The sequence below is a fragment of the Carassius carassius genome, chromosome 31, assembly GCF_963082965.1.
Source record: "Carassius carassius chromosome 31, fCarCar2.1, whole genome shotgun sequence".
Classification (NCBI taxonomy): Eukaryota; Metazoa; Chordata; class Actinopteri; order Cypriniformes; family Cyprinidae; genus Carassius; species Carassius carassius.
The window spans coordinates 7980877-8125055 of record NC_081785.1 but is presented as its reverse complement, the minus strand read 5'-3'; the positions used below and the strand labels follow the sequence as shown (position 1 = coordinate 8125055).

The 144179-nt window shown below is 39.3% G+C and overlaps 1 protein-coding gene across 3 annotated transcripts; it reads left to right on the top strand.

The window, feature by feature from the left end:
• The first annotated feature begins 37137 nt into the window (after positions 1–37137).
• Positions 37138–131767, top strand: LOC132111449 (muscarinic acetylcholine receptor M1-like). Of its 3 annotated transcripts, none has more exons than XM_059518749.1 (3): positions 37138–37355; positions 80715–80838; positions 128895–131767. In XM_059518749.1, the coding sequence occupies exon 3, from the start codon at positions 128914–128916 to the stop codon at positions 130699–130701; it is 1788 nt and encodes a 595-aa protein (XP_059374732.1). In that variant the 5' UTR covers positions 37138–37355; positions 80715–80838; positions 128895–128913; the 3' UTR covers positions 130702–131767. The 3 variants fall into 3 exon arrangements, with proteins under 3 accessions (XP_059374732.1, XP_059374730.1, XP_059374731.1); XM_059518747.1 differs by having other exon boundaries at positions 37138–37360; XM_059518748.1 differs by lacking the exon at positions 37138–37355 and adding an exon at positions 37832–38010.
• The last annotated feature ends 12412 nt before the right edge of the window (positions 131768–144179 follow it).

Here is a 144179-nt window from a genome sequence, read left to right as displayed (position 1 = left end):
GATATCTCTCTCATGTATTTTCGTTGAGTATTCACAGAGTTACAGTTCATTTTAATGACGTGTTTGTAAATGAAGATAAGCGCAGACAAAGGCTGCAGACAGCACACCTTGTTTGTTATCTTTATTTTATAAGTGCACAAAGTTTTGTTGTTATTGTGTCTGTATCCAAAAAAAAGTAGACCCTTTACAGATTCGATTGATGTATTGCTCTTATCTGTACGATTAAAACTGAAAGTGTAATTTAAGTTCTTTTCGGGGTTATCAGGAGAAAATGACTCAAAACGCGTATCCGCGTTAATCGACTCGAAAGGGTTAAGGCGGACTGCCACCGGACTAATGATCTTGGTGACAGTAAACGGGCCAATAAATTTGGGAGCCAACTTATTAGATACGGAACGGAGAGGGATATTTTTGGTAGAAAGCCACACTTTTTGACCCACGACGTATACGGGAGGCCTTGACCGGTGGCGATCGGCTTTGGCCTTGGTGCGCGCCCCCACCTGGAGTAGAGTCTCGCGGGCTCTAGTCCAAGTGCGGTGACACCTCTGGACGAAGGCGTGAACGGAGGGGACCGCAACCTCGGATTCCATACTGGGAAAAATAGGTGGCTGGTAACCTACACTACACTCAAAAGGAGATAGGCCCATAGCTGATACTGGTAAGGTATTGTGGGCGTACTCCACCATAGACAATTGTTGGCTCCAGGAGGAAGGATTCTTGGAGACCAAACATCGCAACACCCTTTCCAAATCTTGGTTGGCTCTCTCGGTTTGACCATTGATCTGGGGGTGAAACCCTGAGGACAGACTTACAGTCGCTCCCAGTAGTCTACAGAATTCTCGCCCAAATTTAGACACAAATTGGGGTCCCCTGTCCGAAACCATGTCTATCGGGAGGCCATGTAAACGAAAGACGTGGTCTACGACGGTCAACGCTGTCTCCTTGGCTGAGGGTAATTTGGGCAAGGGAATAAAGTGGGCTGCCTTCGAGAACCGGTCCACCACGGTTAAAACTACCGTGTTGCCCTGGGAGGGCGGGAGGGGGGTAATAAAATCTAGAGCGATGTGGGACCAGGGTCTCGAAGGAGCCGGCAGCGGTTGGAGTAACCCATCAGGGGGCCGATTGGAAGTCTTACCAGTGGCACAAACCGAGCAAGCCAAAACAAAACTGTGAATGTCGCGAGCCATAAGTGGCCACCAGAATCGTTGCTTGACTAAAAATCTAGTACGGTTAACCCCTGGATGGCAAGCTACATTAGAGCAATGTCCCCACTGGATAACGTTGGACCTTAATCCCTCCGGCACAAATAAGCGGTTCGGTGGGCACCCGGGCGGAGGCGTTACCCCTTCTAAGGCCGTTCTGACCTTCGATTCGATCTCCCATGTGAGAGTGGAGACCACTAATGTCTCAGGAAAAATACACTCGGGGGTGGACGGGCGTTCGGAATGGTCAAAAATACGCGACAAAGAATCGGGTTTGATATTTTTGGAACCCGGGCGGTACTAGATAGTAAAGTCAAAACGTCCGAAAAAAAGTGCCCATCGAGCCTGCCTGGAGTTCAACCTTTTGGCGGTGCTAATGTACTCTAAATTCTTGTGGTCAGTCCATACTTTAAAAGGAACCCCGATCCCCCTTTAACCAGTGTCACCATTCCTCTAATGCCATCTTAACTGCCAACAATTCTCGGTTACCAATATCGTAATTTCGTTCTGCCGGAGATAAACGATATGAAAAATACGCGCAAGGGTGGACCTTGTCGTCTAAGGGAGAACGTTGAGATAACACCGCTCCTACCCCCACCTCTGACGCGTCGACCTCCACCATGAACTGACGTGTAGGGTCAGGGGTAATCAGAATAGGGGCTGAAATGAAACGGCTCTTCAGTTTGGCAAACACAGCCTCAGCTGTGTCTGACCACCTGAACGTAGTCTTGGCAGAGGTCAAGGCGGTCAGAGGTGCGGCTAGTTGGCTGAAGTTGCGAATGAAATGCCGGTAGAAGTTAGCAAACCCCAGAAACCTCTGTAGGGCCTTACGGGAATCTGGGCTTGGCCATTCTACCACAGCCTTAACTTTCTCGGGATCCATGCGTATTCCCTCAGTCGACACGATATACCCCAAAAATGGAATTGACTGTGCATGAAACTCGCATTTCTCCGCCTTGACAAAAAGCCCATTCTCTAGCAACCTCTGAAGCACTCGTCGGACATGCTGCACATGTTCCTGGAGAGAGGAAGAAAAAATCAATATGTCGTCCAGGTAGACATAAATGAACTGATCGATCATATCTCGCAGCACGTCGTTGACGAGTGCCTGGAAGACCGCTGGGGAGTTGGAGAGCCCGAAGGGCATCACCAAATATTCAAAGTGCCCTCTGGGGGTGTTAAAAGCAGTCTTCCATTCATCCCCCTCCCTGATCCGAACCAAATGATACGCATTGCGTAAGTCCAGTTTTGTGAAAATTGACGCTCCCTGCAACCTCTCGAAGGCCGAAGACATCAACGGCAAAGGATAAGTGTTCTTTACTGTGATGTTGTTCAGTCCTCGGTAATCAATGCAAGGTCGCAGTGATCCGTCCTTCTTTCCCACAAAAAAGAACCCCGCCCCCGCAGGAACAGAGGAAGGGCGGTTGAATTTAGAAGCTAGAGAATCAGAAATATATTTCTCCATAGCCTCCCTCTCTGGAACAGAAAGTGAATAAAGTTTGCCCTTAGGCGGAGACTTACCTGATAGTAAATCTATGGCACAGTCGTAAGGACGATGCGGAGGAAGAGAAGCAGCACGAGACTTACTGAACACTTCCTTCAGATAGAGGTACTCAGCGGGCACGTTAGACAAATCCACCGCCTCCTTCTGTAACACAGACACAGACACAGATGGACAGGCAGACACTAAACAAGACTCATGACACTTTTTACACCAGGACAAAAAGGTAATTGGAGGACCAGTCTATTTTGGGGTTATGGAGGAGGGGCCAAGGGTGCCAGAGGACAATGGGTGCCAGGGGAGAGACAAGGATGTGAAAGGAGATGGTCTCGGAGTGATTGCCAGATGTGATGAGTGTGATGTCTTCAGTAATGTACGAGATGGTAGTGAGTTGCTGTCCAGTGAGGGCGTGAACCGTGATGTGGTGCGGAAGGGGTCTGAGGGGAATGTGGAGCTTGTGTGCTAATGTGCTATCCATGAAGTTACCCTCTGCCCCAGAGTCCAGTAGTGCTTGACAGTGGTGTGTCTGTGCTGACCACCGCAGCCTTACCGGAAGGAGCGTAGATGATGATGATGATGGTAATGAGGTCTTCTCGGCGGAGATCCCACCCGATAGTAGCCTCATGCGTACTACCGGGCCTGGCCCTTTTACCGGACAGGCATGGGCTTGATGTCCGGCCCCCCCGCAGTAAAGGCATAGGCCCAGGGACCTCCGCCTCTCCTTCTCCTCCCGGGAAAGCCGAGCTCGCCCTACCTGCATGGGCTCGTGATCGTAGACGGGACTGGCCGCGTCCCCGCCGCTGAATCGCACGTCTGCCGGACCCCCGGATGGGGTGCTGAGTAGACCCCTCCTCTCCATCCGTGCCAGACGTGCATCGTCCCGTAGCGCCAGCTCAATCAGTCCATTGAGGGACGGGGGAAGATCCAGGGCGTAGATCTCTCTCTGGACGCGGTCAGCCAGCCCATGCAGGAACATGTCCCACTGCGCCTCCTCGTTCCAATGGCACTCCACCGACAGGGTCCGGAACTCGATGGAATAGTCCGAGACGGATCTCTCGTGCTGGTTTAGCTCCGCCAGCTTCCTGGCCGCCTCCCGCCCTGCGGCGGCCCGATCAAAGACCCGTCTCATCTCGGCGGAGAGCGCCTGGAACGAGGCGCAGCATGGATCCTGGTTCTCCCACACCGCTGTTCCCCACAATGCCGCCCTCCCAGAAAGCAGGGTAAGTACAAAGGCCACCTTGGCCCTCTCATTGGCAAAGGTTCTGGGCTGGAGGGCAAAGTGCATATCACAGCGGTAAAAAAAAGGCTCTACAAAAATCGGGCTCACCCGAGTACGCCTCCGGGATCGGGAGGCGTGGTTCCGGCTGGGAGGGGCCCTCAGACGGTGCTGGTGGAACAGGCGGTGTGAGTGGCGCAGTGGGAGATCGTAATAGCTGGAACTGTTGGGTGAGCTCGGACACCTGCGTCACCAAGGTTTGAACCGCGCGACCAGTGTAGTCAAGACTCCTCTCCTGGGAGTCCATCCTCCGAACACTGGCGCTGAGAAACTCCTCGAGGGTGGAATGGTGACTACTCGCTGCCTCCATAATGGTCAGATCGTTCTGTGATGGTTTAGTATGGAAGACAGGAGGCAAATGCAAGTTGACAGGGTTTATTGTAATGAGATGAGATGGATGAAGGTTGGAGAGGGACGCAGGGACCTCGATGGCCGCACAGACTGGTGAGTAGGTGGGTTGAGTGCGCTGGTAGAGATGACGGTGGTGGAAGATCCTTGAGAGGTGAAGATAATCCGTGTGAGAGAGGAACAATCCAGAGACGACAGAACAAGAAACAAGTAAGAGCAGGAACATGGGAATCAGGACAGATATCTAACACGGAGGACCTCAAACAACGATCTGACAAACAAGAGACGAAAGACAGGGTGTTAAATAGGCAGTTGGAATGAGATGCACCTGCCGCTGATCGTCTGAACACCCACATGAAACAATCAACATGAATACAGCTGGAGACGGTGCATTCATGAACCGTGACACTCATCCCCATAATCTTCTGACAAGAAGGCAGCAAGAAACTTTGCTTCAAACTTCTGCCAAATGTTTGTCTCAAGTCGAGCAACATCCCACCAGTCTCTAGTGGTGCCATGGAGCACATTCCTAAGGGTTGCTATTACTTCTTCATCAGAAAGAGGGTGAAGAGCCATGAAATCATAACATTTCTCCAGAAAGATCAACGGATCATCACAGTCGTCTAGTCGGCCAAAGCATGGGAACTGGATTTTCACAGGCTGTCTACTCAAAAAACGTCCTCTACCTTCAACTTGTGGAATTAGGCTCGGAGTCACCCAGACCACCTTGAAATGTTGAATGGAGTCGCTGTAATCTGGTACTCACCACCGGCATTTCCACAACAGTCGAAGCAGAAGGTGACGTAATTGTGGGTACAGAAACATTGGCTTTCACTGAACTCTGCTGTGATGACTTGAGAGCTTCAATGTCTTTAGCTAATTGATGAAAATGTTGTGTGCACTGGTGGAGTTCATTCTGTAAATTACTATTTGAACCTGTCTGAGCAAGAAAGGTATTCATTTGTTGAGCATATTGATCAGTAGTCTTTTGTATGAGATCCAGAGTATTAGCCATTGGTTCCATGACGGTATTGAAATCCTTCAATACCTCTGCATGATGATTCTTTAGTTGCCAATGCAGCATGTTATTAAACTCTTTCCTGAAATACTCAAACTGATTACTCATAAGCTGTTTTATTTCTGTAGTTTGTGTCACAGATGCAGTATCTACATGCAAGGTGAGAGTATCCATAGTGTTTTTCAGCTCTTCAACTTCAGTAAACAAAGTGTCTTTTAGACTCTGGTATTGTGTTCTGGTCATTTCACTCAATTGTGGAAGAGTCAGTGTTCATAAATCCAGTTAATCCTAAAGAGGGCTGAGATGAAGATGATATTGGGGGTCTGAGATCAAAACTTCCCGTTAAGTCCATATCTAGCAGAGTGTGTTGAGATGAAATGGCCTGAAACCTTCCAAGGTACTGCTAGGGAGGGTACTAGGAGGAAAGGATTGAATTCCATCTTGATCTAAAGCCATAACATCCATAAGATCCTCTTTAAAAGTCTTGTTTGGGGTTTGGTTTTGATCTCCCAAAATAGACGGCCGGCAAGTCATAAATAAATGGATGAATTGTTACAATATCTTCTCCGAGTCTTTCTGGTAGAAATGAAAGCTTTAGCATAAGTTCTACCAGGAAGACTCAATTGTTAGCGTCACCTATTACCTTCTCAATTGTCCAATCATGTTCTATTAATAGAAGTATAAAGAACCTGTGCTTACACTTGTCTGAGTTTGCAATTTTATAAAATTTGTCACTTTAGATTGAATTCAAGTATTAGAAATGTAATATGTGGCATTTCTTTAGCTTGAAAAGTTACAGAACCCATGTCAATGTTCACAGTTAACCAACATTGTACTGAAAATATAAGTACATTTCTAGATTTTTTAATTTTTGTTACAAAAAAATAAAAAATATTCTTAAAATATATGTGTATTCATTTGTTTGCCTTACTGTACCTATAATTTTTCTGTCTCTTTCTCTTTACTTACTTATCTCTTCATCCACTGTCAGCCTTCTCCCTTTCCTCACCTTATTTTCAACAACTCCTCCATCCTCTCCGCTCCTCATCTCTCTCGTCTCTGTTTCTCTCTCACTCTGTCTTCTGCGTGAGAGGCAGCACTCAGATTCTGAGCGTGAAATTAAACGGCAGCCCACATCACATGTGGCTGGTCGAGTTGTTGCTGTTGCAGAGCATGACGCATTGATCTCCAGCCATTCCAGAGGTTCTGTTGAAGCGTTAACCCCCCTCTATGAGAGTGCTGTGCAGTCCTGCTGCAGTCAGCCTTATTACAAGGCAAAAAAAAATGGATTACCATTATCTGTAAAATTAGACAAAAAGCATCAGCAGTACTGCAATAACATCGATATTGCAGTATTGCCATTTTTTTATATATATATATAATATATATTTATTACATAATAATTATATAGAAATTTTATAGTTTATTTAAATGTGTATATATTATTTATTTATAGGAATGACCTTTTTATGATTATGGAGTACTTTTTGGACACAGAAGAACTGGACTCTGGATCCATCCGTCCAGGTACTGATTCCAGAGCCAGTGTCCCATTTGTCCACATTTTGCATATTTCCGCAGAAGAAAAGGCATTTCTGAGCCAGAAAAAGTGCCTGTTTGGGAAGTGTCCTTCTCAGATTTTACCATCATGGCCTTTGGGATAACACAACCTTCCCATCTAAGAACTGCTGAATCCTTTAGGCACTGAATGTCAGGCTGAAAGGGCAATAGATTTTTGTCTGGAATAGCGATGCTGCAAAGAAGTTAAATTTATCATGCTGGGGTTTTATATGACGAGACGTATAATTAACAATTAACAACTTATTTTTATGTAATGTAATTATGTAATTTTATTATTTTTTAAATAAAAATTTATTTTATATTTTTATATTATTGCTATATTATCATTCAATATACAGTAATTATATACCTTATATATATTATTTAGATATACAGTACTTTTTTTTTTTTTTGATATACAGTGACCCCAAAAAGTAATGGGATGACTAACCAAGTGGCAGAAATTCTACAGATATACAGCACAGGTATAATTTTCAAGCTAATTTTTGTTACAAACAAAAACATTTAAATTATTTGTGTAAATATATTTTTTTACCAATGTATTTTGTATGTTTTTTTTTAAACATATTTTAAAATGTATACAGTATTTTCAATCTAAAGAAAAAAAAACCTTTCACATGTCTCATTAGAAGAAAAAAAATTGGTTGTCTATAATGTGTAAACATGTAACACATTTGAAAAATGTAATTTTAAAAATTCAAAATAAATAATTTTAAATCTAGGTTTGATCTCTAGTAGGTGATTCTATCCACATATACATTTAGACTAAATATAGTCTACTGTAAGTTTGGAAATATATTTTCCTGCCTCTGAAATACATTTTGAAATTTTTTTTGGTCATCATTGTCTACAACACACACACACACATTATTTCTACACATATTTCTCTGTTTTGTAAATATATATATAATATATATTTATAATATATAATATATATTTAATGAGATTTTTGAGGAGACTCACCTTCATTATACATATGAGCATTAGTTAGAAGAGTTGCAAGAATTAAAAGGACTTTAAACAGAACAAACATTTGGTTGTGCTTCTTTCTGAAGCAGTTGGTGCAGTTCTCCAGCAGAATGAAGAGTCTTCAGTGTTGGCTTCATTTGTATCAGTGTCTAACTCAAGCACGTCACTACGGTTCCTGACACTCTAGCTGGTTTGTAAACACTTTATAAGCCACTCACTATTTCACAAAGGATGTTTGTTCTTTGACCAACCGTAATGTTAGTTTATCAACGGACACTTCACATGAAATGAATTACTGTGTGTTTGTATTTGTTTGCATATTTGCCTTAGGCACCAGAAGTCACTAGTAAATCTTGAAGGAGACTCACTTCTTTCACGTCCCGCTTCTCATTTTTCTTTTGTGTCAGGCTCCTGAGTTTTCTTTATGCCTCTCAGGATCCATCATCTCAAAAGAATTTCTCAGTCAGTTTTCAAACCTGACCAGAGAGAATAAAGAAAAAAAATTTATTTTTATTTTTTTACAACTAATCCATAACTATTAACAACATCACTTATTACGATTATTACCCCTGTGTATTTATACAGTCCAAAAGGTCTATTTCTGTTCCTTTGTGTGCCTTTCACTTCTGCTGTAGTGTTTACTAATCTAGTTTATACTAAACTTGGCATTGTGCAATAGGAATATTGTTGGCTCTATGACAAACTGCTTGTGATGTTCCTCATTTATAAGTCGCTTGGGATAAAAGCATCTGCTAAAGGAAAGAATATAAATGTATAAATGTAGACAGTGAGGGAGAGTTTATGGAAATATTCAGGTTATATTTCACCCCACAATCTAAAAAAAATATTTATGTTGTCCATTTGCTTAAAGATGAAAAAATCCAAAAAAATATTGTATTTAATTTTAGGCCATTTTTATAACTTTCTATCACTTATTCTATCAGATTATCAGTTTCTTATTTCATATTTAATTTCTTAAAGCTTTTATATATATATATATATATATATTGTTTTAGCAGGTTTTCACTCACTAGAATCACTCCTCTTTGATGTTATGTCAGCTGAAAAATGTATGACTCAAATCTAAAATGACAGCATTACAAAAAAGGCTCCCGCGACCCTTAATGACAAATGCATGCCTTAACCACTGCAGCAACCTACACCCCTACAGCTTCATGTATTTCTTAAAAAATGTGTTATGTTGTACTGGGTTTATATATGACCTGTATGTATGTTCCTGAATCTGCTTCTTAGGCTAGATCCAAGCTCATGTTTAATATGCCAGCGAATTGACTTCTTATGCTCCTTTGCTGCTTAGTATGGCTCTCTGCACTCCGTTTGGCACCGAAGCAGGGGAATTTATCTGTCACTTTGAGCTTGACAGTTAAATGGCACAACAAGTTGAAAAATTTACAATTTCGATTTAGTCATTTTGCAGATATGCTTGCTGAAAGTAACATTTAAATGGTAAGGGGATGCCAGATGGATTACGGATGAGCTATGTGGCATCCAAGGTCACATCTGCCTGGCATATTATCAGAAAATAAGCATTGAAAAATGAAGTGTTGAATATAACAGACATCTGATGACAAAACACATTCATTCCAATGAGAAGGACACCAAATTTAATCCTTTTGTTTTACAAAATAGGCAACAGAGAGCATTTAAAGTACGCCCATTCAACCTTCCTGTTGAGACATGTCACCAGATTTCAATAAAGATTCATTTAAACATCAGCCCTACATGCCCAAAAACACAAAGTGACCTTTGGATTCATTGGGTTTGGGTTCATTGCAAGAGAATCCAAGGTCAGTGCCATATGTGAAGATGAAGTATATTGATTGAACTTAAACTCAGACATTTAGACATTTTTCTAAATATTTTCTTAACTGTTCAACAAATAAAAAGAAAGTCATGCAGGTTTGAAACGATGTAAGGATGAGTAAATGATGACTTAATTAAAATTCTTGTGTGAACTATGCTCACCAATTATTAACTTTGTTTTGATAAAAAAATACCATAAAAACAGTAATATTGTAACATTAGAATATTTTTTTATTATTTGATTTTTTTTTTATCTGAAAATTAACTGAGGTAGTAAGTATTTTATTATTCAGTTTTATTCTGTTTAATTCTTTTAAAGGGGACACAGCATGATGCATCCATCAGCCTTTTCTTCACAAACCCCCTCACTGGGATTCAGTTCAAACTTCCAGATCCCACCCCCAAGTGACTTTAAAAGTGCTGAAACAAGCAATGAAAGAAGAGATTTAGAAACCGATCCTCATGAAATTTGACTATTTGTAGCAGTTGGAATAGCAGTTGCCCATATTTAAAATCACTTCAAACATCTCCAAACTTTCTAATCTAGATCTTTTAACAGATTTTCTGTAGCCCCCTTTAAAAACCTGAGTGAATGACGCTAATCTTCCGGCCTTAAAAAGCAAATGATAGAAGATTGTGGTCACAACCGTCAAGCATCCACCTGATCAAACGGTCTCTCACTCTTTGTTTTTACATCCCCACGTCATCCTCAAATCCGCTTGTTTTCTAAAATAGCAATTTGACAATTTGCACCCGAAAGCAGTGGTCTGTTGTGGGTGACAGGTATGTTTGGTTCACAGGTCATGGCAGTTTGATTTCATTAGTAATCATAGGTATGTATGTAAATTGTGGTTCTGGCATACATATACAGTATACATACATACAGTGAGTACCATCCAAATAACAGCATTCCTACAGTAAAGCATGGTAATGTCCTGTTATGGGGGTGTTTCTCTGCAGCAGGGACTGGAGTAGTTGTCAGGATAGAAGGAAAAATAGATGGGGTGAAATACTGTCAAACTCTTGAGTAAAATCTGCTGCTATCTGCTGGAAAGCTGTCAATGGGAAGAAGGTTTTCCTTCCATCATGACCTAAAGCACATCGCAAAATGGAGAAAAAAGGTGAATGATTCTTTTCTGTAAATAATGTTCAAAACTTTGGGTTTAAGACTTTGTTTCTGAAAGAAGTATCTCTCCACAATAAAGTAAAAACCGCAATATTGCTTTTAGACAACTTTTTTTTAATTTATTTAAAATATAATGTATCTTAGATACTGTTCTTTCTAATCAAATAATATATTTATTTGAAATTCAGTATTTTATTAACAATGTAAAAGTCTTCAAAACTTAATGCATGCATGCTGAATTATTCATTTCTAGTGCCGTTACACTGATTCAATGCTTTTACCTCTTTTATTGTATTCTGTGTGATTTCAGGTAGGCCTATTGTATTCAATTCATTCAAAATATTATATCAGCCAAACCTACAATTTAAAATGTTAACATTAACAAACACTGTCATCATTTAATCACTATTTAATCATCTAATGATTTATTTGTTGTGGGACAGTTGCAAAAAAAAAAAAAAAAAAAAAAAAAAAAAAATTCAATACACCACACAGTAAAACATTGAAATCATGATAACTCTTCTAATATTTCCAACCATGATGCACATTTGAAACAGAGATGCTGCGGTTGTCTTGTATATTGGCTTCTGTTTCTTGAAAAAGAGCCGTGTGTGGATGTCACTCGAGCTCCAGCATTAAGGAACAAAGCCTAATCGATAAAGCAAGATTTGATCTTATATGTCAGCAGGATGAACTTGCCGCAGCGAAGCAGAAGACAGTGAGCAGGAGGAGACATCGTGAGTCTAATACAAAACAGACAATGAAGACGATCACAATCTTGACAATAATGCTAATGATGACGGGTATTTTCCTGTCTCCTGCTGCCCCTTCAACATTTCCAAGATGCTACCACATTGATCTCCTTATGAGTCACGTTTCCCGTAACTGTGTCTAGTGTTTGTTTTGAGGGACTCAATCTTAACATGATTTCTTGCAGGGGAATAAGGAATGCTGATGTGCTTTTCTAACTTATGTGACGTGACTCCCAGGAGCTCTGAGATGGAGCTATATGAGAGATACTAAATGACAGAAGCAAGTGCTTGTGTGTGTTCAAATGGCTATAAGCTCTTTAGTTAGTGCTATGCCAAACAGATGGAGGCCTGACAGAGGGAGATAAGCAGTCTGAGTGTGAATGCTCCGGTCAGGATGGGTCGACTGCACTCCACCTTTTGTTGATTTTCACACACTGCTCCAGTGACCTCAGAGTTGAGTGTGTTTACTGCGGCCCCGTCTCAATCTCCCTCAAACAGACTCAGCGGTGACTTTCAGTAACCCTGAGGTGTGTATCTTCAAGTCCCATTTTTTTCTTCTCGCCTGGTTTATCTACTACTTCATTTTTTTTTTTTTTTTTTTATTTTTTTTTTTTTTTTTTACAAATCTCATAGTTTTTCAGTGGTTTCAAAGTTACTTAAAAAGGACAGAAACATAATCTACACAAGTACACAAACTTGTGAGTATTTGGTTAAAACATTGAGTTACCTTGAAACTTCTGCTTCAAATTACAGTAAGCTGGATGTTATCATTCAGGTGGATAACTAACTTTAGTTAACTTGCTTAGCAAAATTATTTTCAAATTGTTGTTTTACCATGGCTGCATACAAAAATACACTATAGGTGCATAGCATTCAGTTTTTGAATTTCAAATAAAGTGTAAATTCTTCCTTATTAAATATACACAACAGTATATTATTGTGTTTTCTATTTTCTTTACAGGCAGTCCAATTTTGAACCTATTATGCCTTCTCTTTTGTGTGTGTTTTGGTCAGAAGTCTACAGATTTGCTCTCTTTTCAAAGTAGATTACAATCAAAATGATTGCACTATTGCACATTTGCAATCGATCAGACTCTCTTTCTGTTGTGCTTTTCATTCCCTGGCTGACTGCTCAGGATTCCTGATACACCTGGTAAGTGGACATCCTGAAATCCTGAGGTACCATTTAAGATTAGAGGTGAGTAGTCTGCTAAAGAGATTTGTGACATGTTTCACATCATTATTTTGGGTGCTTTAAATACGTTACATCTCTGCGGGATTACATGAATGAACTGGTGAATTAAACCAGTTAATTGAAACAAATTGTCAGAGGCTATGGATTACAGAAAATAATGTTGTAAATAGTGTTCAGCTTTTTGCACAGACCGCTCGTTTTGCTTCCTAACACCAGAATATATCGCCAGGAGCCACGGGTAGTAATTTTGTTCCTTGATATGTTTTTTTTTTTTTTCGCTCTCAAAGATGGGCAGCGCTGACTTGCATTTTATGAATCATTAGGACCAGGGTTTCAGCTAAAAATCTTCATTACTGGTTTTCTCAAGAAAAAGTAACCTACATCTTGAATAACCTGAGGCTGAGTAAATTAACAACACATTTTAATTTTTGGATTAACTATTCCTTTGAGTTGCATGTAAAAAGTATGCTAATATAATGAATATAACATTATTTATAAGAGTTCAGTTTACAGCACCATAGTTTATTTTATGTAGAAATTAACCTTAAATTGTAAATAAGACAATTTCCCTGTAGGATTTGAATGCATCAGTACTCCCCAGTATTCATTCACCCCACCAACAAAACTAGCACAAAATGTGTCACAACAGTTCATGCTCTCCTTTACATTCTTATCAACAGTATCATACCAAATAACAAATAACAAAATTGTACTAATTTCCCAAAACACCTTGTCTGTCTCATAGCATACAGTAGCTTCTCTTTAAAGTGCCTTAATCTCTCCCACGCTGTCTTTACAAAATCCTCTCATGTTCTCACTGTCTCTCTGTAGGCTAAAAACCGCTGGCCTGTTACAGATGTCTGTCTGCTGCATTAGTTGAACAGAGACAGGACACAGAGAGTGCAAATCAGATAAGAGTCTGCCATACAACAGAGAATGATATATTAAATCTAGTGGAACCATAATGTTGTGCGAGTGCATGAAAGTATGGTGTCTGTTTCTGCCCAGTTAAAGCAGACTGCATTCATGGCTGAGAGGTAATCACACTTTGATGTTCACCCTGATGAGTCGGTCTTGACAGGAAACCAGATTTATCACTTGATTACACTTAGCAGGAGGGTGTTGTAAGGCTGATGCAAGGTAGATATAGATATGTAGAGCTCGCTTGAATGTGTATGTGTGTGTGTATGAGTGCACAAAAGTCTGCTTTTTCACAGTAAGTACTTTGAAAAATGTGTCCCTGAAATTTCCTGTTTATGTATTCATGACATGAAGAAAGAAAATTAATTTTACCACAGTAATTAGTCTGATCTTCAAAAAGACAGAGCTTATAACTGTCACTCTAATTTCACCCGTGCACTGTCCTCTCCAAGCTGCATACTTCTCTTTGGGCAATTACACTCCATTCATAATTATCTTGAAATCACTTCACAATTAAAGTTTTGAATTGAATTAAGTTTAATTTTGAACATGCTTGAACACTGTTGAAGATATGCCCCTTGAATGTTTTTGTTTATTTGATTAATTCTCACAGGGTGAAATAAATGGTTGGGTGGTTGCGATTTAGTTAGGCTTAAATTTCTTCAGTGCCCTTTGATCGCTCAGTTTAATTAGCTGAAAGTAACATGTAATCATATTTATGTTCTCAGCACAAAACTTTTTGCCAGGCAACCCTTCACCGGTGGAAGAACGAAAAATGCTTGTTAATTGGAGAACATTGGCTTAATGAAGCATTTTGCATTTGAGCTTGTGAATTTCCTTTCTGATGGAAACAAAAACTAAGCTGAGGTAAGTCACTGGCCCTTCTTTCAGGGCCACAACAAAAAGTGTGCAGATTTTTTTTTTTAACCTTAAAATCCACCCATAAGGTTGGTCAAGGTTTTTTCACTAAAAACAGTTTAGTTAGTCATCGTTGAAAACAAGTTTTTGTTGTGGCTGAATTCTACACTCTGTTGAATTCTCTCACCATTAACAACAAAGTGCAGATACAATGTAAGCTAGAGATCCATTTGTATATATTTGTATGTATGTATTAATCAGCATTGATAAACATTACTACAATATAAAGAGCAATAAATGTCAGCAATAAATGTCACATTATTCAATTTGATACATTATGAGTTAAATTGTGTAATGCTTCTCATATGTGAAAAAAAAAAAAAAATTTGCAGGTTCTTTGATCTCTTCCTGAGGCCATTTCAGACCGTATCCCCTAGGCTGCAGGAATAAAGGTAATCATTGGCAGATTGGCCCGCCAACATTGATGTTGGCTTAGTAGGCTTGTGGTGTATTCAGACACTTCTCATGGAACCTAATGGATTGAATCTAAATTCGCCATGCTGAAAATCCCTCTAAACCCAGCTTAGAATGATAGCTGGTTTGTGGAATGTGGTGGCTAGTTTCTAGCTAGTTGAAAGTAGTAGAGCTTGCATTTCCATGCATTTTAGACTACTAGGAAAAGTAGACAACCAGTTGGTCAATGTTTACCTTGTGCAATTTTTTTCACAATACACCTGGCTGGGCTGGTAGACAATCTTAAACCAACAACAAACCAGCTCACCACTTTTAGCAGGTATAAGAGGACTCAAGAAAGTCAAGATTTTTTCAGTTTTCTTTCTCAGTTTGGTCAGCTTCCATTCTCTCAGAGCCTGCAGGATTACTCTAACACTCAACAGCAAAGCCTTTTCTATCTCAGGCCTCCAGTATATAAAGTCTCTTCCAATCTTTCTCTTTCTCAAAAAAAACTTGCGACAGGCTTTATATAGTTTCTCACTCTAGATCAATGAAAAGCCCCAGTTCACCTCATAAAGCATCTGTGCACCATACTATGAAACGTTTTCAGTTTTGTGACAGTAGTGTGAGACTCATCTAAAGGCTTGTCCTTGGTAAAACTCTTCTTGAACTAGAATTGCAAAGAGGACATATCACAGAGGAAGTTATTTCCTTGCTCTTTTGAGTTGTATGCACTGTGTAGACATACAATAAGGTTTCACAGTAAACATATTCATTTTAGTAACTTTATTACCAGGATTCGCCCAGCTTGTGTATGGTTTATAATTGATAATGCATTATAAACATGTTTATCAACATAACTTTTTGCACTGTAGGTTTTTATGAACCCATTAACATGAATCTGAACAAATACAGATGATTAATAAAAAATGGATATATGTTGCCATAAATTATATGTGAAAGTAAAACCAACTATATGCACACTAAAAAATGTTGGGTTAAAAATAACCCAACCTGTAACCCAACTATGGGTTGGTATAGCACCTTCCCATCTATGGGTTATTTCAACCCAACCCATTGGGTTAAAATCCTTTTGGGTTAAAAGTTACCCAACAGTTGAGTTAATTATTTATAGTAATTAACATCAGTATTTTTATAAAAAATTACTTAATACAACCATATTTTGAAACTACTTTTGTTGTAAATTACAGATTTTATTTTAATATGCAAATAACACATTTACAAATGTACAAATGTACAAGAATGTGTAAAAATACGACATTTTCAAGATGTACAAATGTGTCAATTCATATTCAACACACAAATGTGCAAATACAGTTCACAGCTGTGGCCTAATGGTTAGAGAGTTAGACGTGTAACCCGAAAATCGCAGGTTTGAGTCTCGGTGCTGGCAGGAGTTGTAGGTGGAGGGAGTGAATGAACAGCACTCTCTTCCTCCCTCAGTACCCATGGCTGAAATGCCCTTGAGCAAGGCACTGAGCCCCCAGTTACTCTCCGGACGCTGGATCTATAGCTGCCCACTGCTCCGGGTGTGTGTTCACTTCTCACTGCTGTGTTTGTGCACTTGGATGGGCTAAATGCAGAGCACCAATTCTGAGTATGGGTTACACTTGGCAAATGTTATGACTTTCAAATAAAATGAACACAACATAATAAAACAAAAACAAAAATCATACAATAAATATACTAGCTGCTGGACCTACTGATGATCAATAAAATAAGTTTTTTATTGATTACTAAATACAAAGTTTTTAAAGGAGGAGACAGTGTGCAGAAGAAACTATTAAAGACTGTGTGTTCCAAAAACTCTCAAATGGGAGCAGAGGACTTTGGGTAGTAGATGTCATATACAAAGAACAGTTTGAAACACAGATCGACTGCTTGTAGTATCGTCTCCTGTTCCATCGCCTCCCCGTTTAAAATAATAAAAACTTGGGAGGAGTTTTCCTTGTCACCAAGCACCAAGACATGTGGATTCTGGCTTGTCTCGTGATTCAAGTACAGCACTAGATAGTGCCAACCTTATAATTGATAATTCACCCAAAAATTTTAATTCTGTCATTGTATTGCATTTGTATTGTACAACGTGTGTCTTATACAAAATAAATAAAGGTGACTTGACTACACAGGGCACTGTAATTTTAAGTTTTGCTTTCACTTACAGATTGAATTTCAATGAAGGACTGCTTCATTTCCTTGTATGATGTGCACACCATTTTTCCATTTGTGTGGTATGGTGCAGATGGCAGGAAGGGTTTTAAAGACAATTTCTGCACGAAGACCTTTAAATGACAAAAGTACAGAGAAAGCACAAGTAAAAAAAAAAAAAACTAAGCTCACAGTTTAAATTTTTACAGTCTTTGTGGGGATCTACTATCATTTGCACTAAGAGACAGACTAAACCAGTTTTCACTCCCTCCAGAAAATTTGTGGTAATATTTGCGGCTAATGTGAGTAAATTTTACCACCCTTTACCCTTTGACTGATTTGGACTTGTAGGGAGGAACAAAAGTACACTGTAAATGAAAGGAAGCTTTGTTGGACGGAATGTGGTAATACACTTATTTCACTTCATTTGTCTTTTTTCATAATTTTTGGAAGTCTTAGGTCTAAGTAAAATTGAAAACTTATGTATCATTAATTTAAATAGGTTACTTACCTTTAAATGTTTCGGTTAACAGGCAGAAATTCTATTGTTGCAATTTTTCCTTCACGAAAAAGTCCATTGTCTAAAACATAAGTATAAACACATTTAGTACCATACATTTAAAAAACATGTCAATCAATCTAGCTTCATAAGAGAAATTGCTGTAATTATAGGGTATTCTAATAGATGCATAACAATATTCAATATGAATAAACCATTAAAACACTTTTACTGTACAATTAATTAGTGCTGGTGTGAGTTTTATCTTGCAGGGGCATTCTTGGCCTCTTATCCTGAATTTTGAGTCATTTTTGTTAATTTTCAAGAGGTTTAGATACCTGAGACATTACAAATCTAATTGGTTGCCATGAAGAAAGGGATTTACCAACCAACCCAAAACATATGGATAGATGGATGGATAGACAGAAAGACAGACAGACATTCCCATATTTTCTTACAGCATATTCATAATTCAGACAGCACTGTGACTGGTGTGAATTGGTGAGAGGAGAGAGGTGGGTTGACAGCTTTAATTGTGATTCTAAATTTGATATGATTAACCAGGCTCAATCAAATTAACCTGATTGGCAGATGGAGAGGGGGTGGATGGGGTGAGCATCCATGTTTGTTCCCTTTCGAGAGTACTCTCGTACTGCGTAAGCTAGCTTACGCTATGGGAAAAGGTCCCCTTTTCTCGAGAATATGAAGCCAAAAATTATCCTTAATTTTTAAATAATGTAAAACGCAGTGCTGCAGCACAGCAGACCCAAGCGAAGCGGCTCGCGCGCTTATTGGCTGTGCTGCGGCAACTGCAGCAACCTATGGTGAGGCGGCGGAGAGTAACGAACCAATGGGGGCGCTTCGCGCCCATTGGACGTCAGAGCGCGCCAAAATAGGCGTGGCTGGAACTATATAAGCCACCGCTTCACCATAGGGATCAGATTTCATCTCCTTCAGCAATCTCACCTGCACTTCGCTGTCTTCTCCGGAGAAGCCTCTACACGCCGTCGAAAAGCCTCTCAGCGGGATAGCACTGCAACGCAGATCTGAGGACGCCGGCTCGTGCTTCATCTCGACGCCGCCTTCAGCACTCGCTTCCTGCTGCGCCATCCGGCGTCACTATATCCTTTTCAAAGCTAGTGTGTTTGCCGCTGCATCACACTTTTTTCCTCCAGAATTCGAGGCGTTGTTTCAAATGCCTCGGGCCTGCGCTTCCTGCCGAGGCCCTCTGCCCAGCGAGGACCGCCACATCATCTGTGTCTCCTGCCTGGGCCGCGAGCATGCTGAGAGCGCACTCTTCAAGGGCGGCTGCCCTGAGTGCGACGACATGGCTATATCGACCCTGCGGGCTCGATTAGCTCAAACCAGCCACGATGCTCCACCCGCTCCGCCTCTTCTCTCTCAAGTGCCGCGTAAGAAACGCCGCGATCAGAGAATGCCTGAGCATACTGTTACACGCGAGCTCACGCCGGAACACTCCCCGCGTGCCTCGCCCGCTCTCACTCCTTCGCCTGTCCTCTTCGTGGACGAGCAGCGCCAGTCCCTGCTCACCAGCGCCCCCTTCTCCTTCGGAGCGCCTGAGGCGGAAGAGGACAGACATGACAGCCTTTCTCTCGCCGCGTCCAGTAGTGAGGAATGGTCGGGCTCCATTGCGGACCCCCCCCCCTCTACAGCACCCAGCTGCACCGGACAACGCGCCGATATCGACGCGGAGCTTACTCGCGTGCTGACAAGGGCTGTCAGCGACCTTCAGCTCGACTGGTCTCCTCCAGACGAGCCCGCTAAAAGCAGGCTGGATGAATGGTTCCTGCAGGGGCGCCCTTCGGCCCCTCCGCAAAGAAACGCCCCCTTCTTCCCGGAAGTTCACAATGAACTCACGAAGTCGTGGAAAGCCCCATTCTCCGGACGCTTGAAGACTTCTGTCTCGTCAGCGCTCTCCTCTGTCGACGGCGCCCGAGACCACGGTTACGAGAGCCTCCCCCCTCTCGAGGAGGCTATTGCTGCACACCTCTGCCCGCCCTCAGCTGCTGGATGGCGGTCGAAGCCTGTGCATCCATCCAAGCCGTGCCGCACCACCTCAGCTCTCGCTGGCCGAGCTTACACCTCCGCTGGTCAAGCCGCTTCGGCTCTACACACCATGGCTGTGCTGCAGGTTTTTCAGGCCAGACTTCTCCGTAACCTGGACGAGTCTGCCCCAGATACCTATGACTTTAAAGATCTCCGCAGCGCTACTGATCTAGCCCTGCGTGCGACAAAGACCACAGCACAAGCGATCAGCCGAAGCATGGCAAGCCTCGCTGTTTTAGAGCGACACCTCTGGCTCACGCTCACGGAGATGAAAGACGCCGACAAATCCGCCTTTCTCGACTCTCCTATCTCGCCTTCCAGCCTCTTCGGCCAGTCGGTTAAGGGTTTCGCTGAACGCTTCACTGAGGCTCAGAAAACGTCGCAGGCAATGAGACACTTCCTGCCGAAACGCTCTAGCTCTGCTGCGGGACGCCGTAGAAACGCGCCGCCCCCTCAGACCTCGAAGCCATCGCAGCCAGACTTACAGTCTCGCCCAGCGACCAAAACCCAGCACCGCTCTCGCTCTACGAGCCGCAAACCGCCAGAGAGACGGGGACCTCGGCCCAGGATTGTGCTGAACCCCGAGCCTCCGAAGCCCTCCTGACCTTCGGGCTGAAAAGACCGTGGTTAAGTCCCGCTGCGGCCGGACCACCACACAAGAAACCTCACATGCTTCCTCCAATCCCCTCACTAAAGGCGGTTGGAGATGTCTATACTGCAGTAAACGAGCCTGTTACAATGCACGCACGCCTGCACACAAACGCCGTTTTCACGGCGACCTCAATAAAGCACAAAAAGAGCTTTTTCTATGTAGGCAGTGTGCCCACTACACAGTACGCACCCCTACATGTATACACACTCCCCCAAGTGTCACAAAGACTCACTCGGGTCTCCTTTCATGCCCACCTTCCCGCTCGCGCCGGAGGTGCTCTAAATGTAGCGCGCGTGCCCACTTCTCAGTGCGCAACCCTACAAATAAGCGCTGTCACCACAGTGTCACAAGCACAGCATACTCGAGCTACTGGTCCCCTCATAACAGGCGGCCAGTGCCCGAAGCACATTCAACCCATAGCCGCACGAGCCGCTGCATGGCAGGCCATCCCCGGCATATCAGATTGGGTTTTGAATATAATAAAACGAGGTTACTCGCTCCAGTTCGCTCGCAGACCGCCGCGCTTTCGCGCCGTGGTCGAAACGAAAGTGAAAAGCGAAATGACACACGTCCTTCGCGCCGAACTGATAAACCTTCTTGCAAAAGGGGCGATAGAAACTGTCCCCCCTGCGCAGCGCGAGTCAGGCTTTTACAGCCGCTACTTCCTCGTACCAAAAAAGGATGGCGGTCTCAGACCCATCCTAGATCTCAGACGTTTGAACAAAGCGCTTATGACGCGATCGTTCAAAATGTTAACTACCAAACAAATACTCGCGCAAATTCGCCCGAGGGATTGGTTTTTCTCAGTGGATCTGAAAGACGCTTACTTTCACATTCAAATAGCACCCCATCACAGGCCATTCTTGAGATTCGCCTTCGAGGGGCAGACTTATCAGTACATGGTTCTTCCATTCGGCCTCTCCGTAGCGCCCCGTACATTTACGCGGTGCATGGATGCCGCTCTCGCACCCCTGAGAATGCGGGGAGTGCGAGTATTGAACTACCTCGACGACTGGCTAGTTTTAGCCCATTCCGAGGAACTACTGACGACACACAGATCCTGGATCCTCAGCCATTTAGAATGCCTGGGTCTCACGATCAACACTGTCAAGAGCGCTCTGTCTCCCAGCCAGAGGATTTCCTTTTTGGGGATAGACATAGACTCTGTGACATGTACAGCGCGTCTGACGTCACAGCGCGCTCTCACTATTCAGCATTTAGCCGTGTCGTTCAAAGCCGGGTCTCTTTACCCGCTCAAACGATTTCAGGAAATGCTAGGTCTGATGGCATCAGCCTCTGCGGTTCTCAAATTGGGCCTGCTGCGCATGCGCCCACTACAGCGCTGGCTGAGAGACCGTGTTCCAGCGCGCGCCTGGATTTCCGGCCGCGCGCGCATCAGGGTGACCCACGGCTGCATCGCAGCTCTGGCCCCTTGGAAAATAGCCAACTGGTATCAGTTAGGCGTAAGCACGGGCGCTGTCTCGAAATGGAAAGTAGTCTCGACAGATGCATCCAACCTCGGTTGGGGCGCCCTGTACGAGGGCAGGTCTGCCTCCGGCCTCTGGTCGAGCCCGGAGCGACTGTTACACATAAACTGTCTGGAGATGATAGCGGTCGAACTATCCCTGAAAGCTTTCCTCCCATTTTTAAAGGGCCATCACGTTCTGGTCAGATCAGACAGCATGTCAGTGGTGGCCTACATAAATCGCCAGGGTGGTGTCAGGTCAGAAACCTTGCACACCCTGACCGAGCGTCTTCTGACATGGGCACATTGCAATCTGCGCTCGCTAAAGGCAGCGCATGTACCTGGCATCCTGAACCGGGGCCCGGACATGCTTTCCAGGGCGAATGTTCCCCCTGGGGAGTGGTCTCTTCACCCACAGACGGTTCAGTTGATGTGGAGCATCTTCGGCAGGGCAGAGGTCGACCTCTTCGCCTCAGAAGACAACGCTCATTGCCCAATATATTTTTCAAAGAGCAGGGACGCGCTGGCCCTCGATTGGCCCAGACGCCCGCTTTATGCCTTCCCACCGGTCGCGATGCTGCCGCAGGTCATCGATCGGGTCAGGAAGAGCAGATGTGCTATGCTGCTAGTAGCCCCACTCTGGACGACCCAACCTTGGTTCTCCGAGCTGATGCAGCTGTCCAGTACAGCCCCATGGCCAATACCGCTGCGGAAAGATCTCCTCACGCAGCTGAAGGGCGCGCTCTGGCATCCCCACCCCGAACTTTGGGCCCTTCATGTATGGCCCCTCAACCGGTACCCGGGAACCTCCCTGAGGGAGTGTTAAAGACCATTACGGAAGCCAGAGCGCCCTCAACCAGGCGCCTATACGCGCAGAAATGGTCAGTGTTCTCCACCTGGTGCGGGACACGGAACCTAGACCCTCACTTATGTGACGTGTCGGAGATACTCTCCTTCCTACAGGAGCGTTTAGATGCGGGCAGATCCCCGTCTACGCTCAAAGTGTATGTGGCAGCCATTGCAGCTTCTCATGCTCCGGTGGCCGGCCTATCACTGGGAAAAAACGAACTGGTCATTCGTTTCCTTAAGGGAGCTCGTCGGATGAACCCTCCCCGACCCCCTTCAATCCCTTCCTGGGACCTGTCCACGGTCCTAGAGGCCTTAAAGGGCCCCCCTTTTGAACCGCTTCAGTCTGTCGATATGAAGCTTCTTTCGTTCAAAACCGCTTTTCTACTGGCTCTGGCCTCAGTCAAGCGAGTGGGGGATTTACATGCGCTATCTGTAAGCGCTGACTGTCTCGAGTTTGGGCCTAATGACTCCAGAGTCATTCTCAGACCAAGACACGGCTATGTCCCCAAGGTGCTCTCAACACCGTTCAGAGCGCAGGTCATCTCGCTGTCAGCCCTTTCCTCGCGAAGCGACGAAAGCAACGCGAGCTTCATCTGCCCCGTCAGGGCTCTTAAAACCTATATTGCGCGCTCCGCCTTATTCAGGAGGTCGGACCAGCTCTTCATATGCTTTGGTGGGCGCACCCGAGGTCTCGCCACCACGAAGCAAAGCCTATCGCGATGGATAGTAGACACTATCTCGCTGGCTTACAAATCTAAGGGCCTTCACTGCCCGTTCGGCATCAGAGCCCATTCCACCCGAGGTATGGCCTCGTCATGGGCGTGGTCCTGCGGGATACCACTGGATGATATCTGTGCGGCGGCAGGCTGGGCCTCTCCGTCCACATTTATTAGATTCTATAATCTGCAAGTCCCTGCCCTGCAGGCCAGGGTACTTTCTATATAGACGTGCTAAGCCTTATCACGTCCCCCTTTTTTCGTTCCCTATATAAAGCTCACTAAGGTTGGCTGTTGGGACTGGGATTTCTCCTGCTATAAAGCCCCGAGCTCTCGCCTTGGGCTGTGGCAGGTTGAAGTTCCCGAGCACGCACGGCGTTTTACATTGTGTTCCCATAGCGTAAGCTAGCTTACGCAGTACGAGAGTACTCTCGAAAGCGAACGTACTCGGTTACTAACGTAACCTCGGTTCCCTGAGATGAGGGAACGAGTACTGCGTAACCTGCCGTGCTATGTGCTCGGACCGGGTGATCGCTTCAGTCGATTTAAAACCTGATCCCTATGGTGAAGCGGTGGCTTATATAGTTCCAGCCACGCCTATTTTGGCGCGCTCTGACGTCCAATGGGCGCGAAGCGCCCCCATTGGTTCGTTACTCTCCGCCGCCTCACCATAGGTTGCTGCAGTTGCCGCAGCACAGCCAATAAGCGCGCGAGCCGCTTCGCTTGGGTCTGCTGTGCTGCAGCACTGCGTTTTACATTATTTAAAAATTAAGGATAATTTTTGGCTTCATATTCTCGAGAAAAGGGGACCTTTTCCCATAGCGTAAGCTAGCTTACGCAGTACTCGTTCCCTCATCTCAGGGAACCGAGGTTACGTTAGTAACCGAGTACGTTTATACACATCTAACGGAAGTTATGCAGAAAACGATTAAGCTTTTTTCCTTTATTTTTATTTTATTTTTTTAATGAAAGCAGTGTAATTGACACCAAACTGTCACAGTGTCTGGTTTGTGTTCCCTGGGTAACCACTAGATGTCCTCCTTCCCCACGGTGTCTGTCACTTCATGAACCACATTCCCCACGATCTCTGTCTAATCATTGCACTCAGCTGTCACTGGTCATTAATCATTGCACTCAGCCAGTTCCCTATTAGCATTGTCATTTCCCTGTGTATTTATACCCTGTCTGTTTTAGTATGTGTCACAGAGTCCTTGGTAGTTTTCACGCTACTTCTAGTCCTGTCCTTGCCTGATTGTTTTGTGTTTGTTTATGTTTGGATTGCTACTCTGGTTTTGACCCCTGCCTGGACTGGATAACGATTTGGATTACCCCAATAAAAGACATACCTGCACTTGGATCTCTCTCTGTGTTTTCCTGTGTCCCGATCATGGCACAAACTCCCTGTCTTGTCTAATGTGGCATTTTTGGTGTCAGAAATGGAATATTATTAATTTACTTACTTCTGCTTTCCTGTACTGTTATTTCTATAAATGTAGTTTTTTTGTCTTGTCCTGCAAACGTTCCCCTTTATTAAAGACCTCCAGTAAGCCCACATGCCTTATTCCAGCTCATTATAATATGACAACAACAACACTCTGAATGTATCTGCAAAACAATGACAATTAAAACAGCACCAGTTATTTTCTGCACTTTACGCAACAAAAATGACAGTTCAAGAATGAGTCTGTGTGAAAGTTGGACAGGAGTGGTGATGTGAAAGCTGAGAGGAAGTTGGGAGGTTAATGTTTGGTTTCACCTTGTTGTGGGGCCTAAATAATGGATAGCAAATTTCCTTCTCAGTTTTACACTTGCCATTTCCTCTTTTGTTTTATTTGTCTCTTTGACATTGGTGAGTGTGCATGTGTGAGACTGTTTGTGTCCCCATTGAAAATGAGTGTCCTTAACCAGTGCTGTGAAAATCCTCTCACGCTAATGAGCAGTCAGCCTCCGCTCTCACTCCGGTTACCCATCTACCCTTCCTTCTCATTCTTTTCTTCATTTTCTCTTCGGCAATGCTGTGGAGAACAAGAATGACTGACCCTTCCCACTGACAATTGCTAAGTTTCAGTATAAACAAATGTTTTTGTACGAAAACATTTAATTAGCATTGCAACAAGAATTTGCATGAATAATCACACAGGAAGTAGTATGCCTAAAAAATAAAAGTCTGAGACCATGATGAAAGAGATCCTATTTTTTGTTTTTTTTTCTCAGTTAATACAAATGTTTTCTTTATACATTTTTATTATTGGTGTACCATTTTTAGAAATCAACATTTATTTTGCTACTGACCTAGAAATACTGTGGAATCTTAAATATTGAAATACTTTTTAACAATACTTTTCTGGACAAAATAGGATGCCGGAAAGAGATGTTGAAAGAGGCAGGCTGAAAGAACAGAAAATAGAAAGAGTGAAAATGACCTTCGAAGATAGAGAGTGAGCGGATGGAGAGGAGAAAAAGCCAGACAGAGCAAATGACCTTAGTTATAAAAGTATTAGTTAAGGTGAGGGTGTGAAAAAGGTTGGCCAATGAGCTTTTATTTATAGCAACACGAATATATCTCCTACCTTAGAGCAATGTCCACTTGTGTGTTTGTGCATTGTCTTTGTATCTCATCCTATCTGCTTTAGCTGTGTTCACAGACCACCTTTATGTTTCACTGGTCACTTTATGTGTGTGTGTTTTCATTTATATCTCTGCTCAAAGATATTGGTGACACCCTAATTTCTCAATATCTGCCCACAAACTCCCACCCCCCTCTCCAGCAAATGTGTAAAATAAAACCTGTCCTCTGAATAAACACCAGACAGAGAGCCAATTCATCTCTATTAGGGATTTATATTTAGCACATCATGATAACCCACATGGAAAGAACGTATATGTGGATATATGCACATATATGCAGTGTTGGGAAGGTTACTTTGGAAATGTAATAGGTTACATATTACAAGTTACCCTGTTTAAAATGTAATAGTAGTGTACCTTTTTCAATTACTTTATTAAAGTAATGTAACTAATTACTTTTGAGTACTTTTTGATTACTTTTGTAAATTTGTGAAAATTAAAGAATAATAAATAAAAGCATATACATCAACTTAAATACAGTTATCTAATAAGCATGTGACGTATTCTGTGTAATAAAATCCTAAACATTGGTGTTTTTTTTAAACTGCTGTCTCTTTGTATATGATGATAGTTTTCTCAAAATAAGTAAAATGCACATGAAGTGACAGAGCAGTTCTAGAAATTATGTTTATGTGCTCATGTACTCCTATATTGAGACAGCAGAGGTTGAAAACACTGCGAGCTTCAGTAGGCCTATGTGTAGTAAATGAAACCATGTCTTTGCCATTAATTTACAGGAGGGGCGGACTGGGAAAAAAATCAGACTGGAAAATTCAAACTCATACAAACAAATTCATGGACAAAACTATTTTTTATCTATTTTAATTCTTTAATTTGGGGACATGCAAAATAATTAAAAGTTCTCTCCTGAACTGCACCTTCACTTCCATTTTTCTCTTCAGTTTCTTTATTTTGCCCTGTTATCCATCTCTCTCATGACTTTAATACTCAAGATTGAACAAAACTATACTTTACAATACAATACTCTACAATACTATAATATCTTTATAGAAAAATCCTTTATATAATCCATATTTTTCCTTTACAAAAATTAACCATGCTTTTATTAGCCTATATAAAAGTAAAATAACCTTTATTTTTAAATAAATACATTTGTAAAATAATTTTACATTTTTGGTTATCACAGTTAAACAATAGTAACCATTTTCTCTGGATTTATAGTTAAATATTAAAATGTTAATTTTCGTAAGGGTTGTGTTGTTGTCTGTCGTAGCTCCCCCTAAACCTATAAAAAAAATCTGAATTTTTTTCAGCTAAATTACTACTGTAACATTACAACAGATAATAATTATGTCCCTTATATAGTATTTTGAGTGATGACTGATGAGCAACGGAGAGCGCTCGAGTCATGACTAACAATTCATGATTTATTAGAGATTTAATTATCAAATGGCGGATTCGCAAATGATCGCTTTAGTACATTCGGCAGGCAATTATACAATAATGATATTAAATAGTGGGGCAAAATCGGCTGCCAGGTCACCGGGAATTGTCCCGGTTCTCCTGGTGTCCAGTCCGCGCCTGATTTCCACAGACACGCAGAATGTGGAAGTCATATATTGCATTTTTGGGGCTTAATATTCACAGACACTAGTCGATGTCATGTTTTGATTCAAGTGTACTGACCTACTTTTGATTTAGTCATCCAAAATGTGGCATATTCCGCGTTAGGCATTCCGTTTTATGACTGGATTCTACGAACCAGACTGTATTTCCGCATCCCGGAAATTATTAGGGCGGTATGTCTCAGAATAGTCAGTGCAATTTGGGAAAGAAATCAGTTAAATCTGTATGTGGATGCGTGTAAATATTCAAATGTAATCCCCTTTGTAATCGTTAAAAATTTCATAAGTAACTGTAATTTAATTACTCATTTTTTCGTAGTAACTGTAACTAATTACAGTTACAATAATTTTGTAATTAAATTACGTAACGCCGTTACATGTAACTAGTTACTCCCCAACACTGCATATATGAAACCTATATGCACAGTATATGCACATATATGCTGCATATATGACATATATGATAATATATATATATGCTGCATATATGCGCATATATGCTGCATATATATATATATATACTGCATATATGCCATATATATATACTGCATATATGCGTATATATACTGCATATATGCTGCATATATGCGTATATATGCCACATATAGGCAAAATTGAGGTGCATATATGTGCATATACAGGAAATATAGGTCTCCTGTATTGCTTCTTCCTATCCACATGTAAGCCCTATACATACAAGATATGTCTTCTATATAGTTAATGGCAGGGTCTGGTCATTTTGTAGCTCATATCCCATTTTTGGACTGTCATACATGATGCCTAGCTCATATTTTTCTATTATCAAGGCAAAAACTAAGAATTAACCAAAAAAATAATGCAAAAACTTATGTATGTGCGAACATGTGAAATTTGTATCACATGTAATTGTCATGTTATGGAATTTAACTATGGCAATATATTAACATGATATACAGAGCCGGACAGTAACGGAGTACATTTACTTGAGTACAGTACTTAAGTACAATTTTGAGGGATCTGTACTTTACTCGAGTATAATTTTTGGGTAGTACTCATGACTGTACTCAACTACATTTGAGAGGCAAATATTGTACTCTTTACTCCGCTACATTTCTATCCATAACCGTAAGTACCCGTTACTTCTTCGGCCCCGTCCACATCGAGACGGAACCCCAGTCTTTTTTTCCCTCGTCTCAAGCAATATCTCTTGAGACGAGGGAAAAAAAAGATTGGGGTTCCGCCATTTATGCTGCGGCGCCCGGGGAGCAGTTGGGGGTTCGATGCCTTCCTCAAGGGCACCTAAGTTGTGGTATTGAAGGTGGAGAGAGAACTGTACACTGTACACCCCCACCCACAATTCCTGCCGGCCCAGGACTCGAACTCACAACCTTTCAATTGGGAGTCCGACTCTCTAACCATTAGGCCACGACTTCCCAAATGAGATGAGATGAGGCGCGTCATGACAGACCTTCTAAGAATAATAAAGATAAAAAAAAATTCTGTTCAGTTTTTTTGTCTTATTTTTGTTCTTGTACTATTTGATTGTTCTTTTAAATGCATAATTTACATTTCTATATTTTGGACTTTTATTTATGTTGCCTAGCAGGTTTTTTGTCTTATTTTTGTTCTTGTACTATATTTTTTGTTTTGTACTATTTGATTGATCTTGAGTAAATAAATAATGTCCATTTCTACATTTTGGACTTTTATTTATGTTGCCTAGCAGCTATGGATTTTAATGTTACTATTATAGGTGAACATATAGGTACATATATACGTGCATATATGTACCTATATAGGTATATGTATGCACATATATATGTGTACATATATGTGTAAATATATGCGTGCATATATGTACATATATGTGTAAATATATGTGTGCATATTGTGACGGGAGGGGCACAAGACAGACACAGTGGGCGTGGCGTCAGGCCTCGGAGAGGCTTTTATTAACAGAAATCAAATAAAACAGGGGATATAGGTGGCCAAAATAAACAGGGAATCTGGTGTCCTCGTCGTGCTGCGGGGTTCGTGTGGGTCGGGCAGTGTCCATGGAGGAAGGGTCCAGGTAAGGGGCGGAGTCCGGCGGCCGAACGCGCTCCCCTCTTCGGTCCGGGGCGCGAGGGGCGGCGGCTTCCTCTAGCGGCCGCATCACTCTCGTTGGCCGCGGCGCTGGCAGGGGATGGACGGCCCGGCATCCTGGTCCGACTGCCGTGTAAACGGGTGCGGTTCCCATCCGGATCGCGGGTCCGGCAGCTCACGTCTCTAGTGGCGTGGGAGTCCCTCGACGCACCCTTCCTGGACCCACGAGGACACCAGTGTGCATGCACGGGGAAGAGACCGGTCTCCCGAAGAGAGGCGCGTTGGGCTTTTAAACAGCGGCGGTGATGAGGCTCCATTTCCTTCAGGTGTGCCACATCACACGCCGCCAGCCCTGACTCGTCCAGCGCCCCTCCTCTCACACACCCACTCCAGTCGGGAGCCTGGTGAAGGGCGGCGATTTAGGACGGGGTGCCGGTGACAATCAGGGAGGAAGCAGCTGACTCGTCACATTCCCCCTCCCAAGCGACATCCCCGTCATCAGGGCGCCGCCCACACGGGAGTGCTACCATCCTCAACCAGGCTCCAAACGGTCGGAGTGGGCGGGGATTCCTCTCCGGGCAGTCCTCCCTCTCGCAGCGCACCGGAACAGGGACAGAGAAACCGGGCTTTAGTGACAGCCTCAACCAACCACAGGGTAAAATGACAATAACAGAGACGTCACTTACCCCTTTTGTGGCTGGGAGGCTGTCCCCGGTTTTCCTCCGTCCCAGTCCGGGTTCTCACGAACGTTTGGAAGCTAGAGGTAGTGACGTCACCAGATGTTTCCCAACTGCGCTGTCTAGGCACCACTGTGACGGGAGGAGCACAAGACAGACACAGTGGGCGAGGCGTCAGGCCTCGGAGAGGCTTTTATTAACAGAAATCAAATAAAACAGGGGATAAAGGTGGCCAAAGGGGAAGAGTGTCCAAAATAAACAGGTAATCTGGTGTCCTCGTCGTGCTGCGGGGTTCGTGTGGGTCGGGCAGTGTTCATGGAGGAAGAGTCCAGGTAAGGGGCGGAGTCCGGCGGCTGCACGCGCTCCCCTCTTCGGTCCGGGGCGCGAGGGGCGGCGGCTTCCTCTCATATGTATCTCTCTTATATGTATTATATATGTTCATATATATGCACATATATATGTGTGCATGTATGTACATATAATATAGGAAAACGGCCAATTTAATATATGTCACATATATTAAAAACCTATATCAAAACCTATATTGAAACATATATGTTTATATAGGTTTTTGCCATGTGGGAATAGTCTATTCAAGCTCAGTGGCTTCCCTCTCGCAACCGGATATCAGAGGTGTCTTGGTTTAACAGCTAAACACTGTTTGCCATGGTCAACCAAAGTCGGAACAATATAATGTAGTTAGGGATATTCAGACGGTTTATCAGATCAGATTTTAAATGTGTAGACAATTTTAGAAAGTTGATGTTTATTCGGATTGGGCGGTAATTTCCTGACCCAAATCTATTTTGGCAAATGTGATGCTTAACAGCTGCAAATCAAGAAGCAAATATAATTGTCAGAGCAGTAAATCTCTCTCATATTTAAAGATTTATGCCCATTCGCTGCCATGTAAACAGCTGTTTATTTCTCAGCCTTGCAAAACATGTTCATTAGATAAACTAATTATGAGGGTAAATGTTTCCTTTGGGCTGAAACAAGTGATTCTTGATGCCAGGACACACAATATGAGTGTGTGCACAAGCAGCGGTATTTGCAAGTTTTTGTTTATATGCTTTTCTGCATCATTGATTGATTTGATAAGTGTTCTTGACCAGTTGGTGTACACAAATCACCTTTTCTATCTCCCTATCCAGCGAGGTACAGTATTAATTGAAATTATTTATGGATAAAGTTTTGTTCAAGGTAATAAGCAATTGTACAAAAGGTAGTGTCATAAAACTGCACAGGTACACAAACAATGAGGATCCAGTCACAGTATTTATTAAAGAGGTAATCCACAATCAAAAGTCCAGAAACAGATAAAGGTTATAACATGGGGCATCAGTCCAAACAATAATAACCAGGCAAAAAACACAGACAAAGGGTAATCCAAAACAGGCAGGGAAACAAAACCAAAAACAAAGCTTAGAGTCACAGTGTAGACGCACACAAGACTTATTAGCCAAGAATGACAGGGAGAACCAGGCTTTTATGGGTTTGCTAACAAGACCAATGAGACACAGGTGCAAACAATGAGTGATGATGAGACTGGGCAAAAGATAATGGGGAATGAAGTCCATGTTAGAAAGACAGTGAACAAGGAGGGAGTGCCCTCTGGAGGAGTTTATAGCACTCCATAAGGTGATTGTGACAGGTTGAATAAAAATGCACTACTTTCTGTAAGATTTTGAGCGATTTTGTAGTTAGCAGGTGGGTTCACAAGACATTTATGGTCATTTTACATCCAAAGACATCACTTCCAATATTGATGTTTCCCATTTTAGATTCAATTAGCTTTCTTAATTACATTTCTGGCTTGATTTTTGTTTTAAACTTGGCCTGTTCTAATCTCTATTGCCTCCACAGTTCAAACAGCACCAAGCATTTCTAGCCAATCCAATTATTTTCTTGTTTTAGTTTGCAGCTGATGTGTCTGTGATGAAGGTAATTTCTTCCTGACTATTTCCATATAAATAGAGATCTTCGGCACAGGAGTCCTTTGTGCTAGGTTTGTGCTACTGGAATAATTTGTTTGTTATAAAAAATTAAGCCCGTGAAGAGCCTGTGACTGCTTCTGATCTCATTCAGTGTTTATTATATAGTGATGAGATAAAGCAAGATATTTTTGTGCATTTGCTGTTTTTGGAGCATCATTGTTGTTTTATAAAATACTTTATATGCTAGCTGTTATTAGAATCTATAAGGAAACGTTTAGAAAATGTCACTATGTATTGCTGACCTGCTTTGATTGCTTGCATTCTTTCATTATTAGGTCACAGAGTGACTCTTTACCATCTTTACCGTATGTTTATTTAAAATATGTAGTGTGAAATGCACATACAGTGACACACAATCTCTCTGTCTCTCTCATGCAGACACACACTTCAGAAGCAGTGTTCAGCTCTGGGTGAAACCGAGTGGAACAAAGGGTTTAGTTTCTAACTCCCTTCCCTGCAAAACAAACCCTGATTGCAATTAAATCTCGTCTGGGTGGAAACCACATAGAAAGATGACAGCAGTGTGTTCAGTGTAATCAAATAGGATTTTGCTAACCGCAAATCTGGGGCCCAGGTTTCATTTGCAAAAATGAGAGTGCCAACAATATAAAACTAATTGTTGTGTCTGATGATTTGGTCCACAGTTTTGCTTCTAAGGTTGCTTGTTTTCCTTCTTTCTTTTTTGCTTGCTTTCTTGCTCGTTTTTCTTACTTCCTTCAATAAATGTTTTGGAAGCAGCTCTTTTGAATACTCAGTTCTGATTGGTCAGTCACACTAATCCAACAGTCAAATCTTTGCTAATAGAGTGCAACATTCAGAAGTGAAAATCCCATTCATTTTCTTTAAAAGGGAATTGATTTTTAATGATAACTTAAAAATCTTTACAGACAGATACTGCAAGCTGCAAGGTTGTTAATCGATATGCTTTTGTAAAAGCCATCAGTTTGGAATGTTTTTTTTTTTTTTTTTTAATAATCATGCTTTAAAGTGGATTTTTTTATAAAAGATAATATATTTCCACAAATCAGATAACTGATATCTTCAGACCTTGTTAAAGCACTGCAAATGAAATAGTCAATCTTCCAGGTTGCTTCAATCCATCTATCCATATACACTCATTGACGTGTCTATATTTTATGTTTGACCAAATACCAAATCTAATAATAACGCTTTCTGTTGTCATGTTAATTTAGAAGAATGTTTTACCTGTGACCGACCTACTCTACTTCACTGATCTTCTTTTCTATTGTACATCATTCAAGGTGCAGTCTCATCTATTACTACTGTTTATGAAGACTCTGGCCATAACAGCATCATTATGAGCACAAGGGGCTCTCTGAGATGCTAATCAGATCAGAGGCCTCTCCCACTCCATCAGCTATGCCTTATTCTCCATTACAAAGAGAATTAGCCTGCTCCTGCAGTATGCCAATGCCTTTACAGAATACTAATATGAATCCAACACACAAACCCAGATGTGCGCCCGGGAAGGTGAGACAGGACAAGATGTACATGTGCACACATGCGCGCACACACACACACACACACACACACACACACACACACACACACACACACACACACACACACACACAAAAGCAAGCATTCATGTAGCACACAAATACCCACCTGCTCACAGCTTTTCTTCTGCTTTAATGTCTTCTGTCCAAATAAGCACTTCAGCTTTCTTCTGCTTGATCATGCCTGGATGTTATTTATTCCCAGAATTCATTGAGGCAGATGAACAGCACACCAAAAAGATACTTTTGAAGTTAATTAGAATTCAGTTTTTTTTCTTGCTTTCAAGATTTGGAGCAAAATTTTGCCTTTTAGATTAAAAACACAAATATTTTCTCATTATTACCATTCACCCATTTCAAGTGAGATAAATCGTAATGATCGCAACAGGTAAATGTGATCTGGAAGTTTACTTCCTCAGAGTTTCAAAATGCTGCATGAGAAGCAGAAAGAACCATTACCCATAGCCTGCTGCAGCGGGTCTGTGCAGAAGCAGCTGGATCTCCTTGATATTCTAGAGAGACTCTGAGATGTAGAAGGTAATTATAGGGACTTGAGTTTATGTCTGATTATGCCTTGTTTCTGCATATATATGCATGTGCATGCATGTGTTCACATTTTGTTTGTACATGTAACTCCTGAAAATGGTGATGACTCTATCAAACAACCGTTAAGCAAATGCCACACATATTCAGTAAATACTGAGAATTTCCTTACAAGAAAATGACAAAATCATCCATCTCAGCTTGTCCTCCGCATTAACTATTTAACACTTTTACATAAGTGGTCTTAATGGGCATGCATTAAAAGGTTTAATGCTCTCCAATTCAGATTTTTATTAGTATTAAAAAGTATGTAATTTAGTGTATTTAATTGGAGAGATGAGAAGTTCAAAATAAGTCATCAATAATTTTAGTTCATTTCCTAAATGAGAAAGACTAAAACTGAACTGAATGTGAATATTTTGCCTTTTTTACTGGCATAAACAATAAATTACATGGACTTAAAGACATTAATTTATATTTTTGATTTCAAGAGGTCTTCAGATTACAGATATTTTAACCAAAGTTGAGTTTTTGATACAGTACTTTTAAATTCTCTGAGGGAGCAAAAGTGAGAATAAAGATGATTTCACTAAAATATCTATGAATCAACAAACTGACCTGAATCTATGCACACAAAGTCCAAAATGACAGAGAAGTTCATTTTATTGTCTCCATGTTTTTTTTTTTGCTTTACAGCTGAATTTAATAATGCACACCTTAATTCAATAATTCATGATGAAAACAATCTATGATCAAATTATTGTTTATTAAACTATTGACAAAAATGCAAGAAACCACTTGTGGGAGGCATGATATAGAGAGGCAGGCAAATGGTCATGGTTAAGATGATGATATTAAACATAGTAATGTGAGTGTAGGACTCTTATAAACAGCTTTTCCAGTAAAATCATAATAATTCAGACTACCTTGAATAATGTGAAATCATGCAGGGTTTGCACCAACCAACCTCTATGCAGACTGTGTAAGCAACCACATGCATGATAGCTAATTCTAATTTCTATCATTTCGGTATCTGAATGATTATTCAATAACCATCCTATCTCTTTCCTCAGTGAGTCAGAGCACTTCATCAAACAACTTTTCTGCTGTACTCTGATGCAACCCAAGTTCAAGGAGCAACTCTCTTTTTCCTAAAGTAATAAAAATGAACGATACTTCATGCTGAGAGAGAGAGAGAGAAAGAGAGAGAGAGAGAAAAGAGAAAGTTATTTCAAGTAAAATAACTGCAGATCAAAGCAGAGCACTTTTTACTGTTCATTTTGAAGAAATTCTATTCAGTGGCACATGCACAAGACATACGACTTAACTGTCTGAAGATTTACCAGTGTAAGTCAGTGGCTTATACCCTTTTGTGAACACAATCATTTTCAATTCAGTTGCAATAATTTAGAATGCATTGACATTCAGTGTTTAAGGACACTGTATATCATCACATATTTGACTTTTTATTATTACTTTCCACTGCTTCAAGGGCTACTCCTGATGTATTGAGCCAGACACAGTGATCTACGGCCTAATTAATAGCAAACTATCTTTATGGTGCATCTGTGCGTATGTGTTTTACTAGCCTTGATGACACCGTGGGCACAGGCGGTGACCTCTTCTATATGGAGATCAGCCTTTCACTGTAGAGACGATCTGGTGGTTAAGTTGTCAGGAAAACAAGTTTGTTGATGTGGACTTGCAATGACACTGTAAGTCATTTATGACAATGGTGTTTGCCAAGCTAATACTCTGTAGGTGAAAAGACATTAAATTTCCTGGAAAGACACCAATTTTTGCCATAATTAGTCCCACAGAGCAAGGCAGAGAATAAGAGAGGACATTTTATATGCAGTTATCACAGTCTGATTTTTGAGTTTGATCCTCTTCCTTTCCACATTCTTTCCACATCAAAAATCCCAATGTCTCTTCCTTCTTTTTTCACATTGTTGCTCTGCTCACACCCCTCTTTCTCCATCTTTTCTGTGGCTTTCTCCCTGAGGTGAATAATCATTGGGATTGTAGACAGTGGAATTGACTTTGAATCTTTAAGCAGTAGAGCCTCGCCTTTACTTTTGCCAGACCTTCTCTTTCTGTAATGAATAAAAACATACAGTAGTGCCTTAGACAGGTTTGTTCAATAAATAAATAAATATATAAATAAATGTTAGAATAACACTGGATTTCATCTGTCTTTTCTCAGGACAACATGTTGTCACATGTTTTAAATGTTATCCTTTATAATATTTCTTTGCCAAAGCAATGGTACAGAATAGTTTTTATGTTCCCCTTTTTTGTGGATTGATTAATTGTTCTGTATTTCATAATTGTTTACTGTTCAAATTCTGCTAAAAAGCCCATTTAATTTGTTTTTGTTTTGTTTTCATGACAATAACAACAATAATAATAATAATAAAAGATTTCACCCGTATATGCAGACATTGACTTTTAACATAGCAAGGCAAGTAAAGTAAAGCTTATCATAAATATCCAAGATATGTTTGCTGTTGCAAAAGCTCAAATTGTCTTGCAGACAGTCCTCTTCAATAGGTCTAAAGAGTTTATGAATTTGTTGGTGCTGTCTGAATGGCTCTTATATGAGCTCTCTGCCACCTGCTGGTGCGTCACTGACACGCTAGCCAATCACGCTCAGGCGCCAGGAGAAACCTTCCTCTCGTGCGCTTCTGGAGATTCCAGTGGTCTAGCAATCAATGACCAGGGCGACACGGGGAACCGACACGAAAAAATCCGGACGGAAACAGACGATCGAGGACAAGCCGTGCATTTCTGGAGAGGAACAACACGCTTTTAGTGGATCTACCAAAAGAAAAAAAAAGGACTGACAAGAACAAGTTATTTTCTCTGAGCATCTTTACCTTTCAATGAACTCTAGCTTGTAAGGTAAGCAGTGTTAATAATGTCAAGATTTACGTTAAATTAATAGCGTAAACAATAATAAATAATACTTTGCATGCACAGTAAAGCTGTTTTACAGTTAAAAAAATGTTTCTGTGAAAATATATTTGTGCAGATTGGTTAATGTCATTGTTAGAATGTGTTTCTGGAACTGATTGAACTTATTTTATTAATTAAATATAAGTTTCCTTATTATGTTTGTTGCGATGGTAGCGGTTTTTTAATCAATAAGCTTTTCAGCAGATATAACTATTTTGTTGATTAAGCTTTCTAAAATGTTTCGATGGAAAATTACACAAATCATATATTGCCCCGTGTTTGCTATCGGCTGTTTGGAATCGATTCGCGATTCGCGAATGAATCTTTTGAGTGGGTTCTTTTAACGACTCGGAAAAAAAGGTTCGCAAAACGGTCCGAGTCACATGGACGGCTCACTGAATCGTTTGGAGCGGTTTGTCACTGACAGGGTACTTTACTGAACACGGAGAGCAAACTGACCGCTGAATAAAGTGTATACTTGCATACAGTCAGTTGAAATCTAACCTTGAAACGCAAACTATAGAATGGAAGCGATGAAGAAGCAACGGCGTTTATTAAGTTCAACACCTGCACGTGCAGCTTGTCAACGACTGCAGGTAAATACGTTTTCCAAAAGAAATAATATCAAAACATTTTCAATACACGAAATCACTTAGAGAAGCAAATGAATTTTGCATAACCTTTTAATATGATATTTTTGAAATACCTTGCTGCTTTATCAAACTAAACGAATATACAGTAGTAGGTAGCATACCCCAGGTATGCCAAAGTATAATATTGGCAAATTATGTATATAACTGTACCATGGTAGGCTACCCTGTGTGCTTTATATAGCCTATATACATTTATAAAAATATGAAGTAGCTTCTATCTTACGTTTGCACATTTAACCTTTTCCGTGGAGTATTTGGTATGTTTGCTAGGAATTTTTTTTTTTTTGCCCAGCACTGTATTGAACCATTTACAGGCTGCATCATGGTTAACGCACGACGATTTTCTCAGTGTTTTAAAGCGTTTAAAGTATGTAGATGTTTAATTACTTAACCATTTTGCGAGCTTTATTTTCGTTTGCCTTGTTATTGGTGAGCAGATCACGGTCAACTGTGTGCTGATGAACCGTCTCGCGGGGGAGAAATGATGAGTGATGTGTTCTAATAACCCGCGTGCCAGACGTGCTCATCCGCAGATATTTTGTTTGTTTCGGGAAATCCGAAAGCGTGAAATGGTGAAATAAAATAGCTCTGAAACATCCCTTAAATGCTGTGAAACTTCGCTCGCGCCTTTGCACACAGGGTCGGAAGCTTTAGAAGACGAAACTGATGGAAACGGAGGGCGGGGGAGTAGTGAAGGAATGTGCTGACATTAATGATATGTCAATCAATGTATTCTCCCTTTAGAATAGGGAACAGTCAGTCTGCACTATCAACAAGTATGTGCCATGCATAACAGATAAGGTTTAAATATTGAAACCTGGCATGGCATAGGCTGGCATGTTGTCACACTCTATGGTTGTAAATAGCCTAAAACAGGCCTAATGACTTTGATCTAAATGTACAAATGATAGCAATTTTTGTAGCACAACACTCTGCAAAATGTAAAATACACAAACATTAAGACATTTTTGCATGCATAATTTGTAATTAGTTGTGTGGAATTACACCATATAAAACATACATGAATTTACCGCAGTAAAAAATATGGACATTTCTGAAAAATTCCCAGTGTGACAACTAGCCCTGGTTACATATATAATAGATTCCTGATATTATTCATAAGGCAATCACTTTTGACACTGTTTTACAGTAGAGCCTCTTATTAAATAATGCAAGGGTCAATAACCAAAGTGCACAAAATGTTTTATGCATTTTGATTTGGCTAGTGCTTTTAACTCACAGGTGTCCACAGACAGACAGCATGCTCATGTCAAATAGAGATGAGCAGCTCATGTTTAATGTATTGGGTCTTATCTGTGCTATTCGCCCCTTAATAGTGTGGAAACGGCAGCAAAGAACATGGTGTCCATTCCTGTCTTTGGAAAAAAGAGTTTCAGATTGTGTGTGTCTATGTCTGCACGAGAGAATTTGCCAGGATCAGATTAAAGGACGGAGGGAAGAGAGATGTGGTGGAGTGCACCATGTCCTTATATGAAAGGATTTAAAACACCTTCTGAAGAAGTGAAGTGATCCCTGAAAATTTAGGCTGACCTGTCTTTCTTACAAAGTCCATTTTCTTCATTCTTTCCCATTCACTGTACTTTCCCTGTCTCTCCTCACTCACATACCTCCACACATGCACACACATACTCTTCCGTCTCACTTTCTCTCTCATAACACATATGGTGCACAACACGCTTTCACAGCCTCATGAGTCATTGTGTTAGATGTGGCTAACATGCTCAAACAAAAAAATAACTTCTCCATCTGTTGGTTGGTTGGTCAGTAAGACCAACTGTCCATCAGTCTGTCTGTCTGTCTGTCTTTATATACTTCTGAAACACAGTTAGATGTAACACAGGAAGAACAAACATACAGTACACATCCACAAAGTACCCACCTGTCTTTCCTCCTGTCAGTCATACCTCATTAAAGGCAGGGTAGGTAAAAAAATGTATAAACAACTTTTTTTCCAAATTTGTTTAAACTTTATTTATATATCAATACATAATTAAAATGTAAGTACTCTGAAAAAGAAAGTATAAAAATCGAGTGTCTGTAGACCTCTCACGACTGTTTTAAAGACCGCTCATTATTTCCATTCACTCCACCCCCTCCCTTCTGGGCTCCTATAGATTATTTATCGTCTCTACTACGGCTCGCTAAGTAATGTTATGTTAGCTATATTACGCAGCTACGTGTGCTAATGACACATGCTTCATGAAAAAAATATGTATGATCAAAATACAAAAAGAAAGATTTACCTGTCCAGCAGAAATAAAGCCATCAAGGAGTCACTTTTCAGCCCCTTGAGTTCCCTCAGTTCTCGCCATCGCTGGAAAGCCACGCCGATATTAACTCGCGTTTTATTTCTTTGTTTATCCAAAGACTTTTTGTTCATTGCCTTTTCTTGTACTGTTACTGTCTTCCTTTTTTTGCCTGGTTTGCCTTCACTAACTGCATAGGTCGGTACTGTGAATTTTGCTTGCTGTTTCTCTGCCATTGTTTTGGTATTCCTAGGATCCGTGCCTGTTGAATTCCTCAAATCAAACGTGCACGCGCAAGTGGGCAGGTCATGTGTGGCAAAAGGGTGGTTGCCATGGTTGCGAGAGAGTGACAGTCGCCTAAGCCAATCCTATGTTTCGTCCCGAAATGGAAATAATGAGCTGTGTTTAATACAGATTAAACGGTCTAGAATCACTCGATTTTTATACTCTTTTTATCAGAGTACTTACATTTTAATTATGCATTGATATATATAGAAAGTTTAAACAAATATGGAAGAAAGTTGTTTATACATTTATTACCTACCCTGCCTTTAACTTATCATTAGGCAAACATCATTTTAAAATGATTTTGCAATGTGTGTGGTTCAGTAGTCTGCCAAGGCTATTAAAAGATACATCTTTAAAGAACATCACACAAGAACAACACTGTCAGTGCTAGGCATCCAGATTTGTTTTTAAAATTTGTCTAGAGGGAAGTGAAAATAGTCAGCTCCACAGTGCTAAAAGTTTTTTAAATACACTGAAAATAATTATAAATGCAAAACTTTTGTTTTTGCCCGTTTTTCATTAGGGGGGGTGGAAAAATCGATACAGTATAGTATCACGATATGTACCGCGGCAATACTGTATCGATACATGAAGCCAAATATCGATCTTTTAGTATACCATTTGGTAGAATAATAAAATCAATTTCTTGATGATCCACTAGATGATTGTTGATTTTGTTTTTTTGGTGAGGTCAGCTGGGTCACCTTCAGTATGCAGTAAGTTAGTAAAATAAAGATGACAGCATCGTTGAAAGTTATCAGCCAGAGGCAACATAATTCACTAATGTACTTCCATTTTAAGTCCATACATCCAATTTAAACACAGAAGGGGCTTTCTTCTGCATTTAAATTGGATTTATGGACTTCAGATTTGTAAACGAGGAGGGGATGTAAGTAGGGATGCACCGAATTTTCAGCATCCAACAAATTATCAAAGAGAAAAATGCCTGAAAATGTGAGCAAAAAAGATAGACTACATATAATAATAATAATATGTATGGCGCACCGTGCCCCGCCCGGTAGTGTTCAGTGCGCATGTTTCACTTTCCTCTTCATTGCACGGTTTGGCGCTCCGCTCAATATTACGATCTATGAATGTGTGTTCCGCTCGACTACCACTCATGCTAACTGGAAAAACAAGTCCACTCAAATAAAATGAAAATGTATATGCTGTATACTTGCTACTGTTTGCAGTAGCGCTACTGTGCTGTAACATGGTGTACAGCTGTACTGGGCAATTGTTGTAAAATGATGCTACCTTCAGTGATGCTATGGTATGCTCTGACAATAATAGTTTTTAGGACTGTGATTATTTGGATAATTAGTCCAAAAAAAAAAAAAAAAAAAAAAAAATTATATATACAACCCGAATTCCGGAAAAGTTGGGACGTTTTTTAAATTTTAATAAAATGAAAACTAAAGGAATTTCAAATCACATGAGCCAATATTTTATTCACAATAGAACATAGATAACGTAGCAAATGTTTAAACTGAGAAATTTTACACTTTTATCCACTTAATTAGCTCATTTAAAATTTAATGCCTGCTACAGGTCTCAAAAAAGTTGGCACGGGGCAACAAATGGCTAAAAAAGCAAGCAGTTTTGAAAAGATTCAGCTGGGAGAACATCTAGTGATTAATTAAGTTAATTGATATCAGGTCTGTAACATGATTAGCTATAAAAGCTTTGTCTTAGAGTAGCAGAGGCTCTCAGAAGTAAAGATGGGCAGAGGCTCTCCAATCTGTGAAAGACTGCGTAAAAAAATTGTGGAAAACTTTAAAAACAATGTTCCTCAACGTCAAATTGCAAAGGCTTGGCAAATCTCATCATCTACAGTGCAAAACATCATCAAAAGATTCAGAGAAACTGGAGAAATCTCTGTGCGTAAGGGACAAGGCCGGAGACCTTTATTGGATGCCTGTGGTCTTCAGGCTCTCAGACGACACTGCATCACTCATCGGCATGATTGTGTCAATGACATTACTAAATGAGCCCAGGAATACTTTCAGAAACCACTGTCGGTAAACACAATCCGCCGTGCCATCAGCAGATGCCAACTAAAGCTCTATCATGCAAAAAGGAAGCCATATGTGAACATGGTCCAGAAGCGCCGTCGTGTCCTGTGGGCCAAGGCTCATTTAAAATGGACTATTTCAAAGTGGAATAGTGTTTTATGGTCAGACGAGTCCAAATTTGACATTCTTGTTGGAAATCACGGACGCCGTGTCCTCCGGGCTAAAGAGGAGGGAGACCTTCCAGCATGTTATCAGCGTTCAGTTCAAAAGCCAGCATCTCTGATGGTATGGGGGTGCATAAGTGCATACGGTATGGGCAGCTTGCATGTTTTGGAAGGCTCTGTGAATGCTGAAAGGTATATAAAGGTTTTAGAGCAACATATGCTTCCCTCCAAACAACGTCTATTTCAGGGAAGGCCTTGTTTATTTCAGCAGGACAATGCAAAACCACATACTGCAGCTATAACAACAGCATGGCTTCGTCATAGAAGAGTCCGGGTGCTAACCTGGCCTGCCTGCAGTCCAGATCTTTCACCTATAGAGAACATTTGGCGCATCATTAAACGAAAAATACGTCAAAGACGACCACGAACTCTTCAGCAGCTGGAAATCTATATAAGGCAAGAATGGGACCAAATTCCAACAGCAAAACTCCAGCAACTCATAGCCTCAATGCCCAGACGTCTTCAAACTGTTTTGAAAAGAAAAGGAGATGCTACACCATGGTAAACATGCCCCGTCCCAACTATTTTGAGACCTGTAGCAGAAATCAAAATTGAAATGAGCTCATTTTGTGCATAAAATTGTAAACTTTCTCAGTTTAAACATTTGCTATGTTATCTATGTTCTATTGTGAATAAAATATTGGCTCATGTGATTTGAAAGTCTTTTAGTTTTCATTTTATTAAAATTTAAAACACGTCCCAACTTTTCCGGAATTCGGGTTGTGTATATATATATATATATATATATATATATATATATATATATACAAAAACTTGTCTCAGATTCTGTTACATTGAAGTGAATAAAACTGAAAACCAGTCAGTATCTGGAGTGACCACCGTTTGCCTCATGCAGTGCAACACTTCTCCTTTTTTGCATAGCGTTGATCAGGTTGTTGATTGTGGCCTGTGGAATGTTGGTCCACTCCTCTTCAATGGCTGTGCGGAGTTTCTTGATATTGGCAGTATATTGAAACGATGTTGTATACACCGATCCAGATCATCCCAAACATGCTCAATGGGTGACATGTCCGGAGAGTATGCTAGCCATGCAAGAACTAGGATGAATTGTGTACAGATCCTTGCAACATGGGGCCATGCATTATCATGCTGCAACATGAGGTGATGGTCGTGGATGAATGGCACAACAATGGACCTCAGGATCTTGTCACGGTATCTGTGCATTCAAAATGCCATCAATAAAATGCACCTGTGTTCATTGTGCATAACATACGCCTGCCCATATTATAACCCCACTGCCACCATCGGCCACTTGATCCACAACATTGACATCAGCAAACCGCCCAAACAACGCCATACACGCTGTCTGCCATCTGCCCTGTACAGTGAAAACCGGGATTCATCCGTGAAGAGGACACCTCTCCAAAGTGCCAGACACTGTCGAATGTAAGCATTTGCCCACTCAAGTTGGTTTGAGAGTCGGTCAAGTCGATTGTTGCAGCAGCTGTCCGGGTGGCTGGTCTCATATGATCTTGGAGGTCTGGGGCCAGTTGGATGTACTGCCAAATTCTCTGAAACTCCTTTAAAGATGGCTTATGGTACAGAAATGAACATTAAATTCACAGGGGATAGATCTGGTGGACATTCCTGCAGTCAGCATGCCAATTGCACGCTTCCTCAAAACTTGGGACATCTGTGGCATTGTGCTGTGTGATAAAACTGCACATTTTAGAGTGGCCTTTTATTGTGGCCAGCCTAAGCCACACCTGCGCAAATAAGCATCTTGATATGCCACACCTGTGTGGTGGATGGATTATCTCGGCAAAGGAGAAGTGCTCACTAACACAGATTTAGACAGATTTGTGAACAATATTTGAGAGAAATAGGCCCTTTGTGTACATATAAAAAGTCTTAGATCTTTGAGTTCAGCTCATGAAATATGGGGGCAAGAACAAAAGTGTTGCGTTTATAATTTTGTTCAGTGTAGATCTAAATATTGTTAATAAGCTTAACGTGTTAATTGAATGGTTTTGTAAGTCGAATTACATTGCCCTTTGTTAAAGTCTTCAGGCGGAATTAAGTACATTAGTGAATTAAACCAATCAAGGTGTGACAAGGCCAGACAGGGTCTGCACTGGTGTGCAATAAATCAAAAGTGCACACATTTCATTGGTATTCCATTGTAGCAGTGCTTGTTTGGCCTGTCTTGGCTCATGTAGTCTTCTCAGACCTCCCTAATGTCAAATGGCTGAATGTGGTGCCTCAAGCAAACACTGACGTGCTGGACTGCATGTCCTCACCTTGGAATGTGATTAGATGTCTGTCATGCTATAAAGACATTTCCAAGAATACAGTGATAATTATGTTCATATTACAAAACCTTGTGTTTGGCAGAATTATGGAAATAAACAAACATGCTAGATCTATCTATATGTTGCCTCTGGCTATTAATATCTGTACTGATATCTAGCCTGAAGGCTATATGAAAACTTAGGTTGGTTTGCAGTCTATCACTCACTGCAGCACCTGGTGTGCTTTCATGGTCAGATCCCTCTGAAAATATCCAAAGCATATGGACCATGGGCTTGGACAGACTTACCTTTGATTTGGATTTAGTTATTACCTTGCAGTTCTAACTTGTTTGGAGATGTGTATTGTTACATAACTTCTGAGTACCATTTAATATTAGTGTTTCTTTTTATCATATTTAGTAGTGGATCATTGCACATGGAAACAAACACATTCATATGAAGCCTAATTATTTTCTTTTTAGCTTCCTCATGTAAGCAATACCCCAGAATATGCTGGATTTCACTTCTTTAAAAGCCTTTAAGACTGCTCATTCATGGGAGACCAGTTGTCTTTGATGTACTAGTTAAATTTAGTCATCTGAGATCAAATCATCTCTGTTTTGCATTGCCCGAGATAACTTGGTTGAATGTCATTAAACAGTGGTGTAATGTACAAAACCGAAGTCATTATATGCTCAGGAGGTTTTAAATATACTCCACCCGTGTCACAAATTTAATACTATTTTTATTTTTACTCAAAAATTTAGTTCACACACTAAGGAAGTTGAGTTTTCATTGTCTAAAATTCTCCTGTTTAATGAGTTTGGATTTACACATTGAATGGTGAACCCAGTTATACTAATGTGTAGCTTATAGCGGCACTCAGGCAGTAACTCTGACACAATTCCCTATTGGCACTCTGGATTGCTGGTTCATAATCCCTATTTTAAAGTGTTCTTCTGAGAAATGTAATCCAGATATGATTCAGGAGTATATACCTAAGCTGATTTACTTATAATAGAAGTGGATGTGGACTCTGAATTTATAGTTAGCATGATAAAATATAGGCTGTGATTTAATTTAAAGTCTATTTACAGTAAATTCATCATTGAAGGACAACAGAAAAGCAAAGTGGCATCAAAATTCAGCTGTAGTGTTATTAAATCTCTTGAGGTTTTCAAACACAAGTGGTCACACTAACACAAAAACAATCAATCAGGGTTGTCAATCAAGCTGATTCTGTAGACACAATGATTGACCACCCTGAGGGCTTGTTGTTTGCAGAGGGCTTCCTTTAGTCTGTAATTTAGGTTTACACAATATCTGTATTTTTTATAGTATCTAGAGTTCACGTCACGTTTTACAACATTGATCAACTTATTTGCGCAGGCAATGTTGCACCTTACTGTTGTTACTGAATTCTTGCTATTTCCTAAGACATGACTTCACTTGAATGTTTTAGTAGTGATGCACTTTATTTTGCTTCAAAATCTTGACCACCATACACTGGCATTATAAAGCTTGGAAGAGCCAGGACATATAATCTAACTCCGATTTTATTGGTCTGAAAGAAGAAAGTAATATACACTTAGGATGGCTTGAGGGCTAGTAAATCATAGAGTAATTTTCATTTTTGAGTGAACTATCCCTTTAACTGTCTCTGATTGACCATTGCATTCACACATTCATGTCTGTGAATGGCTACAATGCTGCTCAATGCTAAAAACACATTGTAAATTGGAAACTCTTGTCATTCTTCATAGAGTGCTCATTACTCAGTACTCTGTACTACAGAAAAAGGTGGTATCATCACTTTTGACAACACGTGGTGTGCGCTAGTAATGTTAGGCTTTTTATATGACTGCAGTCTTTTAAAAAAAGCCAGTTCTTCATGTGTAAAATATTTTAATAAGCAAACATCACTAATATCATGATGGCTAGAACCATTAAAATTGGGAACAGGACTTGAGTTAGCAGAGTTTCCATAACTCATGCATTGTATGACCGACAATCAGTGGAAAATTTGGTTACTATGCTTCTTGCCTTAAAGCCCCCAAGTCTGAGCTGACATTCAGAAGCCTCCAAAAATGCAAACAAAGCAAAGTCAGACAAAGTACAGGCATGAATTGTCCATTATAAATATGCTGTAATTACTTTAGAAATCTCAACAACTCAAGATGCCATTTTGCAGCAGGATAATTATTTAAAAACTTCCCTTCAAATAAGACAGCAACAAAGTGCACTTGCTCTAAATAGAATTCCACAACACCAGGCTAAAAATACTCTTTCGATGTATGTCATATTGTATAAGTAGCTCATATCTTCCTATGCTGAATCCTACATGGCAGAGGCAGACCAGCCAACTCTGAAATTGACAAATTTTGCTTCTAATATATTATTTGCTGTTCAGACTATAGCATTATATGAGGGCTCCCAGAAGTGAATTAAGCTTTGTAAGCATCCTGACAGAGAAATGACCCCCACCCCTCTCACTGCACGAGGCTGTGAGGTGCAGGAACACTGTAGAAAACACGAAAGCCTTCACCAAGATGGCCTCCACAGGGGACCCTTAGGGAAAAATGGCTAGTGAATAAAGGAATGAACATTGACAAGGTGTCGTTTCTGTGAACTGTACTGGTTTTGTGGAGGTCTAACCTTTCTAAATGGATGTAAACTGAGCAAATATCACTAGGTTGCTCCCTTCATTGGAAAACATTACATTGACATATTTATCTTTACTTTTTCCTGTCTATTCTTTAAAACTCAAAGAACAGTTCTATTGCTAATAGAACAATTTAAAGACAAAAACAAAGCTATTATTCTGTCAGCAACTGCTCAATGTTGTATGTTCATTCAGATCACTGGCTTGTGAGATTTTGTAGCATGAGTTGTTTCCTTCTGCTGCAAATATAGTCGTTTTGTTTGCCCTGAAACTATACAGTGTGTTGCTTTCCCCTGTAGTGTTCAGTTTGATCAGTTCATTCACAAAGCTTTAAAAAAATTTCAGGCTCCCTGAATCCTGTTGGTTGTTGGTGGATGCTGTTCAGATACAAAAACAAACAAACAAACAAAATTCTTACCAATACAATGTTCTGCATCAAATTGCAATTTTATATATACATTTGGAGTTGAGTATTAGATTTGAAACCGAGTTAGTGTTGAAAAAATTTAGCATTGTGGCATTCGTCAAGTAGAGAGGAACCTCCACTGCCTCTGGATATAATATTTACTGTAGTGAATATAATAATTTAGTAAGTCATTTTTTATTACTTTGCTGTGTAGGATGTGTGTAGTCTATCTATTCTCACGTTCACTCTTCACACACACATTTTTTTATCTTTCTGTGTCCTCTCATCTTTCAGTGGTTAGTCTGTGGCTGCTGATAAGTAGAATTTTGAAACCAGAGGTCACCTGGGAATCATCAGTGTTGGAGAACAGCTTTTGAGTCTCTTCTTATCATCAGTAGGATGTATGTTTGGAATACCATATTGACATACTACTCTTGATATTTTTGCAAAAATTAGTAATTACTAATTGCAGAAATTAGTGTTCCTGTAGCTCAGTTGGTAGAGCATTGCGCTATCAAGCGCAAGGTTGGGGGTTCGATTCCCCGGGAACACATGATAAGTAAAAATTGTTAGCCTGAATGCACTGTAAGTCGCTTTGGATAAAAGCGTCTGCTAAATGCATACATTTTTTTGCAGTTGAATGTGTGCAGTAGTTGTGCAACAGATCATACTAAGTGGGAAACAGTATTTCACAATGCAGTGCACCCGTTTGCATGTAATAAATGAAGGAGAAGTAACATGATTTTAACCAGTGGGTCAAGGATGATTGGGTAGCAACCATCTGACACCATCTGGTTCTAAAAAGCATCTTTCTCCAAATTAGGTATGTATTCTGATGGGGGGGAAATTTTGTTTGCAAGAAAAAATGATATGATGGAAGATTACCCATGGCTGAATTTATTTATTTAGATTTTTTTCCCTTTCATATGGACACTCGTAATGTGATGACAGTGGAGCATATGAACAGTTTGAACTGTTTATTGTTGCATTATGTATTCCGTTTCATTAAAAAAGGTAGGTATTTAGCACAGTATGCAGTAAGGCTGATATTGTTTTCTGAACTTAGCTTCATCTCTCTTAGACTCATCTCTCTGTCCAGTATTTTCTTTTTTTGTGTGTTTGTTGTTTATGTAATGATTTATTTTGTTCTTTCCTTCCTTTCACCCCCTTCTCTGATCATGAGCCATGGTTTTAGCTAATATAATGAATGCACCAAAAAATTTTTTTCGGGAAATTAAGAAATAGATCTGAGTCAGATCCTTGAATTTGGAAATATTCCAAATCCTTTCCTTTATCATTTCTAAGGAAATACGGTGAATGCTCACTATTACATGATAATAAAAGGGATTTCTTGAATTCCATTTACAATATAGGCACATATTAATCTTTATCCCTGGATTATTCTGTCAAATAAGATTATGAAAATTGAGAATTTTTTAATCCAAGGCAAGATTTAATGTGTGTCCAGGGAACTGACCCTGTGTCACAGGTAAAATGATGAGCCCTTTAAGTGCATGCTCTCCATTGGCATTATAAATATCATGCTTCTGTTTCTTTTGTGCTTTGCTCATATGGTTTTCTGCTTGTGTGTGTGTGTGTGTGTGTGTGTGTGTGTGCAAGATGGCGGTAGGTTGTAGGCCACTCGCAGGTGCAGGTAAACGCCAAAATGCTACTCAAAAAACCTAAATAACCACACCCGTTGTAATTGCCATCGTTAATGCAATATGTGCAGATAAGATGCTATGGCAACTGTTATGGACTATGTGCTTAACTGCAACGATCAAGCTTGCATACAAACAAGCATTACTCACCGGGAGAATTTACAAACAGCCGCTGATAACACCTGTTTCCTCCCATGAATCCCATCTACCGGGAGAAGAGCTTACGGTTTTCCAGCAGTATGTTTGTCCACTGTCTGAGCATCAGTGGATGGCTTTTCAGTCTCATGAAAAAATCTATAGAGATGACATGAACATCAAACGTCAGCGTGAGAAAAACTTTGATTCCTCTGGTGATCCAGGAAAGTGGATAACGCTAGCTGCACTGTTAAACGGGATATTCTTCAGAAACGGAGTTTTTATAGCCGAAAGCCACAACGGTAAGCCTTTTGGATTACAACTCCTGAAATATGTGGCGAGAGTTCTGAGGAAGTTCCCGGTGATACAACCATATCCTGAAGATGTAACATCGGCTTTAATAGCTGACTGGATCCGCGAACAGCTGCACTACCTGCGGGACACCGTCCTGCCGTCTCTGCAGAAACGAGCGACTTACGGCCAGTGGGACAGAAAGGTGAGCAAGAACAAACTTGCATATTTGTGGCAGCATAAAAGATCTAAAGCGATACAAATCCAAATAACAAAGCAAGTGGTAAAGACGGCGTGACATATGAGTCATTTAAAACCATGCAATCATGTCAGATTTTAACAACCGTTTTTAATGTCTGTTTGGAAAATAAGAGAGTACCAGATTCATGGAAAGGAGCAATAATTCATCGTATTCCAAAAAAAGACAACATCCCTGATGATCCATCAACATGGAGAGACATTTCCCTCCTTCCTACCATCTATAAGGTGTTCATGAAATGCATACTTGCCAGAGTTCTTCCTTGGCTGACGGAGGCTGATATCCTATTCAGCAAGCAGAAGGCATACATCAATAGACAAGGTATGAATGAACATGTATTTTGCCTTAAAACAGGGATAGAAGACTTTAAGCACGAGTCTTGCAGACTGTATTCAGTCTTCCTAGACTTTAGAGATGCATTTGGAACTTTATCTCATGATGTAATGATCAGATCACTGGAGGAAATACAGCTGCCTCAGCTGTTCATTGACATAGTGAGAGATGTATATAGAGGCTCCTTTATCGAAGTAATCTGTGGAGAACAGCTCACTCGCCCAACATCACTTCAGATAGGCATTAAAACTGGATGCCCTTGGAGTGCAGTTAATTTTATAATTGCCATCAACCAATGGTTAAAGTGGATGTGTCAGTGTGCCCCCCCAGGTGTGATGTCCCCGATCCCAGTACAGGGCTATGCAGACGATGTCCAGATTGCCTCCAGAGATGAGAGCGTAATTAAAAACATGCTAGCTAGAACTGATTCTTTTTTTAAATGGTCAGGTCTGGAGATTAAGGACTCAAAATGTGCTGTTCTGTATGAGAGGAGGAGCGGAGGGAACAGGTGGTACCGCTCTAAATCTGATAGATGTCCAGTGTTTACAGTAGCAACAAAACCTATTCGTGTATATTCTCTCCATGAAACATACACTTACCTTGGACATAAAATTAATATTGCAGGAGAATGGAAAGAGCAAGTAAACATCATCTTGTCAGAGTTCACATGCAGGCTGGACCTGATTGATAAATGTCCACTGCCACTGATCATGAAGCTGGAGGCTGTTAGACAAGTGGCACTCTCTAAAGTACAACACACACACAGCACAGCACTCGTGACATTATTTTTCATCCCCAATGGGAAGGAGGGTTGGGGGTGCCGAACGTGTAATGGGTTTATAGCAGCATGCGGATTTCCCATCTTCTGAACATGCTGAACAATGATGACAGAGACGTCAGGGAGTTGGCTCGATCCTCCCTGTTCCTGGATCTCAGGAGACGCAGGGTGCCGTTAGCCACGGACTCAGAGTCCCACTTCCTTGGCTTTAGAAGAAAACCCAGCGGGAAATTGTACACTCACTCGGCTGGTTTTGGTGTCTGGTCAGATTGGCCGGACTTGAATGACCTCTGTGTAAGAACTGGAGTATCACTGGAGTGGGCTCGGTCTGACTCTTTGGGACGTTGAGGGTCTCGGAGGATATCATCACTGACCCCCTGATCTATGTCAGAGCAACAGCTGCGTTCGGGGGATCTAGCCACCAGCTAACATCTACAGGTGCCCGGCGAACTCTCATGGATTTACATCAGTATCACCAAAAACAACACTGGACTGGACTGAACCTTCAGGGAAAACTTGCTTGTCTTCCCTCGGCTGATCACTCTGTTTCTCACTCATTTCTTAAGAATACTGCACTCAGCGAGGACATTGTTACTTTCACAGTAAAAGCCAGATTACAAGTTCTTCCAACTAGACTTAACCTTTCTATCTGGTTTCCTACAGCTCAGGTTCCTCACTGTCTGCATCACACTCCAGAACAGATCACAGAAACACTGCCACATATCCTGAACGGCTGTCATGCTTACAGAGGAATGTACACAGCACGTCACGACAGAAAAGTGGACTTGATAGTGAAAGACATATCAAACTATTTACCATCTTTAGTAAGAATATTCACACATTCTTGTGTAAACTCATCCATGTTCCAGTATTTGAACAGTAACTCTGAAATCTTCTCTCATCTGTCTGCTAACACACCAGATGTTCTTGTGTTTAATGAGGAGTGTAGAGAGGTGTTTGTTTTGGAGGTTGCGTGCACCTTTGACTCTAGTATGGAGGAAGCTTTCATGACTAAAATCATTAAATATCAATCACTCCTAAATACCATTTTAGAAATAGGTTATCGAGGCCAATTACTTGTTTTTATATTTGGTAGTTTAGGACACACACACAGGTTGGTTGTAAGAGGGCTTCAACAGCTTGGGATGCCCAAACCGAGGGCCAAACGCTTGGCAAAGTACTGTGCACTGTCTGCTATTATAGGCAGCCGTCATATATGGAGGAGACGCTGTTATTTATACCCATAAGAACTGAGTGTTATGCTTAATATTGTAAAGACCTGATGTTTGCAACTGGTCCATGATCTTGTACATGTATTTAACTGCATCTATAATATTTTTGTCCTCGTGAGTACTTCTTTTAAGTGGACTTAAATAAATTGTTAAAATGTGTGTGTGTGTGTGTGTGTTTACATTGGGTATAGAAAAGAATCACCTCCTTTAAAATAAAACATGTAAGATCTGTGATATTAGCTGAGATCTCCAGTGGAGTTCATTCTTGACTTGTTCATACTGGACGTGGTTCCCATACAGGTGTTTACTCTGGACTGTCTTCTTGCTGCCTCATTAGTAAAATATCTGTTAAGGTCATTAAAACAAAATATGCCTTTCAGGTTAATAATTCAGAGCCAGACTGCTCTCTCTCTCTCTACATAATCTTAGCCTTGGTCTGCAATCTTAATCTTCATCATAACGTGTTGTGTGCTCTTCTGTCATTCACCATGTCTTCATCCCTCCCCCACTCACTGAGATGAACAAACATGGAGTGATTGAAGTGTTCAGACATCATAAACCTCAACTCAACACAGATAATGTTGGAACAGTGGGAGTCTTCACCATTTCAACACCAATCGTTTCACAGACCTTTGCCTGCTGTTAGAGACATGTCATTTCCCTTCTGTCCATTTCATTTACCCTGCTGAACTTTTGAGTTCTGTTGTATTGTTTTTTACTGTATTGCATATTGCATGAGGTAATCAGTGGGCCATCAAAATTCAGATTTTTTTTTAGGAGCTTCTCTACCTTCACTTCAAGCAATCAACACTATGCAACTTGCAATGCAGGGGAATATAAAAATGCTAAACCTAAAAATTTAGATTAATTCACAAAAAATTTCACAATTCAGTTAGCCATTTATTTTTAATAGTGACTCGAATCATCAACATATGCAAATACAGTCAAATCTGATTGTGAATTTGTTTTCTTGAATATAAATTGCACTGCATTTGCATTTGGTCACAGTTGAGAAATTCATGTACTGGAAGATTGAATTTTATTAATGTACATTTATAAATAAGTTTTTGTCTTTAAATTCACATTGACTGTATTCTTGATTATGCAAAGCGTGTTTCAAAGTTTTGATAAATGGTGAAAGAAAATATGAGGCCTTAGACAGTATTAAGTATTGATTTGATAAGGTTATGTTACAAGTTCAAATATAAAAGATTATTTCTTTATCCGCGATCTTCAGTTAGTTCAAGACTGAATGAATAAATAGTTAGATGGTTAAAAACTGATTCTGTAATTGGAATTGTCATGATTATTATATCATCCTGACAAACCGTGAAAAGATATTTGATCATTTATTGCTTTATATATGTCTAACATCTCAAAAGAGTATTATCAGCCCTTTTTCCTGACAATGAGGCACTATTTCAGCTCAATTTTCAAAATTGATTATACATAATTCCAAAGTTAATAAACTATGACTAAATGCCATTTGCCAGGTAATTAACCTCAGATACAATGTTCAAAATGCATCGCTCAGCTCAAGAGTGCTGCTAACTAAGCTAGAAACTTGCTTTAGTGGCCAGATACATATACTGCCTCAGCTAATGTGCTGTAAAGTTCACTCTGGTTACATCAGCTCCCTTGTGACCCCACACACTCCTCAGAGTGGGCTCACGGGGGGGAACCACAGGCCTGTTCATCTGTCCGAAAGAAGAATGAGCGGTCCGTTTTTGCTGTTGATGCTGGACAGCGTGACCAGGGCATCTGAGACTTATATTTCAGTGTGTTTTAAGAGTGTCACTTATTTGAGGCCTAATGCCTAGGTCAGACTTTCCACTTACAGTCTCTTTCCCTCTCTTTCTCTCTCCAGTTTCCTTCCTCCCTCCATTTTCCCCCATGATTTTCCTCAGTTTGCTGTGAGTTTGATGCTATGTCTGGCAGAAGACTGCATAAATTAATTTTCCACCATCGCTAGCTCGCTGAGTGCTTATGCAGGAGTTAATGAGCCATTCATTCAGTGCTGTCTCCAGCAGACCACAACCATCTAGAGCAAATTAAACTTTCGTTCTGCCTTGGGACGACGTAAGAAAACACAACACAGAGATTTAGTCAAGGCCTCAGTGGAGTGTTTAAGCAAGCAGGGTAAGCTTGAAAAATATGGGGCCAAAACCCCAAAGATTGACCTTGTTTTTTGCACCTGTGATGCAATTTAACGCAATTATTACACTACTGTGACTTTGAAGGATTGTTTCAAGAGAGTTATTCTGAAATTATTGACTGTAATTTTTACCTTTAAACAAATGTTAGCTTATTAATAACATCAAAGCATTTTGTTTGCGATTTATTATGATGCATATTTTTAAACATTCCAGAAACCACATCTCTAATGAGAAATATAACAAACAAAATGTAGATACAAGCTGAGATCTTTGAGAATATATAAAAACTGCAAAAAAAAACTTTATCGGTATATATTTTTTGTTTTCCAGTAATATCAGCGTTTTTTTGTGACGTGTTTTTGTTCCTTGTCATTAGGATAAACCTCATTAAATTGAATTATATTTATGCTCAAAACAGGAACAAGACAATTAGTTAATGAGCTTAATTTAGGATCTATGAAATAATTTGTTTCTTTTAAATATACAAAAATGTACAAAAGGTAAATATACACTAAACAAAACGCAACACTTTTGTTTTTGCCCCCACTTTTCATGAGCTGAACTCAAAGATCTAAGACTTTTTCTATGTACACAAAAGGCATATTTCTCTCAAATATTGTTCACAAATCTGTCTAAATCTGTGTTAGTGAGCACTTCTCCTTTGCCGAGATAATCCATCCACCTCAGGTGTGGTATATCATGATGCTGATTAGACAGCATGATTATTGCACGTGTGCCTTTGGCTGGCCACAATAAAAGGCCACTTTAAAATGTGCAGTTTCATCACACAGCACAATGCCACAGATGTCCCAAGTTTTGAGGGAGCGTGCAATTGGCATGCTGACTGCAGGAATGCCCACCATAGCTGTTGTCCGTGAATTGAATGTTCATTTCTCTACCATAAGCCATCTTTAAAGGTGTTTCAGAGAATTTTGCAGTACATTCAACCGGCCTCATAACTGCAGACCATGTGTAACCACACCAGCCAAAGATGTATAGTAATGAAGTAGAACTACTTCACTACTGTACTTAAGTACTAAAAGGCGGTATCTGTACTTTACTAGAGTATTCAGAGGTTCTTGACCACTGATCTATAATATAAGTTATATAGATCAGTGTTCTTGACTCGTGAACGAGTCAGTCTGTTGTTCGTTATCTGGCTCGGCTCGGTGTTCATCTTCAGTTCTCTTTACATCAGTTCAGTCAGAGTACTGTTTGAGTAAATGAATTACTCCGGGATATTGGTTTGTTTTAACTCAGAGGGAGTGTCAGCCACATTAAACAAGTTAACAGCTTAAGTCATTTGTGGATTAATGCGTATTGGAGACGCGAACCGTTTAAAACGATTCAGTTCAATTTGGTGAACTGGTTCAAAAAGATCCGGTTACATCGAATGATTCGTTCGCGAACCGAATATCACAAACTGCTTTGTTTTAAACTGTCTTACAACAGACACGGAAGAGAAGACAATGCTGAATAAAGTCGTAGTTTTTGCTATTTTTGGACCAAAATGTATTTTTGATGCTTCAAAAAATTCTAACTGACCCTCTGATGTCACATGGACTACTTTGAAGATGTTTTTCTTACCTTTCCGGACATGGACCGTATACCGTATACACAGCTTCAATGGAGGGACTGAGAGCTCTCGGACTAAATCTAAAATATATTAAACTGTGTTCCAAAAATAAACAGAGGTCTTACAGGTTTGGAACAACATGAGGGTAAGTTATTAATGACATAATTTTGCAAATTGGGCGAACTAACCCTTCAATCTGTTTTTTGTTTACAATAAGTTACAGTCAAAGGAATTGTGATTGTCTTTTAGGGTAATCATTTGAAATAGTAAAAACAATATGTTCAAACTTTTGACTACTTTCTACATAACACAATACTTGTACTTTTACTTTCAGTACTTGAGTAGTAAATTTTCAAATAGACTACTTGCAATACTTAAGTACAAAAAATGTTGAATACTTTAGTACTTCTTCTTAAGTGTGGTGCTTAAAGAGCACTTCAACTTCTACTCAAGTCATTTTTTTGATAGAGCACTTGTACTTTTACTCAAGTCTGGGTCTCTAGTACTTTATACATCTCTGACACCAGCACAAGACCTCCACATCCAGCATCTTCACCTCCAAGATTATCTGAGACCAGCCACACGGACAGCGGCTGCAACAATCGGTTTGCATAACCAAAGAATTTCTGCACAAACTGTCAGAAACCATCTCAGGGAAGGTCATCTGCATACTCGTCGTCCTCATCAGGGTCTTGACCTGACTGCAGTTCCTCATAGTAACCTCACATTCGATGGTGTCTGGCACTTTAGAGAGGTGTGGGTTTGTATGGCGTCGTGTGGGTGAGCGGTTTGCTGATGTCAATGTTGTGGATCGAGTGGCCCATGGTGGAGGTGTGGTTATGGTATGGGCAAGCGTTTGTTATGGACAACAAACACACGTGCATTTTATTAATGGCATTTTGGATGCACAGAGATACTGTGACAAGATCCTGAGGCCCACTGTTGTGCCATTCATCCTCGATCATCACCTCTTATTGCAGCATGATAATGCATGGCCCCATGTTGCAAAATTCTGTACACAATTCATCCTAGTTCTTGCATGGCTAGCATACTCACCGGACATGTCACCCATTGAGCATGTTTGGGATGCTCTGGATCAGTGTATATGACAGCGTGTTCCAGTCCTGCCAATATCCAGCAACTTCGCACAGCCATTGAAGAGGAGTGGATCAACATTCCACAGACCACAATCAACAACCCGATCAATTCTATGCGAAGGAGAAGTGTTGCACTGCGTGAGGCAATGGTGGTCACACCAGATACTAACTGGTTTTTGGATCCCCCAATACAGAAAAACTGTACATTTTAAAGTGGCCTTTTATTGTGGCCAGCCAAAGGCACACCTGTGCAATAATCATACTGTCTAATCAGCATCTTGATAAGCCACACCTGTGAGGTGGATGGATTATCTCGGCAAAGAAGAAGTGCTCACTAACACAGATTTAGACAGATTTGTGAACAATATTTGAGAGAAATAGGCCTTTTGTGTACATAGAAAAAGGTTTAGATCTTAGAGTTTAGCTCATGAAAAATCGTGGGAAAAACTGTTGCGTTTATAATTTTTAGTATGTTTTTTTTTTTTTTTTTAAAGAATTTTCAGCTATTTTAATGATAATTTTTTTAAATATTTTTGCAGTTTAAAACAACTATCAAGATTACACCCAGCATGCCTGTGAAGAAATACAGACATGTATTTTGGAAAAGACCACTCTAGTCTAGACAGCCTTCTGTGTTTTATTGCTTACCTGTGGGATATAGGAAGGTATCTGCTTTAATAGTTGTCATTCAAAGTCCAACCTGTCTGCACCAGATGATTAATGCACTTTCTTTCTCTCTCTCTCTCTCTCTGCATTTCTTTTACTTTCTGTATGTCCGTCTTTTCTTCTGTCTGACACACTTTTTTTTTTATCTATCTCTTCTCTTCTGTTTACTTTTTTTTTGTTTTAATTTATCTTGTTTTCCCACTGTCCCCTGTGTGATAACATGCTTCCTTAATTAGTTTGAAGGTCCTGCTGTCTAAACTTCATCCAGAGTCAACACAACTTTTTTTTATCAGAGACTACACAGAGCAGCATGTTCTCAAGAGTGTCATTGGGGACCATGGTGCCTCACAATGACTATAAACTTGAAAAAATTAATCTCTTAAATGTGTGTGTGCCCGCACACAGTGCTTTTGCCCATTTTACATTTGAAGGGGCGTTTCTTAAAGTGACAGCAGTCATAAAAAGAAACTATTAAGATTTTAAGGTTTGTTCCAAATTGTTCTTTAAACTAGTGGATGACTATTCTGAACCTTCTTTTATGACTGTAATGCAGGTGTCGTGTCACGTCGCACCAGATCCATTAGTAGAATAAGGAATGGACTTGATATTTTCAGATACAAACATACTGCTAGTTTCAAACACAAAACTTCTGCAACTTTTTGAGTGCACACAGATGAATGCATCAGCACAAGGCCATCTACATTTAATCTTCAATAATGACTGTCATTTGATAAAAATTAAAATAAAATAGCCCAATTAGGTAATACGAAGTAAGCAGGATGCACTATAATTCCTGTGTTGCACATGATCATTTCAATTCAATCTTAACCATTTATTTTGTGCATTTCAGCGGAGATTGTGTTGTGAACCTGTCACAGTTTAATGCAAATTTAGTAAAAATGATACTATAGAAGGATGTGGGAGTTAAAAACTGTATTTAACACAACAGCAAATCCACAAGCTTAAATGTGTGTGTGCCCGCGCACAGTGCTTTTGCCCATTTTACATTTGAAGGGGCGTTTCTTAAAGTGACCGCAGTCATAAAATGAAACTTTATTAAGATTTTAAGGTTTGTTCCAAATTGTGCTTTAAACCAGTGGATGACTATTCTGAACCTTTTTTTATGACTGTAATGCAGGTGTCGTGTCACGTCGCACCAATTCCATTGTGTGTTACAGTATATGCTCTACTACTTGTAAGTCGCTGTGGATAAAATGTCTGCTAAATAAGTAAATGTAAATATGGACAGCATTATTCGGGTTCTTTTGTTGCGTGGTGCTGCTTGTGTCCGGAGCAAAATTATCCTTTCCCAATTAAGCAAATAAAAAGTTTAATTGTTTTATTGCAGAATACTTATATCTTATCATACTTTATCATATTTTAGTTCTTTATTTCATTATAGCTTTGTTCTTAACTTTAACTGGTCTGTAGGAAAGGTAGGCTGTCACGTCAGAGAGGAGGACAGTTACTCGAGCTCTCCAGAATCTATAGAGGTGAGATTTGTTGAAAGAAGTGAGTTGTCTATTTTAATTCAGTATTATTATGGTTTATTTATTTTTTAACTGGGACTACTTGTCAATGTTTTAAGGAATATATATATATTAGGGTTTTAATTTGGGTGGCCGTTGAGGGTCACATTACCTGACACTTTTAAAATGGCTGCTACGCCCCTGAATGCAGGTACATGGCCATAACATCAAATTATGAAATTATATTAATATTGGAAGAAAAGTGCCTTCAAAGTCATAATTCATTTAGCACATCAAAATTTGCACTTGTCACTGTGTAACTACAACCCGAATTCCGGAAAAGTTGGGACGTTTTTTAAATTTTAATAAAATGAAAACTAAAGGAATTTCAAATCACATGAGCCAATATTTTATTCACAATAGACCATAGATAACATAGCAAATGTTTAAACTGAGAAATTTTACACTTTTATCCACTTAATTAGCTCATTTAAAATTTAATGCCTGCTACAGGTCTCAAAAAAGTTGGCACGGGGGCAACAAATGGCTAAAAAAGCAAGCAGTTTTGAAAAGATTCAGCAGGGAGAACATTTAGTGATTAATTAAGTTAATTGATATCAGGTCTGTAACATGATTAGCTATAAAAGCTTTGTCTTAGAGAAGCAGAGTCTCTCAGAAGTAAAGATGGGCAGAGGCTCTCCAATCTGTGAAAGACTGCGTAAAAAAATTGTGGAAAACTTTAAAAACAATGTTCCTCAACGTCAAATTGCAAAGGCTTTGCAAATCTCATCATCTACAGTGCATAACATCATCAAAAGATTCAGAGAAACTGGAGATATCTCTGTGCGTAAGGGACAAGGCCGGAGACCTTTATTGGATGCCCGTGGTCTTCGGGCTCTCAGACGACACTGCATCACTCATCGGCATGATTGTGTCAATGACATTACTAAATGGGCCCAGGAATACTTTCAGAAACCACTTTCGGTAAACACAATCTGCCGTGCCATCAGCAGATGCCAACTAAAGCTCTATCATGCAAAAAGGAAGCCATATGTGAACATGGTCCAGAAGCGCCGTCGTGTCCTGTGGGCCAAGGCTCATTTAAAATGGACTATTTCAAAGTGGAATAGTGTTTTATGGTCAGACGAGTCCAAATTTGACATTCTTGTTGGAAATCACGGACGCCGTGTCCTCCGGGCTAAAGAGGAGGGAGACCTTCCAGCATGTTATCAGCGTTCAGTTCAAAAGCCAGCATCTCTGATGGTATGGGGGTGCATAAGTGCATACGGTATGGGCAGCTTGCATGTTTTGGAAGGCTCTGTGAATGCTGAAAGGTATATAAAGGTTTTAGAGCAACATATGCTTCCCTCCAAACAACGTCTATTTCAGGGAAGGCCTTGTTTATTTCAGCAGGACAATGCAAAACCACATACTGCAGCTATAACAACAGCATGGCTTCGTTGTAGAAGAGTCCGGGTGCTAACCTGGCCTGCCTGCAGTCCAGATCTTTCACCTAAAGAGAACATTTGGCGCATCATTAAACGAAAAATACGTCAAAGACGACCACAAACTCTTCAGCAGCTGGAAATCTATATAAGGCAAGAATGGGACCAAATTCCAACAGCAAAACTCCAGCAACTCATAGCCTCAATGCCCAGACGTCTTCAAACTGTTTTGAAAAGAAAAGGAGATGCTACACCATGGTAAACATGCCCCGTCCCAACTATTTTGAGACCTGTAGCAGAAATCAAAATTGAAATGAGCTCATTTTGTGCATAAAATTGTAAACTTTCTCAGTTTAAACATTTGCTATGTTATCTATGTTCTATTGTGAATAAAATATTGGCTCATGTGATTTGAAAGTCTTTTAGTTTTCATTTTATTAAAATTTAAAAAACGTCCCAACTTTTCCGGAATTCGGGTTGTACTTCATACACATGCACACACATTTTACTCTGTCCTGTGTTACAGGTTTATGGACCATTACATAAAGACAGAAAGGATGTCGTGAGAAAATACAGTCTGGTTACTTGAGTGATTTGTTTGTTTATTAAAAGATGAGCTTCAAAAGAAAACATTAACTAACCTTTTTTCCCCCACTATCTATTTTTATATCCTCTTCTAAACATCTAAATATTCAGATTAAAGGCATTGTTTCATCAAACGTTTGGTAGTGTTTGGGATATTAGCATGATTTCATATACAAAGAGTTATCTTTGTAAAAGCTGGACAATATCAGGTTCTTGGACTGAACTTTGTGGAATTTGTTGTGCGTCTGTAGTTTTGTCATTTTTGTTTTTGTTTACATATTTGTGTATCTATCTAATATGGCCAAATAAGCATGAAATGACATGCTTAAAGGGACAGTTGACCCAAAAGGGGGAAATGTTGTCATCATTTTCTCATCTTTGTTGTTGAAAACCTGAATGACCTTCCATGAAACGCAAAATGAGTCCCATTTTTGAAGATTTTAGGCTTCAAAAAGGTCACAAAATCACCATCAATTTATCATACAACTTGTACATTTGACTCATGTGCTATATTTAAAGTCTTCTAAAGTGATACAGTAATGTTTTGTGATGAACAGAGCAAACTTTATTATTGAAAGTCCCAAATAATCAGAAGTACAGTAGTGATGTCTGAAAGAATGAGTTGTTCTTTTCAGTCAGTTCGATTAATTCATGAATTAGTGAACAGATCTGAATAAATGAACCAGACTCAGAAGCAGCTCACTGAAGGGGAAGATTATCTGTCAATAATGATTTTGGTTTGTTTCTTTTACAAAGCCATCATATGACTTTATAATATAAGAATTATATTGGAATTATATAGAATTATAATATAAGGCACAGGTCGTATGGACTACTGTAATGGCGCTATAACACCATTTTTGAAGCTAAGTCCCTTTAAAGTTGACCTTCTGGTGTGAAATATGTGACATTAAGAGAAGGTTTCTGTCATTTATATTCTGATTTATATTCATTTATAGCCCACATCAATAACTGTTTTGATGATGGTTGATTTAGCTGATATATAGAGGCACATACCTATAGATCTACACACACACACAGTTCATGGTTCAGTGAGGCATATAGTCAGGGCACACTCTAAAATTAGTGTCAGAAAAAGTTTACCTCCGAGCGTTTAGGTTTGGATTTAATATAATCTAGCAAATATCAACCTAGCAGACGTTAGTAGCCTATTTCTTATTTTATACACACTATTGCCTTCCTTTGTCCATGTATGGAACACTCTCATGTCTGTGTATACATTCTCCCTACATGTTTAAAATACTAAAGAACATTTAAACACTCTTACACCTCATCAGTCATTCTAATACTGGGCTTTCAGTCCATCACAGGAAAACACATTATCAAAGTTTGAGGACAGTGAGATTTGTATTAATTAATTAATTATGGGTGCTTTAAATGCATCTAAAGAGACTTTTATAATGTTAAAAAGATTTGTGTTTGAATTTAATGCTGTTCTTTTGAACTTTCTTTTCGTCAACAACAATAATGTGAAATGTTTCTTGAGCATCAAATTTCAAATATTTAAATAAATGGCTTTGTGAGCATAAATTATTTCTTTCAAAATCAATATAAAAAATTTTATCAACCCCAAACCTGTTTGTATAGTGGTGCCAAAAATCTGGACCCACCTTGTATGAACTTCATTGCAGACTGAAATGGGATGTCTGAAGTTACTTTCTTTTCCCCCTAAAATTCATACAGATGTCAGAATAACCACCAGTGTACTTCATTATATTAACAATAAGAATGTTCCACAGAGATTTGAACATGTTTGGTCTTTTAAACAATAAACATTTTAAATAATAACTTTGTTTAACATTTTGAAACCAAATAAGCCTCTTATTTTGTAAAATGTTATATTTATATTTAAAAACAATTTTCACTGTTAAGAGCTGGATCTTCCAGTGTTTAAAAAAAAATTTGTTGGATGCATGACAGAGTTTTCTGTGCCCAATACATTCCTAACAGGTTCGTATGAGTTTCGGAAAGTTTTTTCTATCATGGCACTTTATTATGTCATAAAGTGCGGGATTCCTTATATGGGCGCTCCTCCAGGAAGAGCAGGCACACAAAACGACCAGAGCGAGATCAAGACAGGGTTGCCACAAGAAATCCACCCAATCACCACTCAAAACTAGCCCAATCGTGTTTTGGGGGGGTCTCCAGTTAAAAATCGCGTTCAGGGGGGTAAAACACAAGTTCTCTTACTGGGAAAAGTCTCTTTTCACGATACACTGAAGCAAAAAATTATCCTTAATTTTGAATTATTGTAAAGCGCATTTGCCGCAGCACACTCGCGCCCTCCATGCCACTTCCCGCCGAAACGGGTGTGGCCTAGCCCTATAAAGGGAGCTCAAAGGCTGACTCACCTGATTTTTCATCTCTTCAGCGAAGCTCACGCATCATTGGATCACGAGAGGAAGCAAGCGTCCTCCGATAGCATCTCAGTGGGACGAGCCATTCCTGAAGCCGCTGGCCAACGCCGCCTTCCACTGCCATTCCTGCTGCGCTTTCCGGCGCCTATATCCTTTTTTCACTTGTATCCTTGTGTGTTCGCCCTGCGACACATACTCGTAAAAGAGCTGCGTCTTTTTAAAGATGCCTTCTTGCGGCTCGTGCAGAGCCCCACTCAGCGAGGGAGACCGTCACGTCATCTGTGTCTCCTGCCTGGGTGAGGATCATTCAGCGCTCGCGCTCGCTGACGGCGGCTGCCCTCACTGCGAGCTGTTGCCAATGGTGACTCTGAGGACTCGCTTGGCATTTTTCTCCGAGCCTGCATTCCCCGCTGCGCTGCAGCGCCGTAAAAAGCACCTCTCCCAGCGGATTCTGGAACCTTCTCCAGCTCGACTGATCTCGCCGGTTCGCCCTGCTTCACCGGCCTCCCCTGCATCGCTTCCCGATGGTCAGCGCCCGCTGTCTGCCGCCGCGTCTTCCGAGGAAGTCGATCTCAGGGCCGCGTCGGGGGAAGAGGACACATGCTCTCTGCTAGCTTCGGGCAGCGAAGGCTGGGCGAGCTCCGGGATCTCGCGCTTTCTGCTCAGAAGCCCAGCAGACTAGCTGACATCGAGAAGGAGCTGATGCGAGTGCTCACGCTGGCCGCGACGAGCCTCGGCCTCGAGTGGTCTGCACCAGCGCCCCCCTTTCGTTCCCGGCTGGATGGTAGTTTTCTTCTGGGTGAGCGTACTTCTCTGAACTCAAAGCCCGCCCCATTTCTTCCTGAGCTTCACAAAGAGGTGGCAAAGGCTTGGAACGCTCCATATTCAGCACGAACTTGTTCGTCTGTCTCACCAGCATTCTCCACACTGGATGATGCTAAAAACAGAGGCTACCAGTCACTTCCGCCGGTGGAACAGGCGATAGCGACGCACCTTTGCCCGCCCTCTGCTTGCGCGGATCTTTTCTGCTGCTGGGCAGGCTGCGTCTGCACTACACACCATGGCCACGCTGGAGATATTCCAGGGTGATCTCCTCCGTAAGCTGGACGATATGGGACCTGAGGCTATCTGTCTCGCGGATTTGAGGAGTGCTTCGGATCTCTCTCTTCGCGCTACTAAGTCGTTGCACAGGCCGTGGGACGAGTTATGGTTTCCGCTACTGTGGCTGAGAGGCATCTCTGGCTGACGCTTTCAGACATGGCAGAGTCTGAACGCACTGCGTTCCTCGACGCCCCGCTGACTCCCACTGGCCTCTTCGGATCTTCTGTCAACGAGTTCGTTGAGAGATTCGTCGAGGACAAGAAAGCGTCTCAAGCTTTTAAGCACTTCCTCCCGAAGCGCTCCGGTTCTGCAGCGAGTCGTGCTAGACCGGCCCCGCAAAGCTCTCAGCCACACCCCCCACTTCCTGCTGCTTCATCGCAACAGCGGCAGCAACGCAGCACGAGACCCCGCTCTCGCTCTACCGGCCGTCGCCCCGCGCCGCGGGGACCACGGCAGAGGATTACGGTGAGGCCGGAAGCCCCGAAGTCATCCTAGCACTCCTAGGAAAGCGCCGGTGTACGAGTCCCGCTGCGGCCGAACTCTCACCCAAGCGCCGCTGTTTTAGTTCCAGGAATTGTGACTGTCTCAGCGTCTTCTGCAACGCGCAAGCCTGTACAGTTGCCCGCTTGCCTGCACACAAAAGCCGTTATCACGGCTTCCCAGATATTTCCCGAAAAGAGTGTAATTTCTGGTGTCCCGGCCACGGCCGATGGTGCTATAAATGTAGTGACGATGCCCACTGCTCAGTGCCCATCTCCACATATAAGCACAACCCTTCACACAGGGCTCGCGCCCATAAAAGTGACTCAGGTCGATCGCGCGCACTACATAGTAAACGTGCCCACTCCTCAGTGCCCACAAACACTGTCACACACATCATGTGGTTTCTGTAAAAACGAAACCCGTGCACGTTCGTTCTGCCCAGGCAGACAACGAGTCAAAAGCAGTAAATGTACACGCTTACAGCCCACAATTACTGACAGACAGCACGAGTCCCACGGGACCCGCTCAGCCCTCCCTCACTCGGTTAAGCACCATGGCGGGGTCGAGGACGAGCGATCTGCCCGCTGTGATCAGCGTGCTCCCCGCCTCAAATGTCACAGGCATAACGCCCATGTTACAGCACATCGAAGTGCTGCCTTTGCCCAGCCAACAGAGCGCGCATTGCATCCAACCCTTGGCCATTCATGCAGACGCATGGTCAGCGCTTCCGGGGGTTTCGGATTGGGTGCTAGACATTATAAAGAGAGGCTACTCGCTACAGTTTTTTTGACGCCCTCCGCGCTTTTTAGCGCGCGTCGAAACTACGGTCAAAACTGTTGAGCAAAGGGGCTGTGGAGCCTGTATCTCAAGCTCAACGTGAAAGGGGGCTGTACAGCAGATACTTTCTAGTGCCCAAGAAAGACGGGGGTTTCAGACCCATACTGGATCTAAGACAGCTGAACAAAGCATTGGTGAAACGCAGTTTCAAAATGCTTACAACCGGGAAACTCCTCGCGCATATTCGCAGAGGAGACTGGTTCATATCGATAGATCTGAAGGACGCGTATTTTCAAATACAGATAGCGTCACGTCACAGGCGATACTTGAGATTCGCCTTCGAGGGCCAGACATACCAGTATACAGTCCTGCCGTTCGGCTTGTCCCTGGCTCCTCGTACATTTACGAGGTGCATGGACGCAGCGCTCGCTCCTTTCAGACTTAGAGGCATGCGAGTGCTGAACTATTTGGACGACTGGCTGATTCTGGCTCAATCACGATCAGAGCTCGTGGAGCACAGGGCCATTTTATTCGATCAACTCGAGAAACTCGGTCTCAGTGTCAACTGGACGAAGAGTTCGCTGAACCCCAGTCAAACGATACTGTTTTTGGGTATAGCTCTGCACTCACAGTCCATGACGGCGCGGCTGTCGCCACAGCGCGCATTGGGCATTCAGCGCGCAGCGAGCTCTCTCCGCTGCGGCGCGTCCGTTTCGCTCAGAGAATTTCAGAAGATGCTGGGTCTCATGGCTTCAGCATCACCAGTTCTTCAGTTGGGCCTGCTCCGCCTTCACCCCTTGCAGTTCTGGCTGAAAGCGCGAGTACATCGCAGAGCGTGGACATCCGGCGGTTGCGTCTCAAGGTCAATCAGAGCTGTGTTACAGCCTTGAAACCCTGGACAGCAAATGACTGGTACCAATCAGGTGTAAGCCTGGGGACTTCCTCGAAAGTGAAAGTGGTGTCGACGGACGCCTCCACTTCGGGATGGGGAGCGCTGCTCGAGGGCAGACCGTTCTTTGGCCTGTGGGCCGAACGGGAAAAGTTCCAACATATCAACTGTCTGGAAATGCTGGCAGTGGAGAACGCGCTGACGCATTTTTGTCCCCGAATCAAGGGCCACCACGTCTTAGTCCGTTCGGACAACATGTCTGTGGTGTCCTACATAAATCGCCAGGGCGGTCTCAGGTCCCAGAACCTGTACAGGTTGGCGGAACGCCTCCTGGTTTGGGCTCAGCGCAACTTGCGCTCGCTGAGAGCAGTTCATGTGCCTGGGCTACAGAATCTGGGTCCAGACAGACTGTCCAGGAACAACATTCCCATGGGCAAATGGTCTCTACACCCACAGACAGTCCGGCTGCTGTGGGAGAGATTTGGCAGGGCGGAAATGGACCTCGGGCGGAAAAGCAGACGCTGCCCCGTGGCCAGTGCCGTTGAGGAGGGACCTCCTCTCGCAGGCCAGGGGCTCGATTTGGCACCCTCAACCGGAGTTGTGGTCCCTCCATGTGTGGGCGCTCAACGGTTACCCGCTGATCTCTCAGTGGGAGTGCTAAATACTATCACTCAGGCTAGAGCTCCGTCGACTCGATGGCTATATGCCTCGAAGTGGTCAGTATTCTCCAGCTGGTGCACAGCTCGGGGACGTTCACCCCTTAATTGTGAGGTGACGGAGGTTCTCTCCTTCCTACAAGAGCTGTTGGATAAGGGCAGAGCCCCCTCCATGCTCAAGTTTACGTGGCGGCTATCGCAGCGTTTTCTGAGACAACGCTCGGTCAGTCAATAGGAAGGAACGATTTGGTCATCTGCTTCCTTAGAGGAGCTAGGAGGCTGAATCCTCCCAGACCTCCGTCAGTCCCTGTATGGGACCTCTCGACGGTTTTGGAGGCCATGAAAGGTTCCCCTTTCGAGCCTATCCAAACAATTAGCCTCAAACATCTGTCATTCAAGACAGTGTTCTTGTTGGCTCTCGCTTCAGTGAAGCATGTGGGTGACCTGCACGCGCTCTCGGTGAGCCCGACGTGCTTGGAGTTTGGACCTGATGACTCAAGAGTCATACTCAAACCTAGGCACGGTTATGTGCCGAAATCCCTCAACACACCGTTTCGGGCTCAGGTTATTTCCCTGTCTGCCCTTTCGGTGTCAGAAGAGGATGGAGACTCAAGTCTTCTTTGCCCCGTTAGGGTTTTAAGAACTTATGTGTCTCGCTCTGCTGTCTTCAGACAGACTGAGCAGCTGTTTGTCTCGTTCAGTGGACGTTCCAAGGCAATGGCTGTTTCGAAACATAGCCTTTCTAGATGGATAGTTGACGCTATAGCGTTAGCTTACACTTCCAGGGGCCTTCAGTGCCCACTGGGTGTCAGAGCACACTCCGCAAGAGGCGTCGCCTCATCGTGGGCGTGGTCTAGTGGGATTTCCTTACAGGATATATGTATGGCGGCAGGATGGGCCTCGCCGTCTACATTTATCAGGTTCTATAACCTAGAGGTTCCCGCTCTGCAAGCAAAGCTGTTGTCGGTATAGTTGAATCAGTGTCCTGATTGGAACTCTGAGATCGCAAGCGCGATGCGCTGCTGACTGTTATATGGGCAGTATTGCGTAAGACCCACATTCCCACATTAGTCAGGCCTTGCCTTGAATATGTGATGTCATATTGCCGCGTCTACGGACGCTGCTAGATATGGGACGGAGGGTTTCCCCCTCCTGTTCAAGGACTCTCTGTGAGTCCCTCTGGTGATTGTGCACTGTAAATCCTGGGCGTCGCTTCCAGGTTTATTGGTGTGTGATCTCTGCACGCACGGCGTTTTACATTGGGTTCCCGCAGCGTCTTAGCTAAGACGCAGTACTCGGTTACTAATGTAACCTCGGTTCTCTCTAGAAGAGGGAACGAGTACTGCGTTCTCTGCCGTGCGTATGATTCACTCTGGTTCGCTTCGGTGATGAAATAAATCAGGTGAGTCAGCCTTTTCGAGCTCCCTTTATAGGGCTAGGCCACACCCGTTTCGGCGGGAAGTGGCATGGAGGGCGCGAGCGCCCTCATTGGTCTGATGTTGCATCAGCCTGCGCTCGATAGGCTTATGCAGTTGCCGCAGAGCAGCCAATGAGCGAGCGAGCCGTCTCGCCTATGGCTGTGTGCTGCTGCAAATGCGCTTTACAATAATTCAAAATTAAGGATAATTTTTTGCTTCAGTGTATCGTGAAAAGAGACCCAAGAAGAGTTTGGGACAAGAGGAGAGAGAGTGAGGATTAATATCGGTGTTGCATTTTCTAGATGGAGAGAGCTTCACAACAAACTTCAACTAGAAAGAGATGCCGATCTCGCTTGTTTTACTCATTTTTTTTTGTTTTGTTTGTTTTACTTGTGTTTTACTTTACCTCATCCATTAAATCCATGATTTATCTTTCCGTCTGATTGATGTCCATCAGCGGTTGGGTAGAAGAAAGCAAATCACATCATTCCACTGCCTTCTTAGCGTCATCAAACCACGCGATTGTTATTGTTTTGGGAGTGCGTCCTCTAGTGGCAGGTCCTACAACCTGAACCTTTAATAGGCTTTTTCAACAGCATCTGTCTTCCTGTCAGTTACTTTAGAAAACAATTCTGATGTCTCTCAGTTTTGTAAAAATGGCATATACAGTGATGCACTTACAAAGAAAGTCTTTAGGGCAATACATTGCACTCGCAAAACATAACACATTTTTGTTAGCTGGGAAGAAACTGTTTGAATCAAGCAAAATCTACTCACATAATTACATCAATAAAGCATAACCGTATAACACACATTTAGCTATGAAAGAGTTAATATAAGTGTTTAAAGAAGCACGTTTCTGGTGTGGTGGTTTCAGAGTGATTGCTTAAGTGCCTTTGGATAAACGCATTTGCTCAATGACTGCTTAAAAAAATTGATTAAGATGGTGAATGTTCTTTTTTGGGCATTTAAAAGCACTCTAGCATTGCCTGATTTAAGTGATTTTACATCAGTAATGTGATGTCATCAGTGACTGTGGTTAGCAGGTATTGCTGTAGTATTACCTCATTAAACTCATGCATGAATCAAATGGATTTGATGGCAGACTTGCAAAACCTTTATGCATGACTCACCAAGAACCATTTGATTTATCGGTGAGATGGTTGACGTCTAGGGCTTTTAAGTGTTTCATATTATGGGGTGTGCCTATTCTTTCTCACATACATATTGTCATTAATCCATATGCATGTGAACGCACTACAGCATTCAGCCTGAAATGATTTCTGAGTGCTGGCCTTGTACAGAGAACAGCCTGTGGGACCATGACTGTGAGTAAGCAAACAGAGCCTGTTCCATATTTTTATGTGCCGTTTATTTAGGGCTGTCAACAATGTCATCCTGACAACCGCATTCAAGGGAAGGAGAATACATTCAATGGGAGAAATGCCTGAAAAGATTAAATGTTTGTGGAAGTAATTGTGTCAAAGGCACACTTTGATCGTATTTGTTTGTGTAGGTGTGCCTGTATACAATTATAAAAATTATTTTTGGACTTTTCAACGTTATGATTTCTGTCAGAGAAAATTTAATTTTACATTTCTTGCAATGCTGAACAGCAGATGTGAGTTTTTTTTTTTTTAAATCTTTTTTTTATTATTATTATTATGATTTCCTGCCAATATAATAAGTAAGTGCATCCACTTTAGAGTGTCTTTGGAATCATAATTTACAAACCCAGAAAACAAGTCTGTAAGGACAAAATATTTTGTGTGTTTTTCATCAATAGACAAATTATACGAATAAATATCAAATTAACACACAGCTTAATATCAATGTAAAATTCTAAAATTAATGAAATGTTTAAGTAAATATTACAGAAATATGTTCTGGAATATATTATTCTGGAAAAAAAAATCTTATAAAAAATTTTTTTTGAGCACACTCTAAAAAGCCAGAAAAAATAAGATCCAGTGTTCTTTGCTAATATAAAGGAATTCTCTGTATATATATTTTAAAGTGTTTTTTCTGTGTTATAAATTGTATTACTTTATGAATAAAGTACTGGCAGATAATGAGTACATCAGTTTTTCTAAATGTATTTTTTTCTTACAGTGCAGTTAATCAATTAAAAACCCCAGTAAAAATCCAGTAAATTAATAAAATTAATCGGAATGTATTTCGTGTGTGTGTGTGTGTGTATATATATATATATATATATATATATATATATATATATATATATATATATATATATATATATATATATATATATATATATATATAGAAAAAATGTTTGTTTTTTTGAAGCAGTTTTTTTTTCACTTTAAGTTGAACAAAACCGATTCATTGATAGCTCTAGTTAAACTCAATAATAATTATTTTTGTTTAATATAAAGCAAAAGCAAGACTGTGCAATAGTTTTTGTATTGAATAATACAAGCATATTGTAATGGAGAATATGAAAATGTATTCACCCAATTCAACAGGCCACTGAAAGTAGGCACACATCATTGTCTTTGTGTTTCCTCTTGTCTCTCATAAGGAGAAATCTCTGTCTGATTTATCATGTCTTTATGCTGCGGCGCCCGGGGAGCAGTTGGGGGTTCGGTGCCTTGCTCAAGGACACCTAAGTCATGATATTGTTGGCCCGAGATTCGAACCCACAAAAATAGGGTTAGGAGTCAAACTCTCTAACCACTAGGCCATGACTTCCCCAGGTTAAAATTAGGTTAAAATTCATGGATGACTGAAAATAGCACTTTTTTTTCAATAAACTTTTGAAAGTATTGGGAAAATTCGTAAAAGGTCATCATCAGCTAGTTGTAGGTGACATGTTTACAGACTTAGGTAACCCCAAGTCGTGTGAACCTGTTTATACAGTATGTGCTTAGACTCATTCTCATGAGAGTGTAGACAGCTTGTACTCGAACTGCAGGAGCTCCAGTTCTCATCTGGCAGGCTTTTCCTATTTTCCATTCCAAGACTGAAGACTCATGACCTACTAGTGTCTTCTCCTTGCCCTATTAGCCAAACGCCACTCACATATAAACAGGCTTTTCTTAAGCATTACTTCAATCTCAGTCACAGTGGATGGGAGGCCCTGATTATTATCCAGATAGCTGGACACAGCAGTGTTGTTATTGTTAACTAAAACAAATATTTTTATTGAAATATACATATTATATCTTACATTGAGAAAAATAAATTAGAAACTATAGGTAATCAAGTGAAATTTAAATTTGAAGTACTAACATTTCTTAAACTAAAACTGAAATAAAAATACAATAAGTGGAAATGAAAAATGATATAACTATAGAAATGATAATAATAAAAAAAAAATTATAATAAATGACAAAAGCATACACTTACTAAAACCTAAAATGAAATTGAAAACCAACAATATATATTTAAGAGAATCAAATTATTAATAAAACAAACTAATATATATATATATATATATACTGTCATAGTATTATTTAGTTTATTATTGTCAGAGTATTAACACAACACTGCAGGACACAATTGGACATTTGATTTGCCCTCATTGTTTTTCTGCAAAGCAAATTGAACCAACATAAACAACTAGCTTGAAGTCAGTATAATTATTTATTAATATTGCTATATACACCAGTATGATGAGTACTAGCATCACAATGGTAATTAAGTAACTCAAAAGCAGACATATATAGGCATTTGTTTTTACTTGAATAATCTTGCCTAATACAGTAAAATCCTCATTATACACCAAAATCATATTAAGTCACTACTGACATTGTCAGAAATCAGTGGCGGCTCATGGGTTTTAAAATAGAGGAGGCACACTAATTGTATTGGTCTGGGGATCTATGCTGATTGTTATTAGTGAAAGTGACGTGACATTCAGCCAAGTATGGTGACCCATACTCAGAATTCGTGCTCTGCATTTAACCCATTCGAAGTGCACACACACAGAGCAGTGAACACACACACACACTGTGAACAGACACCCAGAGCAGTGGGCAGCCATTTATGCTGCGGTGCCCGGGGAGCAGTTGGGGGTTTGATGCCTTGCTCAAGGGCACCTAAGTCATGGTATTGAAGGTGGAGAGAGAACAGTACATGCACTCCCCCCACCTACAATTCCTGCCGGCCCGAGACTCGAACTCACAACCCTTCGATTGCGAGTCCGACTCTCTAACCATTAGGCCACGACTTCCCTATTATTATTATTATTTGCTTAACCACTGCAAAATGGCTTTTTAGTGGCTTTTAGTCAGAAAACGACACTCATACAGCAAGATAAAATAAATTCACTTACCTGTCCTATCACTTGAAACAAAAATCCATCCCTTCTTAAAAGTCTGTTAAAAGAGAGCTGCGTGTTGTGCTATTTAATTAGGCTTACTTCTGTAGCCCATAGTTCTAGCTCCCTTTATTTTTAATTTGTATATATACTGTTTGAATGACAGCTTGGAAAATCGGTTGGCAATCAAGTATTTAATATCGCTACTCATCATAAATACTGCATAAATTATCAGCCCAGCCATTACGGGAGACGTTCAAACTAAAAGCACGTAATTTACGTCTCTATGATGATTGATTGATATACCAACCAGAAGGGAAGCTAGCCTCCTCTGTGGTATTCCTTTTCTCAACACTCCTCAGCACTGAAACACTCAATGCTGATTGGCTAACTTTTTTTTTTAACAACGGAGGCATGAGAGCTCATGTCTCCCGTCCCCTTCTCTAACACTGCACTTGTAATTACATCAACAGATTCGGCACATTCGCGATAGAAAAGCGGTGCTTTCACATAATGGTATTACAACTGTGAAATTACAAACAAAAAGTATATACATTCTGAGACATGAACTGAGTATAATTGTGAATTTCATTAACATTAAATCGTCTTCATTTTCACCTCAACATTTTGGGGAAGCTGTGCCTCCCCTTTCTCCCCCGACGAGCTGCCACTGGTCAGAATCAACTTTTATTTTATTTTTTAGGTTTTAGAAAGCAGGGATCCATTTTGAGAATGTCTGCTTCACAAGGTGAATAAATTTTCACCAAATTCACCTCATTTGAGCTAATTGAAGGTTCGTTTCATAATGATTTAAATGTGGATGTGAAGGTAGTTTAAAAGGAAAGTTTTTACATACTTGAATTTAAATTTTCGAATTAAACCATAATTAAATATTTTAATTCTCAAATTGCACTGATTTCTTTTGTTTTAAATATGTGTTGTCACTTAAAAAATGAAGACATTTTCTCATTGCATTCATGCAGAAGTCAATGTAGACAATTTTCTTTAGCCGCTGAAGTTTGGATGGGGAATCTGATCCTAGATTAGCAGTGACGGGCAACATTACCCTGGAGCAGCAGAATTCCCAATCATCTTCAATATTCATACAGTATATACATATATCATGCTCGCCAGAAGAAAACAAAAACCTTCCCCGGCCTTACTGTGCTGTGCCTATTCCAGCTGACCAAACAAGGAAGACTTCTGCCCCCTTTTCTCATCCATCACTGGAACATGCACGTAAGCATTTTTTTTTTTTTTTTAACACAAGTGCGTGCCAGAACCCACTTAACATTTGAGCCACATGTACTAAACCTGTTGTGCATGTTGTCTCATACAGGTCTAGTGATTTGCATTTTCTCTCATCCATGATGCTTTAAAGATGATGCTGATTTTGTTTTATGTATACTATAGCTGGCCCTCGTATAAAGAAGTGTCATTGTTTTTATAGACCAGAACTACTTTGTGTTTGTTATGACAAAGCATTTCTCAGATTCCACCATGATTGTTGTGGCAATTAGTCATGAATGGCACTTTGAACATAAGACTTCACCCGTGATGTGAGCCATGTTTCGTTTGGCAAAGACTCTGGGTTGTGATAGGGTCAGTTGAATGAGCTTTGACAACCAAAAAAGGCCAGAGACATGTCCACATTAATCTAAAAGATGAACAAGTAATAAATCAACAAGTAATAAGAAAAGGTGAACAAGTAATAAAACTTTGGCACACACAGTCAAAGGACACATTCATTGTGTGTTTTTGAGCTTGCTTTGGTTTCAAACCAAATGAATTAGCATGGCAAACTTGTAGGTTTGGGTAACAATTTGCAATTTGTAAGTGTTGTTTGTAGTCAGCAATTTTTGTCAATTAGATGAATGAACTGATTATGATTTCCAGGTTCCTACAGCATTCCTGAGATCTCAGCAGTCTCACAGTGTCTTAACCCGCTGTGATAAGATGAGCAGTTTTTCCATACTAAAACCGGAAATACTGTGGAGTGCAGCAAAATCATAACTAATCAGAGCAATGAGTAGACGAGTCCTTTTATGGATTTCCTTTTGGAACGTAAGGGATTTGTCTTGTAATATCTAATGTTTTCACAGTAAATTTAACTTCATACATTTTTATGTTCAATATAAATGAGGAATGGGACTTTAGCCCTCTGATTTTTGGTGTAGATGGTAAAGATTTACAAGCTTTTAGCACTTTTGTTGCATTGCACCTGTTTTGTAAATGTGGCTTGTGTTAAAAGTTCTACAGGGTTCTTCAAACATGCATTTAAAAAAATTAACTTTATTTTTATATAGGACGAAACCAGCTAAAATATAAAATAAATAAATGTGCAAATAAATAAATACATAAATCCACATTTCCTGCATAAATATATTATTAAATATGCAAATAAATACATGAATAAATACATAAATACCCAAATTCCTGCATAAATTAATAGATAAATATTAAAATGTGTGAGGAAATAAATAAATATTAAATGAATGCTAGGGAAAATAGAAAAATGTTAGGAAATGCTAAACTGAAAGTTGACATCTTTTCTTTTAGGCGTTCATTTATTTTTAATCATAGTTCAGTATTTATTTTTCCTTAGCCCAGCATTCTAATGAGAGGGTGTCAATCAAACCTCAGTAGGCGGGATTTGACACCATTGGCTGATCATTGTAAAATGACTATTCATTTGAATGGTATGAGAACAGGTGAGATTTGTCCCATCTGAGACTTCATGGATGTATGTTTAAACCCAGTCAATGATCTTTTACCTTAAACACAACTTTAAATAAGAAAAACAAAATTCTCTAAAATTAATGCCATTTACATTACAAACAGACACTTCTTAACTGAGAGGCTCATTTTATAAAACATACCATCTCATCTCTCTTGATATTAGACCATTAAAATTGATGCTTTGTCTTTTAGTGTTACAAGGACACAGGCCACTCTAAATAATGAGGTGAATTTCAAATAAATCTGCTCGCCTACAAGTGTCACACATACTCGCTTCGTTTTATTCGTTCGCTGGCTCAGTTTGTGGTGTCATGCTCAGTTTGTTGGGTTCCATGTTGTAGCAGATTTTTGTTCAGGTCTGACATGAACAGAAATTGTGTGTCCGAAGTAATTTGTTAAACACCCTGTTGCATACAAGGTGTGTCTCGTGCAAGTATAATCTGTGTTCAGATGGAAGGATGAAATGAATTCTGTCGTGCCTTAATAAAGCCGTTTGTTTCTTCTTGCTCATAATTCAGTAAAAGTCTCATTCTCAGATGCTGCGGATTTTACACATACCAAAAATTGGTTAACAGAGGTTAAGCAATATTGTGCAATATCTGCCGAATTATGTCAGTCTATTTAAAATATGAAACAAATTAATCACATTATAAGCAAATTCACTAATAAGCAGTCAGCCATCATCATTGCAAAATAAATCCTTAGATGAATGACCTGGAACATTCCAATGTCATATTTGAGAGAGAGAGAGAGAGAGAGAGAGAGAAGACCATTTAGGATGAACTGATATGCTAGAATAAATCTGACTTTCCAATGCTCAAATGAGAGAAGAAGAGAGGAGTTTATTATTCTTCTCTCATTATTTACAACAAGATCTGTTAGTATTGCGAGCACTGCACTCCTACCCTTTGGAAAAAGTTGCGCGCATCTGCTGCTTACAGCTTGTGTCATGTTAAATGTAAAAAAGTTAACAAGACAAAGTCACAAAACAGAAAGGATAGTAATTCATTATTTCTAGCACATAATCAATTAAATTTGCGGGCATTATTAAGGCAGCTGTATGGATGTGACTGTTAGATAAGACCATACCGCATGCGTTTTACCACAGTGGATGCTTCTGTCATTATGGAGGAACTGTCTTTGTTGGGTTATATAAATTATTTCCAGTGGTTCTTTTTCAGCACTGGTGGTCTATTGTTTGGCTCAGACAGGGTCTTAAACAAAGGGGAGATACTCATACATTTTGCATGCTAAGAGACTTGATAGCTGATGTATTCTTTATCTGCCTCTTTCTGTTTTCCCTCATTCTTGATCTTTATTATTTGAAACCATTTCATTGTTTCTCTGTTATCTTATTCTATTATCTTATTCTTTAGGGCCATTGTGCTATGTTGATTTTATACCCTACGTAACATTCACATAGTCGGAGAGTAAGAAAGAATTGCTTTCAAAGAAAGGCCAAAGAAAGTTGTAATTCTCTCGAAACAATAATAATAATAATAATAATCTACCTGTCTGTATATCTATTACAAATTGAATGTTATCACACTGCAGGCATGCAAATGCAATTGTGTTTTTTTATGTTGCTTAATCAATGAGGTGCTTAGATAAGTGTGAATTAATGAATTTCCTTTAATTAAGACTCATTCCCACATCGCTTCCTTTTTAATGAGTAACAAATGATACTTATACCACCTAAAATGGAGCAATATTTGTCTGATATTGAGGTGCATATTTAATGTCTCTCATATCACATCCCTCATTGTAAAATTGAATGAGGTTGTATGTACATTAATTTTTTACCAAAATCATGCTGGATTTTCTATACTGTGAACTGCTCTCAGAATTGCTTCATATTTGCTGAATGATGATTTAACACAATAACACATTATAGCGTTTAAGGTTTAGACCACATTTTAATATCCAAAGTATGATATCCAGTGTCTTGTTTCAATGCAAGGTCAGAAATTACAACATCTAAAACTCTTAGTAAGCTCGTATTGAGCAATCCCCTCTGCACCTAATGTTAGCAGTCTCTGATTTGAGACCAGCAGGGTTTAGGAACTGATATAGAGATTTTCTTGTCCTTTTTTTTTATTTTATTAATGAGTAACTACCTTTTTTTGGTGGAAACACTGAATCTAATGTGCCATTTAGTGTTGCTCCTCATTAGGTGATTTTAAAGGGGGGATTTGCTGCTATCAAAGGGGGCTTTTAATAAAGCTTGGCTGTCTATGAAGTACAAACTTGAACATACTTTTAAAATGATTGCTATATGATCAGAAAAAAAAGAAAAGAAAAAGGCTGTGGTGTTCTTTTATGCCAAAAACTTCAACACACATAATGCACCTTTGATTTTTGCACCGCCCCTTTGTCAATCTGTCTGCCCATACGTGGTATCTACATGCTAGTTCTATCTACAGTTTTGACAAAAATTATGTGTTATGAGTCACTAAGTATCTAGATGCAGGTAACGCTGACAAAGCGTACACATTGTTCATTTACATATATTACTAACTGGTTGAAAATTGACAAACATATGCTTTAAGTATCATTTAATTGTGGCCAATAGAGGCTAATATATTAAGAATAGGATATACTGTATAGAATACTAAATACTTGTAAATTTAGCTTATAACTAAGTAAAAAAAAAAAAAAAAAAACTTAAATATCTTTCAAGAGTTAATGCCATGGACCATGGACCCATGGAAATACCCATGGCGAATCTTGTGCTAGCTCCATTGTATCAGCCTGGTACCTGGCAAAGAACTGCAAAGTTATAATATTTTCCAGAAAATTGTGTAAGAGCCAGCCAATCATATTTTAGGAAACGTGTGATTTTAGTTTGATAATGCAGTTTTTGCGTGCAGTATATACAGTATGCAACAGACATTTAGGCTACGTTCACACTGCAGGCTGAAACGACCCAATTCCGATTTTTTTTGCCCCTATGCGACCTGTATCTGATCTTTTCATGACAGTCTGAACGACACAGATCCGATCTTTTCAAATGTGACCCAGGCCACTTGGGTATGTGGTCCTGAATCCGATACGTATCCGATCTTTTGAAATGCGACCTCCCTCTTGAACGGCCAGGCCACATGTATCCGACCCGTACGTCACTGAAACGCAACAAACGTCATACGTCTGCATTGAAGTAGGCGGGAACGAGAAGATAAACTGATGAATTCTCTATTAGTGAAGCCACTCACATCAGTATCCCACCACTCCTGGCTGCGACTCCGCACCCACACGTTTCTCTGTACCGACGTTGCTAACACTGCTCCACAAAATGCCATGGCCAAAAACCTTGCTCTCCTCCTTCTTTTTAATTTTCTTCTTAAAACGAGAAGATTGTAATTGTGCTGGCTCCGTTGGGAAAATAACTTTAATATTGCAAAAAGAGCTCCGCTGTTGACTACACTGTTGTTGACATTCATGTTTAACGTTACTTCCGCAAACAACGAGTGACGTCGTTGAGCGTTGAGTACTCTTCTGCGCATGAGGGTCACTTCTGGGTCATTTCACGTTCACACAGGAGATCACAAAAGGTCGCATTTAATTCGAAATGTGAACGGCCTTGCAAAAAAAACATATTTTTTCAAAAAATCGGAATTGAGCATTAAGCCCTGCAGTGTGAACGTAGCCTTAGTGAACGGTCTGTGAGCATGTCGTCTGATGGCTGTGACTAGGATCACAGTGAATTCAAGAATAACATCACTGATCTTAGTGGCCTATTGAAACAACAGACATGGTTTTTGTGTATTCAGGGCACTGTCACATGAAGGCGAATGGTTTGGAAATCTTTCAAGATGCTTTGAGACACTGTATCCCTCGACTCGTTCTGTGGCTTTAGCGGTTTCTAGAATTAAATCAAACAGCAGCCCATGACAAACTTGTTCATAAGCTTTTGATGGAGCAAGTTATTTCAGATGTGTTGAAGTTTTGAATTGTTGTCAAGTGTTCAGCCAGTTGTACCTAAAATTACATTCGTGACATTTCTTACAGATCAAAGTTGAATTATTCATTTGTTGAATGGAATGTCTGAATGCAGATTGCATAGTGCTTCTTTAGACTGGGGATGAAACAGGTCTAACTAAGGTCTAAATTTGTTTATGTGCCTGCAGGTCCGGGACAGCATGAACCTGACTGATGCCCTGTGTCTCCATGCCAACCGAAGCCTCAGGTCGAGGTAAACCTAAACCCTCCTGTCAGAAGGTAACCTCTCTGCCCCAATCCAAACTCTACAGGGTGAGTAAACAATATTAATGCCCATACACAGTACTGTTGAAAAGCAGTTTTTGTAATGATTACGAAAATAACCGATTCTGATGCAGACAACTCATTTTGAGCTGATTATTACTGAAAGGTCATTAAAGGTCATATACATTTGAGTGAAGGAAGAGGGAGGTCAGTGAGGGAGACTTTTTGTTGCATAATTTAATTTTCATGTTGTTTAAATCTGACTTTGATTCCCACTGTGTTTCTTCCCATGTATTTTTGTGTAAAGAAAGGCATTTTTTTTTTTAATAATATCTCCTTTTATCATAAGTGGACAAAGTATTTGGACTACAAAAATGAAGCTGTAAAATGAAGTAATTTCACCTGGTTGTATTATATATTTTTGTCTATGTAATGCAATGATATTTATTTTAAAGATTAGTAAAAATTATCCAGCCAACAAATGTTTCAAAATGTTATAAAATGTATTTAAACGGTAAAAAAACGTTGAGGGGAAATGTATACAGGACGGTTCAAGACTTTAAGGTCAGTAATTTTTTTATATTATTAGATATTAAAATACAATTTAATCCATTTAATGTGTTGATTTGGTGCTCAGGAAACATTACTTATTATTATCAATGTTTAAAACAGTTGCTTATTATTTGCGTTGAAACCTTGATGCATTTAATGCATGAAATGCTTTTGTGACATTGTCTTTCACTTTTGATCAGTTTAATGAGTCCTTGCCAAATAAAAGCATTATTTTCTTAAAATAAAAATAAAAAATGATTGAATTACAAAAAAAAATCATACTGGCCTCAAACTTTTTAACACTAGTGTGTGCATTTGTGGAAATGATTGAGGTGTGTAAATATTCTTTGGGGTAACACGTTAATAATGTGTTGTATGTTCAAATCCAAAGTAGTGACTGTCTCCCTGTCAGAAATGTCTCTCTCTCTGCTGATTAGCAGCTTGACACTGAAATCTTAGGAGCTTACTGTAATTATGGTCCTGTCACATCTGGAGAATGAAACATTTCGATCTCTCACAATAATCATTGAACCTGAACATCAAATTCGACTAGGGATGGGACGGTATGAAAATTTAATATCACGATTATAGTGACTAAAATTATCACGATTATCAATATTATCACGGTTTTGTTGAAACGAGATGAAAGTGTTCAAAAATAGTTGATGCTCACACTGAAAACATTTCAGCAAGTTTTATATTTAATAATCAACAAACAACTAATAAAACAAGCAACTCTATGCACTTAATTTAAAGAAAGATTAAATTCTGTGGCATTTCCTTCCTTACAATGAAAAGTGTAGAAGCATAGAAAAGCATAGAAAAGTCACTGACTTTCGCCATTCCTTCTCGAAAAAAAAACAAAAAAAACATTGTGCGCTGCGCTTGCGTCAGACTGTTGCTGGCTGGACATGATTTAATAGTGAGTTATTAAAACCGCGATAATCAAACACTGTTTTAATGATAATTCATTTTTAAACGATATTACTAACCTTCAGCACATTTTATCACGGTTATCAATAAAACCGGTTATCGTCCCATCCCTAAATTCGACCCATCATTAACACCACCCAAGGTGCATGACTTTACATAGAGTGGCATATGTGTTTGTTTGTGTGCTGGATGATAGTAATAGATGAGATTTATGATGATTTTTTTTTTTTTTTTATAGCTGTACCTGTATCATCCAGCCCTGTCCTGACCACTTTCACCTTCAATTTTACTGAAACTTTGAGTGTCTCTCTTCATCGTTGTCTTATCTTGTACATTGTCCATGCTGAGATACAGCCTGAACTTTCTGCAAAGTTGTCCTGTGCTTCAAACAGATAAGAATGCCATGTATCTGGTTTTCTGTAGGGATTAAGGCTTCAGCACGGAGCTCCATTTGAGGCTGATATAAGTTGGGCTTCCATTGCCTCTAGTTACTGATAGCATGGAACAAAAAAACCCCAGCATTGTTTCTCATATCTGAAGTGAAGCTGCACGATCTCATTTGATATACAAAGACCTCCCCCGCACCTGTCTGGATTCTCCAGGTGGGTGTGTATGTGTGTGTGCTGGTTCATCCACTATCAGGGATTAATTACCACTCTGAAAGGGGAAGACTGGAGGGAGGTAGAAAATGTCCAGTACAGAGAGGGAAAGATGGATTGCAATGAGGGGCAAAGTGCAATAGAGCAAAAACGAAGGATGGTGAGCTGTTGATGGGTGAACAAGTCTGCAAAGGGATTTAATTGGCTGCTTATACAGGCTGTAGGGTATTATACCTGCCTGTCACACATCACACTCACCATAGAGTAAAGTTTAAGTGTGTGAGGTTGCATATATGTGATTTTGAACATGCTATCGGCAAATGTGTCATGGAAGTTAACTTAAAGGAATAGTTCATCCAGAAATTAAAAATCATGCACTCACACTCACGTTGTTCCAGCTTGCATGACTTTCTTTTTTAGTGAAATGTTTTTTGTGTGTGAAGAAAGAAGGCAAGAAGGCAGAAGAAAAAAAAACATCTCAGTGGTTTTTATTTTTTTATTATAACTATGCTTTTTAAAAATGTCAACATTTTGTGCTTTCATAATTTGTTCATTTAGAAACATGCATGTCTTAGTAGCTAATCATTCTCTGTTTATGGTGTTGTGGCGAGTGGGGCGGGGCCGAGGGACGTGGGAACAAGGAGGGAGGCCGGCAATGATTGGGAAATCAGTGACACCTGCGACCCACTGCCGGTCTCGAGTCCCACATAGGAGATGGAAGGATATAAAACTGGAGCGACGACAGTGAAGGACGAGAGAGGACCAGGCCTGGGTTTTTAGTTGTGTTTTGGTTTTTATTTGAGCCCACTAGTCGTCCGTGAGGGGCTGGTGCGCTGTTTTGTGTTTATTTTGTATTATTAAAATGTCATTGGATTGTCCGCCGGTTCCCGCCTCCTTCTTCCCGATGATTAGGAAGTTTTAATGTATTACAGGTGTATTGTTCATTGTCATTCTCTGTATGACATTGTTCCTTTGACTGATCATGTTAAACAGCTGCCATCTGAATTCCAATTTTTCTGAAAAGCTGAAGACTCATGTGACTCTCTCTGGTTGATTTGGTTCAGTCATAAGCAACTTTATCAGAGAAAAGCAAGCGTGATACCACAGTTTTGCCCCACTGGCCCAAGGCCATGTTCACTATTGAACCTCATGCTTCTCAGCCAATCATGTCACAGCGTTCTCTTAAGCACGACAGGGAGAAAGTTTATCCCCAAAGACATTACTTTCTGACACACACAAACACACCCACACACTACTACCACAACTTCATAAGAATTTTCACTACTGTTGAAATAGATAATCATGGAAAGGGGAATAATTTTGCTTTATCTATGTCAGTCACGCTTGCTACACTCTGTCTTTTGGCTTCGACAGGAACTGCAGTGCAAAGCGTATGCCAGGAATGCGTTTCTAACAAAGCGGGAATAATCACGTTGAACTGCATGAGTAAATGGCATCGAACACAGTGTGCTGAAAAATAGTGTTTACTTGACGCGCCTAAATGCCTCCAAACGCTTGGATTATCTGAGGGTAATTCTGCCTCTCGCAAAGATCAAGTTTCATTTTTCAGTGTTTAATGGTGCTGTACTGTTTATCATGCTAAAGGCAGATTTTTAGGTTTTCGGAAGAAAATGAGTCAGTGGTGCTCATCACCACAATGCATAAACAAGATGTTTATTGTTGCCAATGATATGCGGTTTTAGTTTAATTTTAAACTTTGATTGTTTTAGGTGGTTGTTTACTGGCATAAGCCATGAGAGGACAGCCAAAAGGACTTTTTCTGGTTCAGTTATGACCCAGGTTCCTCCTTCAACGTATGTCTGTTTTTACCAAAAATGTATTTCATTAAACAGTATATAGCATATTATTATTATTAAATGGAAATATCCAGTTTTGTCCCACAACCCTGTTACTGGATATTTTTCACCATGTTTTATTTTTTAATGTAGTTTTTTTTTTTTTTTAGTTATTGAAAAAAAAAACAAGAAGAAGTATTTACGTTTAGCAATAACTACAAGACAATATTTGGTCAAATTTCTATTTTATTTTACATTGTGTTTAGCCAGTTTAATCTTCGTTTATTGGAAGACATCATATGTTTCCACTTTCCAATTTAGTGAGCAAAAATAAACCAAAAAAAAAAAACACAACCCAGCTTATGTGCTTAGTTTAAAATTTTATTTTGCCTGAGATTGATTTTAATAGAAAAGTCTAAGACTTTATTATTTTTTATTTATTTTATTTATTGTGTACTCCATTCATAAAATAGAGAAAGTGCCAGTAATAGTGAATAGCTTGTCTTAGTAGACAACATTATATTTAGTTAAAATCAAATTCATGAACTTTGAGGCCAAGAGCCTTAATGCCTGTTAAACAGGGTTACCTATGGACTAAGAACACATCACAAATGACATGAAAGAAAGGTCACACCATCAAAGTTGTCCAACACCAGAGACATCCAGCAAACTTTGAAAAGCTCATTTGAATATTCCACATATCCATGGACGACTCACTGAACAGATGGTGGGAAGTGAAGCTAGATTATTCGTTTGATATCAGAGGCCGATAGACAGACAGACAGTTAATGGTACGTGCATGTGTGTGTCATAATTGAAGTTCCTTGAGGCATAGAATAGAATCTGCTCTGAATAAGCACATGCTTTGCCTCCAGAGGTAGATTCCTCCTCTTCACAGGTGCTTTCACCTGCACCTGTTATCTTTTCTCCATATCCTTTTTTCTCTATTCACACAGTCACACAGTCTATTCACACAGTTTGTCTGGACTGGCAGGTGTGAATTTGGCACACTTTGGCAGGTGTTATGGTGCAGGTGAGAAGATTGTGTGTGTTTGTCATAAAATCTTTAACAAAAGGCCGTTTTTGTATGATGTTTTTCAAGTATGTTCAATACATCCGTCACTCAAACCACATCAGTTTCATGCTGCTGTTTCTTACTCAGTTGAAGTCTAAACCATTTTTATTCAACCTTTTGTTTGACGTCACAATTTCCTCCTGCTCCCTTCGCTGGAGTTTTTATCTTTCTGTGTTTTATCAAACAGCTGCGGTATTTGGTAATTAAGTTGAAACACTTTGTCAGAGATCCCAGAGCACAATTTGACAGACCGAATCTCCTCCTAGATGCTTTCTCTTTTGTTCATCTGAGACGTGAGATAGCAGGATTACACAGAGCACATGCAATTGTGATTTTCATGACAATTCTTGAGCAGACGCTGTGGTTCGAGGTAGTTGAACGGATCGAAAAGGTCATCCGGGGTCACTTGGTTCATTTAATTCTTAGGGTAAATGAACAGGTCAGTTGATTGTGCAGTCTGCTGTGAGGCAGGAGAATTGACAAGCATGGAGCAATGTTTCAGAAAATGACTTTAATGCTTTGTACTTGGATTTTAAATTTTGTCCTGAATTAAAATGTGCTAGCAGCCTAATGAACAGAAATATTAACATAATCATATGTGTTTTTAAAATTTTTGGATTTATGATAAGTTGGTGCAAAGAATATCAAAGCTTGTCACATCCTAGCAAAAGCCACTTCCTTCATCATATTTTAACTAAATTTAAATAAAAACTAACCAAGGTATTCAAGGTATCACTTAGGTGTAATTACAGATAGTATTTTATTGGCCAAAACTTTGTATACATTGTAACGCAGTTTGTAAGACGGGAAGGAGGAGGCGGGAACCGGCTTTATAATAAAACTTTAATAATAAACAAAACAGCACGACAGTCCCTCGCGCACAAACAAAACCAAAAACACAAAATAAAGCCCAGGCCTGGTCCTCTCTTGTCCTTCTCTGTCAAAACTCCTCCTCTTTATACTTCCAGAGCTCATCCGTGGGACTCGAAACCGGTGAGTGGAGCAGGTGTGGCTCATTCCCAATCACTCCACCAGCCTCGCTCCGCTCCCACGGCTCTCGGCCCCGCCCCACTCGTCACATACACACATACATACAAGATGAGTCAATCATTAAAATGTTTTTAATTTAAGTACTTCAGCTCGTAGATGGCCTCTTAATCATGGCATTGCCAAAAGATACTATTGTTTTTCTTTCTTTCTTTCTTTCTTTCTTTCTTTCTTTCTTTCTTTCTTTCTTTCTTTCTTTCTTTCTTTCTTTCTTGTTTTCTGTTTTAAAGTGTGTTTCACTCACTTTCCTGATGAGCGTGACTGACGTGCTGCAAGCAGAGAGCTGTACATCTCATTTATGTTCGTCTTCAACGTTCTTTAGAGCATTTTCAGAACATTCGTAAAACAGACGCAAGTGCCGTTATGTACCTAAGCTTTATAAACAAAACGAACAGTTCAAAAACGTAATACATAAAAGTGCAGAGAGTAATGTTATGCATTTGCTGCCTTCTCCTGCGCAGTCGTTACCAAGCAACGGGGTAAACAGCTGCTGGCTTGATGACGCAAGCGAGCCGCGGTTCGGACTAAAATATTATAATATGAACACAGTGCAGCGGGGGCAGGGGGAGGGGGGAGCAATCGAACTCGGGTGTGGATCAGGCAAGTGAACCAAGTGTGAAAGCACCCTTAATGTATACAAGAAGATAGAAGGGCGATGGCACAAAGACAGAATCCAACACTTTTTTTCTTTTCTTAATACAATGGTGCAGTGAGCTGGTAAATTGTTGAAGTTGTTGCTTTTTGGCACATGTAATGTATAATGACTCATTTTTTTAAAATATTGAAGTAGTAATCTGGATAACCTTCCCTGGATGGCAATTGATTTAGCCATTTTCATCTATAATTCTGTACTAAATGACTCATTCTCGCATTTTGGTTTGATATGAAATTAGTTCTTAAATGGTTGTCCTCACCACAGCTACTCATGAACAGATGCTTCACCCCCGCTGCAATTCAATCCCATTATTTAGCGCTTTCATTCATTTTCAACCTGGGTTTGGCTTGAGTGCAACTCGTGTCTGTAATGAGCATTTTAAATGCCTCCGTTATTTCATTGCATTGTTCTTATGTTATGTTATGACATCTCAAACTGATTCACTGTAAGCAATTAGTCTTATTTTTAGGGTAATTTTATATGAATCGATCAGGACTTGCTGAATATGCTTTGACAGTGATGCAGAGTTGATGCACAGCTGTCATAGCTAACAATCTCAATTTAACATTATTATTGTTGAATCTATCATAGAATGCCATAAGTTGTCTGAATCAACTTGTTTTCATGGAGAGATGGGCTAGTTGTAATTAGCCTAATGACAGAATGGAAGAGACCGCAGTGGAAGCCAGACAATTATTGCTAATGTGAACTAAGACCATAATGGCAACTTACATAGAGTAGAAATATCATTGTTTCCTTCTAAATACCTCTGAACAACATTACATGTCTCCCAGCTATAATGACTGCTCTTCAGTTCATTAATCCTGACCACAACAACATTAACTTTCCCTGCTTTAACAAGCCCTTTTTTATGAAGTCAAGCCAAAATCTTTCAGACCAGTTTAACAAGGTGCGAAAACTCTGATAGAGCACTACAGTATTTATTATTACAAGTGATTATACATCTTTTCAGTGTAAACACACCTGCTTTATATGTAAATTTGGGTCATTATAGATTGCACATTCTTTGCAAAACGTATTTTATTTTAAAGAGGTGCCGGTATACAATTCCAGTTAATCATGGCTGTATTAATTCATCAAGGAATGATCAAGTAACGGAGAAGAACATTATAAGCAGGCATAAATCCAAGTAGACAGTGTAGATGTTTGTGTTTCTAGATGTCTTACAGTCCTAGTGAGGTGTGCCATATCATGGTAGTCTGCTGCATCCTTCTCAACCTAGCACACACACACACACACACACACACACACACACACACACACACACACACACACACACAAAGACAGCAACTGTACCATGCAAACAGTATTTGTCCTTGCATTTGCGCCATTGCACGCTGCTTTTAATTTTGGGTGATAAAATAATGCAGACATTGTTTGCAAATAAACATCTGTGAATCAATCTTTGTGATAAAATTTTCTCCTTTTTTGTTAAACAAAACATTTTTATATATGACATTTATGAACTATGAGCTTATCTGTTTATTCAGAGTCATGCATCATTCGAGCATAAATGATGGATGCAGGAGACAGAGGCTGTGTATTGTGAAGAGGATAATTCACTGAGATAATGTTAAGTGTGATGAAAAGATTTTCATCTTAGATTTCCAAGAACACCACATATTTATCTTTTACTCATGATGATTTCACTCTGAGAGGATTATTTATGACCATAACCACATGCCCTGTGACTTACAGATGTTTATTACGGGAGTCAGTCACTCATCTTTGTGAGAGCTGCATGACTTTTGAAAATAAATTGTTTTTGAGAAACAGTAATTTGAGAAAATATGGCACTAGTGGCAGAGGAATAATATTTCAGTGCAAGTAAGTCATTAAATCCCCCCCAATTGTGTGTTATGACTGCGTTTCAAGTACACCATTATGCGATATCATCATCATCTCTCAGCTTTGGCTCTTGTTCAAAAACTTTCTGATGAAAACTAATGCTTTTCATTTACAGTGCTAACATTTGGAGGGAAACCCTTAATAAATCCTGAAGATCTGAATTGATGATTCTGGCTTTAATTAGTATAGCCTGTTTTAGTGATCACATCAATTCTTTACAGGCTATGCTAATCTATGCCAGAATTAGCAATGCATGTGGGATGGACTTACTCTTCGCTTATGGGCGTCACTTTGTATTATTATAGGACAGTGGCAACAGTACAAGTTTTGAAGTGTGTGTGCTATTCGACTTGATGGTTATGACATCAAATAATGCTGATGGTTTGATATTAATTAGGTCATCTTCAAATATTTTAACATGATTTGTTTTGATAGTATTACTACTGAAATTTATACTATTATTCAGCAAGGATGCATTAAGTTGACTTTTAAGACATTGTTACAAAAATTTCAACATTTCATATAAATGTTGTTCTTTTGAAATTTCAGGTCCTTAAAAATTGAAAAAATTCTAAAAAGGGCATTAAATTTTCCACAAAAATATTAAGCAGCTCAGCTTTTTTCAACATTAATAAAAATAAGAAATGGTTTTTGAGCACCAAATCGGCATAACAAATTAATTTCTGAATCATGTGACATTGAGGACTGGATGACTGATGGAAATTCAACCTTCCCATCACAGAAATAAAAAAATATTTTAAAATATATTCAAATAGAAAACAGTTATTTTAAAATATAATAGTATTTCACAATTTTAGTGTTTTTACTGTATTTTTAATTGAATAAATGCAGCCTTGGTGAACATAAAATATTTTTTAATATTGAATGGTTTCCACAGCTGTCAACTAAGATTTTCTTTGAATAAGAACATCACAAAAATTGGTATCACACAAAACAATTGTATAATTTCAGAAGACTTGGAATATAGTGCTTCAATAATTAGGATAACATTCATCAGGGTTTTTTATTTTTTATTTTTACATTTAGGGTTGCTTTTTGGTGCTTGAATTCCCCATCCATTTTAATTGTATGGAAAATAACATCTCAGTCTTTCTGTTAAATACTGGTGCATCTTAATAAATTAGAATGTTGTGGAAAAGTTCATTTATTTCAGTAATTCAACACATATTATGAAACTCGTGTATTAAATTCAATGCACACAGACTGAAGTAGTTTAAGGCTTTGGTTCTTTTAATTGTGATGATTATGGCTCACGTTTAACAAAAACACACCATTTCACTATTGTCCTGGCTAAAGAGAAGAAGAACTGGACTGTTTTCCAGTGGTCCAAAGTCCTCTTTTCAGATGAGAGCAAGTTTTGTATTTCATTTGGAAACCAAGGTCCGAGAGTCTGAAGGAAGGGTAGATAAGCTCATAGCCCAAGTTTCTTGAAGTCCAGTGTTAGGTTTTCACAGTCTGTGATGATTTGTGGTGCAATGTCATCTGCTGGTGTTGGTCCATTGTGTTTTTTGAAAACCAAAGTCACTGCACCTGTTTACCAAGACATTTTGGAGCACTTCATGCTTACTTCTGCTGACCAGCTTTTTGAAGATGCTGATTTCAGTTTTCAGCAGGATTTAGCTCTTGCCCACACTCCCAAAAGCAGCAAAAGTTGGTTAAATGACCACGGTGTTGGTTTGCCAGCAAACTCACCTGACCTGAACCTCATAGAGAATCTATGGGGTATTGTCAAGAGGAAAATGAAAAACAAGAGACCAAAAAAAATGCAGATGAGCTGAAGACCACTGTCAAAGAAACCTAGGCTTCCATACCACCTCAGCAGTGCCACAAACTGATCACCCCCATGCCACGCTGAATTGAGGCAGTAATTAAAGCAAAAGGAGCCCCTAGTAAGTATTGAGTACATATACAGTAAATGGACATACTTTCCAGAACAATTCATAATTTGTTTTATTGGTCTTATGAAATATATTTATGAAATATTTTTCAAATATACTCTGAAAAATTTGTTGAGAATTGGTGGGCTTTTGTTAAATGTGAGCCCAAAATCATCACAATTAAAAGAACCAAAGACTTAAACTACTTCTGTCTGTGTGCACTGAATTTATTTAATACATGAGTTTCACAATTTGAGTTGAATTACTGAAATAAATGAACTTTTCCATGACATTCCAATTTACTGAGATGCACCTGTATCTCCTTTTTTGCGAAACATCTCCTTTTTCAGAAGAAAGTAAGTTGTATGGGTTTGGAACAATATAAGGGTGAGTAAATGATGACAGAATTAAAAGGGGTAAACTAGCCCTTTAAGAATTTTCTTCTCTCTTGCTCACTGCACGTTTTATACCCTAAGTCGATATTAACAGTAAGCATTTATACTCCGCTTACAAAGCAACTCTTGAGCTCAGTCAGTGCATGTATCTGTGTGATTGCCAGACCAAACTTGTACAATACCTCCAATAAAAGGAACAAAGCCAAAATATAAAGGTATTTTCCTTAGCATGATGTCCAATCCATTCTCCCTATCACCTTATCAGTGGCCCAAGATTAGATAGTTTTGTTCACTGACCAGAGACACGACACAAAGAAGACCTCATACAGATAAGAGCTGTGTATCATCACCTGTCAGATGGTAATCTCTATGCAGTCCTGACTCAATTTTATAGGGGTGGCAAAGAAAGGAAAAAAAAAACCATCTTTGGGTGAAGCTTCATGCCTGATCTAAGTGCATTCTTTGTTAACCCAGGTGGTCAAAAGTCATCAGTTGGTGAATGGCCTTTGGAAAGTAATTTAACACAACACTGAATCTTTGGAGAAGTCATTATCAGGTGTTTGTATTAATTTCTGAGTATAATGGGTTGATATTTCTGTGGCATCTCCCTCCAATCTTGTGTCATGCTCTGGTGCACATTTGGTCATATTCCCAACATGTAGAGTCGTGGCCACAAGTTTTGAGAATTACATAAATATTAGTTTTCAAAATGTTTGCTGCTAAACTGCTTTTAGATCTTTGTTTCAGTTTTTTCTGTGATGTACTGAAATATAAGTACAAGCACTTCATACGTTTCAAAGGCTTTTATCGACAATTACATGACATTTATGCAAAGAGTCAGTATTTGCATTGTTGGCCCTTCTTTTTCAGGACCTCTGCAATTCGACTGGGCACGCTCTCAATCAACTTCTGGGCCAAATCCTGACTGATAGCAACTCATTCTTTCATAATCACTTCTTAGAGTTTGTCAGAATTAGTGGGTTTTTGTTTGTCCACCTGCCACTTGAGGATTGACCACAAGTTTTCAATGGGATTAAGATCCGGGGAGTTTCCAGGCCATGGACCCAAAATTTCAACATTCTGGTCCCCGAGCCACTTAGTTATCACTTTTGCCTTATGGCACGGTGCTCCATCGTGCTGGACAATGCATTGTTCTTCACCAAACTGTTGTTGGATTGTTGGAAGAAGTTGCTGTTGGAGGGTGTTTTGGTACCATTCTTTATTCATGGCTGTGTTTTTGGGCAGAATTGTGAGTGAGCCCACTCCCTTGGATGAGAAGCAACCCCACACATGAATGGTGTCAGGATGCTTTACTGTTGGCATGACACAGGACTGATGGTAGCGCTCACCTTTTCTTCTCCGGACAAGCCTTTTTCCAGATGCCCCAAACAATCGGAAAGGGGCTTCATCGGAGAATATGACTTTGCCCCAGTCCTCAGCAGTCCATTCACTATAATTTCTGCAGAAGATCAATCTGTCCCTGATGTTTTTTTTGGAGAGAAGTGGCTTCTTTGCTGCCCTTCTTGACACCAGGCCATCTTCCAAAAGTCTTCGCCTCACTGTGCGTGCAGATGCGCTCACACCTGCCTGCTGCCATTCCTGAGCAAGCTCTGCACTGGTGGCACTCCGATCCCGCAGCTGAATCCTCTTTAGGAGACGATCCTGACACTTGCTGGACTTTCTTGGACGCTCTGAAGCCTTCTTTACAAGAATTGAACCTCTTTCCTTGAAGTTCTTGATGATCCTATAAATTGTTGATTTAGGTGCAACCTTAGTAGCCACAATATCCTTGCCTGTGAAGCCATTTTTATACAACGCAATGATGGCTATACACGTTTCTTTGCAGGTCACCATGGTTAACAATGGAAGAATAATGATTTCAAGCATCACCCTCCTTTTAACATGTCAAGTCTGCCATTCTAACCCAATCAGCCTGATATAATGATCTCCAGCCTTGAGCTCGTCAACATTCTCACCTGAGTTAACAAGACGATTACTGAAATGATCTCAGCAGGTCCTTTAATGACAGCAATGAAATGCAGTGGAAAGGTTTTTTTGGGATTAAGTTAATTTTCATGGCAAAGAAGGACTATGCAATTCATCTGATCACTCTTCATAACATTCTGGAATATATGCAAATTGCTATTATAAAAACGTAAGCAGCAACTTCTCCAATTTCCAATATTTATGTAATTATCAAAACTTTTGGCCACGACTGTATGTGAAGTCTGTTCACATTGAGTGTGTTTACATGAACGTTCCTAAACTGATTATGCTTAATAAGCAGACAATGCACATGGTCATGTAAACGCGGTAACCCTTTTTCTTTTATTGACTTAAGGTCATAAACAGTGTAAGCATAAACCAGTCGACACAGGTAGTTTTTTGCCTTTTACCCTGATTTTGCATGGCATGTACATGCATTAACCTGATTTCTGTCAGCTTATTAAAGTGCATTTGTTTGATCCGTGACAGGAACGCATCCTTGGTGCAGATTTAAACGCATGCAGGCGGAGTGAGTTTTTGCAGTAAAGAAAGAAGGAAATATATCATAAACATAGACTCTGTCATGACCCAGAAAATTATAAAAAATGTGCCATCTTGTGCAACAGAAGCAGATGTGGTTCAGTCAAAATGCTGCATCTATGCATGAGAGAATAATTTATGGGCTGTAAGTTTCCCACTGACATGCGATCTTTAACATCACAAACTGATGAATATGGAATATTTGGAGTCAGATAAGCAAATGATTAGCTATGTTTTGAAATCACTACAGGGAAATAACCTAATTTATTATTGAAGTCATGCAAACATGGTTTACTTGTGTTGTCAGGTTACTAAGATGATATTTGTAAGTTATCAGCTTACTGGTTGGTGTGCATGTAAAAAAAAAAAATAATAATAATAAAAAAACATGTGCATTCTCTGATGTACTTCAAAAAAGCTTTAATCCAGTTGAATTCATCAAAATAAAAAAGAAAAGGTGCCATGTCTCAAATATGCTAAACATATTTTGTTATTGTTTCATTTTAAGAGCAAAGGAATAAATTATATGTACTATACATTTTTATTTGTTTATTCAGCCTTTTTATTCAACCTCATTAATCTCTCTCAGCCAGACTTTTTTCACATTAACTTTCCCCGCAGCACTCCGGAGAAATCATCTTGGCAAAGGTGCCATAGTTCTAATTACTTATCCATGTTTTGTCCTTTTGCGCTATTGACAGGTGATATTAGTAGACGTTCCCTTGTGGGCCTGAACCCAGATAGGCTTCACGGCCTCATCACAAATCTGATCTAGACAGGGCTGCTGATCTCAGATCAGCCTAAAATGTCCACCTCTGCCCTGTAACAGATTGGCATTTGAGTGGTAGAGCAAAAGGCCGTTAGTGTCTGTAGGCAGCTGGTACACACCCTTGGCTTCCAGGTCCATGAATGTTAATGTGGTGCACACGGGTACCAGATCTCTCCACAGTGGGATCACCAAAATTTACATACCCTGTCAGTCATAATATTGCCTACTTAAAGGGATAGAGACCCAAGCTGGTGTGGGCTGCAGAAAAGAGGAATGACTCTTGTATTTACCTATATTTTGTAAAGGGAATTTGTGTTTAACTGCAGGGCTAAAGGGAAGTAATATCATGAGAAATTGATTTTCCTTGATCTTTTGAGATAAGAGTTAATTTGCTATCAAAACACACTGGTACTTTCAGAGCTTAAAACTTCTCTCCCAGTTCAACAGGTCCATATTTTGAAACTGAGCTGCAAAACAGCTCACTCCAAAGTCCTTGGATTTCTTAAAGTGCACCTTTTCAAGATTCAGAAATGACCAGTCATGATGATTTTAATACTGAAAATGTAATAGAAATGATCTCTGAATACTATAACTAATGATAAGATTAAGTTATGGAAATGTCAAAAATTGTGCTGTTCCTGGCTTCATATACACTCTCTATATCCATTTAAATGATCCAAACATTAGGAAAAAATTGACTGGCATTTATTTTATTTTTTATCAGAGTCCCGGTAATTTATTTGCAAGGATCAGAGAGGCTGGAAATATTTATTAAAAACGAAATTATTTTGGCAAAAAAAAAAAAAAATCCCTTAAGGAATCACTTGTCTAGCACTATGACTGGCTTCTCAGCTTCAAAGAACCTATCAACATTTTTTTCCCCTGGCTTATACTTATTGTGATAATGAACTCATATCGGTTTGTAAAATAATTCCCCAAATTTCTTTTCATCACAAATTAATTTGTTCGTGTTTGAGTTTAAACGTGGCATTTCTTATTCTCTCAGCAGCCAGGTCTCTCAGCAGTCCATTTTTTTTTCTTGCTGGAACTGTTTATGCATTCAGAAATAATTAAAAGTTTCAAACAGGAACCCATTTATTTGCAATATAAGTTAATATCTTTTCCTTCTCAACTCCTTCGAAATGTGAATGTGCAAATTTTTATTCCTGGTTGGTGGATGTGCTGGTGTCTTGATTGCTAAACTTTTCTTCAAAAGATTTTTATTTTTATTTTAACCTGTCGTGTGAAGTTTGGACTTCAATTTGGGATATTATGAGCAGATGAGATTTGATGTGTTGGAGCAGATTAGCTTTATGGCTCTCTGTGTGTGCCTGATTAAAATCAAGATAAGCTAGCAATGTGAACAGGGAAGTACACCCTAGGTTGCCAAAATGTGATGGGCAGAGCAAATAAGCAAAAAAAAAAAAAAGTATATATATATGAAAAGAGGAATTTGTATATCATTTGCTTCTGCATTTAGATTTTGGCTTTGTCAGAAGTTCTAAATAAAATAATAAAATAAATAGAATTTAAAATTTAAATCAAAAATTGTCTCATTTACTCTTCATGCCATTCCAAACTTGTATGAGCTCTGTGAAGCAAATCATCATGAACCTATCATAAATGTAGACCGTGTAGTTTGTGCACTATATTCCAGTTCTTGTGAAGTCATTATTCCCTGATAATCTTCTTTACAATTGTGCTGTTAGTGTCCAAATCATTGTCATTGAACTGAGAACCGAATCAGTAAAATTTGCCAACAGATTCATTAAAAGATATTTTAGATATAAGATATACAAACTCATATTTATATTTTCTTTTCATATTTCAAACTTTTCTTCTCTTTATTGTTTTCCACTGAAGAAAGTCATATTGTTTTTGAATGACATGAGGGTGAGTAAATGATGACAGAACTTTTTTTTTTAGGTGAACTATTGATTTAATAACTTAACCTTGCTTTGTTGTCCCTTCATAGATAAGCTCTCCTTTACATATAATCTGCCAGATGTACTCTGAAAAACATTGAAATAAGAGCCTTTGAGAAGAACTTATGTATATTTCGTATGTTGATCTTCTACTCTTGTGTCATTTTCTTTCTATGATGACAAATGCTTTCACTTTGACCTGATTAAAGGCTGATTTGTTTTTATTGGTATCATTAGTCTTGGCCACAGGATGATATTCGTTCAGAGCTTCTATTACTCTTTGTTTTAAAAGTTTAATTTAATTTATTTTCCTCATGAAACCCAATGCTCTTGACACCGACCATATTACATAAATGATTGGCGGGTTTTCAGTTGAGGTAATGTTATTCATTTCTTGCTCTTTTCATGTCTTTGAAACACTGAGCTTCTCCAGCATTGTAGGTTTTTTTTGCAAACATTGCTCATAATTTCTCTTAAAAACACTCTCACCACTTGTTTCTCAGCTTAATCAGGCTGCCTATTGAGCTCTGACTTTAAACTTTGCTAACCTGTGCAGTTTTGAAAGACTCTAGAGTCAAACAGCAGAGTAAGTGAATGAAAGAAAGCGCGTTCTAGCTCTGAGTGCATCCTTCAGCACTTTGAGGAATGGTTTGTAATTTCCTACGGGCAGAGTCATTACAGTTGTCCTGGTTGTCTGGGTTTTATAGACCCAGGAATAGCCCCACACATGGTGGAGGAAGTCTGCCATCAGCAAAAGCTCTGTGTTGTGATTGTCAGCATTTGTGTGGTCAGAGATGCAATGTCTTTAGGAAGTGCGTGTGTGAACATAGATGCCCAAATCCCACAGCTAACCCTTTGTTTGTTCAATTGTAGAGGTCTACGGCAGCAATCACATTATAGCATTGGATTATCATGCATAGAGGGAAAACAGATGTATTTGAAGTCATAGTTTATTTCATTTGGATGTATTTGAAATACAATACAAAATCCAAATACAATACATCTTACTTACAGTACAGTCGTGGCCAAAAGTTTTGAGAATTACATAAATATTGGAAATTGGAAAAGTTGCTGCTTAAGTTATTATAATAGCAATTTGCATATACTCCAGAATGTTATGAAGAGTGATCAGATGAATTGCATAGTCCTTCTTTGCCATGAAAATTAACTTAATCCCAAAAAAACCTTTCCACTGCATTTCATTGCTGTCATTAAAGGACCTGCTGAGATCATTTCAGTAATCGTCTTGTTAACTCAGGTGAGAATGTTGACGAGCTCAAGGCTGGAGATCATTATGTCAGGCTGATTGGGTTAGAATGGCAGACTTGACATGTTAAAAGGAGGGTGATGCTTGAAATCATTGTTCTTCCATTGTTAACCATGGTGACCTGCAAAGAAACGCGTGCAGCCATCATTGCGTTGTATAAAAATGGCTTCACAGGCAAGGATATTGTGGCTACTAAGATTGCACCTAAATCAACAATTTATAGGATCATCAAGAACTTCAAGGAAAGAGGTTCAATTCTTGTAAAGAAGGCTTCAGGGCGTCCAAGAAAGTCCAGCAAGCGTCAGGATCATCTCCTAAAGAGGATTCAGCTGCGGGATCGGAGTGCCACCAGTGCAGAGATTCCTCAGGAATGGCAGCAGGCAGGTGTGAGCGCATCTGCACGCACAGTGAGGCCAAGACTTTTGGAAGATGGCCTGGTGTCAAGAAGGGCAGCAAAGAAGCCACTTCTCTCCAAAAAAAACATCAGGGACAGATTGATCTTCTGCAGAAAGTATAGTGAATGGACTGCTGAGGACTGGGGCAAAGTCATATTCTCCATTGAAGCCCCTTTCCGATTGTTTGGGGCATCTGGAAAAAGGCTTGTCTGGAGAAGAAAAGGTGAGCGCTACCATCAGTCCTGTGTCATGCCAACAGTAAAGCATCCTGACACCATTCATGTGTGGGGTTGCTTCTCATCCAAGGGAGTGGGCTCACTCACAATTCTGCCCAAAAACACAGCTATGAATAAAGAATGGTACCAAAACACCCTCCAACAGCAACTTCTTCCAACAATCCAACAACAGTTTGTTGAAGAACAATGCATTTTACAGCACGATGGAGCACCGTGCTATAAGGCAAAAGTGATAACTAAGTGGCTCGGGGACCAGAATGTTGAAATTTTGGGACCATGGCCTGGAAACTCCCCAGATCTTAATCCCATTGAGAACTTGTGGTCAATCCTCAAGAGGCAGGTGGACAAACAAAAACCCACTAATTCTGACAAACTCCAAGAAGTGATTATGAAAAAAATGGGTTGCTATCAGTCAGGATTTGGTCCAGAAGTTGATTGAGAGCATGCCCAGTCGAATTGCAGAGGTCCTGAAAAAGAAGGGCCAACACTGCAAATACTGACTCTGCATAAATGTCATTTAATTGTCGATAAAAGCCTTCGAAACGTATGAAGTGCTTTTAATTATATTTCAGTACATCACAGAAACAACTGAAACAAAGATCTAAAAGCAGTTTAGCAGCAAACTTTTTGAAAACTAATATTTATGTAATTCTCAAAACTTTTGGCCATGACTGTAGTATTGCATCCTTCATATATTCAGAGTCTTTAGTTTTATCAGATTTATAAAGGAAAGATGCTTTACGACTCTCTCTGAAAACAGTAGAGCTTCTGGAGGTGTGACATGGGCGGAGCTATAGAGTTGTGAGCACTTACTCGCTGATTGCCAACAAAACAAAAATTTTAATTCAAATTATTTTTAATTATTATTTTTAATTATAATTAATTATAGTTATGACTCATGACCGGGATCTTTTATCGCTGAGACCACTCCATCTTTCAGTATCAAACGATGTGCAAATTCAGCATTAAACTAAACCAGCTGCTGAGAAAGAAGAGGCTGTCTTACAGACAAGCACGTTGATGGGCATGCTCTTGCTCTCTCTCTGTTTGCTGTGAACATACACTCTTCTGGGAGAAGTGCCTATACAAGGGATTCCACACTTTGACGTCATAAAGTTTAGAAATTTATATGAACCCTGAAGGTTTGTTTTGGAAACTTTGGCCAAGTTTAGCATGAGAATCCAACTCTTTAACAGTGTTAATAACTCAGAATGCATGAAATAGCATTAGACGCCCCCTGACAAATACTGGCCAAACACCTGATAAATAGATAGAAGACATAGAGTAATGGAGCAATTCCAGACATACTTGTGCTTTGCCAGAACCAAGATCAAATTGTAGACCAAGCATTTGTGACCAGTCAAAACAAATCTGTCATATTGGTCTATGTAGTTTGTTTCATTTAGTTTTGTTAATCTTTATGTAGTAAATTGGGGCAATTACAATAAAATCTGGTGCACTTAAGAGGCCGTCTTACTGACAAGATCCAACTGGTAGTTAAAGGTCCTCTAAAACTGTTGTTTTGGCATACTAGAATGTAAAACTTATGAGATCAGTCATCATGTCCAAACAATCTGGAAACTATTGAAATTAGACAAGCTGTGCTTTTTTTTCAAGAAATCAGATGAAGACATATTTTTGTAAGTTAAACTCTGAGTAAAGCATTTTTTTAATTTACATTTTCTTGAATTTCATAACAACAACGATGAATATTTAAAAAAAATAACATATTATTTTGAATTATTGAAATTAGACAGTCTCCAAGCATTCACATTTTTTTACCACGATACATTTTTTTTTTGTGATCTAAATCTTAAATTGCTGATACTGAAATAATAGATCGGAGTGCAACAAAGTAGTGCATTCAAATGCAAAAGGATTTATAAACAAATTCACAATTCATGATTGGAATTTTTGTCCAAAAATAATGAGTTGGTTTCCAGTCATTTTATTTGGCATAGAAGTCAGCCAATCATATTTCTCCCAGTTCTTGGCACTCCCAAACGGCAGCCACTGTTTCTGTCAAATGTGAGGATAGAACAGAAAAAAAATCACAGATCTTTTGGGGGCTGCAATGCAAGAAAAGCTTCCTGCCAGCACTAAACAGGATTTAGCAATCTCTCTGACCTTATGTGTTTATTTTTAAGGGCGGATGTGATTTGTTGTGTGCCTGACAGGCCGTTCAAGCCCAAGTGTGCTGATTCTATTTACACCTCATTGAATTCATCTTCCATAATCTTCTAACCATGAAAAATGTCCTCTTTTGTCACCGTAGGTCGGGTGCCTGTCCTATACAAAAAAACATTGTGGGTTATTTAGAGTCCCTAGCAGTAAATGTCGAGCATAGTCATATGTCACCGGGTAAAGAGGATGGTTATAAAACACTTAGGAGTGTAGAGACACACAGCATTGCTGCTTAGTAACCCCATTTGTTGTTTTAATCTTTCCATTTAGTAGGAATGGCTTTTGTCAGCACATGCAATCAATCATGCCTAGTAATTGAACAGACTCTTAAAAGTCTTTTCATAGCTGTTTCTCCTTTACACAGTTTGCAGTCTGTCAGTATAATAATGAGAGATGTTGGAGAACTATCTTAGAGAAGTCTTCTTACACACTGATACTGCCTTACAACCGTAAGTGAATTACCCCAGTAGCTTTGAACTAGGTAATAATAGGTTTGTACTGATGCAGCTCTGATCTGAATGAAGCTTTTTCTTTCTATTTTTTTTATTATTATTATTTATTTATTTTTTGTCCAATCTCACATTTCCACTGTTATTTCAGGCTGCCTCTAAATAGTCCAGTGTGTTAGGTCCAAGCTAGTCTGAACTAGTCTGAAAGCCTTTGGTAGCTCTTTCATATTCAATTATATCCTCAGTATCCACTCAATATTGATCATGTCTGACAAAAAACGGATTAATAACAGTTCATTTGCTTAGTGACAGGTTTATATAATTCCTTTGGAATCTTGTAGTTTACATCTCTTTGACAGTCTCTAAAGCTATGAATCTTGAGATTATGAACACGGTTTAGCTCATGCTCATATTAATAAATCAGATGCTCGTGTCTAAACTGTGGCTCTGGCTATTGACAGATCACCCATCATGATGTACGTGCGTGCCTGGCTGAAGTAGATGTGTGTTTGCTTCTATTGGGTCCCAGTGTCATTTATAGTGATGGCTTGTGATCGTTTCATCTCTGGCACCCTACCAGACAGCATCTGAAACAGAGCATATTGTACAGCACTCTTGAGAGCAGAGAGAAACATCTCCAACAGAGCCGAAGATTGTGTCCCTGAAAACCCCATACTATGTCCAATGTAGTGTAGAATGTGTTGACTGGAGGCCTGAAAGGATGCCAGACCAGCTTTAATCTTACTTTCACTAAAAGTCTTTAAAGGCTTTTGGCATGCATTTCAAGTTGTTTGCTAGTCCCGTTATAAAAATGAACAGGCACAATATCTGTTTGGGGTCAGTAATATTTTTAAAATGTTATTAAAAGAAGTGACTTATGCTCACCAAAGCTGCATTTATTTGATAAAAAATACAGTAAACTGCAACAATGTGGAATATTATTACAATATCATAAGTAACTTAGTCCTGTGATGTCAAAGATGAATTTTAAGCAGCCAAGAACCATTTGTTATTATCAGTGTTGAAAACAGTTACTGCTTAATATTTCTGTGTAGGATTGTTTTAGTTTTAGGTTTAAAAGAAAAGCATTTATTTGAAATAAATATTTCTTTTTGTAATCATGTAAAACTCTTTAAAAGTTACTATCGATTAATTAAATGTATCATTGTAAAATAAATGTATTCATTTTTCCAAATGACCGAGCTTTTGAACGGTAGTATAAATAAGAATTAACCCATTTTGGTTTGGTAAAACATTATTCATTTGATTCATTCATTGGACTCTTGGATTTATTTTATTTTATTTAATTTAGCATATGATGTACAGTATTTACATTGCTTGAGTACAGTACACAATACGAAATTCAATGGAGTTATGCAAATACAGCACAGAAAAATATTTTTGAAAAATTGCCTGCCTTTGGTCAACCCCTCACCTTTTATAAATGGAAACTTAACATAAAGTTGAAGATCTGAGTAATCATTTGTCATTGCATTGAAACATGTGCCCCACAGGCTAGTCTTTTATCTTATTCTCTGTATGTGACCTTAGCACAGTTTTGAGGGACATTTAAAATTGCTCATGCTAGACCTCACAGGCGCCTCCTGATTATAATTCTGTGAATGTTGATTTGCCTCATTACTTGATTGACACAACTGTCTCAGTTCCATTAAGGCACTCTAGGCGTCTGCCAGCATGTCAGTCATTAGATTTCAATGGTACCTGTTTACTCCATCAATCATGTTCATCAATAAACCTGCCTCACTTTAAGAGGATGAGCAGAGGTCAGAGACTGGTGTTATGTCAAATTTCTAATTTATTAGAAATGTTTGCATATTTGTTACTTTGTAACAGTGTCCAATAGGAATATTGGAGCATGGTTGATGGGAGACATTAATATCAATTTTTTTTTTTTTTTTTTTTTCTTTGTAGCTCTGTTGACTTTTTTGTAACTCTTGAGCAAGTCTAAATAAAGAGTATCCACGTTTCATACTATACATCGAAATGTTGTGTTACCTAAATTTGTTTATAGCATTTATATAATTGATTTTAGTTTTTAATGTTGTATTTAATGTCTTTAGGCAAAAAGTATTGAAATTAAATATTGTTGCATTCCTAGTTGACAGATAAAATGGTTGTAGCCTGAAACTTACTGTGTTGTGCTTGGTTAGGACATGCTGTAAACTTTTGACCAGCTAATGACCATTAATTATCAAGTTTAACCATTAAAATCCAGTAGAAGTTGGTATAAGCTGTAGAGCTGAAACAACGAATCGATTTAATCGATAAAAATCGATTATTAAAATAGTTGTCAACTAATTTAGTCATCGATTCGTTGCTAAATAACTTTTATTTGCCGTAAGCGGCTCATTTCGTGCATATTTCAAATCTGCGGTGACCAAAGTGTGGCAGTAATGAGCCACCGGAGGTTTTACTCAGCCAGTACAGCAGGAGAAGTAGCGAATAGCCAATAGCTGGCCTCGTTTATGTCACGTGCTTCCCGAACAGCGTCTCTGCAGCATTTAGCGGGATGTGGGAGACTGGGAGTACTTTACTTTGAGCCTTCAAAAAAGAAGAGTAACCTGTAAACTCTGCACTACTGAACTGTTTGAGGGGACGTTCACATATCGCGTCTTTTGCGCGCTCAAGTTCATTATTTCCAACACCGCACCGCATCGAGTTAAAAACATCTCAACTTTTCAGAATGCTGCAAGCGCATCGCGGGTCATGTGACAAGAACTAACCAATCAGCTTCATCCTTTCCCGTAACAACGTTAAAAGCTCAGTCAAGATGAAAGGAACAGCTGATCATAGTTGTATATGGATTTCCATTTTGAAATAAATTTAGTAGCAGAGCTACTGCAAGCGATTTTTTGAGCTGCAAATCCATTTATCCTTTGCTGAAATTTCCGCGTCTTCAAGGAGAGAGCACGTCATGGTTGCTTAGCAAAGGCAGACGCCTCAGGGGCGCTTCTGCACGAGCGCTTTGGAAAGGAGGAGAAAGCGGCGCGCCTAGCGTTTTCCACGCGTTTTTAGGCACGATATGTGAACGGCCCCTAAGACTTTTATTTGTGCAGATTCTCCAGTACAATGTTGTTTGCAAATGTTTAGTCGTAAAAGCTGATAACATTGCTTTTTAACAGTTAACATTTAAAGCTTTACAAACATGTTCTGTGATCAGTTTGTCGTTTACCAGTTCAAAATTCAGTCGTGCAGCCTAATTATGACTGAATGAGAGGGGTAAATGTTTAAAGATATTTGAAATGCACTTTTTTCTAAGTATTCACTGCTCTTTTTCACACAGCAGGTTTTTTGTGTGTGTCCAATTTTTTTTTCTGGACAACCTTCTGATGGATTTTCCTTTAAATTGTGAGTTCCATTCAGGTTTCATGCCATTAGCACTTTATTCGAAGGATTGTTTACAATTTCACAGCAAAAGCTATAAAGCTGTTTCCCAGTAAATAATAAAATACAATGCACTGCAATTTTATTCTGTTTTATCCTTATTCTTCGTGAAAATATGTTCTGAAAGATTCCTTAATAAGCTTCGTTCGGGATGTTAAACTACTTTAGGAGCTCTAAGGACTGCCATGGTGAAAACATTATTTTAAATCTCCTTGTGAAATTTGCTAGAGTATGGGTCAGTGTTCTGATTGCAGAAGAGTTCGACAAAGGATTACTAACACAATAAAACAACTCCAGGTATATTTTTGATTAGGATATGACAGTGCAAAATGGTTAAAATCTCTTAAAAATCTATGCTGAAGGATAAAGACCATTTATTAATAATTTACTTGGGGGAAAAAATGAAAAAAACTAAAATATAAGTACATAAACCGATTAATCGATTAATCGTAAAAATAATCGACAGATTAATCGATTATCAAAATAATCGTTAGTTGCAGCCCTAATAAGCTGGTCAAAGCTTTGTGGAAGACAAGCCAGTTATTACTATACACTGACACTTGCCAGTATGAAGCTTTTTTGTTTCAGTATTATCCAAAACGCAATGAGTATTCAAGAAAAACTGTCTTCTATTATTGATAATGTCTCGCTCCTGAAGCTGTTTAACATGAAACAAGTCTTTTAGATGTGTATTCACCTTCAATAAGTCCTTTTGGCTCTGAGTGACGAAACTTTATATTCTATTATTGATACTCTTCATTCACCATATAATCAGGAAATCCTTTGAAGGAATGTATCTAAGGAAGAACCGTTCCTACAGTTTTTGAAGACCGCAGCATATTTCTTTCTCTCTTTCTGAAGCGCTCACTTGCTCGCTCTTTTTGTGCTGACAGGAAACAACTGGTTTGGATTCTTGTTAATGAACAGTGATGGAAAGAAAAAGACAGCGTGAAAGAGGAGTCAGGCACTTCATAATGTTAGTTTTAATGGAAACTCAATGTCTCACTAATTGAAAAAATAAATTGATGCCAGATATATGTAATGTACAATTGGGTCCGGTTTTCCCATTTGATTTTTTTCTGCATCATGTAGGAGTTCAGGATGAATCGCAATGAGCTGCCACCACATTTCAGCCCGTCTCAAAGCCTTTGTCTTGCGTTTTTTTTTTGGGGGGGTCCATCTAAGAGTGTGGAACTAGACAGAGTAAAAAGTAAAAAGAAAGACAGTTTTAATGCATTTGAATTATATGCACTACCCTTCAAAGGTTTGGGTTAGAAATTAATGCTTTTATTCAGCAAGAGCGTATTGGCAGCGAAGATTTCTATTGCAAATAAATGCTGTTCTTTTGAACTTTGAATCCTAAAAAAAAAATTTGTTCAAAAAATACTAAGCAGCACAATTGTTTTTAACACCGATAATAATGTAAAATGTTTTTAGCCCTAAATTTCTGCTGTTTTGACCAAATAAATGCAGCCCCAGTGACCATAGCACACTTTACTGTTAAAAAAAAAGAACTCCGTTAAAAAAAGAACTCAAACTTTTGAATGGAAATGTAAATTTCTTAAAAATTAAAAAAACAAGCAACATATAAATACAATCCAATCATGAATGCATGGTTAAAACCATATAAAATTTCCAATCAATTGATCTTTATTTGAAATGTGTAGGTGGTGAGATGTGTGCAGTCATGTATAAAAGTTTTAATGAGGGTTTTTGGGATGGATAATGTGAAGAACTCAGGGCCAGCGGGGGTGTCAAGGATCTTGTACATTCTTAGCAAAGCCTTCAAAGTCTAAAACTTTCTTAACTCATTGAAAAGTAATTTTCAATCTGAGAGGAAAGAGAGAAAAGGAATAAGCTCACTTACAATTTGATCTTTCTTAGTGCAGTGCATCTCAAATTCTTCAATTAAAGGAATATTTCACTCAAAAATGATTTTTACTTGCTAGTTTGTCATTCCAAATGTGATTCTTTTTAAAGAACAAAATCTATTAGGTACAAAAACAGCTGCCTGTTGAGAAAAAACACATATATATATATATACACATCGCACTTTGTCACTATGGGAGAATTTTTTTTTTTTTTTACACGGCTCATGACTGCAGGCAAGTTCTTTGTCTAACAGTGTGCTAATGCATATTTTAATGTATTTTCATATTCTGTAACAACCACTCCATCCATCTTCTTCAGATGATAGCTTGTTCCTGCGGGGCAGTAATGATTAATCATTGCTGAAATATCGGCTGACTGTGAAGGAAGGGATGTGTTTATGGTAGACACAACAAGAAGCCCATCTGGATGTCACATAGATGCTTTGTTTGATATTACCCTTACAGATCATTTCATGTCAAGCAATTACTCAAGAGACACCTCAGAGTTGTTTAAGATGTTCATTATGACAGGCCAATGATTGGTTGAGGCAATATTGCTGTGTGAGGCCAGACAGTTTTTGCACTGTTCAGTAAAATAAACCTACGGTTGCTGGTATTGGAGAAAGTCTGATAATGAACCGGTTGGAGAAAGTCTGATAATGAACCGGTTCTTAATACCCAGATGTATCACTGATAAACATTGAAAGGCCATATTTTCTAATTTGTCCATATGTTACTAGGAAGGAGATTAACATATAAACAAATGTGGTTTATCAGACCCCAAGGGGAACTTCAGGAGTGTTTTAATTAGTGTTATTTCCTCACAGAGAAAAGCTTGTATATACTCAGGAGACAAATTCTTACTTTTACATTATTTGAATCTGGGCTTCTCATCTCACATAAAAATGAGTAGATATAATAAAGAACAGCATTTTCTTAAGTGATTATATATATATATATATTTATATATATATATATTAGAATTTTATATATCCTCTTTAAAGACAAACTTAATGGAAGATCTTTTAATTATTTTTAAATTTTTCTCATTTAAGTTGATCATTTATGTGTGTGTGTGTATATATATATATATATATATATATATATATATATATATATATATATATATATAATACCAAAATTATGCATTTTAAAATAATTTATTTGCTGAGTGCATGTTGCCGTTTTAATCAACTTTTAATGAATCTTGTGTATTTTCCCATAAGGACCGGTGCTGAAGAGCTGTACTAGTCTGAGTGCAAAGGCCAAGTATCCGAACCTCATTTAAACTGACATTGTATACATGATTTAACCTCCATCTTAAAGGAGAAGTTCACTTCCAGAAGAAAACTCTGTCATCATTTACTCACCATCCACTTGTGTTGAACACAAAAGGAGACATTTTGAGAAATGTTGGTATCTGAACATTTGATGAGTACCATTGACTTCCATTGTATTTTTGTCCTACTATGGAAGGCAATGGTGCTCAAATATCTCAAAATATAGCTCAAATATCTATCTATCTATCTATCTATCTATCTATCTATCTATCTATCTATCTATCTATCTATCTATCTATCTATCTATCTATCTGTCTATCTGTCTATCTGTCTATCTATCTGTCTGTCTGTCTGTCTGTCTGTCTGTCTATCTATCTATCTTAATTTGTTTTCAACTGAAGAGAGAAACTCATACAGGTTTGGGACAAGTGGAGAGTTGTTCAGAGACAATCAAAGCCATTAAACTTAATTAGCCAATTCAGACACATGCCCACGAATGCAATCCTCACTTTCACAGAGAAAAAAAGAGAGGGAGAAAAGAAGAAAGAAACTAGAGGTGGGAATTGCAGTTTATGCATCTATACTGTAGGTGTCAAACGAGAGAATTCTGATATGCGAAAATTTAAAGTTATTGATTTATTGATTAGTTTATTTCGGTCAACTTCCAAAATAAAGTAAAAAACTATTTACAAGCAAACAATTTGAGAAAGAAGAGAAAAAAAAGGAAATTTTGACCGAAAAGATGTCAGCTTACGCTTATTGCGCCGACCCTTTTTACACCTTAGTTGTTTTACACACAGCACACAGACCCAAAGTCATCTTACATACAATAACTAAAAGAAAGGACTAAATTCATTCAGCTTTATATTGTATAATCTTGTATAATGAGGTTTACTGAACATAAGTGTTCCTCTAAGTTCATAAGAAGTAGATCTCATCTGAAACAAGTTCTGGACACAATCTGGGACTTTATTATTTATTACTTTAAATGTTATTTTAGCTATTTTAAATTCCACTAAGTCATTACATTTTAATAGGTTGGAACTTGTTTGTTGGATGATAATAGCACGTTTTTGCCAAATAACAATTGGTTTTACTATTGTTTTATTTGTATTTCCCCAGATCTCTATGCAATAAGTCATGTATGGCACTATTAGAGACTGGTACAGTATATTAAGGGCCTTTGAATCAAGGATGTATTTTGTTTTAGACATGATAGCCAGAGTTTTCTATATTTTTGACTTTATATAGTTTATATGAGATTTCCAACTGATCTTGTGGTCCGTAATGACCCCTAAGAATTTAATTTAATTTACCATTTCCAGTTCAAACGTATCAATTCTGATCTTAACGTTTGTATTTATTTGTTTATTGCCAAATAAAATAAATTTTGTTTTATTTATGCTTAGTAACATCGAACCATTTCTTTTATGTTTTCATTTCTGCTTACACCGTGTCCAGAAGCTTTCCCAAATTTTGATTGGAACAAAATAAAGTTGTATCGTCTGCAAATAAGACACAGTTTAATTGAGTCAACACGGTACAAATATCGTTAATATATAATAAGAATAGCTTAGGTCCGAGGACTGATCCTTGCGGAACCCCACAAGTAGCTCTTTGTAGCTTAGACCTTCCATTGGTAAATTGAACAAACTGAAATCTATTCTTAAAATAGTCAGTAATCCATTTTTGGACAACACCCCTGATACCATACATTTTAAGTTTTTTTTTAAACATTTTGAGTTTTATGATCAATAGTATCAAATGCTTTTTTCAAGATGGGAATGACTTTAGCTATTTTCATGTTATCCAGAAAGATACCAGATTGGAAAGATAAATTAAAGATATGATTGGTTAATCTGTTATTATTTCTTCAGTTAATCTGGTATTTCACATCAATTATATGATTATCACTGTGTTGTGTGTATGATATGATGTGGGTGTGTGTGTGTGTATATATATATATATATATATAAGATGGCAAAGATGAGTTTTCAGCAGCCTGTGTTTAACGTTGAAAACAGTTGTGCCACTTAATAGTTTTGTAAAAACCATGATCATAGTTTTTTTTTTTTTACAGCTTACTTTAAAGAATAGCCAGTTTGTCACTTTGCCAATGTAATGTGTCCTTGCTCTATAAAAACATTCATTAAAAAATGTACTGACCCCTTTTGAACTTTTGAGGTTTAAAATATTAAAGTGTATATAATGTATATAATGTGTATTTTAACTGGGATTTGTAATAACATTTTTAATAGCTCCTCACACATTTCAGTGACTTAATGGCAAACATCTAAAGAACTAATCAGAATTTGACAAAATATCATCAGACAATATAATTTGAAGTCATGTTAGGTCAAAATCTAAAGGAGATAATAATAATTGTTGATGATAGTCAGATTACACAGAAAAAATAAAATAAAATAGGCAATTCCACAGGGATCTGCATGCTTCATCAAAATGGAGACCTTGCAGTCCTTCTTTTTTCTTGTAATAATCTGTTACTTATTTAGATCTCCCTAGCATACCAAATCAACACCTGTTACATTTCAGCTCATGTTTTTCAGATTTTCAAACAAAATCTCTCACAATGCACATGCGGTTTCTTCCGCTATGGTGTAATTGATGCTGTTAAATTGCTGAGCATCAGCCTTGTTTAAATCCTTCCCTTTCACATACCCTGCTCTATTATTCATTGCCCAGTCTGATGACTGAGCGTCACACTAAACCTGACACACCTCATGTTACATTTGCATGGAGCCAAACTCATATTAGATACTACCTTTAAACCCGTTAAAGGTCAAGCGAGCGGAAATAACCATATGGGCCAAAGAGAGCTTGTTTTCGAAACAGTTATTAAAGCAATGTGACATTTACGTGACATATCGTGATTGGATTAGTGTAGTTAACATTGGCCTTAAAGGGATGTATATAATACATGTTTGGCTTTGTTTCAAAGGGAGGGATTATTACGCTAAACTGACCTTATTTTTATTTTATTTTTTCTTTTGGGGGGGGGCGTATGGTATGTTCAAATAAACAGCATTCTTGCACCCTATAGGTGTATGCCATGTTTTGAAATGTCAACTGCTTTAAACACATGATCTGTTGCCTAATGAGATTTTAATACTTGACTTGAACAGTGCAAGTGCTAAGTGCGAGACGAAAATATAATGCTCTCAGTCAAATTTTATGGAAGATCGCATTGAAAAAAAAAAAAGCCAGTTGACACAAATGTCAATGCGACACTCAAGACAGGGCGTGATTGAAACAGACCTTAACGTGAGAACAAATTACATTACCTTATTTTATTCAGAGATTTTTTCTTGTGCTGTCAAAGGGTGCATGGGTTACATTGATGGAGGGGGAAGTTAAATAGTTATTAATTATTAATTTGATCCTATCAATAAAAGTGCTCTGGAGAATTAAGCCAATTCCAAGTCAGATCTTACTTACTTTCTGTGAATTCATCACTCTCTCTGGGTGTTTCTCTTCCATCTAAGCCTTTGATTTTACAGAATTTTGCTGTCGGATGCTTGTGACATTACACAGCAGTATTGATATGAGGTGACTGGCCTGAGATGCCTTTGATCATGGCTGTAATCAAGCCTGTAACTATGCTTTTCCCCATTCATATGGTTTTTAACAAATCCACTTTGCTTCCACTCCATTTCCTTGTTACACAGATATTCTCCTCTGGTTTTATAGCATCTTCTGCTTTCACCTTCTTAGTAGGATCCATAGATGATCACTAGATGATGTGGAAAGGAGAATGCTACCACATGATTGGTGGAATGAGAACTCCTACATCTTGCTTGCTTGTACACATCACATTGTCATTCTTCTAGATCAACTTGGAAAATATTAATATCTGATTCCTCCTCAATATCTAAAGATTGAACTGACAGATAGGGGGATCTTGCACTTGGTTTATGCCTGAAAAGGGAAAATAGTCATTCTCCTGGTGTTAAGGCAAGACTCTGTTTCCTCTGTGTCCCCTCTTTGTGTCTGAAATTTGTATTATCAGTAATGTATATTTTGCACTAAAGAATATGAAATCTGTATCACCACAGCTGTTTTTCGCATTAAAGCGTGTGTTTTTCATTTCGATCCCGGTCTGAATAGTTATTTGTTTCAGTTGTTTATTGCATTCTTGCCATTTCACCTGCGTTGCAAAACATTTACTTTGATTAGAGATGCACCAAGATTTATATGTTGTCATAAACCATAATTATTTTCATTATGTAGCCTATATTATAATTAATTATTATTATTCTATAAAATTTTTTAACTAAAATCTGTTACTTTAATCCTACAAGATATCATAACATAATGTACAGTAAATAAAATATGTATGATTTATAATATTAAATGAATATTAATTTTCAAATTGTATTGTTAAATTATAATTTTAAAGTATGTCCAACCTAAATATGATTTATTAGTAATTATAGTAATTTTTTTATTTTATTTTAACAATACAGTAATAATATTTTTCTGTCATAATTTTTACATGGCAGGTTAAAGCCTCAAGCTTTTATGGTTATACTTTTTTATGTTACTAAATTGTTAGTGTTTTATAGATTAATTGTTAGATGATAGAAGAGGTCATCTAAATGTAAAGGTTGCAGAAAAGACCATGCCCAATTATATATCCAGTAACCAATTTGACACATATATATTCCTGATTCATATATTGTTTACAAAAAGTTTCCGTTTTGTTCAAATACGCGGCTGTTTTTGGATAGCTTTTAATGGAGACAGATGCTGCTGTACCGGAAGGGGCAAACTTGGTAATGGTAACCAGCCTGACTTTGACTTTGTTTGGGTTATGGATCTGATGATGTGAAATGTAAGATGTCCCTAATTATCTTGGCTCCTTAATGAGGAACACTTATGAAAATGACTGAAACATTGTCATCAGCATTATGGAATGCTTTTGGATATCATTAAAACAAAACATTTAATTTCTGAAATAAAAATGTCATTGGGTGTTTATGTAGAGTGATGCTTTTTCGTCATGTTGCTGTGGTGCAGTTTTATATAAAAACCATTCTTGGTGTTCCTTGTGTATTATTTTTCATTAACTTGAGGCACAAATTCCATCTTTGCATGTTTGTGTATGTTTTAGGTGTCTAGACCCTTCCAAACCTAAAATTTATTATGCCAAGTTCCTGTACAGCTCTTTCCTTCCTTCTAATATTTCTTCCTGAAACATTAGCTCTTGATGTGGTGTGTTCACACCACTATATTCGTACCATTCCAGGATGCCTGTTTTTTAGGCACATCGAAAAAGGTCACAGCTCATGTACACTCTCACAGTTACAGAGCTGATTCTAGCATGTAATTCAATACTTGAATTACACACAGCATATTAACATTACAGTTAAAAAAAAAAAACAGAGACAATTTAAGAGGAAAACATTTGTTTAAATTACATACTTGAGCCTTCTGGGTTTTGTCTGCACTCTGAAGTATTTATGATGTGTCTCCTGCAATTACCTGTCTATGGTCCATGCAGTTTTCCACAGGAAGAAACATTTAGATTAGCCATCATTATGCACTCAGTTAAATGTGATTTGTTGTGTATGCAGCTCTGCTTTGATCAACCTGAATGGTTCACTGATCTTTACTTCTTCGATTGAAACGTGGGAAGAAGCTTTCAGTGATGAAACTGCAACATACAGTATGCTCTTCCCTGTTAAATTCTGTAATAGACATTCATGAAGCCAAACCTAATTAGTAGGAATAATACATCTATATTTCATTAGAAACTAACAAATCCTGAAAGCAAATATCTGAAAGCAAAAACACAATTTTAATTTATTATAAGTTTTTAATTTAATAGTAAATGACATCAGCAAATTATAATTGCCTGTTTGATAGTGTCTCCAAGTATTTATTTATTTATTCAAAATAACTTAATATTTTCTGTTGTAATTTCTTTACTTTTACATAACATTGCAACACAGTCAGGATTTCAGAACTGAATAGGAGAGAAAAACATAAGATATATAAAAATATATAATATTTGCACTTTGTGCAAATTCTGTGTACTTGATGGTAATTGCTTAATATAATTCATTTTGGAATATAGGTCACAGAGTGTTTCAGATGATACAAAATATGGCATATATTCAAGAATATATATATTTTTTTTTTTTGCATATATTGCACTTTTAATTTTCAATTCAGTTTGGAACCTTAAATTAAGCCAAACCATTTGGAAAGTAAAGAGAGACATGCAAACTAGGGGTAATATTTTTTCCAAAATGTTTGAAAGACATCTGTAGCTGTCCCCTCCCTGTTCGGCTGTTTCCCTGACAGGATTATTGATCCATCGCATCCCAAATTGGCTCATGGTGCCTGAGCCTCAACTCCAGTGTCTGGGCTGAATGACACGGATTGGCTCGTTCAGTTCAAGTGCTTTTCCATTTTCAGGTCTATCAGTGCCTTGGGGGCTTGGGGAGCGACATATCATTTTTCTGGGTTCAGGTTTCTTTGAGTTGCAAGCCCCACAAAAAGTCCAGCACAAGTCCTTAAACTTGGCTTAAAAATTGCAGGCTAGTTGAGCCTCCATTTGAGCTGTGCATGAAGTTTTTTTTATTAGCTAGAGGACAGAATTCCATGTCATTAGGATTACTGTGGGATTGGACTCTGCATAGTTTGCATACCCCATCCTTCATCATTCTCAGAAGGTTAACTGCCTCTGCCAAATGTCTCACAATTTAAGTCCTGATAGGCATATGTCTGCACCCTGTTATTGTATTTGGCAGTTGTGTATTTCTCATCAAACTGTAATCAGGCTGTAATCAGAATAGAGCTGGTGAAAGAGTAATTTGTCAGGCAGGCGTGCAGATTGAAGAGTGCAGTCAGTTGAGGAGGTGGAACATATTTCCACCGGAATGATTTCAAGCTTCCAATTGTTATTGTATTTTTTTTCTTATTCTTGGTTATTTTTTACATTGTGCCATGGCATGCCCTTCCTGCTCTACTTTGCAAACTGTCTTCACTTGGATGTTATTAAACATCTCCATCACTACTGCAGTTCTTGAGACATGTGAAACAAAACACATCCCACAACTTTTACCTGCTATTAGATTTTAAAAATATATTTCCACTTTGAAATTATGATAACAGGAATATTTTTTCTCAGGTGTCTCTTATGCAGATTCTGTCAGAAATTAATGAAAACATTTAAAAAGTCAAAGTCAGTCTTCATCACAGACCTTGTTTTGGAATCCTTTGAAATGCTTTGCCTAATAATTAGTGTTAAATACTCAATGTAAATTGAAGTGGTACCTTCTGAATCAGTTAATGTAAGACACCAGATCATTCACATTTCCTTTTCAAAGCATTTCAAAGATTTTTCTTAAGTGCTGCAATAAATGAGATACATTTCCAGCATTTGCTGTCTTACTGGAAGGTTGATGACTTTATGATCCAGATAGTCCATATTTTATGGTTGTCAGTCAATGATTGTCGTCTTTTGCATGAAACCCATTTATTGTATGGTACAGTTTAGCAAGGAAATATCGTACGTGTCCAGGTCCTCATGGATTTCCTAGTTTTCTTTAATGCCTTTTCCTTTAATGGATAGACCACCCATATGTTGTTGTAGACAGCCATCAGAACGCAGAACAGATCCTTATAATCCATAGCTGCAGCTTAAAAACCTGGTGTGAGGTATTTTATTTTGTTGGAAATGTGTTGGGAATTCAGGACCACAAACCGAAGTCATATAACACTATCAGCTCCCTGTCAGGCACTCAAGATAACTCGACCATCTCCCTGTGGAAGCTCCTGCTAGTTATCATCACATTACAGTAGTGAGAGAAATACATAATAGCCTTAAGATAATGCTCTCCACGGGGAAGAGTTAGCATAAAAAAACACAAATTTTAAGTAGCCAAGAGTTCATTCGCTCAGGTTTGTAGATTTAAGGTATCTCAGGGGAGCACTTCAGAGACAAGGAATTATTATTGCTGGCTTGGGTTTAGAGCTATGTACCTCTCACAAACCACATTCAATTTCTTTATAATTTAAAATTGAATTGATTCACACTTGAGGGGAAACTGTGGTGTTCATTTTCTTAGTAATAGGAACACTTCCTTTATTTTTCTCTGGCTTTTGTTATCTGTAATGTAATGTAAGCGTAGCATTGTGCTATGTCAATGGTTGGAAAGTTACTTTGAAATGACAGCATTTTTAAATATTTTGCTAAAAACTCCATGGAATTCAATGAATCATTTTTTTACATGAACCATGCAAATGAACCGATTCACTTAAATCAATCTGACATCCCAGTTCTAGAGATAGAGATGCTTCCCAATAAGAGACAGTTTAGGCAAGCATGTTTTATTATATTATTATTATTTTCTTTTTTTCACTCAACTATTGCTGGGGGAAATAAAATATGTCAGAAAATATAGCAAATGTAGTGTTTTATTACTATTATAACTACTATAATAACTGAGCTGCTGTTAGAACTTTGGTTAGTTATTCCCCAACACTGCTACATTAGTGCACATTTGAGTTTGCTGATTTCATATTTACTTGATATAGTCACCAGATATTTTAAGTGCACCTGAATGCCTTTCTGGAACAAAAATTATGCAGCAAAGAGCATGATCTACTGTGTGTTATTGTAGTGACACACGTGGTTTTGAGTGGCTGTCAGCGGTTGACTTCTGCTCTTTGTTCACTATAACATGTGTACTTCTCTTAGCATCTAACTGTGCTAAAATGATGCACAGAGTAGACATTCATCATACTTAAAGATTACACTTGTAGTTCCACTGACAAATTTAAAGGTAAAGGGTGTAGTTTATGCGCCATACAGAGTCTCAAAAACAAGTATTGTTTTTAGACAGGAGCACACCCATCATTTCCCATTGAACAGACAACTGCTAGCTCCACTTTAATGTTGTGCCATTGGTTGGGACAGTGTTGCTGCATCAGTCTGGCCCCGATCCTAAAACAAACAGCAATGTTAAGAAGGCACCACTGAGCTACAGTGTTTACAGTTATCTGGAATGGAGTACTTATGTCTCTGCGTATTAAACTGGAATAGAAGAAATATTTGGCTTCAAAGATATTGCATACTTTTTATAAAATCTTAAACATAAATTTGTTTAAGCCAATCCTAAATCCAGATCTGAATTTAAAACAGCTTCATTTTCATTGTAGTGCCAGAAACTGCCGTTGTTGGTTTTTTCGTAAACTCTTCAGTGGCTGTTAATGAGAAGGCGCCAACTGAACCATTTGGAAATTATAAACAGGGAAATGATAACAAAAGTGGCAAAGTGACTGGAATTAATTCATTTTCGAAGCGAGCTCAGGCCATCCTGTAGAAAAGTTTTTTTCTTCATTGCAGCAGATTTGCAGAAATTTAGCATTACATCACATTCATTAATAGAGTAATGATCAGTTTTTGTTTCAAGAAAATTAAATAGTTTTTCTTTGGCTGAAACAATATGTTCATGCTCATGTTGAAGTAATTTATATATTATGCTGACCTTGCTAAGCGCCTACCATTAACTAAGCAGAACTAATCTATCACCCCGCTTGCCTCCTCTGGCATCCATACTTACAGGAAATTCTACACATTCCACTAGTATGCAGCTTTGCGGGGCGATATTAATTATCAGTAGTGTGTACACACTGCCTTTATATTCATTCTCTTTACATTGCGAAGACATTCATGTGTGCAGCTGCAGCCAGGTATCAGTGATTATGGATCTGTCCCTGATAAGATCTTTCATCTGACTGGAGTATTCAAGAATACAACGATTCACTTGCTGTTTCTAAATTAAAAGCTCTTAAATATTCATGGCCGCCTCAGGCGTCTTGTTTGCCAATATACTGTATACTCCGCAGTGCACATCACTTGTAGAAGATAAAATTTGTACGCTGCAGGAAAAAAAAAAAAAACTATTTTTACCAGATTATGTTTTTCAAGCATACTAAATTCCAGGCATGTCCTCATGGTGTCATTGTAATGAATACAGAATGCATTTCTCCCAGGATCTGTTCTAGCATGACCAGAAATCAGAGTTTGTGTGTGTGTGTGTGTGTGTGTGTGTGTGTGTGTGTGTGTGTGTTTTATTAGTTATTTATAGGCATACAGTGCAGCCAAGCAATTACAAGGGACTGCCCTCCGAAGGTGAAGATATAAAAGGAATATTTAATGCAATTTTGGCTGCAGGGTTGTGGTCGGATGAAAGGGAAAAGGGAACATTCATTTTGCTCCAACCCAGGAGTCAATGTAATATACAGAGACATATCCAGAGAAGATGAGTTTGCTTCTGTGGAAAATAATTGCACTGAACTCACAGGGAATAAAACATCCTCACAAGGAATCAAATGTGAGTTGGTTTCCTTTGCCCAAGCTCTCAAGTTCAATGCTGTATGTGTTTACTTCATTCATCAAGTAAATGGAGTTGAATCATTACAAATGCAACGCAGAATGCAGGATTGTGTACACAGGCATATAAACCAAAACAAGCACTTGACCACATTCACCCTTAAATGGGCAGGAACATAATACAGTATCACTTAAATAATTTATTTTTATATTTATTTATTCATTCATTCACTATATTGTTATTACATATAGTTTTACAGTTCACATTGATTATGAACATAACATTAACATTATTTTTGAGTGTTATAGTCACTGAAATCTTTTTACAATTTTCTATTTTTATTGTAATCATATTCTTTCATATATTTTCACTAAAAAATTTAAATTGTTCTTAAGATTTACCCTTATGCCATTCAATATATAGATGAGTTTGTTTCTTAATTTGAATTGATTTGGAGAAATTTTGCATTACATCACTTGCTCACCACTGGATCCTCTGTAGTGAATGGGTGCTGTCAGAATGAGAGTCCAAGCAGCTGATAAAAATGTCACAATAATCCACAAGTAATCCACACAACCCCAGTCCATAAAATAATGTCTTGTGAAGCAAAATGTTTGTAATAAATCCACCATGTTTGTAATAAATCAATCATTTGTGCTTAGATAACAGTATATAAGAAATTGTGCACTTTTTTGTGCTTTATCAACCTCGGTAACACTGATGCAAAAAGTGATGTACTGTTATGTAGTTATGTGAACATAGGGAGCCTCAAAATCTGATTGCAAGTGGTCACAGGAGACACGTTTGAGATGCATGTTATTACCAGGTGTAAACAGCAATGCATTTAGTCTGACCACTTGTGATCGCTCCAAGATGGATGATAATACCTGGTGTAAACAGGACCACAATCATCCTTCCAGATCAATACATTGATGAACCATACACGTCTATGTTCATCTCAGCTCTGACATGCTGTTGATTTAATGTACTGATGGGTGTCCATATACTGTTGTCCTGCAGTAAGCCCTCTCTTAAGCCTTCTACACACTGCACAATTTTAGCAATCCTATGAGATCATTGCTGGTCACACTGTGCGACATGGATCTGATAAACTTTGACATGCATGTAGACTGTACGATGATGACACCTATTGACTCGTAGGCTACGACGCACGTTTATTTAGAAGAATAAAACGTCATTAGCATGCGCTAGTGGTAAACAAAAAGAGCATAGTGAATCACACTTTGACAGTAGTAGTTTTTATGTGTGCTGAAAAAAAGTGGGAGCGGTGGAAGGGGAAGAAATAAGAGGTAGGCAGTTTTATGTTTCAGCTCCATATCGCATTTTTACTGGTTGGTGAGTAAATGTGGATCGTAATTACAAACACTATACGATGAACATGCTGAATTTCTGACACTGCCAGAAAATTATCGTAGGTTATCTTAGGTCGCAAGATTGTGACAACGGCCATCTTTGAACCTCTCTCACTGTGTGACAAAGGCCCATCGATTAGGAGCCACGATCACAGAAAATGCCACAATTGTTTCACAATGGCAATCTTTTGTCTGGGACAGCCGAAAATCGTGCAGTGTGTCTCGGGCTTAACTCCCAGCTTGAGCATTCCTCTCCCGCTGTTGTGTTTACACAGGAGACTGAGTGTGCTTCTCTTCTCAGACAGGTCTGTGCAGGAGTCCTGCCTCAGGCTGCCATGTAAGGCCTGATTATCAATGCGCAACATACAGATATGGAGAGTATTCATAGACACACATGGTGGAGGAAATTTACAGAATGGCATGGTCAGAATGTATTTAAGGTGATGATTGTTATGACAACAGTTTTATTTTAATGTTAGGAAGAACAGATATTGTAATAGGTTAAAAAGATATATAGTTATGTTTATGTAATATTTTTAGCACATGTCTCCTATGAGAATAAGTAAATGTATGTGTAGATAGATAGATAGAGATGTTTCAAATTGCACAAAGACGGAGATCAACGTGAAGTTTTTTAATCAGATAAATCCAGGAGAACATGCACATACATCTAGCCAGATCCACGCTCGCTCGTCCTCATATGCACGCACGCACTGACTCGATCTAATGCACTGTAAATGCAGGATTTTTTAAAACAAATACGCCTAGCGGAACACAAAAATTCAAAATAAAAAATTTTGCAGAACAGGATCAAACAAAAAAGTACTGGTCATAATACTTGCATAAAATGTTTGATGTGAAAAAAGCGGTTCACTTACTGCGCAGTACAGCCACAAGCGCCACAGTTACGTTTGGCATAATTTTATTTTTAATACTATAGTGTCATTTGAAAACATTACAGTCCTGCTACTAGCATTTTATTCAGACTAAAACCCCTTTAAGTCGGGTGAGAAAGCTTTTTTTTCCAAGTGGCTTATGCACATTATAATAATACCGCTGTAGATGCATTTTGCAGCATTAAGGTTATTAATTGATCGTTCATTTAAACTACGATCGATCATGGAAATTATTGAATATTGACATCCCTAAATGCAAATGAGTTGGATGGAAACCTGGCTATTGTCTGCATCAAACCATGCTTCCGAACAAATGTCATTTACCGTTCTGGGCGGCTCCAGGACAGCTGTCTCTCCGAGCATGTGCTGTCTGTGAAGCGGGGCAGAGTAACGTAGCCCTCAATCATGCTGCAGTGTTTGTGAGAGCTTCCAACTTCTCCACCCCATTTACAGAGTGAAATTCTCTGACTACCTTTATCTCCCACTTTCCACGGCTCCAATAATACGGGGCTGCCCGCCGACGTGCCTGACTTTAAATCGGCTCTACAAAACACTGATATCGGCCGATGCCGATATATTAAAAAATGACATCTAGAACTGAGGACTTATAAGCATAAACCAAAGAAAGGGAACTAATGAGATGATTGAGATGAGATGAACAGACAACAGGTGAACTGAATGACATAATCAGGCAACTCAGTGAAACTAAGTCACAACGGAGAGAACAGAAAACAAGGCATTCGTGTAACAAATAGAGCACCAAATTAGCATATTAGAATGAGTTCCAATGGATCAATATCACTGTTTTACTGTGTTTTTGATCAAATAAATCCAGCCTTGGTGACTTATTTTGAAATAATTAATTTAAAATAAATAAACATTTTGTAATTATTCAGAGCATTTGAATGGTAGTTAATGTAATGCTGTCCTGTGAGTATATATAGTGATGGTCATTCTTTAATGCAAACAAGACTCCTCTTTATGACACTGATATGTAGATTGCTCTTTTGCATGTGTGAAAAGCAGGCATTCATAGTTTCATTTCTAAGTGAAGTTATACTTTTTCTAATGGTTTTGGCAACAATATTTAATCAGATAATGGAGTAGAGCATTATAACTAGGCATATTTCCAAATACATATGCAGACGAGCACACTCTCAGCATTTTAAAAGTGCAAATTGTGACTAGGACGAAGTTTATTTATTTATTTATTTTTGGGCAGTGCTGGCAATGATACAGATGCTTGGTGGGCTGTGTTTTATACCCCACCTAAATTCTCTACAAAGGAATCAAAGAAATCCCTTGAGCCTTCGAAAAAAGTTAGTTTATCTTGCCCTCTAACACAAAGCTATGCATGCTGACACATGTTCTCTGCAACTTAAAGCATGCACATGGACACTATTTGCACTCAAGCATGTTCTCAAACATGCATATCTATGTCCATGTTTCCATTTCAAAATTGTTTAATGGGAGAAATATGTTTCCACAGCTTACCATTATTATAGACTGGTTTTGCGATGGCATTTTTAATAACAAAAAAAGATATGCGTAAATTTACAGTATTATAAGCTAGTATAACAGAATTCCTACCAGATTAATTAATGTAGCCACATAGCAGCAGAGTTCTTAAAAACAGTATATGCACAGTAAGATATTGGTTTTGAATGTCTGTGCTTCAGTGGCCATGATTATCTCTGTCTCTGCTATTGTAAGCATTCCTCTGTGTGCTCCTGGAGACTGGGTAATACTCAGAAGCACAGCACTAGTGGTTCAGTAAAAGGCTGTTGAACTGCATGTGGTCTGTCCTTGAAAGAGTAGAGGCGAGAGGTTAAAAATACCTGTTGGTCCTGCTATTTACAGGGTCTATGTCTCTAGCAGCAGATCTTTTTTATATAGTAAATTAAATTAAAATTAAATGTATGCATTTAGCAGACGCTTTTATCCAAAGCGACTTACAGTGTATTCAGGCTATCAATTTTTTAACTATCTATTATTACCTATTAGTAGATGCGAGCATGTGGTTTTTCTCTTAGAATGATATCTAGAGTCTGGGAATTAGTGAAGGGAGTAACTAACAGTAAGTAATGGTGCTACTAGTTTTTATCAGTAACATAAGAATACTTCAGATGTTTCTTTTTTACAAATGCTTTTGTATTGCACTGCACACACTCAAGTGAGTGAACTGATAATACTAATTTGTAAATCTGTTCTCCTAAAATGTCCTCTTTTTCACATATGCTCTGGAAAGTCTGATTCATTGTAGTGAACCAGTTTGTTTATTTTTATAATGTCATTTTTTTATTTTATATGAGATTATTTTAAAACTACTTTTAGTTGTATTTAGCATAATTTTATGTTCAAGTTCAAGTTTAATTCTAATTTTGATTTAAAAATTGTAAAATGTTTTGATTTGGTGTTTGAATTATTTCATTCTGTCATAAACCTTTATTGTTTTGTGGCAGATGATATCTGTCTAATTAAATTATAAATTAAATTATTGGATAGTTATTTTAAACTAAATAAATAAATATTGTCCTCTTTAAAACATAATTTGTTTTTGTGTGTATTCACTTATATACTTTTAATTGTATATATGTACTGTAAGTACTGTATGTATGTTCTGGTTTAAATATTATATTATATTATATTATATTAATTATATTATATAAATCTTCAGAAAGTGCTGTATTAAAAAAAAAAAAAAAAATCTGTAGTAATGAAAATGTCCATTTTGACAAGTAATTCAAAATCTCTGAATTTAGATAATGGTAATACAAAACCCCTTCCGTAAAAAATTATACTTATTATTGCCTTAGACAGTATTTGTGAATGAAACACGTTTCTATGATGACTTGATGATATTTCAAAAACATGCAATCACAAATCGTTCTGTAGTGGACCAGTTCAAGCTTTACAAAGCAGACAAATTTAACTCTGGCCAATCGCACAGAGAGAGGATATGCTGCTGCTCCGGGGATGTGGATCGTGTCATAGTCTGTGATAGATTCTTCGGCATGCCTGAGATTAAGGTATTACTTACAGCGGGGTGGGTCGATACAGATGCACTGTCGATGACTGGATAAAGGAACACGTTTTCTGTTCTACCAGTCTTATATGATCCCTTTTCTTGTGGTCACAGCCTCGGTGTGTAACACGTATAATACCTCAGCCTCACCTTATCAGCCACTCAAATTTGTGGTGTCAGGTTGTTGTTCATTCCGAGGTAAAGGGTGTAAATTAGCCCATCATGCTGATGAAACAATCTAACCCTACAGAGGACCCCATGTCTGATATCGAGTACTGATGTAACAGATTTTATTCTGACTGGCATTTTCATCTAGACCGCAATAAGGTCACCAAATTGCTTTGGCTTCACAGAAAACCTGTTTACCTCTAACGTTGTATACAGATATCTCTCAGGTGATCCAACTTGGAGGCCCGGTTGAGGTGTTTCAACTGAGAACAGATGGAGTAAAGAATTACAGCTTCACAATAACCAAAAACCCAGGACGTTTGACCAAACATAGTTAGCTAACACAAAGGAACAGGTAATAAACACTAGTAGAAGAGCAGATTAAGACTAATTAGTGATTAGTGATGGAAGAAAAGAGGAAAACAGGAAATCAAAAATCAGATATATAGATGAGATGAAGAACAATCAAGTAGTATCAGTCTTGTTATAGTGAAAACATTTATATAATTAGCAAAGCTTACACTGAATGAATTACCATCATAAACAAAATGATTAAATGTAAATGTAAAGAAATGCACACTGTGGTCTAATAGTGGTCTCTCTCTTTATAAACTATATTATCAGTGTAACAATGAAAAATTGATTGGCAAAAAAAAAAATTGTTTTATATTTATATAATTTATTTAAAAGTCTTTTGTATTTCATTATTTTTAGTGCCATTTGGTGATATTTCACACATCGCCTTCAACTGAACTTAAAAGGATTGAAAAAAAAAATGTTGGTAGAATGTCATGTGTCAAAGGGTTATATGCAGAGGTAAAATAAGAAGGAAGTTGCTCTGGGATGAATCCCTCACCATCACTTTTAATCATAAGAGATCAGTAAATGATCTGTTAGAAAGCAGTCTCTCATGCTTCACTGATCTCCTCTGACTTTCGTACTGAGATATTGAGAGATAATTATGGCTTCTCGTCTATAATTGTACCCATGCCAGTGATTCATTCAAATTCCAATCGGCATATTGATCAAGGTTCTGCACGTGTTCACCACTGACATTTCTGATGGTCAAAGGCCATGTGAGGTAATCACGGATCTCCCTCAAACTCTGGAAAAGAACGTGTTGACATTTAACCATCATTCTTCAGAAATCCTCATTTATAGAACATGCCTTATTTCAAAATACCCAACACACACACACACACACAGACACAGAAAGCTTTTACAACACACTGTACTCACACTTAACTACCAGGCCAGGGGGGACGGTACCAAAACATGCCAGTCTGCTTCACTTAAAAGTGTGTTTTTCCACAGAAGACCATGAAAACAAAAGCAGCCACTGCAGTTTTTAGTCCGTTACCTCCACAGACCTTACCTTCACTTTTGAATATGCGTGTTTATGGCATGCAAATAAATCTTTACATGTGAGGACGAGTGGTTTTACACACAAAAACTATGTTTGATGTACAGTACGTTTGAAGTCATGCATGTAAACTCCAGATGTTCGTTTGATTCTAGGTCTGTCGTCAAAGGCTTCATCAAACCGCATTTGCTGTCGTGTGCCCCTCACGCTTCCCTCCACACCCTCCCTGGTCACCATGACAACAGCCCGTTCGTCAGCTGCTGTTTGCGGATCAGCCGAAATTAAGAAATTCCCAAATTCCACAACTGAACGGAATTATGACTGTGTGTCACTAGTTTTGTACAAAATGTGTTTGCTATCCTTCATTTGAGCTTCTGTGTGTGTGTTTCTATGTCATAGCACAACCCTTAAAGGATAAAAGCACATAGCTGAACACAGTAGTGCAAGGCCCCGAATTAGAGCCCAATGCTAATTAGACTTCTTTTTGACTTAATCTTGTGTTGCTTGGTTGTTGCATTGAATGCTGGCTTGTTTTTCAGCCTTTACTTTCAAAGCCTGTTTTTAAACACTATTCAGTCTATTTTTATGTACCATATCTGATATTTCGCTTGAAGATTAATCAAACTGCACCACCTAAAGCTACAAACAGTCAAGCTTTACTGGTTCACACAGAAGTCGAATTGTATTTTATCCACATTATTAAATTTTATTATTAACCAAACCCAAACTTCTGAACGGAAGTCATTTTTAGCTGCTACACCTGTACCATGTTGCATTCTGATAAATGGTGTTTCTTAAGCATAACATAATAACATTAACACAATTCTTCTGACAGTTATTTCACTGTATGTAGCTAGATGATATTATCCTTGACATTTTAATATGGAAGTGATGTGCAGGTGTGTGAAGAACAGCTTTGATTGTAGCTTATCTTAGTCAGTACTGATACTGTTTTTTAATTAGTTAAACACTGATATCTCTTTTTTTTGCTGTGCTAGTTTTAAACACTGAGATGTCTTTTGTTGTTTATTTGCAGAACATGCATATAGAGGTTATTTAAGCAATGTTACACAAACAGAAACACTCCTGTACAAAATTGTGTACTGAATTAAGCAGTTGGTATCGAGTAACTTATATTTAAGCAACATTTGGCCAGTTTGTATTTATTTTCTTTTAAAGTTATCCTAACACTACCAGTCAAACTTTTTAATTATTATTATTACTTTCCAGTTCATTATTGATAATAATAATAAGAAATGTTTCTTGAGCACCAAATCAGCATAATAGACTGATTGCAGAAGGTTAATGTGACACCAAAGACTAGAGTAGAGGTTGCTGAAAATGTAACTTTGCCATCACAGAAATACATTTGAAAATATATTAAAATACAAAGATCAAATAAATGCAGCCTTGGTGACCATACTTCTTTCAAGAACTTAATTATTCCTAACGTTTAGTATAGTATTGAATTTTTTTTTAAACAAACCAGGTTCTATGACAGCTTTGTTTCCTCAGTCTATATATGTATTCTTGGTCTGCCTATTATAAAGTAATTATACCTTTGTTTCCACTGTAGGAGAACTGAGATTGAATCCAGTAGCTAATTACCTCTCTCTCTTTTGTTGCACTGTGTGTGTGTGTGTGCGCACCCAACAGTACCCATATCCGTTTGTTATTTTTTCTGTTTTAAATATGCAAACCCATATATGGTATCTTAGCGACAATATGAATATACCGTGTGATTATGTGATCAGGTTGTTGTTCCCTAATCTTGGATCTCACCTACATCTCACTCTCATCTTTGTCTTCCCCTCAAATCCCTCTGCCTTATCAAGATGAAAAAGAGACAGATGTTCTGGGTTCAAAATCAGCTCTTTCCCTTTAAAGAGTATGACTATATTTAGTAATGTAGGCATGTTCTGTTTATTGATGCTTTATGATTGTCACACTTCCTTTTTTAGAGCAGCAGTCAACAGCCTTTTTGACTTATTTCTGAAGTTGGATTGCCACTTCCTAAGGTGCACCCCCTCCCCCAACCCCCTTCCCAGAAATAAGAAGTGTTTGTGTGTAATTGTGTAATATCTTTTGTATTTTTTATTTATGTATTTTTAGATCTTGCACATGACCAGGACACTTTGGATATGCGTACCTCGACCTTTTAATGTGTGTAAATGTGTGTAACTTCTGGTCAAGAACTAAATATCATTTTCATCTGAAGAGATGAGACGTTCAGCCGTCCTTGGCCATGAGCCAGTTACATTCTATTCTCTGCCCCTATCAGTGAGATTAACTGTGCATTTGTGTGAGGCATTCTGGGAAAGCTCTGCAACAACTTCCTCTTGCAGAATCTAAGTAATGGAATACCTCCTCCATCTTTCATCTTTCTCGATGTTAACATTTTTTTCTGCTGTTCCTGTGTCTGCTAGCTCAGAGAGTCTCTCAGATGGATCTACTTTTAACTGGGGTGTAATGGTTTTGAACATGTTTGATCTGCTAGTTGAAAGTACAGGCAGAGCTTATACTTTTTGCATATGAACTAGTTTTAGCATACATTGTATTCATATTTAATGGAGTGAGACAAAGGTTAATATTTATGTATACAGAACAGTCGTTTTGATCAATATCTTAATATCTATTTTAAATGTAGTGTTATAGGTCCATTGGCTCAGAATGTTGCTCTAGACTAGTGTTTCCCAACTTTTTTTGTTTTGTGTTCTCTCATAACTCAGTAAGCCTCAAATCTGAGATGTATTCATTTTGACTTATACACAATATAATTTAACATTATCATTAATGTTATTAAAATGGTCCTTATTACAATGATTCATGTCTGATCTAAAAATTCACCAAGTAACTTTTTCTCCCATTAATGAGATACTGGAGCTTGTTTGTGATTCACAAGTTTTTACAGTTCTGGCAACACTTTCTAGGAGAAAGGCTGGATTTATTTATAAGGCCAACCCACGTAGGACAAGAGTAATTTTCACTTTTGTACAGTGAAATTTAAGTTCCATAGAAGAAGTATGAAATATCTTCTAAGAGTTAATACCACTTAAAAGTCTTTTATAAAGATTTAATGAGAATTTTCAAATTGCAATAGGCAAATTTTAAAAAAGATTTAATAGATCAACAGTGTCCTCTAGTGTAGATATAAAGCAACAGCAATCTTTCATTTATTTAGTTAGCTCAACTACATTATATAAAGCAGTGGGCCAGTCGCATAAACTTTGTTTAGATAACTATGTTAAGACAGTGTCTTAACTAGTCTGACCAACTACTGTAGCAGTTAGCCGGGGGTAATCACTATTATTTTTTGGATTCTCTTAAGTTTTATGTAACCAAATTAAAACTATTTTGACTAGTCTTAAAGAAAAAATTAGATGACTAACTTTTAAGAGTAGTTATTTAACCCTATGAGGTCTAGGGGGGGTTTGAGGGCCTGGAGAATATTTGACATGCCCTTACTTTTTTTCCAGTTGCTTATAAACATAGACATGGCTAAAGTCTGAAAACATGTATTTGGTACAAAATGGGCTACAATAATATGTAAATAGGATGTATGTACATTTTGATTTTTGACATGATTCAGATCATCAGCTTGTAAAGAGAGAGATCCATGAACTGAACTGAGTGTCCGATAAGGGAGACATGCATAATGTGCAGAGCAGGGGGTCCCTATGGCCAGGATTAAAAACCACTGAAAAAAGAGCAGTTACTGCAAACATGTAACATACATAACTCTGAAATGAATAAACTCAAAGTAATAATTTTTATCTTTTTCTTTAGAATATGCCCGGCCTGCACTATGGACTCCAACAGCACCGAGTTGGGCCTGTACTCACCATCCAACATCCTTGGAGTGGAAGTCTACCTGGCATCCACTCCGTGGCCACTGCTCCAGAACACAAGCCTCATCAACCTCAGTGCCGTGTTCAAGCTCAATGGGAGTAATTTCGAGGTTGAAGGTCAATCCTATGATCCTCTAGGTGGTCACTCACTCTGGCAGGTCATTCTAATCGTTGTCTTTACAGGACTGCTCTCCCTTATTACTATTATTGGCAATATCTTGGTCATGGTGTCATTTAAGGTAAACCGCCAGCTCAAAACGGTTAACAATTACTTCCTACTTAGTTTAGCCGTGGCAGATCTTATCATTGGGGTCATCTCTATGAACTTGTACACCACCTACATTGTCATGGGCCAGTGGGCAATGGGAAACTGGGCATGTGACCTCTGGCTAGCAATAGACTATGTAGCCAGCAACGCATCTGTCATGAATCTGCTGGTCATTAGCTTTGACCGATATTTCTCCATCACAGGGCCTCTGACATACCGTGCCAAACGTACCACAAAGCGGGCAGGAGTGATGATTGGCCTGGCATGGTTTGTGTCGCTCATACTTTGGGCTCCTGCCATCTTGTTTTGGCAGTATTTTGTAGGAGAAAGAACCGTTCCACTGGATAAATGTTACATTCAGTTTCTCTCCGAGCCTATTATTACATTTTGCACCGCGGTGGCGGCTTTCTACCTGCCGGTGACGATAATGAGCGTTCTATACTGGCGAATATACAAAGAGACAGAGAATCGTTCTCGGGAACTTGCAGGATTACAAGGCTCAGTTGGAAGGTTCGGAGGTGTCGAGCGGCCGCACTTCCACCTCCACACCACTGGGGGGAGCTCTAGAAGCAGCAGCAACTTCGAACTGGGCCAACCTGGCCACAAACAAAGCTCCGTTCACGGCCTGAGTGGGCGATTCCACTGCTGGGGGTGGAAGTCGGGTGGAAGGGATAAAGGTGGGCCACACCGGGAGGGAGATCAGAGTAGCAGTGACAGCTGGAACATTAACGATGCTGGACTGTCAGCTGACCATTCAGGCTCATCTGACGATGATGAGAGTGCGCCGTCCACCACGCGGGCAATCTTCTCTATCGTTCTCAATCTGCCTGGCATGAGGGCAGCTGTAAACTCCCAGGTCACTTCTTGTGAGGATTTGGACACAGAGGAAAATCCATTACGGCCCCCTGTGTTGAACGATGACAGGGATGGCAGCATCCCACGCTCCGTCACCAACGGGGACAAGCAGTTTATCGGAAGCATTAGTAATGTTCATTCGATGACTGCTATACAGTCGTCGACAGAGCCGAACGTAGATCGCACCAGCACCACCATCAAATCTCCCTCAGCACCCATAACTTTCAGAGAGGCAGCTTTAGCTAAACGTTTCACAGCTCGCGCAAGGACGCAAATCACCAAGAGGAAGCGCATGTCGCTTATAAAAGAAAAGAAAGCAGCGCAAACTCTAAGTGCCATTCTTTTCGCTTTCATTATAACATGGACGCCTTATAACATCATGGTGCTAGTTAACACTTTCTGCAATGGCTGCATACCTGAGAACCTTTGGGCGCTAGGCTATTGGCTATGCTATGTTAACAGTACAGTAAATCCTATGTGCTATGCCCTTTGCAACAAGACATTTCGTAGCACTTTCAAGATGATCCTGCTTTGTCGCTGGGATCAGAAAAAAAGCAAGCCAAGCTTTCCACAAAGACAGACTGTGAAGTTTCACAGGAGCATACCGACAGACTCCACATAGCAACTTGGCTAATTTGCTAATGCTAACATGTAAATTGCGAGGGGTAATTCCTAATTAGTATCTGTACTATATACTGAAGCTTTAATGTGTGAATCTCAACGTGGACGTGTAGTTCAGTCACTTATTATCCCGGTTCACTAGATTGTAACATTTTAAGACACTGTGATTTAGCGTAAAAAGAGCTTCAGTGATACTGAAGCACAACTGAGCAAGTGCTGTGGCCATCAGTACTTCCTGTGTATGTTTTATATGCCATACCAAATCTGGAGTGGCAACTTTCAGGAGTTCTGCTGTGACATTAAAAAGTACATTAGAAGTGGAGACTGTATATGTTGAACCTTAGAGAGCTGATCGGATGTGATACTCTCAATTAATTGTCTGAAAAATTTGGGGTTGAATATTAAATCTCGTTGTCAGTCAACAGAAACTACGATTTTTAAATTAGGTGATGTATATCAAAGTATTTACAGTGAAGATATTTCTTTTTGTAAGTGAAGTGTGCTGATTTCTGTGAAAGCGTGCCTCACAGAGGTTCAGTATCTTTGCTGTCTCTGTAAGTGTAAGTGTTCTTCTGCAACATGTGAGCCACAGTTAAACAGTTTATAGGTTTTTCTCTCTCTCCTTTTGGTTATTCATAAATGGCACTTCCGTAAGCTGCTCTTGTATAAAGCGTGGTTGTTTACATTTGTTTTGTTAAAAGTATTTTAATAGCTGTTGTGTAGGTTTTTAGTGCACATTGAACATGTTAGGAATGCCTTATGTTTGGACTTTGAGATTGTGCACTGAATAAACTGGGCTAGCTGTGAAATCATTTATAAAACCTAAACAATGTTTTTAACTGTTTAATGGACTTCCATATTTTGACATTAGTGTGTTGGAATGTAATTCCATTTGCAACCAAACTGTTTGCTCTGTCACCAACAGATTTGGAAATGACAGTTTTTAACATCAGCCAAATTAGTTACCTAAAGTAGCTGCAGATTTGCTTAATAAGGAGCACACAAAATACAGACCTATCAATCAAAAGTGAATTCTTCAACTGTGGGCTCCTTTGGCACTGTGGAGAAAATAAAATCTCTTAAAACAAAAAAAGTTTATTCAATTTGCCCACTAACTATATCCAGCAGTGAACTTACAATTCATGCATTGTCATATTACTGAAACGTTATGTCATATAAACAGTGTAATTTCCATCACATCTCAAATTATGTTTTTAATAACATTAATAGAGTTTAAAAACATACTGCAGTTGAAATTATATTTACATTTATGGAATGCAATCTATGGAATCCTTTTTCATGCTAAAGCTAATTTCATAGCATTTTACGTATCCTAAAAATACACGATTAAACTTTTTCACAAAAAATTAAAGCTTGATTGGAAATTACACAAATGTTACACTTGCCATTCAGTTCCAACCCTAGTGTTTTAAGGAAATAATAATCGCCTGATTTGTAACTTACCCACCATTTGTATTGGAAACAGTATTTTTTTTTATGTTTTTATGTTTTACGTTGGAAAAGAGGCTGTCTGATTTGTAAGGCCTTGTAAGATAAAATTTAAAATTGAGCTTCTGTGCATTGTGTTATTTGTTGCTGTGTTCTTGTTTTGTTCCAGATGGGCTGTGTACAAGTCAGAGTTTAATGATAGAGTTTACGTCAGATTTGTGATAACTGTTGAATGTTACAAAAAATACAGCCCAGTACAAAATGCATTTTTATCCTCAGACTGTTTCTCAAAATAAATGTTCAATTTTAAAATGCATCATTGCTCTTTTTAAATGCACGTTTGTGGAAACTTGTTTGTTGGTTTATTTTAAGTCAAGTCTTATGAAAGAAGATGAATCACTTTCTATTGGTGGCATGTAACAGGAAGAGAAGCCATGTGATGACAGTATTCATGTGATTCGATGAAGAGCAAATGTCACAAACACTTTCTTGTTCTCTCTGTTTACTAGAGACTTCATCCAGGCAAGTATGTGTTTTCTTTTCGTACTTCTCTCTGTATTAACTTTTGTCTTGTTAGACAGGTCTCCTGTTCATTCTTTATCCAGGGCAGATCAATTCAGATTAGCAGCGACCTTCTAGACTAGGTTAATCATATATTAGAAAATTATGTGTTAAATAGAGAGATGCATCTGTATGTGACAAGACATCAACAGTTTCATGCCTTGAGGAAAACATTTAAATGAAGTTTGGAGTGGAGTGTGTACAAAATGACCACTGTTCCTGAAATCCACAGCCTAATTCAAGAGGCCAACACAAATGTTGTTTAGCTGCTTTCTGGGGTGTGAGGAAATAATATATGTAATTCTGATATGATCAATTTGTGTCCTCCTCTCAGGTCAGTATAGCAAGAATCAAGATGCGAACCATTCAGACGATAGAGGTACAGTTACCTGTCCTGTGAGAGAGTTTCCACTCCTCTCCCTTAAGAGAGAGAGTAAACGAATGGAGGAAGAGCAGCCTGCATCATCACAGCAGCTGCTGTCGCCGGTGAAGAGAGAGAGAAAGAAGGAAAAGAGGAGAGAAGAGAGAGCAGCACAGAGAACGAGAAAGTCAGCCGTATCACACACATGAACCATGAGACCATGAACATCTCAAGTAGTTTAAAAAAAATTATTGTCAGGTGACTCGGGCAAAACAAAATCCAAATCAGAGGGTTCCAAAGGTTCTATATTGTGCAACATCCATATCATAAAAAGGGCCTCCCCCGGAAAGGCTTGTCCAAAGAGGATGTACTGGATGGTGGGATTAGGATTAAGAGTATGCATGATTGCAGCAGCAGCAATGGTGGAATATTGGGTGACTATCTTGAGGGTCTCAAGCCTGACATAAGCAATTCATGGCCAAAAGCAGGCAGTCAACCCTGGATATGACAGAAGTCAATGCTGAGAGAGGGACTGAGGGATCAGGGTCAGACCTCTACAGCTACCACTCAGCCACCGAGAGTGGAATACACCGAGAGTATTCCAACCAACAGATAAGGAAAAGCAGTGGTACATCTATTGCACTATTGCACACTGTGAAAAGACTTTCACTGTAACCCATACTTGGAATTGGTACTCTGCATTTAACCCATCCAAGTGCACTCACACAGCAGTGAGAAGTGAACACACCATGAACACACACCCGGAGCAGTGGGCAGCTATTTATCTAGTGCCCGGGGAGCAACTGGGGGTTCAGTGCCTTGCTCAAGGGCACTTCAGTCATGGATATTGAGGGTGGAAGAGAGTGCTGTTCATTCACTCCCCCACCTACAACTCCTGCCAGCACCGAGACTCAAACCTGCCACCCTCGGGTTACAAGTCCAACTCTCTAACCATTAGGCCACAGCTGCCCCCTAGAGAGCAGGAAGCTGGAGGGCACAGAGACAACAGTCCTATAGCATTGAAGGTCCAGTGGGTTGCCATGTTGAATGGTTTGGAGAGCTTATTGATCATGAATTCCAGACCCTAAAATCCAGGCAAACTCCATCCACCTTTCCAAGTGTGTTTTCAGGTGTTGTCTGTGTGTGTGTTTTGATTTATAAAAATCAATGTTCACACTCACAGTCATAGAGAACTGGTGTCCAGACCAACAAAAAGATGCTGGAACATATCTTGGAAACACATACTTGGAAAAATCACAAAAGTTTGTATTTTCAAAAGACTGATTCCAGGAAAGTTTAAGATGTGTAATTCCATGTCATAAGAGCTGGTTGCCAGGATGTGACATAAATCCGTTTTCTCCTTTTATTGTTCTATATTCTGGTTCACTCCTCTCAAGGTTCAGTGAGCAGTCAAAAAACATAAAATCTGGCTCTCAGATATGCATACTACACACATACACACAAAGAAACATACACAGACACAAGTTAGCTACTGGCTATAAAGCTCTGGTTTCCTGCTCATTGAGTCAGTGCGCCAGTACACACACTTTTTTTTAAGTGGTTTATTCCTAGTGACTGAGAAAAAAAAACACATTATGGACACTATTAGGGGGCTATTTTTTATTTGGTAGACACAAAGCTTGCATCCATATCTGAATGTGTTTACAAAGCCTTGAAGACACTGAAGCTTCAAATGCTTATTCATCCCAAGGTTAAATGTGCTCTGCATATTAAACCAAAAATATATTTTTTTCTATGGTTTTTGATTAACACTAAAGTCACTGTATATTACAAACAACTTCCTGTATAAACTGACACCTCAACATATTAATTCACATCAGGCTATTTACATGCTGTTTTTATATAGTGCACCCATTTACTTAAACCTTTAAGATTTGAACCTGAAAACCTGAAAACATAGGTCAAATGACAAAAATCTGAGAGATCTAAGAGCTGAGCAAGCATCAAGCTATTTATATCATCAGAGTATGTAACAGTGAAATGAGTCATGTTTTGTAGAAAGAGAGCTTATTTTTATTATTTTTTATTATTATTATTGATGTTAAACAGAAATCAGCCTATTTACCAGGCCTTGATGGAAGACTCCAGGATGAGCTATTGAATTTGTGTACAGTTGATAAATGAGAACGAAGTTGTTGAAGAGTAGTTCGTGCTTGGGGTGGAGAGATATTCCTTTCAGAAATGTGCACACACATGCACATCAGTTTACCAGATGAAAAGCCTCTACTTGATTCAGAATGTGAAATTAATTATGAAGACAAAAGTTCCACAACTTCCACTTCATTTGTTTTCTGGATCAAAGCATCACTCAGTCAGGGTCAGTGATAAAAAAAAAAAATTAATACATATTGTAACACAGAAGACATTAGCAGTCACATACAAATGCAGTATTTTCACATTCTATATTGCTTTAAATTTGAATATTGTTAATTTCACTCTCTTACAGATCTCTCTCTGTTTGAGAGATGCTTTGTACAGTGGGGTTCTGAAAATGATAGTGCTGCACAAGATGTTGAGAGACTGTGTTCCTGTATTCTTGCTTTGGGGATTCCGCAGTCATTCAGTGACTGTATCAGGGAACCACCCACAGGAAGTGGTTGGATAAACCCATTTGTATGACCATCCAATTCTTGTCTCTTGTTTTATAAGGACACCCTTTCATATTTCATCATGCACAATTTCACAAAATCATAAATTTCTATTAAAGGTCCCATTCTTCGTGATCCCATGTTTTAAACTTTAGTTAGTGTGTAATGATGTTGGTAGAGTATAAATAATATCTTTAAAATTCTAAAGCTCAAAGTTCAATGCCAAGCGAGATATTTTATTTAACAGAATTCGCCTACAAAAAACGACCCGTTTGGACTACATCCCTCTAGTTCCTGCAGTAATGACGTCACTAAACAGTTTTTTAACTAACCTCCGCCCACATGAATTCACAAAAAGGGGCCTGGTCTTGTTGTGCTCCGACGGAGAAGGAGGAAGAGCTGCGTTTGTGTTTGTCGCCATGTCGTTGAAACGCTGTTATTTTCATCTCGGAGTCCAATCATCTTTGTTTGGTCTTCCCAGGGACGCTGTACTTGGAGATTAATGGTTACAATTTATGTTTAACTCGGTTCCCGAAAATTATAATCCACATGTAAAACTATGTGCAGCACATTTTGCTGAGGACAGCTTGCTGAGGACAATTTCCTCAATCTCAATCAGTTTAATGCCGGATTCGCACAAAGATTATTCTTGAAAGATGGAGCAGTTCCCTTTGTCTGGAGAAGGCGTTGTTTATGGACCACAACCGGTAAGTGTATTTTATTATTTAAGTTGGTGCGTTTAACAGTTTCTGTAACTTATTACACAAAGGGCAACGCTGTTTAGCTTTGTTAACTAGATGTTAGGGCTGTGCAAAAAAACGAATGCGATTTTCATGCGCATCTCGTCAGTAAAAACGCTCCTGTGATTATAAGTACATCTCCAGCACATGCTCCTGCTCCTACCACTTGCTTCTCAAAACTAGTCCAATCGCGTTACCTGGAAGGCAGTCTGCGCTCAGCTGCTGTCGAATCACAACACAGGAACCGCTGGCCCAATCAGAACTCTTTACGTATTTCTGAAGGAGGACATAGAACAAGGAAGTCATCAGCACCTTTTTATGACAGTGAAAACAGCGGTATACAAATAGGTGAATTGTGTGAAAACATCTCGGTTACGTATGTAACCTTGGTTCCCTGAATAGGGAACGAGATGCTGCGGTGACGTCACCGCTATGGGAACACCTTCGGTGTGACGAATGTCTGAAGCCCTATACCATCCCGCCAATCCTATTGGCCAAATAGCGCGTGGCACCGCCCATGCATGCGTACGCATATATATACCTGGTGCCGCGTGCCATTTCACTCAGATTTCCTGACTGAAGAAGAATGCTATCAAGCATCTTGTTCCCTATTCAGGGAACCAAGGTTACATACGTAACCGAGATGTTCCCTTTCATAGGTCACTTCAATGCTGCGGTGACGTCACCGCTACGGGAACGCTATACCATCACGCCTGACGTACCTGATAGCTGGGATCCAAGGAAGCATCTGCTCAAACGGAGAGAACCCGGGAGCCAAGAGCCATCCTCACATCCAGACTGTAAGTCTTGATAAAAGTGCTCGGTGAGGACCAGCCTGCCGCAGCACAGATATCATCCATAGAAGATCCACTGAGAAAGGCTTGAGAAGAAGCCACTGCTCTCGTGGAATGACCTTTTACTCCTAAGGGCGAAGCGAGCCCGCGTGCCTCATAGGCTAAATATATTGCCTCCACCAGCCAATGGGACATGCGTTGTTTGTAACCGCATGGCCTTTATTCCTTTGTCCAAACAGACAACAGCTGGTCAGACTCAACCATGGGGCAGTACGATCCAAATAAGTCTTAAGCTCTCACAGGGCAAGACTTAGATCTCCAGACTTCGGCACAGCAGGGGAAAAAGCCTCCAGGACCACCTGCTGAAAGCGAAAGAGATAGATGTGACCTAGGGACATAATTAGGCCTTGGTCGCAACAACACTTCCACAGAGTCTGTGCTATAAAGTCAGGATTTATCCGGAACAAATTCCAAGGGCTCAAACAGATGCCCTGATAAACCATGCAACACAATGGAAAATCATGAAGGAACTCGCACGGGGCGGAAAAGGCCTCAGCCGTCGCGCACCCTGTATGAACGAGAAACAGTGGATGACGGCCCACTGAGGCACCATTTATATATTCGTGGTAAGCTGAATGGCTGACACGTAAACCTTAGGGTAGCTGATGTCACTCCATCCGAAAAACGTTCCTGAAGGAACTCCAGTACTGACGCCACTGGGCAGTAAACTGGATCCATATTATGAGTTTCACACCAGGCCGTAAACAGTCTCCACTTGAAAGCATATAAGCGTCTCGTAGAAGCTGCTCTAGAATTCAGTATAGTCTCGGTAGTTTCAGCAGAAAGACCGGGACATATGAACTCACTCCGCTCAGAGGCCACGCCCACAGATTCCATAGATCTGGCCTCGGGTGCCAAATCAGTCCCTGTGCTTGTGATAATAAATCCTGTCTGAGGGGAATCTCCCATGGAGAGCCCGCTAACAGATTGATCAGATCCACAAACCACGGCTGTGTGTGTGCCACCGCGGAGCCACCAGCAGCAGCTGTTCCACCCTGTCCACCCGTATTCTGCATAATACCGCCGAAATCAAACAGATTGGGGGAAAACGCATACAAACTGGTCCTGGGCCAGTTGTGGGCTAATGCATCCAAGTCCAGGGGTGCTGGAGGGCATAGGGAGAACAAAAGCGGGTAATGCGTAGTCGTGTTTGACGCAAACAAAACCACTTCGCTTCCCCAAAAATCTGCCATAGGAGACTACCGTTTGGGGGTGCATTCCCCACTCCGCTTGCTCCAGAGTCTGCCTGGATAGCAAATTCGCTCCAAAGTCCAACGTCCGGGGACATGAACAGCTCGGATCGATAGAATTTAGTTCTGAAAAACAAAGAACATGTTTTGCCAGCCTGCACAGGGGGCGAGAGCATAATCCTCTCTGATGATTCAGATATGACACAACCGCTGTGTTGTCTGATCTGAGCAGCACATGACGGCCGATCAGCAGATTCAAGAAATACTGGAGAGCCAGAAAAACAGCCAGTAATTCCAACCTGTTTATGTGCCAACTCCCTTGACAAACAGCTCCCCAGTTGGTCAAAGACGCATCCGTCGTGACAGTCTCTCGGGAAGTGCAAATCCCCAGCCGGACTCAGGTCAGGAGAATTCGGTTGACATACATAGTTTTAGCGACATCACACATCGCCGTGTCACCGGAATCGTCCGATGCAGAGACAACGGGGTGAAACATTCTATGCGTAAGCCCAGGCAGTTAAATGATTCAGCACAAGATCCCCATGAGAGTGTGCTTGAGTCTGCGATTGCGCTAAACACCAGCCAATCGCCTAAAATAGTTCAAACACGAACGCCCTGGGGCCGCAACGGGGCCAGAGATCCATCCATGCACTTTGAGAAGTACTGATACGCTTTGCTCTCTAAAGCGAATCTGAGGAACTTCCTGAGTCTCCTGATGATCATCAAAATCTTGAATTTCCTCAGCCTGAGTGCAAGATTCAGATGGTGTAAATCCAGAATGGGTCGTAATCCGCCGTGTTTTTTTTTTTTTTAAATGACGGCTGTAAAAACCCCCGCCTCCATCTGAGAGGGGTGTACTTCCTCTATAGCCCCTTTGCTCAGCAGAGTTGACATCTCCTGTCGTAGCACCGCTATTTCCATCGGCTTCGCCGCCGTGGAAAGAATTCTGCGGAAAGGAGGCGGGCCTTATTGAAACTGAATGGTGTATCCGTGACAAATCGTGCGTAACACCCATAGAGAAATGTCGGGCAAGCGTTCACACATGGCCCGAGACCATACTAGCGGTCTCAAAATTTCTGCTTCCTGCAACGCTGTATACATGTTAAAATGTCCGGGCACGAAAAGCTTGTGGCGTTCGTGCACAGGGGAAGTGTATGTATAAGAGCTGTTGCGTCTCGTTGTGTATAATCCTGAAACGTGTCCACGGTAGGAATTAGGCCAACAGATTGAACATCGGGCTCTGCCGCTAGCGAAAAACGGCGGCTGTGCGAGCCGTCATAAATGGGTCGTCTGTGCAGGACCCTTGAATCGCCCCTCGAATTCTGAAAGCTGGATGGCGCAGAGTGTCTGAGGGAACGCTTGGCATTACAGCTCAATCCAATGCTGCTCGAAGCACCGTTTGTTGCGAGGCAGACAATGTAGAGTGTGTGGGGACTGCAGTGAGAGGATAGGATGTGCATAGCAATCCAACAGCACTCTCTGGTGGAGGGCACAGTCCCTGGCAAACATTAAGGAAAACGCATGCGTCAAACTCGCTGCATTTCGTTGTGTATAATCCTGAAGCGTATCCACGGCAGGATTTAATCCAACAAGATAAACATCGGGCCACGCTGCTAGCGAGAACACGGCAGCTGTATGAGCCGTAATACACTGGCCATCTTTGCCAGCCTCCGCGCCGTCCCTCAAACTCTGAAGGCTGAATTGTGCAGAGTGTCTGACGGGGCGCGCGAATGAGAGCTTAGTTCAATGACGCTCGAGGTGCCCTTGCTGCGAGACAGTCAATGTTAGAGAACATGAAGGAAAACGCATGCATGAAACTCGCTGCGTTTCGTTGTGTATAATCCTGAAGCGTATCCATGGCAGGATTTAATCCAACAAGATAAACATCGGGCCACGCCGCTAGCGAGAACGCGGCGGCCGTGTGAACCGTCATCCGCTGGCCATCTTTGCCAGCCTCCGCGCCATCCCTCAAACTCTGAAGGCTGGATTGTGCAGAGTGTCTGAGGGGGCGCTCAAATGATAGCTCAGTTAAATGATGCTCGAGGTGCCCTTGCTGCGAGACAGTCAAATGTTAGAGTGTGGAAACTGCAGTGAGAGGCTTAGATGTGCATTAGCAGTCCAACAGCGCTCTCTGGAGGCGGGCACAGTCCTTGGCAAACATGAAGGAAAAACGCATGCGTCACATTTGCTGCGTTTCGTTGTGTATAATCCTGAAGCGTATCCGCGGCAGGATTTAATCCAACAAGATAAACATCGGGCCGTGCCGCTAGCGAGATCGCGGCGGCTGTGTGAACCGTCATACGCTGGCCATATTTGCCAGCCTCCGCGCCGTCCTTCAAACTCTGAACGCTGGATTATGCAGAGTGTCTGAGGGGGCGCGCGAATGATAGCTCCGTTCAATGACGCTCGAGGTGCCTGTGCTGCGAGACAGTCAAAGTTAGAGTATGGGGACTGCAGTGAGAGGGTAGATGTGCATTAGCAGTCTAACAGCACTCTCAGTGAAGGGCATAGTCCCTGGTATATTAACATGAAGAAAAGCGTGTGCGTCAAACTCGCTGCGTTTCGTTGTATATAATCCTGAAGCGTATCCACGGCAGGATTCAATCCAACAAGATAACATCGGGCCAAACCGCTAGCGAAAACGCGGCGGCTGTGTGAGCCATAATCCACCATTTGAAGTGCAAAAACTGTTGATTAACGTGCTCGAGTGGGGGAGAGCGAGCACATGGAACTCCAGTGCATCACTGTATTCATAGTCAAGCCGCACATATCCCCCCTAACCAACACCTCGTGCGGGGCCTCGGCGACCGCAGAAGCGAAACGGTGGGGGTTAGACGCGAGGCGACTTAAAAAATACACTCCAGAGCGCGGATACTTCCTATTGGCGTAGTGCACAGGGGAAGTGTATGCATATTTTACTGTAGCCATAGGCTATCAAGGAGAGAACCTGTAGAGAGGCTGCAACGAACCTCACATAAGTGCCTCCTCGTGATAACCCATCATACGGCTCCTACCTTTCGTTGACTCATCGCGTCCGCGGAGAGGAGTATACTGCTCGTAGATGATCACTGAGAACGCGAGATAATAGGGCACAGAAGATTCGCTTCGTACTGAAGGAATGAAATATGAGTGAAATGGCTTGCGGCACCAGGTATATATATGCGTACGCATGCACGGGCGGTGCCACGCGCTATTTGGCCAATAGGATTGGCGGGATGGTATAGGGCTTCAGACATTCGTCACACCGAAGGTGTTCCCATAGCGGTGACGTCACCGCAGCATTGAAGTGACCTATGAAAGGGAAATACTGTGAAAAAAAGCGCGAAAAAACGGGACCTTTAAAGCATCTGAGAATCTGAGATTTTAGTTTTGGACACTAAATCATCTTTAACAGATGCTGAAATTTGCATGAGATGACACCAGTCATGGGATCTTGAACTCTCTGTTACGAAACATAAAACACATTGAAATGCAGATGTATCCTCTCTAGTTATAATGTTATATTCACTAGCTAGGACCACGCCACAAACAAGCTATGGCACGGTTAGTTGAACAGGGAGCTGGGGAAGAGTAGAAAGAGGATGAAGGGGTCGAAGTAATGGGGTCGAGGGAACGGGATGATGGTCAGGCTGATCAGGGCATCTAGAATTAATGGCTCAGAGAGACTCAGGGTGGTGGTTCCATCTCTAGCATATATATAGGCCAGACAATTAGGACCCCCCATACAACCTGATAGAAAGATAATGTGGGATAAGGTTGGCTAAATGGATGAGAGAGAGAGGGAGGGAAGGGTGGGTTCGAGAGAATGAGACTAGCAGTATGGTATGAGGCGGCCCGATATATGGAGGTTTTGGGAAGTCAGGTGTTTCGTGATTGTTTGGGGCGTGCCCCTGATTCCGAACAGCTGTTAACCAATTAACTCCATATGTTTTAATTTCTCCTGTTCCAAATAATGGAACCCATTTCAGTATTTTCTGATCCCTTTTGTTATGATGTAATAAATGCATGTTTATTAGCATGTAACCATGTTTGTGTGTCAGGGCATGAGTTGGTGTTTTGAATAGGGGCAGACTGATGATTGACAGGTTGAGCCAAAAACACAGTTTATGTTAATACTGTATAACACACACTATAAACACATCCAGATAAGATGCACTCAGACATACACACTTTTGCATATTACATGTAGGCTACACACATAAATAGTCATTTTTGTTCATTTGCAATAAATAAACAGTCAAACCTGTTATATCCAGCTTACAAGGTTTACCTTTAAATGTTGTACAGTCATGCAGTGCATCACTGCAGCACGTCTTGACCAAATGACAGGTTCACTGCGTGCAATGTGAATGGAGAGCATCTGGAACAGCCTTTCAATGTGTATGTGTGAACATGCTGGCAGTGGCTGGAAGACAAATGCCGTGTTTTCTTTATGGTCAGTGGTGGTGTTGTTCTTTCAGTCTGCCAGCAGAGGTCATCCTTCACATAGCGCTGCCACAGAATTGTAAATTTTCTTGCTGTCTAATCAGAAACGCATGGTTTTCGGAACAGCTATATCACATTTAGAAAAACATGGTGTTACCATGTCCAAAGTTAGTATCATCCTACTTACTAAACATCTTGGAACGATCATGAAGTATGTAAATGCTATGGTACATCAATATCAGCATGGTTGAATTCAAAGTACCCTAGTATTACTATTTAATGCTGTATCATCACTATACCATGGCAACACCCTACCTTTTATGTAACAGTAAGTTCCAAAACTTCCCATGCTAGTACCATGATTTAGACATTTCGATGGTATTATATATATTTGAACAATGTACCATGTGACTATTTTGTTTTTGAAAGTGTAATATGATAAAATCATGGTATTTGATAAAAGTATCTTGGAGTGGCAAGTATAGTGTATAAGTATGGTATATCAAAATACCTCGGTATTACAATCTAAGCCAATAACTTAAAATGTGCCATGTTACCACCTCTGTACTTTTTAGAAGGTTAACCAAAATGTGAATAAATGTTAGAAAAAAAATAATTTAAAACATTTTGGACATGTTTTTTTGGACTTGTAATATGATAAAAGCATGTTACTATTTGAAATACCATGGAATATAATGTGAAAACATTGGTGTATGAAAATTGTAATGATCCACTACCATGTTAAGTACCATGGTAGTACTATATGATTTCATTGCTGTACCAGAGTAGTTTTAAAAGACCTGTGTGTAATCAAACATGCATTTGCTTTTCTCTATCATCCATGAATGTGTATATTAGTGAGTGTAAACACTTAGCTAGTTTTAAATCATTCTACATCATGTTCAACACCCTTACAATGCTAAGAAAGTATTTTACCACCTCACAAGCCATACATCTCTTTAGTGTTGCTATGAAACCCCCTGTAAACAGCATCGTAACAGCATCTTATACTGATTTAAACATCTGTCCAACAGGCGCTGTGCCTGCCATTGCATTTTAAGATCCACCCTGTTTAAATTCTGAGATGATATATGGCTGCTTGCATTCCAATGTTCAAAGCACACATGCAACACCTTATATTACAGCTTATTCCTCATGTTTCTAGTGGGAATGTTCTTTAATGATTCGGAATGCAGATTATTTTGCATATGGAACTGACTTTACTGCCCTCTAGTTCTTGAGATTAATTTTTTTGCAAATTTTTTTTACTTAATACTTAACATTATAATA

Bases quoted from the DNA above. Each gene is read 5' to 3' on its own strand.
- LOC132111449 (XM_059518749.1), top strand. From the start codon at position 128,914: ATGGACTCCAACAGCACCGAGTTGGGCCTGTACTCACCATCCAACATC.